The sequence below is a fragment of the Polyodon spathula genome, chromosome 19, assembly GCF_017654505.1.
Source record: "Polyodon spathula isolate WHYD16114869_AA chromosome 19, ASM1765450v1, whole genome shotgun sequence".
NCBI classification, from domain to species: Eukaryota; Metazoa; Chordata; class Actinopteri; order Acipenseriformes; family Polyodontidae; genus Polyodon; species Polyodon spathula.
In genome coordinates this window covers 8,002,279-8,146,457 of record NC_054552.1, presented here as the reverse complement: position 1 = coordinate 8,146,457, position 144,179 = coordinate 8,002,279, and the positions used below count along the sequence as shown (strand labels likewise).

Below are 144,179 nucleotides of genomic sequence, written 5' to 3'. Positions count from 1 at the left end.
AAACGCCTCAGCTGTTGCTCTGCACCGGGCAACCGTTTTCTCCTGGTAAGACTTAATATTCAGTGATAATTCTTGAGAGGGTCTTATAAACCATATTACCAAATGGGAGAATGGAACTTCTTATGGAGGATTCAGAATGCTTTACTGTGTTCAGCACTGCGGAGGATGGACAGAAACACAGACATAGGAAACTGCGCTGGTTTTGCTTCTCCCTGGCGTTTCTGCAGTGGTGTTTGAAAAATCAGTAGCTTAGTGGAGGGTTGGTTATGGTAAACCTGGTCATACATTCTTAATGTATTAAACAACTGACACACTTAAACAAAGAGAACTTTGGTAAATCACTTTTAGATAATGTGCACTAATTATATGTTTCAGTTCAGAAAAAAGTGCAATGTTATAGCTCAGCTGTATTGGTGTGATGTGGCAGTCTGTTTTAATTTTGCAAACAACGATGAAAACAAATAACGCCATTCTTTAACTATATATTCATCCCATTATTGTATTCACCTATCCCCATATAAACATCACAAAATAGAGAAAAGACGAAGGTCTTTTTTTAAGATTGAAAGATCCTGTTCATCAATGAAATAGATCCCTTGATGCCAACATTTCATTCCAGTTGCTTTGAGTTCTGGGGATTGTACCTCTTGAATTCTTATTGATAAAGATGGCTCTTGAACATATTTCCATGACGCTTCATAAGCATAATGCCGTACTGTGTGTACACTGTTATTAGTTATGATGTGGTAATATGAAACTAAACACATTTGTAGTTCTATAATGAATATAATTATAAACATTTTTGCATTGCAAAGATTTTTCTGAAGTGTTTTTTTTTTTTTTTTTTTCAATATGTAAATAATTTCTTTAAATATTGTTTTTGCATCTGACCAAAATACTGTGCCTTAGCAGAGAATGTGTAAAACCAGTGAAACTGAATATTGTGTTTATGATTTAATACAGTAAACAGGTTTTGGGTATTCATTTTCATTGGATTTTGCACCAACAAATACACAGATTTAATACAAACAAATAATGTTGACTGTTAATTTTTTTTATTTGTTTATCTGCCTTTGCTTTTAATTGTGTACAATAAACACAATGTTGTAATAAAGCAGGCAGATGAAATATATTTAATTATGGTACATCTGCAACAATTGTGAATGTATTTCTGCTTAAAATGTGTGGTAATCATCATACTTGAGATGCTAGTATTGATCACCTTTATTATATTATACATACTATTCACAGAAAGTTTGTATATATTAACACAATAAAGTTCTACTGGACAAAGCATAACATATTTAATGTGTAACTTGGGGTTACCATTACAGTTTAAACACTTCACAATAAAAATTCATGAGGAACACATTTATAACATGGTATTTAATGGTCTCTTGTAACAAAATATCCTGTACAGTGATACAGTTCAGATTCAGATCGCTGTAACTAATGGTGCCATATATTCGGAGTGTTTAACACCAAATGTAAATGCAGGATGAGTATACTTATTGCAGGTCACCTAGCAAGGAAACAAAACAAGGCAGTGTAAAACATTTGCATTTTATATATATATATATATATATATATATATATATATATATATATATATATATATATATAATTAGCAGCAGTAGTAATTTGACCAGTATTATTCATTGTACTCCTCAAAAGCAGCTTACCTTTTCTGTTTTGTAGTCAGCGGGTCCAGGCGTATTGCCTAAACCGCTAGACATCCCACCTTTGGTTGACATGCTGTACTGAGGGGCGGTGCACTTATAGACATTAAGGTTTGTAGTCTTATAAGTGTTAGGTGATGGACCCTGGAAAGAAATGAAAAAAAGCTTTTATATTGTTTGGATAATGTCCTGCAGTTTTAAGAAGCAACATAGTTGTCTGACAATTGTTACATCCAAATATATAATTGGAATTTGATGATAGGACATCATAAGCTTGCTCACAGTTGGATGAATGTTCTCTTTCTAAAAGTTAAACCTCCTGCACTATATCAAAATAAAATAAAACCTGAATACAGTTATGGATGCAGTTGTTAGGTGATGCCACCATGCATTCGTTGGGAAGATGTAGCTTACTTCTAGAAATCTTTAATGACTTATAATCTCTGCAGAGAGAAAAGCATGCCGACATTTTTAGACTTCTCAGTGTCTCTTGAGCTATGCTGACATCTTGTGGTATAAAATTTTAAAGGAAATACAAATGTCAAAAAGGTTCTAGACTCACTGTAAAGTTCGGAATTGATGCTAGTCTCCTATAACAGGTTATCTACAAAAGGTTGAAGCTAATGTAACTGAATTGGTTAATTTAAAACGTTTAAAATCGATTACAGTGATTCAGTATGTAAAGTAATGAATTAAGATGATTGTATTTTACATTTTTACAGAGGATGAGACCCGATATTCTATCTTGTCAATTTGTAACAACCCTTAATGTCCTGTGTAGGGTTTTTGAACCAGTACATATAGAAATACTACCTCGTGCAGAACGTTTAAATTGCTTTTAATTCTCAATGAGTAACAGGGTGCCGAGGACTTGACTGGTGAATTTCTTCCCAGCGTTGTAGGTATTTTGTAGTCGGCTGGCCCTGTCATTCAAAAAACAAGAACACAGTATTTATGGTTTGTCTGCAACAGATACGACATGCTTTTAATATTGATACAAATGATCCAATATGAAATCAGCAATTATCCTTAATGTTGGTTTAAGACAACTATATGTAACTTTTGTAATAACTGTATTGGGTCACAAGTTTGATACTTGTCTAGCTCCCCTAGCTCATCTAACTGTGCACCTTCAAGGGCTGGTGAATCTTGAACAGACTATAGATAACGTGCTCTTTGTATTAGTACTACGATCTGGCATGTATGAAGCAGATGAACTGAATCAAATGAGTAGCACATTTAATTCCTGTAAATTAACTCAAACTCAAAAGTTGTTAGGGTAGAAAATAGCCAAGTAAATGTAGGTATTTTTGGCTTTGGAAACAGATTATATTCAATCTTAGACTCTAGAACATTACTGCACAGAGGAATACAAAATCCCAGCATGAAAACCTCAATAGCTTACCTGGCACACTGTCCATTTTAAAGTGTTTCGTCTTGCTGCCCATCGTATAAGCAGGTGGCGTATTATAGGAACACTTTGTAGCTTTTTCTGGAAAATAGGTTGCTGTAGGAAAAAGAATGTAGAAATAACAAGGCAAAAAGAAGTGGATGTACCACTGGCAACCCCAGAATATAGTATAAATCTACCAACCTTTACAAAGCTTTCACCATAATTCGTTTTTTTATTATTGTTATTTTTTTGTTTTTACCATAATTAGTTATTTCCCAAAGAAAAAACGGAATAAGCAAATACAAATTTTAGTGGAGGTTTAGTCAAAGTTTGACCACAATTGAATATAATGAAATAATATTAGCGAACTAATTATGGGTACACATATTTCTGTAGCTACTCATATAATATTTATATTATATTTAAAACATTCCCAGAACAAGTTTGTCAATGTAGATTACTTTTACTTTATTGTTTGCCCAGCACTTATTAAATTGATATATTATAGAACAAATTATATTAAAAAATGAGTATATTAAATTGATATAAATAAAGAAGTTGTTTAAATATTCAATAAGAGTCCAAACGGTTATGACATCCAAGCATCAAAGAGTGCATGTTAGTGAATTAAGTTTATTTCTGTCAGAATTAATACAAATATAATAATACATTAAAAAAAAAAAAAAAAAAAAAAAAATCAGGAAGGTTAATATTTTTTAATGATTTGTATGCCAGTAATACAATGCTGTTTAGATCAGTTGAATTGATTCTTGAGCATGGAGATGACAAATAGATGTTACCCTATATATCACCCACAGGCTTAATGGTTAAATTCAACCTGAAGTCATTTTATTGCCCTTTTTTAATTCAAGAATACTGTTACTTATCTGCTTTGCTACAGAAGCACAGTTACCTGGACCAGGTGCTTTTGCCTTCTTGGGCTCCTTGCTCCGGAAACACATGGAATAGGCGGGGAAGACATCCTTGCCCATTCTTGTCATTTTGCATGACACAAAGTACTTTGGACCTGGAGAACTGTCGGCATTATAACTGACATGTTGAATACCGAAAGAATAAGCAGGGGCTTTGTTTTTTGTTGGGTCATGCTTGATGGTTCCTAAAAAGAAAATAATTATTTTGTGTTTTTACTGCAAACCTTATGGCTCTATAGCTTCGTATGGATGAGGACGTGCGCAAAAAATACGTAACAATATTTTAACTCCTGCAGATAATTACATTTCAATCAACTTCTTTAACCTCTTAACTTGAGGTGCATTCATTTATCTTTTCTTTTTATAATACATTATCACTACCTTGCATACGTCTCCTATTTAACCATTGAAACGCGTGCTTTATATTTACGGTGGAAAATGTCAGCTAAATTTGCATTCCTTCTAAAAACTATGATCGTTGCTTTCAGAAATATTCTTTTCATTTTATCTGAATTATGAAGTATACGTAAATGCTTCCAAACTATTTTTGAAATGTTGGGTAATAATTTAGAATATGTGGTTTATTAATGGAATTCTCTTAACCCTCTCTTCCCTTTTCTTATAATCAAGTAGTTTATTCCTATTGAGTGTTAATTTTTCTCAATTCATATCCTCTTTTTCTTAAGATTTATTTTTAATTCCTTTCTCTATTTTTTGTAGTCATTTTCATCAGTACAGATTATTTTTATCCTTATACCCAGTCCTTGCTCTTTTAGTATCGATAGTCTGTGCAGATAACATATGCAGGTACTGATGCATCTCAGTAAGTTTTGAGTAAAGATCTGTTTTAATAGATCCTTGATCAAGTTTAACCAAGGTATCTAAGAATTCAATTTCAGATTCTGGCCACCTTAAATCCACCGAAATGTTAGGGTGGATATAATTTGCTAATTTATAAAACTGTACAAGAGATTTGTCTCCATGTGTCCATATTCCATATGTCATCCACATGTATTCTAACGGTTTCTTGTCTAGTTGCTTATATACATGCTTGCAAAATGCATATCTAACTTTGAGCCTATTGCTGTGCCATCATTCTGTTTGTAACTTCTGTTTCCAAATGTAAAATGACTATTTTCTAAAACTATCTTGATCATATTTGACATTTGTTCCCTAGGTATCATGTTCATATCTACTGTATTTTCTAGAGCCTCTTTGCATGCTTCTAAAGTGTCATGCCTGGGAACACTGGAGTACAGGGATTTTACATCCATGCAAAATAAAATGGTATTCTGTGGAAGTCTAACCTTTTATATGAATCCTTTTCAGAAAATGTGTTGTGTCTTTAACAGTGCTAGGTAAGCTTTCAACATGTGGCTGCAGCTGCCTTTCAACTATTTCCACAGTAACATGTTGGGTTATCAATTGTGCTAACAATCATTCACATCGGGTGTTTTTCTTTGTGCATCTTTGGGTTACCTCTAACCAAACCTGTTCTTGGATTTTGCGGAAGCATGTATTTATATATATATATATATATATATATATATATATATATATATATATATATAGTGTAGCGTGCACGGGGGAAGGCAGCAGCAGGGCTGGTAGGTGACATAATCACATACAAAGACATAAGCCCGATATACTCTCCTTGCAAAAGACGCTTTTTCAGATTTTTAACCTTTTTTTATTTATATTCAATTTATATTTAATGATTTAATACTATACATAAAATAATTATTATTTGCATGCATTATATGTTGCACACATTAAAAGTGATTTTTAAATATTGTTAAAAAATTATAAAAAAAGTTGTGTATTAATCAATATTACCACAATCTTATTTATTTTGTTAAATTAGGTTCTCAAATAAGGCCTTAAAAAAAAAAAAAAAAAAAAAAACCCTAGCCTACTTCAAAAAACTTGATTTCATAATCGTGATTATTTGTTGTCTAGATAAATGTAATCCAGCAGGGACATTTTTGACATCAAAATGATCCAGATAAAAATAATCTCATTGAGCACTTAGTTGAGCACAAGGTGGTTTCAATAAATACTTTCTGATTTTAAATATAGGCCTACTATGTGAGTTTGGGATATATTTAAAAGAGTAGGTAGGTGGGGTTTTATGTATTTATTTATTTATTTATTATTTTTATATATAATTAGTCAAATAAACCGCTACCGAATAAGACAATTTTGCTACCTACTTTCCAGGCAGGTAGCAAATCTGCACTACTGCCTTAGAAAGTTAACTTCTAGCCCTGCTAAGTTCCAACTGCTCTGGAGTCTATTTTCTTCCACACCACTCTGGTCGTTCCTGTGTAGCTCTGTTTAGGGATTTATTACCAGACCTTCCTATCAAAGGAGGTGGCATCTCACACTTCCAGGTTCACAAACCCAAAAATCCAGCGAGTCTGTAGTTTAGACTGTTGTACTTGCCCTTGCACTGTAGCCAGTATTGGTTTATTACAATATTACATAGTCTCATAAATATCAACACTGCAGACTGACCTGTTGCAGAAGGGATTCCATACTTTGGGCCTGGACCGGAGTACTGTGCTCCAATGGGTCTTCTAGACTTTTGAGGCCTCCAGGTTCCCACCCATGGATCAGTAGTCATGATCAGCTCTGGATTCAAAACCTTCATAGGAACAGAACGTATGCAGTCAGTCTGTGTGCCAGAGATCAAGTACAATTAAAACCCAGTTCACCCCAAAATAGGAATATCTATTGATTTGTGATGATGTTCTTTGGGAAATCATAATAAAGTTTGAATTATTAGGTGCGCTTAAGTTCACTATAACCATTGCATTAAACTGTACATCCACATTACAATATAATTATACATGTCAAGTCCTCTAAACTAACCGTCAACCTGCTGTTACTAGCCAGTAAATCCCAGAGATAATTTCATTTTTGGAAATGTCCAGGATAAAAAAACACTTATCTTAAGCAGTCACTTGGTGGCTGGTAATTCAGGTTTTACACTAAAACTTTTTCAAAGTGTGTTTCTATCCAACTGCCTACCTATCTATCTATCTATCTATCTATCTATCTATCTATCTATCTATCTATCTATCTATCCAGCATAATACATTTAAGTGAGCTATAGATACATTGCACTGTTTAATAGGGACAACACAACAATAATTGTGATAAATAAATGAAACGCAAATATATGATGGCTTATGAACAAAACATTTACAGTGTAAAATATTTTTTGAGTTTGGAAAAAATTGAACAGCAATATATTACATTATTATAACAATAAGAAAATAAATAGCATACTGATACCAATAAGTGTTCTCCTGATGTTTCTCCTGCAGTGTAATCTCTTGATATGTGAGGTTCAAACTAGGGGTGCCTCGTGGTTAGACATCTATTTAGAGGCATGCTAGGTCTCTTGAGCAAGAAGGATGGAACTTCCGTCACCATGGGAACAAAACACTATTATTCAGAGCGTTCTAATATTCTGACAAAACTGAAACACCAATGTTTTCCTTCTCAAAATTATCCAAATACATTGAACAATGACAAAAAGTGTTAATACAAAATGACTATTTACTGCATATACATTATAACTTTTAACAGTTTAAATTTCGAATTTCAATTTAGTTTTTCATTTAGCCAACCTGCCACTAAAATGTTGCCTAAATGACAAAATGGTGATCAGAATGTAACTAAGCTGGAACGTGTTCTTCCAATTATGATGAAACTAGTGATGTCACACCCTTCTAATACCATGGACTGATAGATGAAATGGTAGCCATATTAGCCCAGAGATGGCAGACCATGCAAGAGAAGGAGATGTGATACCTTTTATTGGACTACCTAAACAATAATTAATCACAAGCTTTCAAGTTAGGAAAGATTGATGTTTACATTCAAAGGTGGCATCAGAACTTTAACAAAAAGAACCCATTTTTAATCACTACAATGCAAGGAAAAAAATGACAGTGGCTGCATAATAAACAATGACAATAACAAAGACAAAACAAATAAATACATTATAAGAATAAAATGTAAAAATTGTAACAGTAAATACTACGTAGAGGCCAGGATCCTTACCAGATGTAAAAAACGTGATCACATCACCCCACAGCACTCTGTCTTGACATACTTACCTAAAGTACCTAATTTGGACATGATAATAAAGGCTGCTAGTTTGGGTATTATTGCTTAATTAAGGCTTTTGGAATTGCTTTAAAGAGTGGTTTTAATAGTACATACAACAAATCTAATTGGTGAACTGCAAAATAAATAAATAAACAAATAAATAACTAAGCACTGTACAAGATTCAGCAATGTGTTTTATTTCTTAATTCCTGTGGGATATGGATGGTAGCTGTAGGTACTGGTAAAAGTTTGAATCTGATAAATCTTAAATATTACTGGTAACTGTCAACATTTACCAAGTAAGGTGGTAAATGTCCACAATTATTTAGAAATATATTGCTTTTCAGACATTTACTGACGTTTATTGGCCAATGCTCCGAAGTAAAGCGTTGACATTTACCAGTAGGCTTACATGTTAAGACTTGCCAATATTCAAACTTTACACTGTAACAGATATACTGATACTGGCTGGTGAATGGGAAGTGAATTACAATACTTCTATTCTGACCACCAGACTGACTCTGAATATAAGACACCTTCTATATGTGAAGCACTGAATTAGGGAATCTATTTGGGTTCATTCTGAAACTGGTATAGATCCTGCTGGTGTGTAGCATATCATATTGGTTCATTAAAGTGACCCATCAAATATGCCTGGAAACCCTTTTATAATTGTTTCTTTAACTTTCTCTTTAGGTCAAATGGTTGTAATTGTTTTGGTAATTGTACTTAACAAATGATGACAATTTATGAAATAAGTTATATTTAATATAATATTTTAATATAATATAATAGTTATTGATATAAAATTATATGAAATAAGTTTTGGTATCAGCAAAATGAGTGTAGTATAAAATACTTTTAGTAGTAAATATAATTTACTTTACTTCCTTTTCCAATTCGTTTTTTGCAACACAACAATATTTCTGGTACATTGAATTCGGTTCTCTTTAAATCCTACTTCGGAAGAGGCCTATCGTATACACTCGTTTTTTTTCGTTAGTTTCCGTTTGGTCTCCTCCCTCTGTTTTGGTTATAAAGAGAGCCATTTTCCGATCGGGTTTGTTTTTTTTTCTTGATCGTTTGGATTTAGCTGCATCTTCTTTGAAACACTGCGGGTTTGCAAGATACGGTTCCGACCATCCTGGTGGTGTCGGTACGATCAGACTACACCGGCCGGATTCGCTCGGACTCGTTCGGCCTATCCCGGCTCTGGACGAAAACATGGACGAGTCTGAATCGGCAACGAAGGGACTCGGCTTGGAGGAGGTGTCCGATTCAGCTGCTATTGTGCCGGGGGAGGGGGAGGACTCGGATACCGAGTCGGAGGCCGAAGTTACAACGGTGACGGTAATGGAACCGGAGCACATCGACATTGCAACCGAGTCCATGCCGAACCCAGTCGAAACTGCATTCGCAGGCAAGTTCTTGAACTATATTAATAACTTGGGAAATACGTTAAAAATAACTAGATTTTCACTTTTCAATTAAAACACTTCAATCCATATTGTTTCATTTTCGTTACAATATATATGTTGTTAATAATAATAATAATAATAATAATAATAATAATAATAATAATAATAATAATAATATATAGCATTTTGACTTGCATTTATTTATCGACCACTGTACGAAAAATACATATATTTGGATTTTTATGTATATAAACCATGAAAATAAACAAACAAGTAAATTTTATTTGTGCGACTTTACAAAACGGCGCTGTTTTGTTTTTATTTTAAAAATTAAATTTTTTAATTTAAAAAAATTAAAACCCTACAAAACTGGTAAATATTTTCTGGTTTTCAATTTAAAAAGAGATTCAATATATAATATATATGATATATATATATATATATATATATATATATATATATATATATATATATATATATATATATTTAAATAATACTGTGTGCTCACGTTTACTGACATCGCATTCTTTTATTTTATAACAATCTACTTGAGATGTTTTCCACCTTTTTCAGGGGTGCAAATCGTTTTGAAAGTTGGTGCTAAACTGTTTTGAAAGGTTAGCACCAGATTAGCGCCTACTGGTGCTAAATGAACGAACCCTGCCCTAATCAAGCCCCCTACCCACACTCTACAATGAGTTTTTAGTGCTTTGTGTTACAGTAAATATTTGTAACATAATGTACTCCTTATCCAGTCACACCCGTATTTGTAATCATGCTCATCTGATTTTATATTTTGTAAAAAAAAAAAAAAATGAAAGCCAGAATTTAATGTAGCTAGCGCTACATGAGTTGCAAAGGTGCACTCCGGAGTTCAATTTAAAACTGAGATGGGGACAGTTATGCTCAGTGGCATGCCCATGGATTGAGAAGATTGTATTAACTGCTAAGTTATTTATCATAATGATCACTTTTATGTTGTCCTTTTTGATGTGCAGAAGTGACTACAGTGACTGTCGCAAATGTACCAGGAACTGAAGACAGCGTATTTACAACGTCTGTCGCCAATGCTGCATCCATTTCAGAACATGTCCTTGTGAGTAATATATATATATATATATATATATATATATATATATGTGTGTGTGTGTGTGTGTGTGTGTGTGTGTGTGTGTGTGTGTGTATATATATATATATATGTGTATATATATATATATATATATATATATATATATATATATGTATATATATATATATATATATATATATATATATATATATATATATATATATATATATATATATATATATATATATATATATATATATATATATATATATATACGTTTTTGTGATAACACTAAAAGGTGCTGGATCTATGACAGCCCTGAAGACTGCAGTCATCTCTAATTGGCCACCATGAAGGGAGAGAACAAGACAATCTGAGCTTGCCTCAATCTTGCCTTGGAAGGACCACACCTTCTATCCAGGTTTAGCACTTCAGAAAGCCTCATCTGCCCTTGGCTGCATAGGTGCCCAGTGACTATTGTGCCAAACAACTCTTCAGTGGTATTTATTCCTTATCAATCAGTCAATCAATATTTATTTTATATAGCGCCTTTCATAGTGGACCACCATCACAAAGCGCTTTTCAAGATAATGAGGAACAATCCATAATACATTAAAAACAGTGAATTACAGGGTATAATACATTAAATAGAAACAGTAAAAAACTATGCAAATGCATTAAATACAGGCATACTACATTAAATACAAGGCTAGGATGTGATTTTTAAACATTGTGGATGCCTGTGTCATACAGAATCATACGAATAAGGTGGAGTGACAACCCTGAGATAGCAATTTAGACAGCATTGAAAGCAAGAGAGAACAAGTGGGTCTTCAGAGCCTATTTGAAGCGAGCGACTGGGAGCTACATGCACTAAAGCTAGGAGAGAGTACCAGAGAGTTGAGGCCATGAAGCAAAAAGAGCGCTCCCCTGAGTGTGGTGCACTTTTGCTTGGGTATAACAAGCAAGCCAGAGTCAGAGGACCTCAGCTTGGGTGCACATAGCGGTCAGGAGGTTGGAGAGATACTCTGGACCTGTGTGGTGAAGGACCTTGTAGGCAAGCAGGAGAATTTTGAAAGTAATCCTGAACTTAACAGGTAGCCAGTGCATTTGGGCAAGACAAGGGGTAATATGATCATGGTTTTTACATCTGGTAAGGATCCTAGCAGTGGCATTTTGAACCAGCTGCAGTCAGTTTAGGGCACGTGCGGAAGACTATAGAGAGAGTTGCAATAGTCGAGTCGAGAGGAGATGAATGCATGACAGAGGAGGGAAAGGTAGGGACAGATCTTTGAGATGTTTCAGAGGTGGTATACAGAGGAGATTTGGGCGTCAAAGGAGAGGTTACTATCCAGAAGTACACCAAGACTTCGTACAGTGGGGGAAGGCTGCACTAGACAGTTTCCGAGGTTCAAGGCAGTAATATTGAGATTCTTGAGATTCTTATGACCTACCTAAAACGGACAGGGCTTTCTGATGTAACTCACTGGCTTAACAAACCTACCGCTTCAATATAGGGTCCTTTGCCTTTTTCAGACTGGAAGAACCACCCTTCAGATCGGAGACAGCTTGAACACCCAAAAGGCGACTCTGATTGTGGTGCACACAGATGGCAGCATTGTGGACACTACAGGGCTAAAGGGTCCTGCCACACCAATTACTCCAGGTATACAAGTCTGTTTCTTGGCATGCAAAAACGATTGACGAAATCCGATGTGCTTTTGCTTGTGGGTGGTAGAGGGTTTGGTGCTTTAGAAACCTTTATTTATTTTGAGATGCTAGCCCCAGGGGAAAGGTAAGTGTTGTAAAGTTCCAAATTGCATTATCACTATTACAGCAGCATAGAGACTTTTCAATAAGTACTATAGCTGGCGCTTTGGTATTGCAGAAATAAGTGATCCAGTGCTCTACTCCCACAGATCATGCAAGGATCTCTTTCGACTGTGGCTATTAGTATTTTGCTATGTGTTTGGTAAGTAGCTGCTGATCATTTGCCATTTCATAGCCCTGTAAATGTATTTTGACAGGTCCACAGAGGTCATCAATTCCATTAACTCCTGGTTCAGACAAAGATGGAACCAAGTACAACTGGGACCCTTCTGTGTATGAGAATGAACTGCCTGTCCGCTGCAGAAACACCAGTGGGATGCTGTATAAAAACAGACTTGGCTCTGGTAAATATATATATATTTTTTTGATGACTGGTAACAGGGATGGTTACTCCAAGTATACTCCCTTTGCATTTGAGAATGTATCTCTGTTTTGTATATAACTTGTAAAAAGCGTACAGCATGTTTATTTTATTTGTATTTATTTATATGGTGGAGTTTCTTTATACCCGAGCACACAATGTGGCATTGGCTTTTCGAAGGGTTATTATTTTTACATTATACTGCCATCTAGTGGGATGAATAAACACAGGCGCATTGCCTATGTATTGTAAAAAAGTTTTTCGTTTTGTTGAATGCAGGTGGGAAAGGACGCTGTATTAAGCATGGCAGTAACTGGTACACCCCAACCGAGTTTGAAGGCATGTCGGGGCGAGCCAGTAGCAAGGACTGGAAAAGAAGCATCCGATATGCTGGGAGACCGGTACAGTGTCTGATCCAGGTATGGGAGAGAGCCAAGTGGGTAGTCTGGGCTTGCGTAGCAACAGTTTTTCTGAATATATATTTAAGGAGAACATTTTACAAACAAAAGGGATTTTTAAGTGACTGGACGTGGCTGTTTTCCATCACTGACTGGTCCGTCTTTCTGATCTGCAGCAGAGCAAAGCCAAAAGACTTGGTTGTTAGCATGGAAGAGAATAGAAAATGTGTATGTTTTACTGTTCAGGCAACTGACGAGTCTATTACTTTTGCAGGAAGGCATCCTAAACCCCCATGCTGCCTCCTGTACATGTGCAGCTTGCTGTGATGACCTGTCGTTGGTAAGTAGAACTGTAGGCATGCCTCAAATGATGACAAACTATATGAAAAGTATAGGAATGGGAAAATTGCAAAATATTGTGCAAATTTACCAGGGGAAACTTTTATAAGGAATGTCTGTCTTTAAATTGCTGTTATCACCTGTTTCTATATTCTAGTCAGATCGTAGCTGGTGTCGTTTTTCAATCGTGCAACACAAGAAATGCATTTTTAAAGTATTGGAAGTCACATTTGCATAATCATTAGTCCTGCAAGACAGAAAATATAGGTTTAAGTGACCTAACACCCCATGATCTATCTAATTTGTGCTGTATATGTAATTTTATATATTCCCATGTAATGTACACGTTTGGAACTGCACCATAAACACAGCATTGTGTTACATACTAATAAAGACTTATTCAATAGGTCGAATATAATGTTGAACTAAATATGTTAGAATACTTGAAATACTTTTAAAAAACTGAATCTAATGAGCCTAATTATTAAAGAAAGTTGTGGGTTATTTTTGGAGACAAACCGGACAGGAAAATCAGTAATGGCATCTACCGAAACAGCAACAAAAAGAAAACATTACTGTAAATGCTGCTAGCGGGCCGTAATATGGGATCAAGCTAAAAAAAAAAAAAAAGTGGACAGGTTATAGCAGCTTGACCCTACCAGAATCAACCCCCCCCCCCCCCCTCCCCAACCAAATTCACTATAATTTCTTGATCAGAAACCATGTCAAAGATATTGTGCACACATCTCTGTCCCTGTAATTGTCTCAGCCTATGTCTTAAATGCACAGCATAAACTAGAGCAGGCATGTTTCTCAAAGTTCATTGAGAGAAATGACCACTTGTCGTATTTATTCGGCAGGTAAATTGGTGTCGGTGGAATAGACAGGTAATACGACCCGGTTGTGTGAGCAACATTGTATAGAAACGCCACTTCATCGTCTATTGTGCTCCCGACGTCGTACTATGAGTGATCCACTATGAAAGGCGCTATATAAAATAAAGATTGAGTGATTGATTGATACGACGACATCGTACTGGTCTATAGAAACGAGTTCCAGCATGGTTTGTAGAAAACATTTAGTAGCTAAACAGCTTAGGTGGGTATACAATAGGCTTGCTTGTTTTAGGGATCCTTTTTGGTTTTTTTATACAAGTAAGTGAGTTTTAGATTTCCATATTTTAGAAACGAATGTGTTGATTTAAATTTGCAAGTCACTTTTTCCCCTTGTCTACCTTGTTTAATATTTTTTCAGTGCCACAAAAATGGGGACGGGGCATCTGTCAGAGGGGAGAACATACACCTGGTAATTGGATTATGTGTACTATTCAAAGAAAAAGATAAACATACAAAAGAAAAATAGCATTTTATAAGGGCAAAATGACTTAAGTCACCCACACTTTAAGATAAGACTCTTGCAACAGGTTGCATGTAAATTGCCACATAGCTGTACACAGTGCAGTCTTTTGCAAGCATCTTGAGCCTTTTTTTCTGGGAAACTGAAACATGAATGATGGGAAAGCCGCAGTAGGAAATCTTTGTAGCTCCGATAGTTCTGGATGACCTCTACCGAGGCCAGTTGTGTTTTACGTTCATAATAGCAGACATTCTGTTCTACGTTGTACGGCTGATTTGGACTCAAAAGCTACCAATCCATCACAGGTTTATGATAAATGTATATCTATATTGGGGTTGATCTAGACCCTTCTGCAAGGCTTACTTTAAGAGCTGTGCAAACATTTAACTAAGATAACTTTTTAGTGCCACATGAATTGATACATGATGAAGCTGCTGATGTGCTCCAATGGATTGTCTGGGGCAGAGAGTCCAATGGCATACTTACCCAGTCCAAATATTCTTTTCATTAGACTGGCCCGGTAAGGCTTTTCGTGCCCTATAAAAGACGCAAGAAGGATAACGAACAGCCCACTATGCCAGAGAAGAAGGGCTCTCAGTCACCCAAAAACATCACACTGCTACCTGCCACAGGCGGGACGACCTGTAAGTGCATTGAGATGATCTCTGGCCTGGTATGACATTTCATTTTAGCCTTGTTGGATCATTTCTACTCATTGACTTATCACATTTGCATATGGTGCCCATAAGCAACCAATTACCTAATCAAGTATTATGCAGGTAGCAATTGACAATAATGCATTGAGAACATTTTATTATTCAAAAGCAAGATGCAGTAGAAATGTGTAAATTATTCCTAAAAGCCTTCAAATATAGCAACATTCATTTGCATATTGTATATAGCATTATATTCTATACATTGAGAGAACTTGTTTTTAAAAAGTAACAAGCAGATTAATGTAGACTCCTCATGAAAGCCTTCAAACACAACTGAAAACATGCATGTGATCATAATATATACTTTAGGCTCTAAATAGGACACCAGGGCAATCAATCAGTGCATGCTTAATTGAGGCTCAGGGAATATGCCATGGTGATCAATAATCAATAAAACAATTAATTGTTGCATCTCTACAGATTACCCACTTATGGCATTACCCTTTTTGCCCTAAAAACACACCCCACTCTCCGCACATAGTAGTGTTATAGCTGTTACTTATAATGTTGTTTTACAAAGACAGTACTGTGTGTGATATTCTTGCCCTGAATTATAGTACCTCGATACAAATTTGACTTTTAAGGACAGATTTGTCCAGGGGGTATCAACATTTCAATCAGTATCTCGCAGGTTGTCTGTGCCTAATTTCCTGTCCTTAGACAGCTCATAATAGCAAGTGATCTGCTCTGCAGATAACGGATTAGCTGACATTGGCAAAGGCACAGGAGACAGCGAAGGAGTTTAAAATGGGCTTGGCACCCTTCAGCTCTGCACAGATGTGCCTGGTGCTTTGCACTGATTCAATGTATGAAATACCGCTCAGGCTGAAATTGTGTTTGTAATTTTAAGAACTGGCTTCCTGTTTGGAAATATTTAACATGATATGTAAAAATATTATTTGATTACATTTAAAGATTTAATGGAAGGTGGTATTTACATCAGCCGTTGTTTAGCTCAATTGAATAGACCCTGCTTTATCCCATAAATACAAAGACAGCATGACGTGACAACCATTTGAAGTTAGTGCTTGAAGGCCAGGCAGTATAATATTTTCATACTCGTATTTTGACATACCAGTGTTATCACAGTACATTGTGATGCCATTGCAGGCCATGCTGACTGGTGCCCATTAATTACGGCTGGATGGAAATCAAGAAATTTGTATGTAGTAGTTATTAGAACTGGTCTGTGCAGAATGTTTTTCTTTTTCAAAATACCCTTTTAGTAATGGTATTATTTGTAATAAAAAAAAAAAAAAAAAAAAAAAGCATAATACGTGCCGTGTTCTTCCCATTATGATATGGAGGAAGTGAACAGTTAAGAGTAAAGGTCTGCTGGCTTTCCGTTATGATGAATTATGCCTCTGATTACAGTGCCTGCTTTGGATCAAAGTCTAAGGCCTTCTGAGACAAACAAAAAACACAGCCTGTTTAACCTTGTCCATGGTGGTGCTTGAAAGTTTGGATTCTCAAACCCAGTCTTTTTGGGCCTCTAGCGGTCCGGGTTTTCCTGTTGATCCGCGACTCGATTTCAATTACAGATTAAATGTTTCCATGACATTCCGCGCTTTCACTTCCTTAATCGATGGCCTTGTGGAAAGTTCCTTGAGCTGGCAAATCTGTATTGACAAAACAAAGCTCCGCAATGCCTGGTTTGGAGTTCAGTTGGCAATGCTCGCCTATCTTCATATTAGTTAGTCAAAGACAAGCCTTGTTAGTCTAACAGGAGCTACTGTTCCCAGAGAGCTATGTAGCTGAACCCACTATAAGTAGAGCAACCTCCAATTTAGTCTGGAAGTTCCTGACCACTTCCTGGTTGCACAGTAGCAGGTTATTTAGACTTAGATTTTCTTTCCCTTGTTCGATCTAATTTAGTTTAGTTATTAGCGAACCACACTAACATGATGGAATTGTAATCAAGTGTGAATGAGTGGGGAGACTTTGGCTTTAAGGATGTCTTGGTGGTTATTATACATTCATTATAAAAAATACATTTAGTAAGACTCTCACATACTTTATATGTTCAATTGTGTTGTATTGTACAATTGCAGTTCAAATTACCCTGGGCTGAATTAGAGTCTCTATTTACTATAGATTGATATTTCAGGGACAAACCCTAGCAACAGTGTGATGGATGGATGTATAAGCTATAATAAAATTTTGCAGAGCACAATTACAGTGCAGGTAATGATTTCTGTGTTTTTTTTTGTTTTGTTTTTTCTTAGTTACTGTTTCACCATCTGGGCAAATCACTACCTCTGGCACCTTGACCTTCAATCGTTCATCAACGGGTGAAACCACTACCATCCTTTCCGAGAGTCCAGCTCAGACGGGTGTTTTCACTGGAACAACTGGTAAGCCGAGAGATATCATTTTGTTTTTTTAAAAGGAGTATTTTGTTGATTTTAATCGGGGATATTGCTGACTGGGACAAGACACAGCAGGCAACATCATAAAGTGGAATACAAATACAGGGTTGGGGTCAATTCCTCTTTTTTAAGTCAAATTTCTTCTTACAATCAATTTACAATTACAATTCCTTCGATGAAGTTGATATTTTAGAAACATTAATTGTTCTGATTTGTTCAGCTGCTTTCATTTGAAGCCAATTTAATTGACTAACTGTGACTTCAATTTAAGTAATCTGTTGCCACTGTAGAAGCTCATTTTAACAGAATACTGCTAATTGCAATTTTGATCAATAATGTGTTGGAACTGATTAAAAGGGAATTAGAATTGAGAATTGATTTAAAAAAGGAAATGGAATAGGAATTGAAAAACAGGAATTTACCTCAACCCTGAATACAAATAATTCTGGGCCCTCTTCACACCCCCCCCCCCAAAAAAAAAAACTAATATTATTTTATAAAGCAAATGGAAAAATAATTATTATTGAACGTACTACTGTAGAATCCTAGATGACTGATAGCAATGTTGCTGGTATAGTTTGTGCCAGTAACTTTTGAAAATCAGCCACTAGAGGTCCCTGCAAACCTGCGCTTGAAAATCAATAGCCAAATCCCTGTGAAATATAGTAAAGCAAATGAGAATGCTTTTACTGGTCAAGTGCTTAACCAGCTGTCAGGTGTTACCTTCAGGAATGAATGGGATCTTGCCTGTCATGCACTTCCTTTCAGGGGCTACCTGTCTGACATTATTTACACCTATCTAAAGAAACCCAGTCCTGATGAAACTTGCCCATGACATGCTGAAACTCAAGTTATTGATAAATTGTCTGTGGAGGCTGCCTTTCTGGATTTCAGGGATTGGGTTGTTTCCCTGAGTAAAGAACTAATTTCATGCTCGGTATTGCACGTCATCCTGGGCACTTGCTGGCCTTGCGTTTTAATTTACTCGTTGTGTGGTTTGTACAGAGATACACAGAAGGCGTAAAAGGGATTATGGGAACAGAGGCTATCGCAAACAGAATAATATATTCATATACTGGTTGGATAAGCATGGATTTTGAAATAAGCCAAAAACAAAGAGAACTGAATATAATTTTTCCTCTTTTTTTTTGCCTTAGTTGTGCCTGCAGAAATAAATGCAGCTGTTTATGATTAATATGCCCTGACATTTATCGGTAATAACTCTAGCATTGACTTTTATCTTATTGGGTTCTATTTTCAGTGCAAAGGCAAAAGCATACTTTCAAAGTGCAATAGCATGGTATAAAACTTGGTCAAATAATTTGGAATACTGATTGAAGTTATATACAGTATAAAAATTGCACACATTTTCATGGTGTTAAAAATATTTCCTAGCCGTAAAGCCGATTTTACTGTAGCAGCATTTATATTATTCCTCCTTGCCAAAAAAGCTTTGTGAAGAACTTGACTGCATGAATGTAATATAATCCCAGTTGTTTACTTACTGTATGAGGATTCTGGATTATTTACGAGTTCATTATACAAGACCAGTGTAGATTCTTTCATACGGTCTCCGGCCCAAAATCAAATGTATTTATTGCAAGAAAAGAACACTAGAATCAGTCACTTAAGTTCAGCTCCTGGCTTCCAAATACAGACATGTTTGTCCTTTATGGGAAGAGTGCATTTCATATATTAGGTGATACATTGTAATTATCCCTCCTGGAACTAGACTTTCAGTGCTGTAGCTAGTTCTTTAATCAATAACAGTCAGTTAGTTTTAGGTTCATGAATGTGTTTGTCTGTATCTCTATAATGCATATCAATATGCGCCTCTCTATATAATGCCTATCAATATGTGTGTTTATGGAGATGTTACTGTAGATGTTTGGTTGCAGCACCAGCACACATAGGGAATTTTAAATAAAATTAGTTGTAACTGACCCCCGTCCCTTTCTGCTAAATAATTCCTGAAAAAGCAACACATTCAGGAATGTTATGAACATAGACCTGCAGTCCCTACCACTGTTTTAAAAACTTTGTAAAAACTTTAACTGACGTAACCCTCTCCAGAATTCTTATATGTAAGCCAGAGAAAGAAGTGTCAATTAGGCTGCTGTTGCTTTTCTGCCATGCTTTTTTCACTTCCAGTACCTGTGACTGATAAATTAAGCACCAATCCATTTCAAGACTGCTGTAACAAGAACAGCAACGATGTGGTTTGCCAGTAATAGTCTGTCAATGTATGTATCGGTCACTGAATTAAATTGAAAGCTCAACGGCATTACCTCGTAACCTGTGATTCTGTCTGTCACAAAATAGCTATCTATATCTTGGTGGAACAGAATGCTGAGGAATATTGGGAATTCAGATACTGGTAAGAACTCAGAGTATTAATTAAAAGAGAATGCCAACAATGAATTAGCCACCATGGGATTCTTTTTAGGACTAGATGCATACTTTTTGTGTTTGTATTTTAACCAAGTGCAACAGATCAGTCTAATATGCCAAAACACACTCACACATGTTTTAATAATGTTGTCTGTCAATAAGATTGTCATCTCATTTTAAAAGTAATACATTATTGATTTTTCTTCCCCAGTGTATTCCTCTTTCACTTTTTTAAAACATTATTTTAAAACATTATACATTTTTTTTAAAGCTGTTGCTTCACAAACTGATTGCTTCTGTTCTAAAGGGAAGACTCACAAGCTTATCATATTTACAGCCGCAGTCCTCGGATAGCTCTGGATCTTAAGCTGTATTCTTATCACACTATACCTTTTGAAGTCATCTGTCTCGTTGCTTAATTTTGCCACTTCATTTTTCACATTTCAAATTAGAAATGAACACCTTTTTAATTGAGTCACAGAGTCAGCAGGGCTCAATCCACATGGTTTTCTCAGCAATTTCTATCTGAGAATTTTGTTTGCAAGTTTGTAATTAAGTTCTAACACTTTAGATACATAGCTCTATAGATAGATCTGTCTATCTATGTAAAACCTGGCATATAACTTTTTATAGGGCATGAGAAGGACAAAATAATAGCCAGTAATATTAGAATTATTGAAGAAGATTTGAAGAAGAGCATGGACAGTGTTTAATAGTGCTATTTACTCTTTGTGTGCTTGCTATGAATGGCATTCTTTCAATGTATATGGTATTATATTGCAGGGTTTTAATTTTTAACACCATGATGTAGAAAGGTGTTTAGGGCTTTGAAGTCTGATCTGGAAGGTCACAATCTTGAAATCTTGAAACTAGATGGTAAATTGCTGTGGGTGTGACATTTGTCGCCCGTTTTGCCTTATGTTTAGTTTTCTGAATAGTTTATTGCCTCTCTTCAAAAATAGCTATTAGTGCTGTATGTTGATATGGGAAATAAACAGATCGACATTTTACTATAATTAGTCAACGTTAATGGCCACAAAACTTATTGTCTAAAAATGGTTGTTAGAAACAACATTACACCACACAACGAGCAAGTTCAGTATGGTCATTTCCTTATAATTGCAATGATACCCATTCACAGAGAGCATTAGCAGATGTCACAGAGCGGTTTTCATTGTTGGACAAAACCTTTTAACGTTTTGCTGTTCCCTTTTTGTCCACCCCTGGAGATTAATATCCCCAGGGACAGATTGTCATCTCCCGCAGTCCAATTTAACGCAAATAAACAATTCACAAAAGTAGGGCCTGCATTGTGAGCCTCTCTTTACTGCTCATTCTGCTGCACTGTTTAAATGTTAATCTGCCCACTGCAGTTTTATCAGTGTCGATTTGAAGAGAACTGACATGAGCACACTGTACTGCATTACCTTATCCTGCCTGATTGTAGGATTAATGACATATACAAAGTAGGTTATTTGCATAAAATACCTTTGAAGGAACAGCAAGCCACATTACTCGTGAATCCCTGGTACTTCAGCACAGAGACAAAAAAGGCAGATTAGTCTGGTGTATATTTGTGGCAACATTACTTAAGCATTGCTCTGGGCTTAATATAGTATATTCAGTTCTGTAGTTGTCGATAGGAGCTGAGATAGATGTTGGTTTGCATTGCTGAAGCTGCATACCTTTTTTAAAGACACCAAGAAACTGGTTCTTTGTGTTCTGTAGCCTTTTGGTTACCCTGGTCCCAGCAGTCATTCCTGATAGCAGTGGTTTATATTGTTCACTCTGGGTCTTCATGTATCCTTTTGACATCAATGGATTATGTTTGTTATCAAAGGTACCAAAATCCTCAAAATACTGATTTTTAATTCAAAATTTCCCGATAAAGTCATACACTGGGTGACGCTCAGGTTAGTGTTGGAGTATTATTTTAGTTTATTAATTTAAATTAATGTGACACTGAAACTTTTCTTAATTATAAGTTAATAATCCAGTGATGAAAGCTCTTCTATGAGATGAAGTGCTTTGCTATAGAAAGCTTTTTAAAATTAGATACATGCATATGTGCAATGTAATGGATGGGAATTTAACTGTACAGAGAAGACAAACATGCAAGAGTTGGAACTGCACATTGCATTGTGGTGGCTGTCTCTGTGTGTCACACTGTTGCACATTTGTATCTCTACAAACCTTTTATTTTACTGTGATTTTAGACGTGCAAACAGACCCCATGTTGGGGTTGGGATAATTTATTCCTTAACAGTTGAAGGTAACATTTTATGATATGATTGACTGTGTGCCTCTACAGTACCTTCTATGCCTCCTCCTGGAACTTCTTAAAACCATAAAGTTTCTCAACATGGCCTTCCTGGTGATACATTATAAAATAAAAGTGAAAAGACTGTGAAAGTATGGAAGCCAGTAACATCACTGCAGCTGAGTTACCGAGTGTTGATTTTTTGCAATTCTTTGCCTCTAATTGCTTTCCAGTCGTGCTCCAGGTGTATCGCATTTGAGCTGCTTCAATCCTTCCCATTGGATTGAAGTGCTGGTATTTGTTTACAAATTTAATGAGACATGAAGAGCTGGGGAACAGGTGACCTTGAAGACCAAGGAGGAAGGGGGGCGCTGTCCTTGTTTTTAACAATTAAGGACACTGATGAAGGAGGACAGCATGTGTATTTTTAGTTTTTATATTATGTAGAGATTAAACCATTTTTTTAAAGGCAGACATTTTATGTTAAACCAGTTCTTTTCTTTTTGTTTTCGGATCTTTGGTAAAACTTTGAAAGTATATCCTTTTTTTAATAAGATTTTGGAAAATTGTTTCTTTAACGAGATCTTACTGTGTTACTTTGTTTTATTACAGTGCTGACATCTCTTCCGGCTCTGGCAGTGAATCCTTCTATTCCGGCTAAGGTAGTGTCACCCAGCTTCGTGAATGGGCTGGAAGTGACTGAGCAGAGAAACTGGCTGTATCTGGAAGAGATGGCCAACACCCTGATCAACACGGCTCAGCAGCTCAAGACTCTCGTTGAACAAGCCAAGCAATCCAGCCTGGCGTCCCGGGAGGCTGCTCTCATGCAGGCCAAGTGCGATTCAGAAAGGAAAGATGTAAGAAAGTGAATAAGGGAGGCATGCAAATACAAATCTTGCTTCCAGGAGAATGCAGTCCTTATACCTTCCATTCATTAAAACAAGGCAGACCAGAGGACAGCATTACTAATTTTTCCTCCAAGCTTAAGCATTATACAAATTTATGCCTAAATTTGATGTTTTTTTTTTTTTTTTGACCAGGTAATGGATATGCAGTCTTTCACAGTATTTTAGAGAACTGATCTTTTATAACTCATGGTTTGAATACTTGGGCCACAATTGATGGTGGATCAGTTTGGGGTAGCTGACCATTACTGATTGTATAAATAATGTATATGGCGTTTTTAGTCCATTAGTTTGTTGTTGGTGATCAGTTTTGCGCTTGTGTAAACTGACAGCACTGCAGTCAGCCCTAGCTTGCCAGCCTCTTAAGAAGCAGTTCTACTGACAGGGATGGTCATTTTAACTGAGAAAGCAAAAACAAAACGAGTCTCCCATTACCTAACACTGAAGTGCAGCAATATAAAATGGGAAATCTGCACCGTACTTCCTGAACTGTGACCTGGTGTTCACTCAGCTCTGTGCTGACGCCCTCTGGTTTTATAACTCTGTTCATTTCGCATGTCTGATTCCATCAAACACAAGTTTGCTTTAGGAAAGATGGAAAACCCTAAGGAGGAAACACATTTCCTACCCCGAATAGAGCAGGCCCTGCCCAGTGAGACATATGGCAGGGCTTCCCCACAAATCAGCATGCTTCAGTGCTCATCTCACTAGAAAGTACAAGGGAGCTGTGCTTGCCCACTCAATGCCAGTCTATGTGAAGAGTGTAGGCACCTGAAATGTCTGCAGTACTTAATAACAATTCTCTTTAGTGAAGCAGCAGGATTTTTTTTTTTTTTTTTAAAACATGGCTGCTGCGGGAATATTTAATAGATTTAATGGAACTAAACATAACTAGCCAGTAAACTAAATGTGTTTTACCACAGTACAAGATGCAAATTTAAGATTGAGTATTTGAAGTTATGAAAGAAAAATATTAAATATACAATTTTGAACAATAGCTTTATGACTTGATGTCAAAGATTTTATATACACATTACAAATCTCATATTGCTTAAAATAATAATAATCATAAAGGAAGTTAACTATTAGATGAAGCATGTTGAATTTGGCACCGCAAGCCATCTGCATATTCCTACAATCTAATGATTCTGTTCCACTCAGTTGGTGCAAGAGTGCAGTCACTGGCTGCAGTGTCATTTGGGATATGGGATATTAGAGAGTGTTTAACCCTTTTTAGTTTGGGTACCACTATGGTTGATGTTGGCTTGATGTCTTCAGTAGACCTCTGTTAGTGCAGAACTACAGCTAGGCAAGGTTTAGAATTACAATGTGAACAGTCTTATCAGAGAGTCATATCAAAACCAGTATTCTAAAAGCCACACATTAACTCCCTCACAATTAGGAGAGTGAACTAGAACAGTGTGGTGATTTTCTGTTTACTATAGCTGGTGAAAAGGAGGAGGGGGAAACAACTCCTAGGATTTAATATATTTTTAGCTGGGACCTGTATTGAGACGGTTCCTTTGATTAAAGACATCTGGACAGAGTTGTGCAGTGTTGAATAGGAGATTTCTCAGTGATTAATTGGGCAGAGTGCAATATTCAACGAATCAAACACATTTTGAAAAGCTGTTTCGTAGTGATTTTTTTCCCCTTTTAAATACCAGTTTCAAAGGCGGCAAGTGGGCTTATGAAGAATCTGTGCTATTTGGCGCTAAGCCTATCTATCTCCAGTATTACACAGGGAGGCCTTTTGCTGTGCGTAGTAGGAACCCACCTGTATGCATGTTATTCTGGTAAGCTGTCCTGTGCTGGTTTTGGAAAGCGAGGGCAGATTATAATAGAGCCTTCTACCTGTGTCTGGACACTAAACAGTATCAGAGGCCATCAATAACAATTGAACTGACAGCTATGCACCCCAATGGCGTATTCTGCAACCCTCTATTTTGTATTTATTTTTTTGTTAATGGAACAGCAAACAATGTGGTCAAGTCCTGTTAAATATCTGTTAATTATGTTTTATTTTAAGCTGGCTGTTTGTGAAGGAGATTTAAGTTTTTTTGTTTTTTGTTTTTTTTTCTTTTAAAGACAGATTCACTTACTTTTGAATAATATTATTTTCATGATTTACTGTGTTTTGAGTTGTTTTTTTATTGATTACTAAAATCAAGATGGCTTTTTACCAAATAGCTAGAAAGGAAATGGAAAGAAAAGTATAGCCTAGCTGCTTTCGTTGAGAGTTTAGCTTATCCCATTCAAAGGATTACACTGCATGATTCAGTGCTTCTTTTAATGATGCAGGTTTACAGGAAAAGCAGGGCTTGACACCAGATGTTTAAGGCTGGTATCTGAGTGAGCTCTAAGCTTTAAATTGGATTTCATTTTAAAATTGGTTCAAATAGCAGATAAACCCATTTACTACTTTTTATAAATACCCATTGCCATCTAATTGGTTTCTACTGTTTTGATTTCTATAGGTGCTAAAGATACGTGGATTTGTCCATTAACCCCTTCTTTACCTGGCTTTTCTCATTGCAGCCCTTCCAGAATCAAATCTCATTTCAACACACAGAAGATGCAGATGGGAAAACGGAAATCATTATTAAGGCAAGTAGGCAGCAAGCTCTTGTAAAAATGAGAATAAAAAAAAAAAAAAAAGTGAAGGCAGAAGTCTCTCTTTGTGTTATGTGTCTCTCTACAGCTATGGCCAAATGTTTTGCATCACCCTATAGAATTAATGGCTTCGGTAGACTTTTGCAATGTCATTTTGTAGTTTGTTTGATTTACTTGATGTTAAATCAAATATGTACATGATGTTATTTATCTATCTATCTATCTATCTATCTATCTATCTATCTATCTATCTATCTATCTATCTAGCTATTTATTTATTTATTTAATAATTAAATTATATCGCAATCGTAAAATTCTAGGTGATGCCAAACTTTTGGCAATAGCTGTATATGATATTCGGTGCACAAAGAATGCAGTGCTTAATGAAATGTGGTAAGGTCACATAGTTTCAGCAAAAAATTGGACAACTTTATGGTAATAACGACATTGATTTTCGACTTTATTATGTTGTGTTGAAAATGTCTGCTTGTTTTAATTCATGCAGTATGGAAATAAATGAAATGGTAAAAGGAAAATGTAATTCAGGTGTAATTGCAAAAAGTGCGATTTATAGTTTCATTTATTTTTTTAAACTTACATAAATTAAGTAAGTCATGCCTTATCATTACAGAACAGAAGGGGGGAAATTGACCAAATAATTTCTATACTTGAGTGTTCTTGAAGCTATGGAAATATACCTTCTTGGTTGTATTAATTCTCCATACTGTGATTTGCTCATGAGGCATTAATGGTGGATACGTGTTGTCCCTAACAGATACTGTGTTAAGAGAAGAGCTAGCTGTGGGAGTGCTTTTACTGTATTGTTGGGCGATACAGGAAAAATTGTAGCTGTTATCTAGGACTGCAGCAAGAATACATTAAATTGCTATCCATCATAGCAGTATCTGCTCAAGGAGCCGTGGAGATAGAGTACAGGAAGTGAAGATACAGGGCTGATGTAACTAGAAGGGCTGCCATCTCCTCAGCATTTTCTGCATTGCAGTGAGCATGTAAGTGCATAAAAATACATCACCCCCCTCCAGAGATGCATATTCCTGAGAAAGGGTATAGAGCAGGCAGCCATATGTACATTTAACTGCTTGTTGCATTGGGATCAAACTTAGTAAGGACATTCTATAGAACGTGATTGAGTGTTTCAGCATTTGGAGGGTATATGGAGGTGCCTGTATGTCAAACTTGCATTTTCCAACTACATACAGTGGATGTAGGTGGTGGTCTATTTTATTTGTTCATCTTACTGATATCTCTTATTTTGTATTTGTTGGGGGAGGGGGATGTCAGTGGCAATTGCCACAAGTCATACTGTTTATAGACATAAACAATTGTGTAAAAAAATAAAATAAAATGTGTTGCTTGTACTATAGAATTCTTGGTTCATCAACACAGTGTTTAAAGGAGGTTTAACCTTGCCAGCACTTTAGAACACTTTCAGGTCACTAGAAATAATCCAAATATATCACATTTAACTGACTATCCAGATCTGTAGCTGGGAGTACTGATTGGCTTAAGCATGTTTCAGCATTAAGTCTTTATGAATGTCTTGTCATGGCTACAGTTCAAAGTCGCAACACAAGTGGCTCAAACTCTAGCGCTATTGAATATGATGCAAGACTGAAGGACACTTCATCTTTAACAAACATTGTCTGGCTTCAAAACAGTGAACTCCCACACAGCCGTCATTCATGTGTTCCTAATTGACAGGAGAATTGCTCCTAATGTGCTGCGCGTGAGGTGTCTGGCTAGTTTCTTAGTAGGTTGTTTGTTCCAGGGACTGAGTGTGTGTCTTGTTAAACACTGGTAATGTCTTGTTTTGGAACATTAATATTAAATCAGGAACAAGTACAATGTGTTCATGTTGACTTGATTTTGATTTCTTAATGGAATGATTTCTGATCTGCTGCCTCTTGTATTCTGAACTGTTCTTGAAGTTGAAGAGAAAGAAAAAAAAAAAGTGAGACTGTATTAGAAATACTATATTAAAGCCAGGTGGGTGTATTAGTGAAGGGTCCTTTCACAGTAAAGGATAGTCCAGGTACAATTTACTGTCAAGGATTTTAAATGAATCGTGAAATAATGAAGTGTAGCTGTAATTGCAATTAAACTGCAGGTCCTCCAATAGGGGAAGTACACCTCTAACCTGTGGTCTTCCCCTGCTGTGTTTAATGGTGTTCTTTCTGTTCATTGATCTTGCAGCAAATGTGTGTTAACTGTGGTCGAGAAGCAATGAACGAGTGTACCGGCTGCCACAAGGTCAATTACTGCTCAACTTTTTGCCAGCGTAAGGTAATTACAGATTGTTGCTTGTTGACTCTCCTCATTTTTTGGGGCTAGCGATTGCCATACACAAGGCAACAGTATATCCACAAATTTATCATTTATTTAAAGGATTCAGCTCAACTCTGATTTCAAATGTTACAAGTGTAATAATAAAGTATATCTATTCAGGGTGACCCTCTTCTACTTTGTGTAGAGTGACGCATTATAGTGCAGCTTGGTTCTGTTGCTGTACTGAAGCGCTCAGTCTCCTGGAAAGTTGTGCCCTGTTGGCCCTTAGGATTTTGCTTTCGATTGAAATTACCTGTTCTTGTTTCATGTGTTTGTAAATCCTGATCAGGTCTGCAAGCTCAGGTGGTGGGTGGAATTAAAGAAAAAAATTATAATAAAAAAAAATTATATGTTCCCTCTCGTGTTATATATAATAAAAAATAAATAGCTTTAAGGTGACCATATCAATTTAAATTAATTTATTCTAAAAGTGATGTTTTACATTCCGAATGCAGGTTCATTGATGTGTCTTGGTTAATTACAGGGACAAGCCACTATATGTAGCTGGGGAAACAACTATGGGTGATTTTGGCCTGGATGTATAAATTGGAGCCTTTGTGAGATTTCAGTATGCAATCATTGCATACAGACTGTGTGGATGATGCCATTAATTAACTACTTTTCTCCAGAGGTGATAGACGTGTGGGTAATGCAGTGACAGACTGACACACACAGAATTCGCCTAGAAGGGCATCTGGCTCTCAAATAGCCGACCCTGCCAATGTGGATATTGGCTGTTGATTCTTAATTACTCCCCAAAGACAGCCCTGTACCTCATACAGCTTTATTCAGCAGAAATATATTTGTACACCTCTAAAAGCCTTTTAACTAATTGGAGAGTGTCCTATGTACAACTTAGGATGTGATAAGAGCCCTCATGCACGAAGAGGTGCATAGTCTGTTGATCGCTGTCTCACGCCAACACCTCCACTAGAACAGACGCTGAACAACTGGTACTTCACGCCTGATGGCCAAAGGAGAGGAAACAGGGATGTCTTTTGAAAACTTGAAACAACTAATTAACAGCACAAGCAAAGATTTTTGCAATAATAATATGAGAAAATTCGGAAAATTTTCACATCATCTAAATTAAAGAATAAATGAGATGAGAAATGTTAACTGAATGCCTTTGTTCTATCGTAGTATTATTCTAGTGTAATGTTGGCTGTGTATTTGTTTCATGTTATGCCTGGAAGTATTGTGTGATTGCATGTTAAATAAATTCCTAGTAAATCATTCACTATGCATAACAAACATGATCTGTGACCTCAAAAGAAGTAGTTAAAGAAATGTATTATATAATATATAAATTTGATGTTGTTTTCAGAGAACAATAGAGAAAAGGTCTATATATTGTAGTAAATGCAGTTATTATTCTAATAATTATGTGAACACCTAAATACCACATTTGTAAAGCAATATTAGCTACAGCTCATTCTGCGCAATATTGTTCTGTACATACACATCGAAAATGAATTGCTTTGAATACTCCATATCTTCAGCATTGCTTCAGTGAGTTCAATGTAGTATCTGTGTGTCTTGCATATGATCTTGGCTCTGAGCTGTCATAAAACAAGAGTCCAGTCTGCTGATCTTGCGTGAAATTCCAGTGCAACAGTCTCATTATCTAACTTGCATCATTTTTTTTTTTTTTTAAATAAGCAAGGTTGTTCTTTTCTGAGATTCTACTAATTGTCCATCAAAATCTAAATCGCTTTTTACATTTTTAACCTGTGTTCATTCCTTTATTTATCTTTAGCCTTTAGCCTTTAGTATAATTCAGATGCTGTTTCACAGTACTGTTACTCTTCTGCAATGACATTTATTCTGACTCTACAGTAGCGTGATGCAGCACCTATGTACAAGTTTTCTTTTGCGTAGAAATCCTGTGATTGGCTTCTAATGACAACATAATTTATAAGAGAGGCAGCCACTGCGCTTCAGTGGAGTAAGTATCCATGCCACTTGACAGTATGACAGCATCTAATAAACAGTGGATTCAATCACTTGTAGACATCTCCTTTCTGAAAAGATGTCTCCTTTTTCGTTCCCAATAGGACTGGAAGGATCACCAGCATATTTGCTGCCAACAAGCAGCAACAGCAACAACAACAGTGGCTGTCCAGGGAGAAGAGGTTCACATATCAGAAATGGACATTGAAAAAGTCAAAGTCTAACAGGCGATTTGTTGAAAAAAAGAAATAGGGAAAACTCCTTTAGAAAAACTTGCAGAAGATTCTTTGTTCGGTGCAGAGACTGACTGATTTCAAACATTGTGGAGCTCCCTGCTTCACCACTCAGCATGCATGCTTTTTCATTATGCTTTATGTGCTTTTTTTTATTATTTATTTGTTTTTTTTTAAGTTTTTATTTGGAGCATTGTATGTATTTGTGTCTAATTTTGACAACATTTAAAAATAATTGAACCTGTTGAAATCTTTAAAAAGCATAAAGTGTTTAAGATAAGTTTACAACTGTTGTTCATTTGTGTTTTTTTTTTTTTTTTTTTTTTTTTTTTTTTTTTTTTTTTTACTTTTCAGTTGAAAATAACTGTAGGTTAACTGTAGGGAAAATGGCACTTTATAAGGAGAATCTGTTACAAATCCGTTTGCATTAATTTTCGATCATGGTCCGACAGACGCATACATATGAAGACGAAGGAGTAGCTTCATTTTCTGCTCATGTGAGATTTTACGATAGATGGACTCTTCACCTTACCGACTCCAATATTAGTAAGTTCGGTAGCGACGGTCCTACTGGCTTATCTTAACATGAACACTACCCTGAGTGCACAGGGCTTTGCCAGGCAGTATTAATACTGCATTATTATACTGTATTAATAAACCAGGCAGTGTGAGCACTGAACATAACAAGCTATTCTCTAACAGGATTATAGCTGCTGAATTGTTACAGTTTTATAAATGGTGTCAATGAGAGGAGTACAGCACTAGGGGGATATTTTGTAGTAACTTGAAATGGTTACAAATTTGTAAGAATATTCATTTATTTATTTTATCATTTGGCCCACCAAGTTCTACACAGTAAGATCTGTGAAACATGCAGAAAAAGCAGCAAAGCAAATCCTGTGTGTTGTGTACTTGGCCTTGTTTAACCAAAGGCTTTCTGAGTAATAGGATTATTAATATCCTGTGGGTATTACTGGAAGGCTGTGGTATTTGTATTGGGTCAATGGTGGTGTGAGTTTCTCACTCTTTGAGCTCCCTGGCAGTTTGAGTGTGCTGATGATTTGATTTCCCTAACCCGCAGCATCGCCAGAGTCATTGTGGAATCCCCATTGAAGATCTGCAACTTCCCACCACTAGGACCCTAATCTTCGATCCTGTTTAGAGATTAAAATGTGTCCACCTTCTGGAAATCACTCTTGAAGTGCAACAGAAAGCTAACCCCCTCCTTCCCTTGGCAATATAGAATATGTGAAAATTGTGCAACTTTAAATCTGGAAAAATTGAGAGACTGATCAAACACACTCCTGGAAAGCTCAAAGTAAAGTGCTGGAGCAACATAACCCCGAACCATTCATAATTATTGCAATTGTTGTAAAAAGGTAAATAGTAAGAACATTTGAATATTGCAGCACTCATGATGGGGGTCCTAACAAAGTATACAGAGGGGTGGGGGGATTCAACCACTTTAAGCAATGTCATTCAGAATTCCTTTAAGAAGGCTATGTACAGTTTTTCAGTGGTGACCACATGTAAATTGAAATTGTGAGCAGGTTGAGCACAGAGCAGAAAGATGGCATGGCTCGCCCTTGCTTATTTGAGATGCCTTCAGACATCCAGCCAGGTCTTTGCATTAATATTCAGGGTTAGATCAGATAAAGGATTCACGTGTGTTTCTAAATAATTCACAGAGCTATAAATCAAATGACACCTCTCCTAATAATAAATGATTTAGATTTTTGGATGAAAAAGCATTGCTAAGTGTAGGTCTACAAAATTAATAATTCTGTCTACTATAATACCGTGCCTGGAGCGATGTCTCATAAGACTCTTCTGAAGGAAACAATTGTGGGTTGAAAAAAAAAAAAAAAGGTGCTGGGCACAAATTGTTAAAACTCGATACACAATACATTCATGACAAATGTTGGTGCATTCCATAATAGAGAAAATGTGTGCTTCAATGTTAGGATTTTGTTCCATCTGCCAGAAGGGTGTTCCATCTTTTCCAACACTTTTTATTAACAATACACAAATTAGTTCCACAGGCAAACAACCTCTTTGTATCGGAAATTGATTCTAGCTAACCTTTTAAGAGCTCAACCCAAGTAGCTTGTACATGTAACCCTGCGTATTCCCCACCACCTCTTACCAGAAGTAAAATAATTTGAACTTTATATTGTGAGTAAATGTACTCATAATCTGTGTATAAAGCAAAGTGAAATCATGTTAAAGCATAGGTAAGCATTGTAAAGCCCAGAGAGGTAAACTATGATCTTAACCATGGAAAAACTGCCAAATTACAGTGTGAACTTACTGTGGTAAACTTTTATCAGGGTTTCCTTGGCTTCCCTTTGGGAAGTAGTTGTCCCAGATATGTGACTTGACTGTATTTAATGTATACTTTATATATGTGTGTCTATCTATCTATCTATCTATCTATCTATCTATCTATCTATCTATCTATCTATCTATCTATCTATCTCTTCAGTAGAAAATGTAAAGGTGTTAAAAGGAGTCTTGCTGCATAAGGGATGCTCATATGGGTACAATTTCACTGTTACACTTTCCTGTATTTTTTCTTCTTCCTCAGAACTGGGCCAGCATATGTGGTTTCCTGTCTCTTGCTACAGATCTATCGTTGGCTGTATTAATTTCCTTCCCTGATGAATTTGTGTGGCTTTTTCTATAACCCCCATCCCACAGATAAGCTTGAGAGTACACTACTCAACAACTGTCTAACCTTGATGCTAATCCCTATGATCTGTCATAAGCATGTCCTCAGACCTATCTTGATAGAAAGCAGCTGTTGTGCTGCTGAGTCTGAAACTCTAATCAAACAACCAGTCTAATCAGATCGCAGAAGGGACTGGATTCTGGTGTCATTTTTAAAAGATAAAAAATATGTGCTAGTGGTTGTTGTGATTGGTTTTATTGGGTTTTTTTTTTTTTTAAATAAATTTTATTGATTTATTTTTAAATAATGTTTTAATTTCAAATGCTACATTTTTGTCTGTCAGTAGTTGCTTTGTTGTTCTGCTGGTGTGTCAAGGTGCTTTTTCTACTTTGTGGATTTAATTAACCTAAGGATATTAACCCAGCTTTGGTTCTAAGCAAAAGTCATATTCAGATAACCAACCAACAGTGTATCATACATAATAATGAGAGATAAAGCAGAGCTGTGCTGTGTAAAGAAATATATAAACGAAATTAAGCAGCACACAATAAGTACACCTAATTTAATGGATCAGTGTAAGAGAACACTTATTAATGTGTGACCTTGCCCTGCCTAATTAACCCAATTTAGTAGAAACTTGGCTGATATCTTTAGACAAGTCATCCTCAATCTGTTTCAAGGTTTAGTGTCCCATATAGTTTAAAAAATTGTTTATACAAAGCTGTTACCTTTACAATTATCGGTATATACGCGTTTCCTATAAAATGCAAAACCCAGTGGAGGTGGGTTGTTGAGGATTTGTGGTACACTCCACAACCTGGTTTCTCAGAGACATTGGATTCGACCAGTTGCGACGCTATAGTGAAGAACTTATCTGAAGCAGCAGAGAGGAGCAGCAACTGGCTCTGGTTGAGATGAAAAGATTCTGGTTGGGGCTATCCAGAAGTTTGATATCCTCAAGCACAGTAGAAAGAAAGCAACATTAATGGAAAGGAAGGTAAGTAAGCAGAGCTTAGCTGAGTGGGGGACGCCAGAATCACTGTCGAGCCCTTGTAAGGTGTCGTGGACTAGTGATGCGCTAAGGAGGCCACACTTTGCCCTTAGGTGAATCACAGGAACCCCTAATAAAAAACATTGAGGATTAAAAAGCTTTCTAATTTCAGTTTGCTAATTCTGGAAATTAAGTTACATAGAGTGATATAAAAGCTTACGGGGACCACTGGTACAGAACTTGTACCAGTACTAATACATACAGTGGGCATTAAATAGTAAGTAGTGGGGTCCCGAGAAATATAGCATTATACGTCCCCACGTGTTGCTACAACTGTTTAAATAATGTACCTGGAATTTCTATTTTCATTGTTAACATCTGACAACTTTTTACACTTATGACTTTCAAGTTTGTTTCAAAGTTATTTTAAAAATGTCCGCTCTAGTGCACAGGACAGGCCCTTGATTTAAGCAAAGGTATGGCACCTTCTACAGCACAGTGCACAGTGCCCCTACTAAGGTCTCCCATCAAGTCCTGACAAGGCCCAACTGAGATATGATAACTCCAAGATAGTTAATTTCAATACACATCATGAAAGTAAGGCTGGATTTTTTTTATAAAAGTGTTTCAATTGGCAGGTGATCAGATTGAGTTTGATTGTAACTAATGACATATCCATCTTTGGTTAAAAGCTCCCAAAGAATTCTGATATACAACAATTGGATAAATTACTTTTTTTACATGTCCTTGCTTTCTCCTCTGTGCATTGAGCAGTAAAATGTTATTTTCATTGTAATAAATCCAATGATTGGCAAAAAAAAAAAAAAAAAAAATAGGGCACATTTCAAGGTAAGGGCAAGAGTAATAAAATCACATCTCCAGTTCTGAAATCTGATGGTTAAGACATAATTGGCACGAAGATTTGATTTTAATATATCCTGAAAGATCTTGAAATTACTTAAATGTCTTTACAACTTTTAAAGATAAGCATTGACCAACTATACTTTCAAGACCTTAAGATCTCCAATGTGCATATATGAATAGATCAAGATTATCCTGGCCATTAGACATTCTGTATGTGATAATGTGAATAAGCCCCTGTGACAACAGACCTTTAAAATGATTATTTTCAGTAGAATCCATACCTGCTTAACTATAAAATACTTTTTTACAATCTAATGTTACTGTTATGTTTAGTATAAGAAATACACCCCATTCTAAAATACAGCTTTTATTTAATGTAAGCAAAAACAGCACAACTCTAGATTCCTAAGAACCTCTGATCTCTATTATCAGTAAGTGTGGCTGTGGAATTCTTGGTCTCAATTACTCTATATCCCAATCATTCATACAGTTCAAAGTGTCCATGCTGATGACATTGGTTTTTATTGTACATCATAAGGTTCCTCCTGGCAAGTTTTTTTTTTCCACAGCAGCAATGACTGTTAGGGCATTTTCCCATATGGAGTCAGCTATTTTTTAATTAACATCACACTCCAGTGCAAAAAAAATAATAAATCAGTTCACATGCAGATTTCTTTACTGGGCTTTTTTAAGCTTTTGCATTGCAATGAAACAAGCAAAACAACTCCTGCTTTTTCCATGTGAGTTATATTAAAATTCACAGCACTGTAAACAACTCAACAAAATAAGACTACAAAACACAGTTCTTATGACAAGAAACATATTTTAATATACTATACAAAGCAGTTTCTTTGTGCTCTTTCTTACAGTACATATCAGAGTTCTTGTTAACAGCAACTGCGCAAAAATTTGCGGAAGAAATTCCTAAATTCGGTGTTGAAGACGGTGTAGATGATGGGGTTCAATGCACTGTTCACATACCCCAACCAGGTTACGATGCTCATTAGCTCTGGGGAGATGTCACAGGACTCGCACAGTGCTCTTGTGATGTGCACCACAAAAAACGGAGTCCAGCAGAAAAGAAACGCACCTGAAATATAGATACAGATACAACTCTTTATTAGACTGGATCAGAAGTACATTTCTGTCATTTGCAATCTGTCTAAAAAAAAAAAAAAAAGAGTATTGGTTCAGTTAAAACAAGCTATAACTTACAAAACACAAGACTGCTGCAAGTCCTGTAAAATGGCTCTATTATTTGACACTCACTAAAGCAGGTGTCTGAACTAGGTTTACATTACCAGCAAAGAGTTTTACCATTCACGAGAACATTTTTATCAAATGTGCTGTATTGTATTTCAATTACTTCAATATGGTCTGCATTGAAGAGGCACTTACTGCATCTAACAGGTTTTAAACACAATATATACAAGTACTGTTTTTAAATGTACTGGCTTGCACAGACAGTAATATTAGCAAATGGATACCACACTTAATGTACCTGTATTTTGAAATGTATCGAATGTACTGATGAAGGCGCCAGTCAACATTTCTTGTATGTTTGACCTAATATAATTTCTTGAACTAATATTTGTTATGAAACATAAATTAAAATGACTAAACTGATGTTAGTAAATGACTTTATGTATGAACGATCTGCAGCAAAAGGATCAAGTGTTAAAAAGTGGAATGGAAAAGTTTCACTTGAACCAGCAGTGGGTTTTGACTAAGCAGTCCAATTGGAAGTCTTAAACTGGTGTAATCTATTTCTATTTATAGATGAGCTCAGAAAGATGAGCTATGGATTAGCGACATAGACAGCTCCTCTGCCTCACTGTTTTATAGAAAGACATGACATTTTAAGTGGTGTTAGGGGACTTTGGAGGTCTCTTCAATAGTTTTGTTCTTTGTCACTTTTTAACTAATATTCTTTTTTATTGTTGTTGAAAAGTGAGGCAGATCATGTTTGCATTCATTTTACTGATTTAGATTCTTGCTTTGCATCTGAGTTGTGGTGTAAAATAGCATGCATTAAAATCAATCCAAATATTATAAACTCCTTTAACAGTTCATTCATGGCAAATATGACTTAACATAAATTGAGATATTGTGATGGTTAACTCCTGGGTTCTGACTGGAGGTAACTGCCATTCTGGTGTATCTTTTTGCAGATAAACTGTTTATAAGAGTGTCTTCTCACTAATTGGCACTCCATAGCAGCCAAAAAATATTCTTCCACTTACGAACCTCTTTCTGCTGAGATTGCACAGACATTGGCTTGCTTGTTAATTAGCTACTTCCCAATCCTGGCCAATTACAATGGACATAAACAGCCAATGCTCATGCATTCCTTGAAAATGTATGTGCTTAAAGTGTCTGATCTCAGAAAACTAAAAGGGGCATTATTCTACAGTGATTGACTAACAGAGGTGAAGGCCACCCCCAAATTCTAAACATTCTGACAGTTTCGAAAGTGATTTTTTTTGTTTTACTAAGAAAAGTTTAAAATGCATCACCTAATAAGCAAAGTAACTACACTTCATAGTGTAGCTAATAGTATGCTTCTGGAAGTTTAGTGTAGTTAAATCAGTTAAGCCAAGGGGTAGCTACAATAGATGTATAACGGAGAGGTCTACCACAGTAAAAGCAAAGCAAACTGTGAGCAACTCGCAGGGACATTATGGGTAACCTGTGTTTGTTATGCAATAATTGGCTTTGCTAATTGGCCTTAAGTTTACATAATATACCTCAAATGAATCACGGCAACAAAACAGAAACAGGCATAAATCTCCAAATGGGCTAGCTAATGTAATGGAACTCTAAAAGCACTTTATCTGGTATTCTTCATATACAATTTTAACATAGCGTATACACTGTTATGTGCAGCCTAACTCTTGCCTGTCCAAACATTTCTGTAAGCAATTCAATGTAGAGTGTGCTGTTATATTTGTTATGTTAAATATGAACTGTCTGACTCTGATCCTTCCCTTGGGGCTATCCCCAATCCAGTTTCTTTTGTTTCACCTTTCACCATGCTTTGCCATGGTACACCGCAGAAAGAACAATGACACTGTCACATGTTTCGATTTCTGTGACTGTGGAGATAAGACAAGCTCAGAGGACAAGCATTTTCAAACTCTCTAAAGAGGGTTATCTAAAAATTTCTAGAGCAAGGCTGCGAAACTACATTTTTTATCAACGACCGCATTATAATTTGAGAATTAAAAAAAAAAAAAATTGGACTTGTTTTTATTAATTTGGGATGTTTTAGAGGATTAACTGTTGTTAGATGGTTAAATATGAAAGAAAGAAAAAAACCCTATAAAATATAGCTATCATGTTTGATATCCATCTGCCTGACTGAAATGTATTTCCAAAGGATGGAAGGGACTTATAATTGGATTTTAAATGATGAAAGCAAGCCAGAAAAGTTAAATACATTTGTCAGGCCCCTGTATGCAGTACACCTTCTGCATCATACATTTTAAGTAAGAAAATTTTAAAACCTATTAACCCAAAGGCCATGAACTCCTTCAGGGTCTGAATTTGATTGAGCCCCCCGGGCCTTGCGTTTGACAGCCCTTCTTAGAGGAATACATTGTGAGTTAAAATGTACACAGATATTCAATACTGAGCAATAAGTCAATGGGGAACTTTTTCAGACTCATATATGCATAAAATATTCACACTGCATGACAGTACTGTTCCATACATGTAAGTGTTAATGACTAAGCTTACAAGCTGAGAACACCATGTCTAATGTTTAAGGTCCAGCAGAAGCAGATCAGTAGGAATTCAATGAGCATCTCACAGTCATTAATATCAGGAGCTGTCAGACAACTTCTATTAATGCTTTTCTGGAGCTGTATTTACTTCAGTGTTAGACATTGCAGCCTGATTGGATAAGTACAGTGTGTGTCTGGGTGCTGTTATTCTGTATAACTATCTGTTATTATCCTTATAAAAGTGCTACATGAGTGTAAAAGCATAGCATAGTATAATAAAGCACAGGAATGGAAACTACTGTAAGCTAAAGTAAAGCTAAGTCTGTCAGGCTTCCAGTCTTCGTGACATGGGATTTTAAAAATAAAATGTGCTGCTGCAATTTAAATTCTCTGGCGCCTCTCAGTGCAATTAATCTCAGACTCAAACCTGGATCAAGCAACAACAACAAAAAAAAATTAATGGAGGAGATAATCTAGGGATCAAGGGAGGATAAGGTTTCATGCCTTGGACATCATTTATATAAATCTTAAGCATTGAAACGGTGACATCACAATGTGCCACATCACAACTTCTCATCATCCACCATAAAGGATTATTTTGATAAGAAAAATGATAGCTGGACTTTGAGACTGATATATTAACTGTGCCTGGGTTAGATTCCATCTTTTGCCCATTTACTTCTACCTGTGCCAGTCCAATAACCCTATGATAGTGTTCGAGCTCCTTCACTTCGAAACACTTCCAAATTGGATTCTGAATGCTGAGTCTGTCAGTATTTTTAAATCTAAGCTCAAAACATATTTATTTGAATTGGCCTTTTACTAGTGAGCAGTTTGTAGCTCTTTTGTCTTGTTTATTTTTGTAAAATGAACTGAGATGTTTCCACATGAAGGATGCTGTATAAATGAAACTGGTATGATGTGGTATGGAATGGTATGATAATGAGTAACGGCACTCGGACATCACTTTCTTTCTGAATTCCCTTTTCAAAACACAGGAACGTGCATCTTGACCAAGGAGTCCGACAACTTTTCGAACATGCATGAAAGCAACCAAACAAAGAGTAAGATAATTAAAACAGCTCTCTCCCCATAACCCCTATAAGAAACTCCTGGTGAAGCTCAGGACACTCACCAACAACAACTGGGAGCACCTTCATTGCCTTCCTCTCCCGCCCATTGATTTTAGCTCGCTTCTTCTTAGAGGGTGCCCAGATACACAGCTTTGGTAATGCTATCGTCTTTGTGTGGCCACCCTTATACTCCTTAGGATAAGTGCAGTCTGGATGCGAATAGCAATTGAGTTCCTTCAGTTTGATATCAGCCGGATCCCTCTTGATAATGGGAGGGGGGTACCGAGGCAGGGAGTGTCCGCTTTGAAACTTCATGGAGGCTTGCATGCTGTTGTTCAGCTTAGTTTTGCGTGCCTCCTCCCACTGCGTTAAACCCCGGAACATCAGGCAGTACAGGAGCAGCATGATGGGGCAGGGAATGAAGAAGGAACAAACCGAGGAGTAAATGATGTAATTATTGTCCTCTAGCTTACACAAGGCCGGGTCTCTGTCAGGAACATGGTTTATCCCAAACATCACGGGGGAAGCCACGGCTAATGCAAAAATCCAGGTGGCGGAGAGCAAAATTATTTGTCTCTGGTCAATGTGTTTTCTGTTGTAGTTGAGAGGAATGGACACAGCAATGAACCTGCAAAAGAAGGGAGATGTTTTATCATGATTTATTCCTTAAAGTTGCTCACTACTAGTACGTCTGTACGGTGTGATGTCATTGGACAGTGTTTTGTCAAATATTTAACTGACTTCTAGAAGCTTGTAACGTAGTACAATCTATACATCCCCATGCTCACATCCAAAGCACCCTTATCTTACTTGTCCTGTTTTAATCTGTTTTAAAGGATGCTTTATATTAAAATATGTTCTGTGCTGTATCCTTGGTCTACAGTATAACAGCTACTTGACATTATGGAAAACAAATATGTTGGTTGAAACACTTAATTTCAGGGCTTAACCCTGAAATAAAACCCTCTAAACTTACTAGATTGGATCAAGCACTGGGTTCAGACCTCCACAGGTGTATTAATGCACATTTCTCATGATTAGATAAGGACCTTCCCGAGTAATAAAGTTTGATAAGTAAGCAGCACTTGCAGTAAAATGGGTTGTCTTTGGATTTGATGGATTCGATAGTTTGACTGGTGTGTTTATTTTCTGTTTCAGGAATTCTTTTAAAATGGAAAAAGGAGATCACCTTTACATGTAAAGCATGGAGAGCTACTAAACATTTCAGACTGAGCAGTCTTCAGGCTCTTCCCTGACAGTTAAAGACTTCAGCTGACATAGCCAACTTCCTCCTAAAGAATCAAACACCAAGCCTGACATTCAGTCACTTCTTATAAAGTTTTCTCCAAGGAAAACAGTGATGGAGCACTTCACATCCTATGGGATACCCTGAAGCACAGTCTTAGATAGTCTGATCAAAAGTTTGCTACTTTGAAACATCAAAAACAGAGGCTTGCCCACTGTCATTTCTGCACATGACATCATCACACAATGCTGATACCGAAGAGCTCATAAATGGTAGGTCCCTTGTGATAAAACGAAAACAGTTGAATTTAGTTACTTTATTTTTTTATTTTAAATTCCAGTGCATAATTTGTACATGCATTATGTGTATTGCTACTTAATGTTTTGCAAAATTAGCATAAAGTTTACACTGAAGGAAATGGTTTGTGAAATTGGTGACCTGCCCTGTGCGTAAATTATCAAAATGCAGCTGTGGCGAAAGAAGGCATCAACATATGGCTGGTGTTGAAAAAACAGGTTTCCAAACTGTACCTGCTCAACAAGGACCTAAAATAAGGTCTCTGTCAGCACAGGGAGCCTGATAAAAGATAGCATGCATTAAAAGTCATCCACATATGAGAACAATAGGCCGCTCAACTACACACAGCTGCACTGTGACATGACCGGCATATATGATGATGTACATATACCTTGTTAGGTGAACACATACAGGCAGGACAAATAACAAGAGTACAAACCGATCGACACTTATTGCACAGAGGTTGAAAATGGAGGCAGTGCACAGCATCACATCCATTGTCATCAGTGAATCGCAAAGCACTGTGTTTAAGGTCCACACTCCACCCTGGAACTGTAAAAAGAAAGAACAGGTTTCAATGTTTCTCAGGCAAGTACAAACTGATAATAAGGTCATCCAGTCAGTGCAGGAAAAAGCCAATCCTATCTGCTTTGAAGTACGCCATTAGTACCTGTTTATTTAAACCTGTAACGTCAGAGGGAAATAGTTTGTTTACTATTTACAGGTGAGTGGCTTAAAAGTGCAATAGTTATTTGACTATTGACTGCTAGATTCACCATTGGCTGCTTTGCAATCTAAGGATTTATTAACATTCTCTATTTACCTGCCTTGCTTTCTGATTCCTGTGGGTAAAAGGAATATGAAAAGAAAATCTAGTCTTTTTCCTGTTTGCTAAATCTGTTGAACCCAGACTAGCGGATCCTCCAAAAACCTTCGTCATGGCTTCAAGTAAAGGGCTGGGGTTTGAACAGATTATTTCTGTAGGGGTGTGTAGACTGTCAAAATCCTACTACACCAGAACAAAGGAGTCCCATACAAAGTTTATAAACGCTTTATAAAAGCTAACAGGAGTTCTGAATTTGGAAACTCACTTTGAGCAGCAGCCATTGCTATGCAGCCCAATATCAATGTGTCTTCATACACAGAAGAATTTGTTTGCTTTATACTTATAATCATAAAATTAGAAATAGTATTATAGAGTATTGAAATGGCCCAGTTATAAGAACTGTAAGATCTGGTATATTCCCCACTTAATATTATATGATGAGGTCAAGATCATATAATATTATAGTGATCTAAGGCATTATTATCCTTTCTGATGAAGTTCTTCTGTTCCTGTGGTGAAAAGGTCAACCTCTTCTCTATTTTTTCTGTAGTGATTAAGGGAAAAAACATCAAGCTGTTTCAACAATAAATGCTGCTGTTGAACTTTAAAGCAACAATGTTTGTTCCATGGGGCAAAATAGAACTACTGAGCCTTCTGAAGTGTCATTGATGGTAATGAGGACAAGGCTGAGAGATCCAACCATTAAACCCCAAAAAGCTAAAACAAGCACACGCACACACAGATAGGCTTTTCATTTTCAACTGAACCAGGCAGGACATTCGTTTATTAGAACAACAACTGCCCGGGGTTGAAGACCCATAAAAAACAAATACTGAACTAAAATTTGATCAGATAATTATATGTTATCTTATTTAAGGCTATGGAGTGGTTTTATATTGTACTGCATGTGGATTTGCAGAGCCTTCTGATTTATTTTTAAGAGAAACATTAAGGTTCACTTCAGAAAGCATGCATCTATGCAAATGATAAGAGATTTAATAATGCACATTTTGATTTATCATCAAACAAGCCCCTCACTGTTGTTCTTGTAAGTGATCAGCATGCAACCTCTCCAGAGGAATGTATAGCCCCTCATGATGGATAACCACACAATCAGAGAAGGAAGAGACAATACTTATCTTTGTGAGCTGTAATGCACTGATTCTTGTCAGTATATTTTCCCTGGATGTGAGATATGGGATAAAAGATAAGTCACAGGGCCCTCTATCTTAGTGGTTTACTGCACAGCTCTAGGATCCGTGATGAATTCATTTTTCTCAGTGGGAAACCAATACCCCCATCTTCATAAAGCATATGACCCCTATCGGGTGAGATTGAGATCTGGGAACTTGCTATGAAATGTAATGTAATTTCTGAATCAGGAGGCATGGGGGAATTGTGAAGGGTTTATCATGGACACATTAATACTGATGTTAGAAAAGATTCAAAAGCACTGACGCGTTTACTGGCTAAAGCTGACAAAAAAAAAAAAGTCCATGATTGTCTAAATCTCTGTATCGGTAAATGGTAACAGCTCAGCAAAGAAAAGTATTGGTAATTTTTGAGATGTGCTAGTTTTGTGTTGCAAACAGTCTCTTCTTTGTTTTGCTTCTTGATGCTCTTAGTAAATTGAATGTGTTTTCGTTCAGACTCCCTATATTGTGCAGACTCCCATTCACACACAGGCTCTTGCTCTGGTACAACATCCTGACACATTTTTCAAAACAAATCTTTACAGTGATATTTTCAACAGCAAAAATCATCAATGAATAGATTAACTTTTTCACAATTACACTATAGTGCAACACAAAGAAGTGGCATTCAAATGGAGCACTGTTACTTTTAACTGTAGAAGTCTTAATTAATGTAAGATCTTTGAAGATCAAAGAAGAAGATAGACACACAAACACACACATAACAAACATCATTCCATAGCATGATTCATCTAGGTGTTTTCCCTGTGATTTAAAAAAAAAAAAACTTTCTGTCAGGAAAGTGAGTCTCTGGGTCTCTAGACACCTAAAATAACCTTTAGCATGTCTGACAGTGGATTACCTAATAGGATAATATTGTTCCCTGACAAGACCAACCTAAAGAGGATTGTTAAAAGGGCAGACAAGGAGTTATGTTTAAACATGCCATTGAAGCTTTGCGGCATGAACCATTAATAACTGGATTCAACTTGCCACTGAGGTGAGCTGATTTCATCCAGATGGCCCTTGCAGTACCTGGTGTCCCTGATATAACAATGGCTTCACTGCCTGCTCTAATTCCCCTGTCATTATCATAATATATACTAGGAAGCTCTGGTTAAAGAGATGTTTTCTCAATAAATTGCACATTGTGTCTTTTTAAAAAAGAAAGTGAAGGACATTTAAGCTGGGTAAATCCTCAGGTTACTAGGGTATACATGGCAAAAGCATAGCAAAATTGGTAAAGCATAGTAAACCCATACTGGAAATATTACTAAGCCAAGTATGGTAAAAGAACCAACATGATTAACAATAATTGCATAGAATAAGCATAGTAAACTGCAAAACTACTGTGCAAATTTACAAGATGAACTTGACCTGAATTCCCCCTCAGTCCTTAACCTCTGTCTTGCAGCGGCAGCTGAATGCTGTGTGCTGGATCAATGTCCAAAGGGGGCTAAGTTAAGACCAGCAAACTCATTTTACAGTAGATAGATTCAAACACTGATCTCCCCTTTGTGGAAGATTGTGATACTTATAACAAAATGTCAGCAAGTTCTCAAAATGGCAAACTGCCCAGTGCCAGAAGATTTGTATTGCATTTTTTTTTTTTTTTTAAAGGAAACGTTAATCTCATGATATAATTTTTTGTAAACATTTCTGGTACAATGTATCTTCGTTACAATATATTGTGGTCATTTTATTTTTTAAACAGGTTTTAAAGACGAAATGTAAATTGTGAGCTGAACGGCTTTATAATCCGCATGGTTGTTTTACCACTGAAAGATAATGCAGAGTCATTTTGAAATGACCCAGTCATAAACCAAAGCATTGTTTTTAAAAATTGCCATTCCGGGACACTACCATGTATATGTGCATACTTAAAAAGGTTCTCAAAAAGTTATAATAAAAGAAAGAAAGAAAGAAAGAAACCTATGAAAACAATCTATAGTACTGAATAACTCGCAATACACTACAATTGGGGAGTTAGCTTTTAAGACGTGTTACATAGAACCAACGTGATAAAGGAAGCATTATTTTAACGAACTTCTAATTTACAGGTCGGCCAACATTATTTGATGTTCAATCTTTACCACAAAACCTAGGAGTGGAGCTATGCACTTACTCACCTCCGAGTAAACGAAAAGTGGTAAAACCAGCACAGCTAGGAGCAGGTCTGCCACTGCCAGACTGACTATGAAGTAGTTGGTTGTAGTTTTTAAAGCTTTTTCTGTCCACACACTAAGGCACACCAGCAAGTTACCACTGATTATAACAACTATTAGCAATATACCGAAGACCAGAGCGGGGAAGATGTAATGACTGCCCGGTAGCAATTCGGTGTAGTTAGAGGTAACGGTAAGGTTGCTGCTGTCCATTTCTGCTGACAGCAGTCTCTGGGCTGAACAAAGACCCACAGCCTCCCGCTGCAACCTCTGCTCGGAAGATGGTCGGCTTCTTTTAAATGGACTCTCATCTAGACATCCTATCGAGCCGCTTGACTGGAAGTTTCAGGTTTGTTTAAGTCCTATAAGGTGTTTAACCTTTCTGATGTTCCTTTGACAGGCGATATCAATTTTTATCCAGATTTCCCAGGGACGTGATCTTCAGCACCACATACAGTGGACAGAGCACCAAGTCATCGAGTTTCATTAGTCTTGCCTGCACTCCTTCAGAAACATAAACTAACAAGTTCCAAACGCCCACTCACAGCCCACTTCAGATCTTTCCCGTTCGTTTCTTTTTCTTTTCTCATGTGTCTTCACAGGGTAACAGTATAAGCCACTAACTTATACAGTGTGTTTGGTAATGCAACAAGCAGACCATTTGTTTGCTAGGTCTGCAGAGTCATATTACACAAGTATGACCAGCTCAGAAAAAAGGTGCAGGTGTACAAGCTGAAAAGGTTCTTTAGGGTTTGTCACGTCTCACGGTTGAAGCTGAAAGATAAATGAGAATTCTTTTTGCCGACCCGCATTCGTTTCTCGCCAATAAGGCTCCGTGGTGTGTTTACCAATGGGCAAATGCGTGAGCTTCTATACACTTGAACGTTGCATTTACGTAATGTGAGCGAGATCAGGACCTGCTAAGCTGTAGGTGACATTCCTTTCTGTCACTTGACACTAATCACTTCTGTATAACGTGTTGCTGTAGTGAATTAATGTTACCAAATGGGAGCACTGATGTCAATGTGCATGCATTAATTTACGCTCATTTGCTGTAAACAAATACATTTCCATTTTGAAAGAAAAAAAAAAAAACCCTGATATATAATAATTTAAAGCACTTTGGCGTTATTTGTTTTTATTTTGTGTCATGGAATTGAAAGGAAGGCTGCCTTGAAAAATATAGATACAGAAATTACGCATTACAGGGTTACAATGATATTCATATTTATGTTAATTTATTTAAAGGGTTCATTCATATTTATCAATAATTTGTCAGAGTTATATATGTCACAGTTTCAGTCGGCCTATCTATCTTTTAACGTGCCTTCAGTTTCATAGAAGAAATATTTGCAGATCAGTATAAATGTTACCAATAAAAGAAAATCAATTTAGCGCAAGAAGCACATCCTATTTAAATTATGTTGGTTCCTACAGTCCTATGAAATAGGGACATTGAAACATGTTACTGACAGCCTTTCCATCTGGTAATGGTCTGTTAATGCAGTATGCATATTCAAGTTACATTATTTGAAGGCTTTTCCAATCTAATTAATATAATAAATGTAACCCAAAATCGCGCCATGCAGCTAAGGGAAGACGTCTTCTTATGGGGTGAGACTTCTGAAGTCAACCTAGGGCAGATGACGGGAGGCATTGACCCCCTCAGAAAAGATACAGCTGCAAAGTAGGAAGGGAGAAAGAGCAGGGCAGATTGCGTAGGTAAATCCCATTTTAAAAGCAGCTATCAGGGCAGATAATCACGTATAAAGCAGCATAAGTTTCCACCTCGCTTAGACCAGCAGAACACCTGTAAATGTTCCTTATAGAAGTTTACAGCTGTCAAAGCTCAGATTGGCTGCTGCCGATCGCCGAGGTTAAGGGAGAAGAATGCTACATGCAATGTTATGTGATACACTGTCGTTACTGATGTTGTCCAGTCCCGTGTAGCATGAGGTTAAACACTCTCAAACCAGGAATGGAACCGAGCCCGGCTCTTTTGCACAGTGGTTAAGAATCTGGCCTGGGGTGTGCGGGGTCGCCCGTTCGCTCGCAGCCTGCGACCTGTTACTCTTTCCTTCAAGTTGTTCAGCACTTGTTGCAGCTATTCTGTCTTTGCGGTACATTCCCTTTCCAATTACATCTCTACTCAAATATGCTGTGGCACAGGTATGCTCTCAAATGGACTAATACTGTACTACCACCATGGAGGAGCGGGGTGATCAACATTCAAAACGTCAGAAAACGTCATAGAATGAATAGTGGAACTAAAAGTATATATCCTGGTAGCTTAAACAAAGTGCAATTTCGGTTTTGGCAACGAGCAATGGTACATGCAGTGAAACCCAAACCACACTTATCCACCCTCAGAATGTATGGCTTAATATACGTTGTTTATAAGCACCATCGTTCCAATCAAAACAAAATCTGTACACAGGCAGCACGATGAGCAGGTCTACTCAGTAAGGTTCCTTGTAAATCTTATCTCAGATTGGCGGAAGATAGCATTGCTGCTCTGCACGGCTTTCCTTCATCAGTCTCTATGACAGCAATAGCTCCAGAAAGAAATGGCTAGACTCTGCCAGCTGGGATTGTTTATTTTGTTTGGGCTTGCTTGACAAAACAAATATTGACAATTACATTTTTCATTTTTATCCACCTTTTTCAAATTCTGACAGGGTTCATTATCTATAATGGCACATTCTCAATGCTTGTTTGTAAAAACATTGAAAGTTCCCCAAAGTACCTACTTGGTACGAATGTATATACCAAATTAATGATCGTATTTATAAGTTAAGAACACTGTATGGACTGATTGCATTTGTTAATTGGTTCTGTATATGTTGTAACTGAATGCCTGTTTATTAATGTCATTTTATAAACAGGAACGCTAGTTATATATAATGTATTACACATTCACAAAATACATGACTATTATGACCTTGTTAATGTAATGTAATGTTTGGTTTTCCATTACATGGTATGTGTGGTTAATCTACCTGTATTTGAAAGTATATACAATGTAAAACAAACAAACAAACAAACAAAAAAACACTGATCTTAAACACATTTGATATTGTAACGTGCATGGGTGAAGGCAGCAGCAGCGCTGGTAGGTGACGTAGGCCGGCTTTTTTTTTACAGCGGTATGGGGCGGCGCAATGGTTTAGTGCGAGAGGTCCCGCGTTCGCGCATGCACTTCACCTGTGTATGGATTGCCTCGCTGTGTGTGAAGCGCCTGCTTACGGTAACCAAGATCTCTGCAATATATTTATTTTCAGTGTACCTTTTATTTATTTATTTATTTATTTATTGAAATCAAGATCGTCTTACATTTGCTGGCAGTAACATTACATTTTCACCTTTATCAAAGAGTCATGTCAAGCGTGTCATTGGTAGCAAATGTTCTCAACATCTGTGCTGATTTACATGTTTGCATTTCACCTCAGGTTCTTTTAGGAACCAGCAAAGCTGCAACCACCTGTTTGTGCTAGAACAGCATGTGAGTGACTGCCATTGTGTGTCAGAGACTAATGGGTACAAATGTTTTTTTAATTGTAGGGGCGTTCAGGTCACTTGAAACAGATGAAGTGAGGTACTGATGCATAATCAGTTAAAACACATCCACTTCAGCTGTTGTTCAGAGCTCTGTCTTTCTCACAAAGAAGGCACCATCAACCCAGTCCTTGTTTATCTAACAATAAGGGATACTTTGTAGCTTCAAAGACAGATTTGTCATGTAGGTATAATTGCCCCATTCGTTCTGTCATTGGCCCTTGTTTGGGTAAGGCTGTACACCAACATTTCCATGACAGGTCTGAGCTAAATTGGAAGCTTTTCATGAACCATTAGATCAACCAGAAAATAACAGTGTTCTCTCAGTGGAAACAGAGACACAATCAGACAAGCAAACAAGTTGGGTTACATTTATTCCTTTGCATTTGTGTGAAAGTTTTATTCCAGAATACATATGTACATAAATACTTAATTTCTCCTAATTATTGAGTTACTTCAAAGATAATATTGCATCTATAAATGTGTTACTAATAGTTTACAAACACTATGATATGTTTATTCATATAAAACCTCATAATTACCTTATTCCATGACATGACGGTCTACACAAGTAATTTGTCAAAACAATGTGATATTAAACTATTATTTCTTGTTAATAATCATAACCCTCATAGATGTTTTTTAATTGGATCCTAAAAATGATATGTCACCGGTTTACTGATATATATATGTCCAATTTCCTCACAACAAAAAGACATCTCACGATTGGCTCGTGAGGTATTCCAAAAAGGCGGGGTTTGTAAAGCCTGTCAGATGGGTTCGTTGGAGGTGACTGACTTTTGCCAATAAAAAAAAACAAAAAAATAACAACTCTAAATAAACATATATACATAATAATACCTTTGTTCCTGCAGAGGTGAACGGTGTGGCTAAAGCAAACATAATGGATGTACGACAAGCACAATGGGAAAACAGTGGAAAGGGAAGATTCTATTACACAAGTCACTAAAAAGTAGGTCAGTACAAACATGGGTTAAGTGAAAAACAGGGAGGAAGAAACTAATATTAATAGACTAAGGTTAGGACATCAGCATTACATTATCATTTGTACAGCAGGATTGGGAGTCATGTAATAATTTGTAGTATGGAGTATGATTGGAGTATGTACTAATTGTAGTGAACAAGAAACAGTGGAACATATATTCAGCAAAGAAACATATTAGTCAGAAAGTGAAGGGAAATAGAAATTGAAGTCACAACAGTAAATTATATTTTGAAGGTAGAAAGGAGAGAAAAGCAAATAGAGAAAGAGAAATGTATATTTAAATTTATAAACAGTATAGTGAAATGAGAGAAAATACAGTATAAGGGAAGAACTAAATGTACTAAAAGGAACATACTGCATTACAGGAGGCTGTGTAGTCCAGTGGTTGAAGAAGCAGGCTTTTAACCAGCAGGCTCCCCGGTTCAAATCCTAGCAAGTCACTTTACCTGTGCTCCGTCTTTCGAGATGTTGTTGTAAGTGACTCTGCAGCTGATGCACAGCTCCTAGTCTTGTAAAGTGCTTTGTGATGGTGGTCCACTATGAAAGACTCTATATAAAGATTATTATTATTACACAACCTATGGATTCTGACCCCAAATTGCAGTATGTCACACTATGCTCATGATAAATGTAAAGCTTTTCTAGGTCATAATAAAAAAAAAACATTTCTTGCTGACACAGCTGTGACTATAGAGCCTAGATTGCTACTTGAACCAATCAAGCAGAATCCCAGCCTCTGATGTTTATAAAGAAAAACAACACATTCTTCTCAACACACATGCCTCAGGGCTAATCAGTTTCTGCTGTTCTAGCATTTTACTCTACTGTAAGTATTTTTTTTAATGGCGAACTAAGCATAAATGCATATATAGTGGTGTTAAAAAAATCAACACAGCTTGATTGGGATGTGGAAGATCAGAACAAGTAACAGAACACATAATTATCAGTAAAGACAACACAATAGATAGTCTACTTAAAGGGGCATGTAATATGAAAATAATTTCATTTTAAGTTTTAAAGAGTGAAACTAATATGTGAAATAGATGGAATTTATCTGATTACAGGCATTTTTTAACAAGTTTTTATGTTATTGTTGTAAGATAATTAAACCATACCTTATTATTTCAGCACAGTGAAAATATGGGACCAATTGTAACTTTCACAGTGAAAAAAAAATGTGATTCATAGATGTCTGTTTACACATCCTTCATACAGTTAGGCTTTCTAAGCGCTACCCTACTTTATCATAATGTTAACAAGACACTTTGTATACATTCCCCCTTGGTTGCATTAGCTGTAAAGCTACTTCTCAATCTGTCAGTAAAATTGATACTCTCTTACCTCTTTCTGCTATTTTCAGCAGGCGTACATGACCTATTCAAATCCTGTTTTCTCTCAAGAAACAGGTTTTTTTTTGTACAGACAAAATTCTTCAGGTTTATAAGGCTACTGTTTTCAACATTGTCACATAGAGGTACAGTAATAGGCTTCCTAATTAAATGGTAATGGGAAAACTACACATTTCATTTCACTCTGTTTTGTCTCACTAGAACGTCACTCCATGCATTAGTATGGGCGTGCATTGGAAATTGTTCTACATGCCTTCTCCTGGCCACTGCTGCAGCCTTACCTGGGTGTCTATTTTTGGATTGTTGTCACAGACAACTACAAGGCTGAATCCCTCAGTGTTTAGCAATTCTGAGCAATCAGTCATTGCTGCTTCACAACGGGAAGTATACCACAAGTTCAAAAGTAATTCCGATTACATGGAAAATACCATAATCCCCATGGTCATTCCAATTTGGTACATGACTTTATAATAAGAATGTATAAACTAGAGTACTACAGTACATTTATGAAGCTCGTGTGTTAAAAGCATGTTGCAAAAGACCCTAATTGAAACCCTTGACTGAATCACTTGAACAGATTTTTGGATGTCTAGCATTGTGGGATATTATTATATATTAAATATCCAGTCTGAACCAAGTTCCATATCATTTCAGAAAGAGAAAAATGGCTTAGCTGATATTCAGAAAATAAGAAACAGATGAGAATGTTAACAAGGGTTTAGGATTTTCGGTTTACAAACATTATTTAAAAAATGTTTTTGTTTTTTTTTGTAGTGGATGTGTAGTTTAATCTTTAAACACACACACACACACACACACACACACACACACACACACACACGTTATGTTTTCCTATACTTGTGGGGACTTCTCATTGACTCTCACTATATTTTTATTTACTATTTCTAACTCCAGTCAGACAAAACCCCACACAGGATGAAAGTCGACAACAACTTAAATATTTTGGTACTTTTATATATTTTTTTAAAGGCATATTTTGTTCTTAAACAGGTGTTTTACGAAGTGTGGACATCCCAACAACGTTATTTTTTCAGGAGTTACTGTCTTTGTGGGGACATTTTCTCAAATTTTGTCCCCTCATTGATAATAAAACCTGACCACACACACACACACATACACACACACACACACACACACACACACACACACACACACACATACACACACACACACACACACACACACACAAATGATTATTTTAAAGACAGAATTCAGGTCTACAAAGTCTGTGAGTTCAGATGGTCCAGTTATAGGATGTTTTAATTTACAAAACCTTGTTTTACTTTGACAAAGACGAGTGTGCAGTCAGGGCACAGGTGTGCAATCTATTAAGCTGCTTGTGTAATTTGTCCAGATATTGGATCCGTGGATTAACGTCTGCTGACATTTACTGAGAGTCATGAATGCAGCCTACTTTCGCACAGTTCCTGAAAAGTTATGGTACATGTTGTCCTTGGCCGTCAAATTTGAAGGGAGCTGGCTAAGATAACAAGCAGGCTGTTGTCTGAGTAGACCTATAGTAATATAAAGCTAATTACTGAAGCATCATGTTCAGGTTAGGTTATTCTTACAGTTTCTTTCCTGGTGTTGCAATAAATTTATATCAAGGGAAGAGAGAATCTTACAAATCAAGCAACCTGCTAATAGCCGTTAGAAACAATCCCTTTCTTCTTGGTAAAGAGATAATTTAAATAGCATTGCAACAGAGCAGTGGTCTGTGATTGTATGGTAGGGCAGAAACCCTGCTGTAAGTAGTGTGTGGGAATTTAAGGTTGGCAGGGATAGGGTTAAATCTATCCCTGCCAGCAATCACAGGTGTGGCCATTCCCCAATTAGGTAATTGATGCTAATTGGGGAGCGGCCACATGTATAAAAGGAACCAGAAATCCTTTGTTTCTTGCAGGAATTTGGGATGGGATGGGATGGGATGGGATTGGATGGGATGGGATGGGATGGGATGGGATTGGATTGGATTGGATTTTTTTATTGTTTTGTATTGGTAGGGAAGGCAAATTCCCAGCCTGCAAGTGATTTATTGTTTTGTTGAACATTTTATTTTGGCCCCCATGCCAGTTTATTTTGTTCCTGTTTCTGTGTTTGTTTGTTAATAAACGTTTACCATGGTATTTTTGCATGGTATTTTTCAGCTGGTAATACAATGTATTAACCAGAATTTACCCTGGTTTACCATGTTGATTAATATGCTTTACCATACCTCCTGTTATTTACATTGTTTTCCTATGCATTGCCATGCTTTCACTATGCTTTATTATACTTTGCTATGGTGTTATGGTAAAATTGTATAAGGGTTAAACTGTAGCTTTCTGTCTCTGGGTCTCTTTCCTGCCACTAACAGCTTGGGACATGACGCTACTCTGTCAGATTGAAACACCCCTCTGATTCACATTTTATTTTCTCTCCCTTTGTTATTGCAGAAATGTCGCCATTGTCAGTGGTACAGCAGCATTCAGAGCTCTCCTCTCTGAAGTGAATTTTAATGATGCCTGCAGCAATCTTACTGATGTAGTGACTTGGTTTGAAAAGTGATAAATGCCAGTCTGTGTCGTTTGCCAACCTTACCTCAACAGTGCACTCTAATTTCAAGTACTGTTGGTAACCACATACTAAACATACCTAATTAGCCTGCTTTACATTTGAATTAGACACTGGAGTATGCTGCATTCATAACACTTCCATAAAAGCAACATAATACTGTATAACTACATGCATCATCCTACATTATACAGTGATATGGAAACCAACATCCACATAAGAATTTATTACAATTTTGCCAAATGTATTGCCATAGCATTTTACTTTGCTTCAAAACGTAATAGATTTCAGTGACAAAGACCTTTCTGCTTCTGACCTTTGTGTAGCGTATAAGTGAAAAGCTTCTTTCACCGTTCAATATCTACTTTCTTTAGAACACCTTCATTAACTGTGTATTTCCAAGCAGACAACAGTGGGCCAGAAATTGATTTCAAGTCTAATCACAGACATGCACTTGAAATGCTTAATCCTTACCTTTGGTGGATTTTCAAAGTGTTTATGACAGATTATGCATTAGTTATAGTTTCATTCTGCCTCGAAGGTGGTGTGTGGGATGCCTCATAGTGTCCGGATCAAACAATGGATTACAGTTACAATGCATCTATGTGCTGGTCCCTATAAATCCTATTTCATTTCAAATGTAAAATGTGGTCAAATCAAACCAAGTCAATGTGGAGTGAAAAACCAACTTAAACTGGAGCAAAAAACCAACAAGAGCACAATAGGACTGCACAATGTAACTTCAATGCTATAACAGAATTGCCACTGCAGATCAGCACCAGAATTGCATTCTAAATGCAGTTACTATGCTTTAATATTACAGCCCACACCCCCACCCCCAACTCAATTTGTGTTACATCCTAACACTTGTAGCTGTTATTAGAGCCTCAGGTTTGTGTTTCACACTTTTATCTACACACTCAATGGTGACACATCTTGTCAGGCTGTAATATGAGTGTAAGATTGCTGATTGTGCCTCACAGACTGAAGATGAAATGAAAATGAAATAAAAGATATTCTTTTTGATTTGAGAAACCTCAGAAAACCCTGAGCAATATGACCACGTTTGTGGCCCAAGGATGCAAAGTGGGTACACGTAAACTGGGCTGGATTTTTTTCCAGGCAAATCACGTTCTCAAAATAAATATTTCATGATTAAGCATAAAATTATATGTCATAAAATCATTATTTTGCAGTTCATGGAGTCTATAGAGCTTTAACCCATCAGCTGTCACGCCAGGGCTTAAGAGTTTCCTGTTTCAGGTTAGACACTGACACGTACCCAGCCCTGCATCTCAGTAGGGCCCAAGGTAATTCTCATTGCTGTCCCATATCTGGTTCATTGCGATTGCTAGGGTAAATTAAAGGCTAAACGTAAGTGATAGGACAGCCTTCCATGCTGACCTTTGTGCTTTTGACATCACTCAATATCTACTTTCTTTAGAAAAGAGCAGACAACAGTGGGCCAGAAATCTTTCTGTTATAAGAAAGGCCTGGAAAACCAAACGTTCAGTGAAACCTCACAGCTCAGGATCTTGTCATCCTCGTCACACAGATACTGTGTATTTTATAAAGTATTTAACACACTTGAAGGCAAGCTTTTTTTTTTATGGAAACAGCCATCTTCTCAACCGGTTGAGGGCTTCTTGTGTGTTTGCATTTCTTTCATATTGTGCTTCGTCTGGTGGGAATTGCCCTCCATTTCATCTTTTCCCTCAGGAAATCAGGCTTGCATTATTGAGTCAGATACATAGTAGGTACAGGTACATCATTTGACGTTTGCCCATACATAAATTCAGCTTCACGAGTAGGCTAACACATATCCCATTTGTGTTTCAATTGATTATCCCACAATAATAGCATTGTTTACTTAACTGTTCTGACCCTATTCTGTCCTTAGTAATCACAGTGGAACACCAGTGGAACAGTGATCTTTGTTAAAATGTATCCAGTGTGAGCCAGTGGGGCTACTCTATTGGCTGCTATTGTAAGCATCTGCCAATTGAGATTTTGAAGCCAGTGTAATATTGTACAAAAAGGTGGTATGAACTCGTTTGTGACCACACCTGGAACGCAAAATAGAGTACCTATTAGAGTTTGCGACTATTGCTACTGCATCAGACCCATTGGGTCAAAACAGTGACTGGTGTTTTACCTGTAAAATGTAATAAGAGTCTGTCGCAGGATGAGGGCCTTTTGAAGGAAGACAATGATTATATAATGTTCAGATTCAACTGTTGAAATGACTGCCCTCTGTGCTGGTCTCTCTTGTAAGAATATAAATTGATTACATAAATGCAGCATAAAGAACTGCAATCATGGGGACCAATCCAGATGTGATTGATTATATCATTGTTAATAAAAATGCTAATGGATTGAGTTCTCAGACAATGCAGTAGCTAGTCTTTCAATGCTCTAATCATTTCATGTTCTAGTACAATAACTAAATTGTATCAGTTGGGTGGTTGAAATTTCCCTGAGATACAAAAAGTGATTCTAGTTAGATGTAATTGTAGATTTAATTGCATTTTCTTGCTGGTAATTAATTTGAATTGGGTCCCTACCTAAAGGCTACTTAATACTATATAACTATATGCATAATCCTTTATAATCACTTTGAAAACCAACATAACATGCAGATAAGTATTCATATGACTGTTATCATAACTTGTTACAAAATGTTTTTATGTTATGATAAAGATGGCAATGGCTAAGAGTCACAGAACTGCATTTGAAACTCTGAATTGATCAGTTAAGGGATCAATCTATAAATCCCTAAATATGTTATTAAATGACTTGCTGATGATGGAGCAGCGGTTCATTACAATAACATTCTCAAATGATTATCTTATAATGTTGCTAAAACATTTTCTTTATTCCTTTCTTACCTCTAAGTAGATGGAGTGCACAGAGTTGAAAAGTCACACTATCACATGCTTTCTGATGAAACAGGAAGCAAAATTAAATGGTAAAGCAAGATAGATAACCATCGGAATGATTGCAAACATCACACGGAGGTAAGGAATGTGTGGAGAACCATTTAAAATGTAATTTAAGCTATATGCCCATGTCTAGTCACACTGTAAGTCTTATGTTAAAGGCAGGTTGCTACTGAAGCCAGCGTATAAGGGAATTTAATTGTAGAACACTAAGGAACCAGAATCTATGTCAGGGTGCTAAATATGCGAATGTGAATGATCACCTTCATTTAAAATTATCACATTACTTCGAGTGTTAAAGCAGAGCAATAAATTACATGTCCAGAATGATTACATTGTAGTTCCTGTTGACACGCGGCGCTGTAATTGCAGTTATATTTTACACACTGCGAACCAGATTCCCAGCCATTTGCCTTGTGGTTCTAATTAGACTTTATTGCAGTCAGTTTTCACAATGCTGAAAAGGGATGCTCTTTATTTAACAGTAAAGGGCATTTAATTCAGATGGTTCAGAGATTGACTCTCTTTGTTTTTGCTCATTGTCATATTTAAATCTTAAATCTGAATTGGATGGATATGATTTCGAAATGGTGAAAGCAGCCATACATGTTTGTGCCTGTGGCCACAGTGTGTCCCAGTTGCACAGAACAGAATACAGTACATAAGAAAACTGCAAAGTTTAATTCACTGTAAAAAATAAGAGCAATTACATTGTTATACACCAAAGATGGGCAACTCTCACCTTTCCAGACCAAGAGGAGAGAGAAATTATTGCTGCATACACCCTAGTGGTCATTTTACAAACCACTTCACCTCTGAAATTCAGTATTTAACAGTCTTTTCAGAAGCAGACCCACCTATTTACAAAAATACATTTATAAGACTAATGACATAAGAAGAAAAATAATAGATAATAATAGCAAGCAAACATAATAGGTAATAAGTTTGTGCAATTTCATGCAGTTGACAGATAACATATTGACATTATTACAGAGAAGTAACAACCTTGAAATTGTTTTCCTGAACCGTTATATCTTTTCAGATAAAAAATACTATTTGGCTTTGCAACATGAAGCTCCAGTTTTATGACAGCTAACTGAATTATCCATGCAGATGTACATTTGCATAACGACAGCTGACTGAGGACCACATGTTAATGTAGACATGAAATGAAAAGTATTAACAGTTCGTTGCCCTTCAAAGGAATCCTATTTTTTACCCTAGATTAAATGAAGGGAATAGCCAAACAGTGGAATGATCATGCTTTCAGAGCCAAACTGTCTCTTTGTAAATAAAGATAAATATAGGATTGTGCCAGTCTGGCATTTTATTGAATTTTAAAGGCTTTCAAATATATTCTAAAATTAAAGAATGGTGTTTAATCATCAGAATATCAAATGCACATTATGGGTTGTAATAGCAATATATTAGATGTTAGGGGGGTGTATAAAAGTAATCTAAATAGAGTTTGATCTTTGGACCGCCACCACGGATATAATCTTGACTGACAACTAACAGCTATAACAGTGCAAGTGAGCTTATTTAGTGTATTTCTTTCTGTGGATTGTTTTATTGATTTGAATAGCAGTGGTGTTAGGATCTGCCACTGTTTAAAGAAATCGAAGAGACCTCCTTGTGCCTGTCCTTCAATGAAAACGTTTGGCAGACATGTTACTATACCGTGCATTGCAGTGATCAATTATCATGTAATCTGGCAGGCCAGCTGGGATGCTCGTATTGTTTTAAATACGCTATGAAAGGGCAGTGTCACGGCCAAGGCTGGTTACCTTCAGGAAGGAAAATCCGAGCCAGGAAAGCTACAGTTTTAAGCGCAGTTGCACACATTTATTTACAAACCAGGAGCCAAATAAACACAAGAACAAAATAAAGGTTTACAGAAAATAAACCATTTAAACAAACACTCCTTAGTATTCAGGTTGAGCAGTTGCCTTAGACATTAAACAAAGGATTTGGTTGCCCTTATATACCATTAGCTGTGGCTTGAGTGACCATAAATTATCCAATCAAGTTTCTGCCCTGCTACACACACTCACACACACACACAAACACACACACACACACACACACACACACACACACATTGTACGTACATGTGACAATTTGAAACATCCAGAGAAGCTTTAAATGTGCTTCACACAACTGAGACAATTCAAATATTTAGACTCCAAAAGAGACAATGTGATCCCTACAGTTCATATTATATAATGTTGTTGGTAATTGGTTCCCTATAATACTGATAACAATACATACAGTTTTATGCCTTTAGAAATTTCTTGATTTTTTTCAAATATTTTGGTTGAGCACTAACATGCCACAAATATCACATACCTTCATGGCACATATCTTTATTATAAACTGTCGCAGCATTTCGCTTTTATTATTAAATGCAGATTTCAAAAGATAAGGTGCCTAGCTATGCCACATGTCTACTTATCTCTAGATCAGTATATACATATGTCTCGGTATCAGACAGGAAATTACATTACATTAGGATTAGCTGGGCAATGTATTTATTTCTAAAGGGAAGATTAAGTAAGGAGAGTCTTTCAGCCTGTCTCCCAGCCCTCATGAATGCCCCCAGTTCTGCCCATCTGTTTGTGCTGCATGGACTATCAATCCTGCCCAAACAGTGAGAGGCAACAGGAGCTGCTCTAGCTGTAACATCCAATGGCTAAAATCACATAAAAAAATATTCCTTTTTTTCACCTGCAACAGTAAGCACTTGTGGTGGGTAAGCAAATCCCATAGACTGTGTGGCAAACACAGTGTAGCCCAAAAGACTTGTAGGGAAATATAAATGATTGCTTTAAACAGAGTGAATGATGCATCAATAAATAAATAAAAAGCCTTTCAATGCAGTTACTGAATGAATAGAATTGCAGTGGGTCTGATGAATTAGTGTTGATTGCAAACATCCAAACTGATCTGGCTAGTCAACATTGAAGAAAACACAGCTGAACTCAAAGATGTGTTCAGTGATTCAGTTCAGCAAACAGAACTAACAATACAAACAAACATGTTCTTCACAGGTGGGGGGGGGGGGGGGGGGAGTTAATAACTAAGAAAGCAGAAGAATAACTACATCATCTCAATAGACAACATGCTGAGGAGTGGACAGCACAGCAGCTAAAATATATACTTTTCTTCTATTATGTATATATTTACAGGTATGGCATGAACAAACATATATAGCAAGACAATGTTATTAAAAGTTCTATTTAGCACCACTGTAAAGTACTGTGCTGAGAAAAGTAGAATAAAAAGATTTTTTTTTTTTTTTTTTTTTTTTTTTTAAATCTAGATTACAAGTTAATTATATTGCAATCTCACCATTTCAGATTGGTTATATCAAGACCACAAAATAATTTTCTCATGACTTTAACACTTATTTTTTAATGTTTTTTTTCCCCTTAGTCATCATAGCATGGGGATAATTCTTGATTCAGTTGTAAATCTCTGTCAGATATCACCTCATCTGACTCAAAATCCTGCTAACTAAAATTAAGAAATAGCTTGCTGTTTACAAACTCAGCAAGCTGCATTCCAGTTGGCATTAAAGAGGCATATGATTTGGAACTTTTTCCCTGTAATTTATTTTCTGGCAGTTTCTGATAAACAGTTGAACTTTAAGGCCTAAATGTTGTGACTTTTTAATTAAAACACACTTAACACGAAATTATATTCACTTCATTAACAAAACACTTTTGTCATAAGTTAGCACCTAAATTGTGTTAAACCAAGATAAAACATTGGCAGTAAAATTATACATAATCACATTTTCAACAACTTGATGCTGCAAGTACATGAAACAGATACTATTTTTGTTTCAGATACCAATATATGACAGAATCCCGTGACAGAGACAGCATAAAAACAACCCTATATAAGAACTGTCCATATTTATTATTATTATTATTATTATTATTATTATTATTATTATTATTATTATTATTATTATTATTATTATTATTATTTAAATAGCAAATTCATTTATATTGCATACTGTTTTTGGTTTCAGTCATCATATCTTTGTGACCTTTTAAAAACACCCATGTGGCCTCAATGCAGCTCCAAACATGTCTAATCTTCAGGTTAGTGGTTCCATTTTGTATAACAGCTGCACTTAGAGATTTGACATGTTTTTGAGCTGGGAGGTTAAAGTAATGAGAATGTGATGACTGACACAGTAAAGTATTTACAATGTGATTCTAAACATGAAGACTACATGCGTTCAGATAACTGTCATATTATACCAATACTACTGATATGTAGTATTCTATCAAGGTGTAACATAGCAAAAGCAAAATCAAATGTTATAAAGCAGCATGCAGCATGGTGAAGCCAAGCTACGTTCAATTATGGCAATTGTATTGTATAACCATGGGAAAAGCAGGGAAAAATGGCAACATTTTTATAGGGAGCATACTTTGCCATAGAGGATGTAAATGCTCATCTCTGAATTGCACATTGCAAACTGGATGAGTAGTTTTTAGAGAAAGATATCCTTCACTGGATACTTTTTGGTTTGAGTGGAACTTCTCGACAGTGTAAGAGATGCAGTGGTTTTGTTCTCGGTAGTGGCTGACTACTGATTGGATGTAATTGATGCACTTGATTCCTGTTTAAAGAACTCCTTCGATACCGACATCTTTCAAGCCACTTTCAAATACTGTAAAGTATACTTGTAACAGACATGGGCTACTTTTTAAAAGTAACCAAGTTTAGCAAGTGGGTGCCTAACCATCTGTTACGAGCTTAATATATTTAATATTGAAAGAAAATAAATTGTAGGTAAGGTGTGTTGTCAGCACAGGGTTATGGAATCAAAACCCAGCTGGAACTGTGTATATATTCCCAAAACATTTACATTGATATTCTCTTCACAAAAAATAATGCAAGCCTAGCACTGTGATCAATGCTTTGAAATGGCCTGCCGTCTTTAATCGGAGTGGCTGTGTGCCTAATTGCTGGCACCTGATCATCTTAGTAAAATCAAAATCACCAGAATGTCATTATTGTAAAGCTTGCAAAGGTTAGTAAGGGTGGGTTTTTTCCAACTCTGCAGTATATTTTTCTACAGGAAGCGACAACAGTATGTTCATGTTTAAATTAATGCACAACCTTTGAAAGTTGCAATACCTTTGGATAAATAAAGGGTGCAAGGTCATGTTAACAATGCAGTTTAACAAAGTAATTTAAAAGCACTTTGCTTCAGTGAATGTAAATGCTTTAGGATGATGTACTGGTACTGTATATCCAGCTCTTAAAAACCCATTAGAAAACTGATTTGGAAGGAAGACATTCAAAAGCACTTATTGTAATAGAGGGATTTCTGCAGATTTGTCCAATTATCTTTAGTCACTATAAAATTAGTCACATTGAAGAACTCTGAATGTATAAAGGATCAAATCCTCTGGGACTGGGTCACAACATAATAGCTCCACAGTAACATTATCCAACAAGCAATGCTTTGTTGTTCTGGCAGTTAATACAATACAAAGGGGTTAGTCTATAAAACAAATACCCTGCCCCTTTACAGCTTGTGTCCTTACACTGCTTTCCAGCACTATTCAGTCAAACCTCCTGTTGTAGGAGGATATTCCACAGAAAGTTTGACTGAATGTCGTTATACTATATATTGCTCATTGTTTTGATTGAATCTCCTTTTAAACTATTCTAGAGCTCCCCCCTATGGCTTGAGGTGGTAGTACTAAAATCATTTTGATCCCCCTTTGGTGCTTCTTGTTGGTGTTTTGACTTAAACAAATCATATTTTTACAGCTTATCTTGCTTACTGTCCTCTACAATTTCTTAAACTTATTCAAATCCATCTATTCCAAGAGGATCCATCACTGGAGTGTGCAAGATTGAAATACACACTGAATCTAAACATTTAAAAACAACATAGACCTTAAAACCTTACTGCCAGTGCACGCCATGACTACATGACCTCATGTGTGATATAAGCAAACTTGCTACCTACAGAGGATGGGAGTATTGAATTGAGGTCTGTGTTAAAACAAACAAAAAAAAAAAAACAGCAAATCAGCAAATATATTGACAACCACAGTATTTGTTGACTGGTGCTGTCTGGTTGTCAAATGTTGAACTTGCATTGTTATTGTTAAAAATCATTTCAATTAGCTTTAAAGTGTTTAACTAAATCCATTTTCACAGCTCACAAAATGTATTTCGTGAATGGACAGTGATAAAATCACACCAAAAAAGGAAGAAAGTCCTCAAACAAAAGAGTGAGCAGATCAACACTGCTCACTTCAAGCATCCCCTGCATTGTAAAGCTAGTGTTCTCTTCTCAAGTAAGTAAGGTTTATCAATCAATCAATCAACCTTTATTTTATATAGCGCCTTTCATAGTGGACCACCATCACAACACGCTTTACAAGATGCAGTAACAACAAGAAAATCCATAATACTTTAAATACAGAGAAATGCACAATACATGATATACAGTAAAAAAAAAAAAAAATCATAATACATTAAATACAGTGAAAAATGCATAATAGCATAATACATAAAATAGTAGCAACACAGCAGCTAATAGCAGATATCAGGCTTAAATAGCATGGCAAGCAAGTGGCGCATCCAGTAAAAGCACTCGCGCGTCTGGACGTCAGCGGTTCGAGTCCAGGCTATTTCTTTGCTGACCGAGGATGAGAGCTTCCAGGGGGCAGCGTACAATTGGCCCAGCACGGTGAGTCTGCAGTGTGTGAAAAAGCGGATGGCTAACGGCACATGCTTTGGAGGACAGCACGTGCTCATCTTCGCCCCTCCTGAGTCAGCACAGGGGTAATAGCAGTGAGCTGAGCTAAAAAAAAAAAAAAAAATCGGGCACTACTAAATTGGGGAGAAAATAACAAAAAACTAATTGGCTACTGCAAAATTTTAAAAAAGAGGATGGAAAGCAAGAGAGAACAGGTGGGTCTTGAGAGTTGATTTAAAGCAAGCGACGGTGGGAGCGTCACACACCAAAGCTGGGAGAGCATTCCAAAGAGTCAGAGCCATGAAGCTAAACAAGCGTTCTCCAAGTGTGGTGCACTTTTGCTTGGGGATAACAAGCAGGCCAGAGTAGGAAGACCTCAGCTTGCAGGCAGGGACAGAGCGTGTCAGCAGGTTGAGGAGGTACTCGGGACCTGTGTGATGAAGGGCATTGTAGGTGAGCAGGAGAGTTTTGAAAATAATCCTGAACTTTACAGGTAGCCAGTGCAGCTGGGCAAGACGGTTGGTATTTCTTTACCAACGTAGCTTTTCTGTCTGGTTAAATAACCGGTATTCTCTGTCTTCTAAGTGTGACAGGTAAATAAATCACTGTCACTTTGCATCATTCAAACTGGGAGAAACTTGGCAGTATTTATGTAAAGCACACTGCTGTACATGTTTTAGCTGCAGAGAAGCAGCTTATCACAAATGTCATTTCAGGCTGTTAGGCTTTAACCTTTTCAGAAAAGTTTACCTGTTAATTCGCCAGCCATTTAATTGTCTGTCATTGTAACATATTGGTACGTGTGCTGCAGCATAAAACCGAGCACAAGGGTTTTTACTTGCTGGAGTGAACATTTCATATTTTGAGGACAGACAAAAAACCTGCAGTAAAAAAAAATGTATATATATATATATTGAAATATTATGATCATTTAAACCTCCTTATTCACCCGAGAATTTTCACGTTTTCCTTCAAATTCAACCCCTTTGAAAAGAGCTTCACTGTGACCTTATGTGAACAGCATAACTATTTTAATTGGCAACCTTATGGGAGACCATATTCCACAAGTTACCTAGTTACCTTCTTTCAGGATGCTGAACAGTCACTAGCCTTGAAAATGAATTGATTTCTGAATACTCCACAGTGGAGCACACTTTAAATGAGATAATGATGTGTGTTTGGTTGTGTATTCGAGGTAGGAGTTGTAATTAGATCTACAGAGGAAATTATTTCTGTGGCTCTTTTCATTCATAGTACTAGAGGCAAAAGTGTCAAAAACTCCTTTTAACTTTCTGTAAGTCCTTTATTTAAAAAAGATATATACAGTACCGTATCTCTGGAAGGTTTGACTGAATGGGACATAAAGAGCACAGGTTCTGTATTATGCGACTGAAAGGGTTTTTTCAGTAATTGCAACAAACTGCCCAAACGAAACAAGATGGGAAAGCCAGCCCATTGATCACTGGATTTCAATTCCAAGAGAAATGGATAGAGCAGCTAATCCAAACCCAGAAAGGAAAGGAGAAAAAGACATAGTGTATGTGATGATAGAAACTCTGACACGTCAGACTGACTACTCTTCAGGCTGAAATGATCAAAAATATAATTCTAAATAACTTAAGTGCATGTATAAATTTGTGATTTAAAGAAAAATGAACATTTAGCAAATGAAATCTGTGACCATTAATTCATGTGTGTCCCTTATTTAATAACCTACAAAAAGCTACAGAAATATAAAGCTCCCTTTTGGATTTAAAAGTAGCGGCAGTATAAAACCAAGGATCCTTTGTGTTATAAACTTTAAGTTTCATTACAAAACTAATAACCAGCAACTCAAAACATTAAGTCAAGGACTAGCAAGTGTCCCAAAGCTGTTTGTTACCTCTTTTGGAACTTTTTTGTACCTTAAAAAAAAGTGATTTTGCAGCCTCTTTTTGCAACATCATTTTGTTGGAGCAGAAGTTTAACCTATAGTGGCATATTGCAATTTATAATCAGAGGACATACAAACCAATTAGCTGCTGTGGTTAAGTGTGTATAGTATAGTGCCGAGCAATGGGATGCAGACAGACAGCTCTGTACTGACACAGCTCACACAGAGGTCACTTGCCTTGGCTAGTTTGCAGTCTGTTAGAGTAACACACGCTTACATAAATATTCCAATTGGGAATGCATTGCCGAAATCAAAAACAGGAGGTCATTTTTATCCTTTTCACTGATGGTTTGTAGTGGTATGCAAATGTATTCTTTTTTTCCATGCAGCCTGTCAAAAATGATTAACCAAGGACAATAGTTGTATTAATGAAATTATATTATTTGAAGGGCATGCCATTAAAAACAAAAAAAAAAACTGTAGAAAAACGCAATCTTCTGATTACAGCGGCGTCTGGGGGCCTTTTCTATAAAATGTTAAACAATGGTAATAATTTGTACAGCTTTGACTCTCTTAATTATAAATATAGAGTGATGGAAATATCTGTTCAAATGCCCAACTTTTGCTGGTCCCAGGAATCTGCCCTTGTCTGACATTCTCATAATACATTTGATGCAGAGTAGCACATGTTTTGAACCAACAATAGACCCAACCTGTTTTAATAAAACTCTTCATTTGTTCAAAATGGGTTAAAAATTTAAAAACGGTCAGAAATAATCAAATCAGCATGGAGTCAGAAAGGCGCCTGTGTTCTCATTAAGCACAGTACCAAATTGTCACGAATAGGATCAATAATGTTTTCCACTTGATTGCAAACAGCTCTTCCTAAATCAGTGTGAGTGTCCCAGACATCTGTTGGGTGTCCTTTGAGATAATCAATTTTATTGCATCGTATTGTAAATATCACAATGAATGACATTTTGAAAAATTGATTTATTTTATTTTTATTTGATTACGAGAGCGCTCCTCCCTCCTAAAAGAACCCTATGTGTTTGCATTATTTTCCGATAACTGCTAATTAATTTAACTCGGAAATGATACATTTCTTTGTGATAGGATTAATTAGAAGGAGCACACACAAAAAAAAAAAAAAAAAAAATTGAAGCACAAATAACAATCAGTGAGATATTGATAGCAATAAAAGTGCATTGCTGGCACCTTGGAGCATGCTGTTCATATCTTGCGCATGTTGCTGATCAATAAGGTATAAGTATTTAAGAGGAACGGTAGGATCACACTACATTCACTGAAGAGTCACTGTTCACATCTCAAGCCTGTTAGCCGGTAAGTGTGGGAATTATTATTATAAATGTAATGCACTGTTATACAGTTATGTTGAAACAGCTAAAGGAGGAAGGAAATGTATGTAACACCTCTCTTTATAGATTGGCTCATATTGCAGTATTGGCTACTGCTTAAGATTTTTTTTTTTGTATATATTATATATATATATATATATATATATATATATATATATATATATATATATATATATATATATATATAGACATATAGACACACACAGTCAATGGACAGTATATTTAGTGTATTGTCTTTTTTTAAATCTTATTTAATTTCAATACTTTTCCCCCCCACAAAAAAAAAAAAGAAACAGTTTATTCTATATAGTAGAAGGGTGCCACACAGACAGCTTTCTTTGTCTCTGTAGGAAATAAAACTATCTTAATGAGAGAAATATAACTTGAAAATATCTTCCTCCAGCAGTAGCCTTGCCTGGAAGCTGTGTTACTTTGCTTGAAGACTTTGCTTGTATTTTGTGTTCTTGCAGCTACAAAAAGCATGGCATTCCTGGTGAGCATCGGTCAACTATTTGTGTTGCTTACTGTCCTTTTCCATCACACAACATCTCTTCCCACTTTCGACAGGTAAGTCTCAATCTGATTTTTAGTTTTAAGTACCATTGGCTGGTAGTCTTGTACTTGAAATCACTGGTCCACTATAAATGGTGTGTTTTGTTTTTTACACCACAGGAGCCAAAGGCATGCCGATGGGCTCTTCACAAGTGAGTTAAGTAAACTGCGAGGGTCCTTGTCTGCTAAGAACTACGTCAAAGCACTGCTGGGAGCCAAGCGAAGGTACAGTAACACTAAACTGAACTGTTGAGCAACCCATCAAACAGACAGTACTAGAAAAAACGAAGAGGTTAATATCTGCAGCGGCACGTCCTAATATAGCAGTACATAGTACAGTAGATAAGGCAGTATATACTCATTCTAATCCGAGATACAGCTTTCTGAAACATATAGGGTTGCACAAGATTGTAACTAGTACCAATCAAAAGTTGGAGTACACTGGCTAGAAACTAGGTTTTTTTCATAATTGACAATGTTTTACGTCGTATATGTTTCTGTAAATACTTGAAAATGAAAACACATGTTACAATAAACAAAACAAAACATAAGGACTATCAAAGCAATGTTCTAGAAAATTGAAAATTGTCTCTAAATCTTGGATTCCTCAAACTAGCCACCCTTTGCCTTAATAACAGCCTCACAAACACGAGGCATTCGGTTAACAAGTTTCAGCAGGAAATCACCCGACATGTCTTCCCAGCTCTTCTGTAGCAATTCCCAGAGATGTAGGGCACTTGTGGGTAGCTTCGCTTTGACTCTTCTGTCCAGTTCGTCCTGTACAAGTTCTATGGGATTGAGGTCTGGAGCCTGGGCAGGCCAGGTCATTAGATTGAGTTGTCCTTCACTTTCCTTCTTCGCCAGATAGTTCTTGTACATCTTTGAGGTGTGTTTTGGGTCAATATCTTGCTGAAGAATGAAGGACTGGCCAACTAGCCATAATCCTGATGGAATGGCATGCCTCTGAAATATGCTATGATAGCCATGCTGGTTGAGCTTGCCATGGACTTGGTAAAGATCACCAACACTGTCACCAGCAAAGTAACCCCAGACCATGACACTGCCTCCTCCATGCTTGACAGTGGGAACAACTCATGCGCTCACCCTCTCTGTGTCTTACAAATACTCGGTGGTTGGACCCAAATATTTCACATTTTGACTCATCGGTCCATAAGACCGACTTCCACTCCTCAAACGTCCAGTTTCTGTGTTTTTTTTGGCTCAGGCAAGTCTCTTCCTCTTATTCTGCACTCTTAACAATGGTTTCTTTGCAGCAATTCTTCCAGTTAGGCCAGCTTCACGCAATCTCCTTTGAACAGATGATGTCCAAACATCCGTACTTCTAGTAGCATTTAGCTGAGCTTGTATTTTAGGGGCAGTTAAATCGCCGGTTTCGCAGACTTGTGAATCGAATGAACTTGTTCTCTGATTCTGAGGTCACCCTTGGCCTGCCTGACCTTGTTCGGTCCTCATGAGTGCCATTTTCTTCAAATCGTTTGATGGTCTAGGCCACAGCAGTTACAGACACTTGCAAAGTTCTTGCGATTTGTCTTAAAGATTGACCTTCATTTCTTAAAGTAATTACAGACTGTTTTTTTCGTTGCTTAACTGAGCATATTTTGCAATGTTCTACTCCCTTACATTCAGGAATGACAAACTAGTGCCTATGCTACCTATATTTATAGTAATCATGAACCCTCACTTGTTAACAATAATTGCTGACAAAAGGTTAATTAGGCAACATGCTAGTTAACTCAGAGAACATCTAACAAAGACACTTTTAAACTTAGGCCAGTGTTCTAACACCGTGTTAAACACATTTCAGACTTTTAACTGACTTGGGCTTCAGACTGAAATCCCCTTGCTTTGGGTGACCATTTCATTGAAATTGCCAAATTAAATTTTTGAATGCAATTCACTTATGATTATCAGCTTATATAAGTACATGTATCATATAATGCAATATTAAGTGTTTATAGACAAGTTTATACAGTTAAAAGCATAGATAATCAAGAAAAACCTGGTTTCTTGCAGGTGTACTCAAACTTTTGACTGGTACTATATAATGCAATTAATTTAATAGGAAGCAGGTAAATTACACCAAAGCAATATACCTGACAAGTGTCTTCTTTTATCATATTGGTGTTATACAGAAACATTATTTAAAGAATGTTCTCTTAATCTTAAAATGATAATCTTAACTGTGTGTGATTTTAGCTTGTCCGAAACATCTGGTTTGAGCACAAGGCAACTGGGAGACATTGAATTCACCAACAAATATGCTGATTACCTAAAGTCCAAGGCAAAGTTACACAAAATCACCTCCCTACTGAAACACATGCAGAACATTAAAAGAAGGTAAGTTAAAATAGTCTTAAATCTACCAGAGCAAATCATCCGTAGTAACATCATGCAGACTGAATGGGGTGCAAGTGGTGGACTCAAAGTGTCTAGGCTTGTGCGGGTGGATTGGAAATCAGATGTTCTTTCTTTTGAATCCTTAGTGATGAAAAAAGTTTTCAGGAGAACCCTGAGCCTCACATATCCCCTGTTACAGAAGAAATCAACAGGGATGAAAATGACCTTTGCCTCCACTGGTTCCAGCAGAATCTTCTTAATGACAGGTACCTCCATTTTATTGGAAGTGAATATGTGCGTGTTCAGTACGGCCGCTCTCATCGTCACAATAAATTTTATAAAATTAATTTGGTAAAGCAGGCAATTCCACAATCAACCAATTTAAGTACCTCACAAATTACACATAAATAGCGGGTTTGGATCAACCCTGCTTGTGTAGGCTATGAAAGACCTCAGCCTGGTACTAGCCATGGTGATGAGGATGCTCAGAAGAGAAAACTGAAATTTACCAATATGCAAAAAAAAAAAAAAAAAAAAAGAGCTCTTTGTTATTAAATGTTTCTTTGTCCTTGAAAACGATGTCTCCTTCTTGCTGCAGACAAGTCTCCCACACCACCTTGCCTTTTCTATAGCCTACTGTCTGACTGCTGTAAATTAACGCCTGCTTTTCAGAGTTCTTAAAATAATCAAGCAAATACGAGGCCCGCAATTACCGGCAGCTTTAATAAATTAGACAGACTATTTAATAGACCTCATTTGCAAAATTCCCTCCCAATTTTAGCGGTTTCGTTCAGAAACGCCAAAGAATTACATATGCATATAAATAATTGCATATGCATATACAGAATTGCATCAAGGGATAAAGCGCACAGACATTGCCCCCGAAAATCGCGTATTAATTGCGTGTTTATGCCATTGCGTGTGTTTTATAAATCCCATTCAAGAATTCAGAACCCTCCGCGCCCGTTTTAGAGTCGTAAAACATGCACAATCCTTTTATAAATCCGAGCGTGCGTGTCTCTTATTATAAGATATTGCATTACTGCACTTCAGCTCAGGCTGCTGAAACTGTGCAAAATGACATGTTTTAATAGTAAGATTCACTACACACAACATCATAACATTGTACTCAGGAACTGCTATTGAACATGACATATTTTTTTTTACTTTAGAATTTTACCATGTGCACGATATCTATACACAATCTATACACAAAATCTATTCCTACAGAAGGATCAGCCAGATCGTTTGTTGGCTTTTCCCAGACTTTAATGCTAATTTCCTCTTTTAGATAACCAATGTAATTCTTTTGTTTTATATTCACAGCAGTCTTAATGGCACCGATTCAGATGAGGCTAATCAGCTGATTGGCCAGTTTATTTGCCATGCTGTGAACCAACTAGTTGCAGACCTCTACCAAGAAGACTTCTACCTACCAGACAATCAAAACAGGGACTGAGGGCAAACCAGTCATCAGCACAAGAAAGGAGAATCGAGATGCAATACCAGTCATCTTTTTATTCAATAATTATTATTACATGCCAATTTTTATTACATTAAGATGTTTAATGTAAAATAACCTGTAATCACACATTTTGAAATCCTCTATGGGTATTATTGTATTGGACTAAACCTACCCCCCACATATCTACATGGAGAAATCAGCTCACATTCAAACACCTGCAATGTCTTTCCTTAATAATCCTCCAGGTGTCAGTACTTGATTGCCGAAAATATGAAAGCAACAATAAATTTTCATCACCCTTATGAGAGTTTACTGCAGCATAACTTTAGTTAATGTATTCAATAAAAGACAAAAGTTTTGTCAAAAGAAAGTTGTGGAAAAAGCTTGTGAGTATTGATCATGATACAGCAGGAAACTTTCCTAAAGGTTTGTAACCCTTGAAATAAGGGTATAGTATATTGTTTCAATAAAGATCATTTAATATTAATGTATTTGAACGTGTCAGCGCTTTATTTTCTACTACACTATCACTCTGCTCAATATAACTCCCATGTGAAATCACCTCAGTATTTACAGGCCACCTGACTATAAAGAATACAATTGCTTCAAGCAAGTATTACTCTACTTTGAGCTTTTTTCACTTCCAAGCAGTAGAGGGGGCTAGACAGCCTCATTCTCCACCTTTCTGTTAATACATAAAACTCTCACTGCTGCTTATTTATGCCACATTTCTATCTGCATCATGAAACCAGTCAGTAAAACTCAATCTCGTCTTGTTCTAGTTTCCAAGTGGTGCTGCTGCCAATTCCATCTGCAGTCTATATAATCCAATCTTCAACTCGACAATATATTTCCTGCTATTATAATATATTCATAGTCTTAATGTTCAGCCTTTGTTTTTTTAAATCCTGAATCCAGTCTATGGGATGCTTGTTAGTTCCCAACATCAGCTCGAATTGAAGAGAGACCCAAAGATAGCAGCTGAGAAATAAATTTGTTCTCAATCAGCGTCTGAAGGAAATAAACGAGTTTGATTTGAAATCAGCCCCAGTGCTGTGAACAGTTTAGTTTGGCCTATCATATAACTAGTTCCTCTAATTGTTCTGTGAAAGCGTTTAGTTTGTTTATTCACAATGATATTATTCAATATGAAGTGTGAATAATATAGCTGTGCTAGCCTGTAGTTTTGGTAATTGCAAACAACACAAGCAAAGCTTAGGTACTTTGTGTGTACAAACCATCACCATAGCAACTACAAAGCAATCATAAACTTACTGTACTCATTTACTCGGAGATAGATTAAAGCAATGATTACATGACTGTGTGCTAGCAATATGCTACTGTGCAGTAGATGGCGCTAGCACTTACTTATCTAAAAGACACTGACTGATCCGACTAGACTACATATCTACGGCAGGCAAATAGAACACGAAGAGCAGCCTACCATATCAATTTAATTTATGTGCTATTCATTTGTGCTTATTTTGCAATGTCTATTGAATCACAAACCAAAATTGCTTCTAAATTTGCAACACACTGCATCCTGTACTATGCCAGTTTACTGCCTGCACTTCATCTCTAAAATGTTCATGTCTAATTTTGAGTTTCCTGAAAATCATTTTAAAAAGATATTAGAGACGTTATACTCAAAGTTTGCAAATACTTTATATGTCCCTCCTAAAAGATATATTTACTCAATTCTTTAGGATTGATTAGTATGTGATCAATTAAGACTTCTTATCTGCAGATGCATATCTCAGCAGGAATATTATGGAGGAAGACATACGGACATGATCTGTCACACCTTAGCTTTTTACATAAATGTTAAGGCTATACAACATGTAGTCTATTGATTACAAAGCAAATGTTTGTTCAGGACTCAATCAAGGAAACAATGTCTCTCTTTGTATAGCCATGTCGCTACAATTAAATCTCATTAGTGGAATCGCTAATCGGTTAAAAAATATCCCTCAATCCAAATACAAAGTCCACTGGTATTTCTGATCAAGGCCAAATATATAATCCTCACATTTTATACACAAAGTATTATTATATTAAATACATTCTTATTTTATAGTTGCTACAGCGCTTGATGCTTTACATTATGCTATCGTTGCCCATTCTCTCTACGGCAGTAAAATAATACCAGGCACTTGAAGGAGATTAATATTGTCATAATTGCTGTCATTATTCTGACCCCTCACCTTAAAACTGTAAAAACAAACTAATCTTTTCATACTTCCTCACTAGTTCTGACCAGACATATTTATTATCCAATGTACAGAGACACTGGACATTGAGAATTGAAGTATTTTTTAAAGTCTTGTATGTGTTTTTTTTTTCCCTGAAGCAGATTCAAATAAAAGATTGACACATATTAGTTCATATGTTGAAGTTTCATAGACCTTGTTAACAATTGTGTTTTACATTCTGGAAGAACATTGCTGTTAAAGAGCAACTTAATATAAGAATATCAGTTTTCATAACTAATCTATTATTTTTATGTTCACATTGTAGATCATTTCAATCTCATATCCTCATGACTTTTTAAAGCTCAATAGTTAAAGCACCCCTGTGGCCTCAATCAAGCTCTCAAAGAGCTCTCTGTACTGATCTCTAAGTACAGCTGATACACCAGAGTGTAAACGTTAACCGTCCTACCTTCATCACTCTGACATTAGTGCAGACATGCATCAGTGAGAAATTTCACATCGAACAAATGTGGTATTTTTTCCAGTAGGGGAAGAAAGAGCTATATTGAGGCCACAGGGGTGCTGAGGAAACAGTAAAAGATAAAGAGATTCATAACAATTAATATAACTGGGTACATCTGCTGAAAACAATGGCTTGTTACTGAAATTGCTTGATTTTCATGCAAAGCCAACCAACTTCGTACTGCTTTTCTTTTTTGAACTGGAGATGCTAGTCAAGGGTTAACTGAAGACGATACAGCAGCTGGGGTGTTTTATTACTTAAATGAGCAGGGGGAAAGTACATGGAATACAAAATCCAAAGGCAATAAAAGTGATAAGGCTATGAAGCAAAGGTTAGGACTGTGAGTCTGCATTATGCGAGGCGCAGCTCTACAGGGTAGTACATGAGCGCAAATATCGATCAAAAAACCTGCTGTCTAGTTTTTACATCTAGGTCCATCAGAAGGATCACACCATGGATGTAAAATGGAATACATTCCCAGCCTATGGGGCCATGCTGCTTCTACTGCTGTCTCATTTACACACCAAGTGCGACGCTCAAAACGGCAAGTCTCGCTGTCTACTTTACAACTCTGTATAGCATAGCCCTCATTTTATAGAACATCGCTTTAAAGGTGTACCCATGGTTTTCTTGAGCATTAGCTACAATGTTTTCTGTCTCAATTACATCCTAGATTTAAGGGATAATGGCATTGTTGTACTGGAGTGTTACAGGGAAGGAACACACCACAGCATTTATTTATCTATGTCTAAAATAATCATGACCACCTGTCTAACATGCCAGATTTGTTTTGTTGATCGGTGTTATTATAACTATCACATGTAACTGTGGAATGTGTGTGGTTTTGTTGAGCATTACATTTTTAATCTTCCACTGAGGAAAAAAAAAAAAAAAAGTACTTCCTTTAGTTCCAAATAAGGCAGTTCCTTTTCTTTCAGTGTTCTCCTTGTGGTGTGAATTGTTATTAAAGCTAGCTTTTAGTGATGAGGTCTCAACAGGTTAGGATTAATGAGAAACTTGGTACAGAATATCAAAGTTATCTTAACTTCTTGTTGTTTCTGAAACAGAAAATTATATCCAAAAAGTATACATTTGTCAAGATAACTGAGATACTTAAGGACTGCTCGTTAGCCTGTATATTGATATTGCATTGCCATATTGCAAAAGTTTATTATTGATAAAGACTTCTCTAACTTTGTCCAAAATGTATTACTGTTTTAGTACTATTTTATGATATGAGTTCCTCATTCTATCTGGTATCTGGTAGATTACACTCAATGTGGAGCTGGTGGGTTTACAGCTGGGCTTATGCAAATGTAGATCAGAGTTTAATGCATGCTTTATGGACGAAAGTTAAAAATAAAAGTTGGTGTGCTATTTTTTCTACTCATTTATGCAATATAGCTGATTGATTGAACACTGTAGAGGGGTTGATATGCATATTGACTGCTGTATTTATATATCACGCTCTGCCCTATCATCCACGCATTTATATAATATATATTAGACCAGCTTGCTTGCCCCCCCCCCCCCCCCCAATAATGACATTAAGCATCCTGATTGAGGACCCCCACCCAGTTAATCCATAGAAATGCAGTATTCTAAGCAGATCACACACCCCGGGTAATCAAGGCCATCTTTCTTTGTAACCCAAGCAAATTCCAACTGAAGACTGCAACGTATTTTTGAGAGGGGTGGTTGTTTGCGCAGGTAGAAGTAATATTCATTATGTTTCATGTCATTTGTATGCGCTACAGGACCCCTAAAATCATCTTGCAGCCTCTTGGGGGTCCTTGGAAGCCCCTTGCATTGAGGTGATACATCCATCTGAAATGTCTTCGTATCAGATTTGTATCATACTGTTTTTAGAAAGCAACATATTATAACAAATATGGAATAGGGTTGCTGGAGTGGGTATCAATTTGTAATATACATCAAACTATAAAATATTTTATTTGAAGGCTGTAAATTTACAATTAATAGATGAAACGTTAAAACCTTCAATGCAATGGTTGTTTACCATTTAAACTACGATACAAATTGTCATTGAAAAACTAATTTGGTATTTATTGTCATTTTTATATGTTTTACTTTTACATTTATTAAAGTTTTTACATATATTTTCACATTCAGTATTCAGTTACACCAGTTAACAATGAATCATAATACTAAACGATTGTACTTGTTTTTACACAATAATTCAGGACATATTTAAAACACAATGCTATAGATAGGTTGGTGTATCAGGGTTCCTCTGCTTTAGGTCACATGGCCCAATTGCTGCTAGACAGCTGGAGTGAGTTTCAACACACATGATTAGGTGCTATAGCATACATGATTAGGTGCTATAGCAATGTCTTTGAAATATCTACGTATTCCAAAGAGCCAAATGATCTTCAGCATAAGAAGATCTACTCTTGATCTACTCCTCATACTATGTACTAAGCACCATGTTATTGAATTCTCAGCTGAGGCCCTATACTTCCACTATTGCTCTACTATTATGTCATTGTATATATACATTGTTTTAATCCTAACTTGTTGCATCTTATCCTATACCCTATCTTAGTAGTATTATTTGCACTTTCTGTAAACTATACTGTATTTAAATATTGTTTTGCATTGTAACCTTGTGTTGCCCTGTATCACTTGTAAGTTGTTCTGGATAAAGGTGTCTGCCAAAGAAAGAAAGAAAGAAAGAAAGAAAGAAAGAAAGAAAGAAAGAAAGAAAGAAAGAAAGGGTTCTTGCGATAATATTGCCAGTCCCAGTTCTTAAAACCTTGGTTAGCACTTTTTTTGGGTAACATCAATTTACAAAATGATGTCCTCCTGTCAGCTTTACCTGTAACTTTACCTCTTTACCTCTAGAGTGCTGGTCAGCCATGTCCAGGATAACAGCTGTTAAGGAGAACAATCCAATTGGATTTGTGCTTGGGGACATTGGCACAGATCCAGGTGTAACACTCATTAAACTTGAAGATTCAACCAATTCATTTGGTTTGAACAACCAAACACTGATTTTAACTAAAAAATTGGATTTTGAGGTAATTTATCTACACTGTTTATCAATGCTTGGGAGGTTTGATATTATTTTCCTGTCTCTAATACACAATGAAAAAACATCCCCCACTGATTATATACTGTTTTTAAAGGCTTACAAATTGACAGCTGATGGCAATGACAGGTACATGGTATCAAATAAATAAATCAAATAAATAAATAAATAAATAAATATATATATATATATATATATATATATATATATATATATATATATATATATATATATTTCAAATAAATTCTTAATCTAGATATTTGCAAAGGTATTACTTCCCTGTCTCCATCATGAAAACACAAGGAATGGCCTGTACAGTATATGGACGCCCCACCCCGCCCTCCTCCCATTGTTACATCATCAGCTTACATTATCAGCTAGTGCAGAGACATTCTAGAAGACTGTGTGACCACCCCTATCATAAATGCCGATAGCTTGACTTTTAATTTTTGTGTCCCTTCCCTTTTCTTTAGGCAATGGATCAATTGATAGAAGTTAAGATTTCTTGCATACGTGACGAAAACCCAATAGTAAGTACAATGCAGTAGGTTTTTCATATCATCTACTGTGGCATTGAGGCACAGCTCAGGATCAGGTTAAAAATACAATGTTGCCTTGCATTTATGCATTACCCTATTCTATATGGCATTCACTTCTTCAGATATAAACAGTTTCAGTTTTGGGTGTTAGGGGCATGTTTTTAATAATGGAGATAGATAACAGGAACCTTATTTTATAGACACATATTTGATGGTGTATTCATTTTCAAAACATGTACAACTAATGAAAGGCCATACATATTTATCAACAGATTATATATAACATTGGCTCTTTCGTGCAAAAACTTTTACACACACACTTTCATTCCTATATTTGTGGGGACTTCTCATTGAGTCTCACTATATTTTTTATTTACTATTACTAACTCCAGTCAGAAAAAACTCCACACAGAAGGCATATTTAGTTATTAAAAGGTATGTTACAAAGTGTGGCATTCTCACAACGTGTTTTTTTCAGGAGTTGCTATCTTTGTGGGGGCATTTTCTCAAATTTTGTCTACACATTGATATATATATATAATCTTTATTAGCACAAAAAAGTATGTTTTTAATAACATGTCTTGTTAAGTTTGTATCGTAGCTATTTTGGCTTTCTTGAAACACATGCTGTACAGTAGAAACAGATTTGTTTCAGTAAAGTATATGGGAAGATTTTGGTCTCCAACCACTTACTGTATTTTTAAACTCTTCCATTTTCTACCCCTTTTTAGAAAACTTTAGCATTTATGGTTAGGATTGTAAATGTGAATGACAACCATCCACAATTCAGTGAAGCTGAATATTTCATCACAGTTAAAGAGGTGAGTATCTCACAAAGTTTATCACAGCTAGATATGACTCAAAGTGTTCGTTTCTACAGCATCTTCACCTTCTCACAGGAAGGGATTTCCAGAACACAAATGATTTAAAATATCATAACTAGTAATTGTTTATGTCTCGTTACATCATGCCTTGTTACCACTGTAGCTGTACGTTTATACCCACCGAATTTGCAAGTAGGGTTAGCAATTTGAATCGAGGTGAAAATAGCCAAATTGGTTGACTAGTCCACACTTTAAAAATGTATGAATAAATTATGTATTTGATAATGGCTAGTGCTCTATTTGTGAACATACTGTTTCGTAACACTTTGCTATTTGTGCACTATATTTTAAAACGGCTTGGATTTTTTTTTTTAAATGTCATTTAAATGAATTGTAACTGCAATGATACTGCTGGCCATCTGAAGTCGCGCTCTTTATAATGACATTACAATCACATGGTGTGTGATCAGTCGGCCAGCAGTTTCTGATGCCTTACTGTAATGTTGCTTAGTGCTGAAAAATGTAAATTACAAAAAGTGTATTTTTAGCTATAATTTTTTTTTTAAATAAATAGGCAGAGCAGCTGTCCAGAAACCTACAAACATATGCAATGGTACTATAATCATTTGTCTTCATTCCAGCTCCAACCAGTTGGTACAATTGTTGCCAGAATTGTTGCTACAGATGCTGATGGTGACCAGCTATTTTATGACTTTGACCAAACAACTGTGAGTCTGAGTTGTTATATTCTTATAAAATATACATTAGTGGCAAAAACAAAACACAACCGTTTCCATACAAGTATTAATTTTGAAAAGTAATTCCTGCTTACTTTTAGTAAGGAACTATTAGTGGCAGATATTTATAATCATAAATGTGTAGGAAACGAATACATGAATGTTGTTTACATTCTTTTGCATTATATTGAAAAGTGGATTTTCTGTAGAACAATCTGCATGAGTTATTTATTTATTTTTTTTTAATATCCCTGTCCTAACAGTCTGTTTCCTATTACAGAGCGGATATGATTATTTCCAATTATTAACTCAGAATTCTCCAAATATCACGGTGAAGAAGGTTATTGATTACGACACAGTCATGCAGCTGAAACTGGTTTTATTTGCAAGGGTAAGTGCTACACACTGGATGACTGCTTGTCTTCAAGGCATATAAAACAAAGATTACCAAAGCTAGATATCCAAAGAGGGGGGGGGGGGGGGGGTCAAGCCCAAGCATTGGGATCCTAGTGTTTAATAATACACCAGGGAATGCAACACTAAGATATTGAAAACTAATCATCTTTATTGTACTGATTTATTTATACACTTATTTGGAAGAACAGGATTGTTTATTTTTTTAACCCTTGTAAAAAGAAAACTAGAGCTGTTTCAGTATTGCTTTTACATCTTTTTCGGGTGTTCTTTTCCGTTTTAATTATTATTTTTGGTTTGTTTTTGAGCAATGATTTGATGCAATGTTGAATTTTTTTTTCAGTTGTGAGCACTCTCCTGCTTAATTAAGTTACATGTTTGCTGATCATGAATCAATGAGTTCTTCTTAATCATGATTTTAATCTCTTATTGTACAGGATACACCAACTTCTCCACAAGGCCATACTGCCAATGCAACAATAACTGTAAATGTTGAGGATACCGATAACAGGCCACCTTGGTTTCAGCCCTGTCAACAACTGATACTTGATTCAACCACCAAAATCTGCCTCAGTTCCGGTTACACAGGCAATGTTAATTTAACAGAGAAAGTGGTAGGTAATAAATTGTAATGCATTTCTACATCATTCATTCACGGCACTAACTAGTCAGTGTCTGCCTTGTGCATTTTAAATGTTTAACTAATGTAATGTTCGTTTTGTGTGAAACCATTTACAGTGTACTTGCTGTTCACACTTATTGACCTCAAAGGGACCAAGTTCGTTTGGATGCGCGCTTAAGTTCTTTTTTTGTTTGTTTTGGGGTTTTTTCGGGGGGGGGGGGTGGGGTTTGCACCTTTTCCATTTTTTTCAGGATTGAGTTCATCTCAATGCGGTTTGCAAGTGCACTTGGTTCGTTTATATGGTGTGTGAATAGGATGTTTACAATATCCTGCAAGGTATCTTGAAAGTTGAATTGAAGTATTGCTTAGGTTTTTAATAGCATGTTTTAGATTTTTACATTGCTGTGGATAAAAGCAGGGTTAGGGTTAGAAGCAATTCGTTAATTTAATTAATACATTTGTTGAATGACGTACAGTAGACTAGTGCAATATTCAGTTATGCAACACTACACTGTTTCCTACTGTAGGCATTAATTTGAGAAAACATTGGATATATTATACGATTTTTTTTTATTTTGTCCAGTTGTTTGGCTTGCATTTTGGCAGCTGACTAAATTTAAATAAGAGCTTTAGTTAAAATAACAGTAGGCCTACATAATAACACAATAATTTAAAATGTAAACATCGGGTGTATTTATTGCTGATAATAACAACTCATTTGCTTTTTATTGTCATCTCAAAAAGCCAGATTAAATAGATCTGCTAGTATTGGTATTACCATTTAAACGTGGTTAATAAATAATCTACAATATCGTTTATTTTATTTTTGAATGATGCCAACACAACCTAATCAAGTGCTCTCTGTTATATCTTGCTGCGCACACAGATGCAGTTTTGTACTTAAAAAAAAAAAAAAAAAAAAAAAGGTGAGGATACAATCGAAAAACGGACGATTTAACAATTTCACTGTTTCCGACCGTGACAAAAAAGGAAGGCTGTTTTTTCTCTACTTATTCTCCAGAATATGAACTAAACTATGTGCAAAATGTTTACTTCCAAGTGATGTTACCATTCCTTTACTTTGTGCAAAATGACCGAGTTCAGCAGTTGTTCACATTGAGGTTTAGCAAGCAAATGAGACTCTGTGCATTTGAAAAACAGACCAAGACCATCGCTTTAGGTGGACATGGTTCGTTTTCCAAGCGGACTTTGTTGTTCACACTTCACACTAAATTTTCCAAACCCTCTAAACCAGGGGTCTCCAACCTTGGTCCTGAGGAGCCCCAATCCAGCAAGTTTTATAGGTGTCTTTACATCATCACTGGCTAAAGATCTGGAACATGTGTTAATCTTGACTAATTAAGCCAATAATTGGTTTAATTAAGTAACTGAGAGGTTGGTTGAAATGAAAACCAGCTGCCAAGTAGCTCTCCAGGACCAGGGTTGGAGATCCCTGCTAAACTGACCCAGTGTGCGAACAACACAGCCTAAAGAGAATCCATGAGTCTGCATTGTACGGTATTCAAATGAATGCGCTCATTCTTATATATTTCACCAGGGCATGATAATGAGTACCCATGCAGCGGGATCGTCCCTCAATGCACTGGCTGTATGGATCAATGAAAAAAAAAAAAACTATAAAAGAACCTACACTTATATCTGTAACCTGCTCCTGATTTGAACTCAGATTAACGACTATGGGCTAGATTCTGATCTCCAAATTGTCACCATTTTTCAGTAACGAAAAACCACACGTAATAGAGTTACCAAACAAAAAATAAACAACTGAAGATAATTTTGAGTAAGTAGCATTGAGAATCTAACCCTATCTATCTTAATAAATAAAAAATGCACCTCACTCTCCACATATTTAACACATCATAAATTCTACGATTTCTGTAATTTTTATATAACACTTTGTTTGCAGGACGGTCCTTTGCCGCTGGAACCAGATCCTCTTTATGCTATTGATGGTGATATAGGGATTAATACACTTGTCACCTATTCAGTTGTCAGTGGTAAGCAGGAACATGTTTTTGGAATGCTTATTATTTATCTACCGAATTCCATGTTTGCTGGGAGCTAGGCTTTAGTATATATATATATATATATATATATATATATATATATATATATATATATATATATATATATATATATATTATAAATATAGCTGTCCGTCCTCGTAGTGGGTCCCACGGCAGATGTGCATCACCTGGGCAATGCTCGCGTTTGGACAGGGAGCGCAAACCTTGAGCCCTCTCGGCTAAAAACACAGCGACTGACACCGCTGAACAAAGGAGCCAGCTCCTTTCGCAGAGCGTATATCGGGATTATGTCTTTGAAACGTACACTGATGTGGTGGATGCTGCCTACCCCTGTGTGTGTACTATATATATATATATATATATATATATATATATATATATATATATATATATATATATATATATATATATATATATATACTCAAAGCTGTAGTGGTTAAACTGAACACTGTTATATGAGGAGTAGGTTAAATGACAGCAAAACTTGCAAAGAAAATGTACAAAATGAAATTTACTGGTTGCATAAGTATTCAGCCCCTTAAGCCAGTACTTGGTAGAAGCATCTTTTGCAGAAATTACTGCTATGAGTCTTTTTGGATAGGTCTCTACTAGCTTTGCACAGTAGGATGGCCAACAAAATGTGAAAACTTTGCAGGAGGGTGAATACTTCTGCAAACCACTGTGTGTGTGTGTGTGTATATATATATATATATATATATATATATATATATATATATATATATATATATATATATATATATATATATAGATAGATAGATAGATAAAACTTTGTGATTCAGCTTTTTGTAGATTGTAGCATGTTTTGAAACAAGTTACAAAATAATAATAATCGATTAGTCCTGATAAGAGTGATAGCTGTGTTATAAAATATGTAGTTAAGGTATTATAAGAAACTATGCAATTACTCTTTGAGATTTTACATAAAATAGTAAATGTAAAATTTTCCCCAGAATATATCTCTTTGAATTTCAAGAAATGGGTTTGTACACACATGACTTATTTGTTTGTTTGTTCTGTAGGAAACGAACACAAAATATTTTCCATCAATCCAGATTCTGGAAACATAACAATGATTAAAGCTGCTGATACAGCAGGCCCCATAATACTGTCAGTCATGGTAAGCAAATTAACTGAACTCACCTGCAAGCTGAACCACATGAAACTATCAGAATGAAATCTTCAATAGCAAGTTTCTGAGTATGTCACTAGGTGTATGTGAGTCTGTCTTTCTTTGTTATTTATCTAGACAATCCCCTGTCAAATTCTAAAAATCTTTAAGGACATACTCAATGTTACTCTTACATATTTACATATATAGACTTGGAATGCAAGTGCAGTAAAAGTTCAACTTGTAAAGTTATTTTAAATGAGTTTGGATTCCAGAAGTAGATATAATTGGGTGCAAGCATTTGAATCATATCATATGCATGCTAGTAAAAGTTTCTGCTAACTACTTTGTCTGTTTGCTTAGGCTGCCCAGGTTAATGACCTGAATAAATTTGCACTCACCACAGTTACCATTGACGTTTTAAAGAAAAGTGCATACCCCCCGGTATTTGAAGCAAACAGTTATGAGGGGCTTGTACCCAGTGACGCCAAAGTCGGTAGCATGGTCCTTGAAGTGAATTCTTTTAATAAGCCTTTGAGGGTGTCTGCAAGAGACCAGGACTTTAGTGATGTAAGTATAGTTACAGTGAGTCCTTACCTGTCTGTAACTTTCTGTTTGTACGGTACCCAAAGGTGCTGGAACTATGGGTGCTGGGGGTGCGGCCAGCACCCCCTTGGCTTTGCATGACTTCCATCATATAAAGGGGTTACAGTTTTGTTCAATGGCTTTCAGCACCCCCACTTTAAAAATTGTTCCAGTGTCACTGATTGTACCCATATATAGAGGTATAAGAATCACACAAATAAAAGGTTTCTATTCACAGGGGGTGAATCCTGATTTGGAGTATAAGGTTCAAGGCAGTACTGATTTTAGAATGACCAAAGAAGGATATATACTTATAAATAAAAAGCTAACCCCAGGTCAACTTAACGTAATGGTAAGTGAGCATAATTGTTTATTCCTGACTGATTTAGCTACAATTTACTTATTTATTTTTATTTTTAATTCTCTTCAGTTTGTAAGTTTTTCATATAATCGAATTCCAACAAAAATGGTTCATGTCAGGTTGGCACTTTATTCATCTTGTGTCAGTCCATGTCTTTCAATTTGTTCCCCAGATAATCGCTGAAGATACTACAAATCTAGAGTCAGCAAGAGCAAATATCCAAATAGAAGTACAAGAGGGTAAGTGCATTATCAGTCAAACAATGTCATCATGTGACGCAGAATTTAAATCAAGTTTGTCTATTTTGACAATGTGGGCAGAACATGCGATTTTCATGTTTGAAGATTCTTTCAAAATCTAAAGGAATATTATTTTATTTTGAATTCGCTGGAATAAAAGAATAATTACAATAAAAAAAAAAAAAAAAAAAAAAATATATTGTTAACAATTAATTAGTTTCCATTGCGTTACTTTCTGAAACAGTCATAAATATTGTTATATGAACAAATATGAACATGGTCACTTCTACAACTGAATACGATTCCCAGACACCAATAAATAGTAATAATACTAGGATTCAAATTTCAGGAAGTACGAATAGCAGAAGTTAATGTAAAAAGTCAATGTGTTGGTCTGGTTGTTAAAAATGGTGTGCAACATTTTTCAAAAGCTTAAGAAATCACTAGAATCAATCAATCAACAATCAATCAATCAAGAGGATCACCTGAGTAGGGGTAAGAAGGACTCGATCAATCAAAGCTGTAAACAAGAACTGGATCTTTTGAGATGAGCTTATCATAATTTACAGCATTGTAAAGATTTATGATGTTACAGGAATGTTTCCTGGTCTGTTTGACCTTTATCATTAGTTATTGTTCCTTCATTGAATCATACCTCACCAGGCACATTGATGTAATTGTTTTCTAAATTATCAGTAAAAAATCTGAAAACAAATCTTGGGGATTTATTACATACAACTAACTAGGATGAACATGGGATTTGAATAGGCAAAATGCTCATAATTCTAAATTTTAAACTAATATTTGAAAAGTCATTCATTTTAAATTAGCAGAAAAACAAAAGTGTAATTATCTACACTAAAAGTATTATTTTATCATCAATGTCAACCTGTGCAGCTTCAGCCCCTAGTTAGAAGCCCGCTTATAACCGCGATAAGTGCTGTTGTTCCAGGTCTTACTAGCACTTCCATGCCGCCCACAACCACTGAAATCACAGAGACGTCCACAACGCCGTTACCAGACACCACGTCTAACTCCCTGTCGAGCACAATCCACTCACCCACCACAAGCCCCACCCAGACTTCAGGACAGACAACTGCAGCCCCATCCTGGTCCCCGTCATCCTCTCCTGCCCTCACAACTCAACCTCCCAAGACAGGTAGACGTGCATGGCTACAGTGCGCTTTAACCTTGTGTTGCATAATACAATGTGTTAGGGCATAGCTCGTTTTGTCTTTCAACACATTACTAACTGAAGCCGTCAGTTAAAAGGTGTTTTAAAAGGGTACATTATATAATGTACAGTATCTTTTTCTATTGGTTAATCTATCACCAACTATCATATCCTATTATGTGCACCCGCTTTAAGGCTGATTGTGAAGTTTGGGAAGAATATTAGTGTACAGTGCTTCACCTAATATGGACTTCAGAGGACATCACAGTGCTAACATGGTTACCCCCTTCATTTGCCCCACAATCAGTTTTGAGAAGTCAGAAACTATTTATGTTGTTATTGAAGCTGAGACAACAATAGAGAAGCATCAAGAGCACACATAATAGGATATAAAGCTGGTAGAAAAATCTTTACAAAAATGTAGTTGATATTAAGCATCATATATCTCTTAAAATTGTAGACATGTTTCATAATATATAAACCCTCTGTGTGCAGACAGTATGTTTTAATGGTATCTTTTAATAGGGCCATAGAACAGGGAAATACACTGGTGCTGGGCTTGCTGATAGACTCCCACCCACTAGTTACAGCAAGGACCCAATCCCATTACAATTACGCAAGTGAGGAAACACAAATTGATAGATAATCACTGTGGAACAAATTCAATGAACTTTCATGTATGCCATGCCACAAAGGGGTAAGAGACACTGACCACAGCAAAAACAACAAAGCTTCTGACCCTGTCTGTCACTCCAGACACTGTAGCAGAATGATGCCTGGTTGTTCTGTTAAAGTAGTGTTAACTAATCCGTTTTCTTACCATTTATAAGGACATTATTACCACTCTCCCCGCTACACCCCACAAGCTGATATGATCTTGATCTTGTCGTCTTTTATTGGGCTGTTTGTGATACTTTTTCTCCTCATGCGTATCTCACCGAAACGACCTATTGTGCGGCATTTTGCAGTAAATGACATATTTCTCAGGTTAGGATAAATCAATAATTTAACAAAGCTATTTTAAGTTGCATAGCAGTTTGCCGATTTGAAATGCTCTGAAGTATTTGAATTGCATTGAGAATCGTTTGTTTGATCATTGCTGCTGCGGGTCTGAATAACAGTTTTACAATCTGATAGACTGTGGTATATTTCATGATTTAGGGTTAGGTATTAGGAGCATTCAATGTATAGTATATTGTATATGTCTTTAAGTCATATGCTGCTTAGAAAAGGTTGGAAATAGGTAAAGCAGTAATTTTTTGAAGTTGTTACCAAATCAGTATCCATTATTATTTTGCAGAAGGAGCCCCTGTTCCAAAAGGAGGTTTCAGCTCAGGGGACATGGCTGCCCTTGGGGCAAGTTTAGCTGTCTTGCTGGTTCTGTGTATGGCAATCATCGGTGTGCTGCTATTTAAAATTCATAAAGGGAAAAAAGACTGGGAGCATTTATCACAAACCAGCTTAGTTCATAATACTGTAAGTACAGCACCTGCGTTTTTATTCAAACTGATTGGCTGTATGTCGTGATGAATGTCATATGAATGAAAATCATCTTTCTGCAGGTAGAACGAGGTGTGTTTAGTAAGTGATAACGGGGCTTGAAAGGATCTTGTGTGTCTACAGCTGAAATGTGAGCTTACAAGGTTTCTAATGAGCCAGAACCCCTTTTAAATGTAAGATTGAACACCATTGTGGAATAGTATGGCTTATATAGGGTAACAAAGACTTTCTCGAGATTCATGTTAATTTGTTATTAAACAATGTTGTATGAAATAACCTTTGCTTTTTTTCATCTAATGACAGTTTGGACGAGATTCTCTTCAAAAGAAACCAAGGTTGCAGTTCACTAATGAAGGCTACAATGCTTATGAAAATATAAACAACTCTATAACAAAGGTTCCCGGTGAACCAGATAATTTGTCTGACCACAAGCCTGACCACGAGCCAAAACAGGAGTCGGATCAGCCAACACATACAGACTCTGTGACCTTCCGCGAGAACCAGGTTGCCCTGACTGCCACTGTGATGACCTCCGCTCTGAAGGCTGACACCAGCAGCCAAGATGGGTCAGAGGACACTGACAGTGACAAAGAAATCAAATCCATCCTCACCAAAGAAAGAAAGAATGATGAAGAGTACAAATCTGTGTGGTTCAAAGAGGACATTGTCCCCGATGCCAAAGAAGATGTGGTGATAATCGAGAATGACCTGGAAGTGGAAGATGAGGAGGATTTAGAAGAGGGGGATGAGACAAGCGATGACGAAAAGGACGAACATCCTGATTCACCTAGAACCGAGTCTAAGGTGTTTTTTGAAGAGCCACCTACAAGTGTTGATACGGGCCTCAAAGTTGTTTACGAAGACCCTGACCCTGCAAAGACATCCACCTACAACAGCACAGAAATTTAGAATGATAGTTCTTGCACTATAGTAAATGATTAGTATAATAATCAACAATTTGACAATTGAATTGAATCAGAACCACTTCACAATCAATGAGTCAGTTTCAAAGTCTGTTGAAGTTTATTTTTTAGATCGTTTTTCTGAAATGTTTTAGGGAATTATTTGAAGTTTTTAAACACTGTTCATGTTTTCTAATAAAGTATATTTATTATTGTTAAAATACTCCTGGAGCAAAATCAATAAGCTAACTAAAGATACTGGTCTTGTCTGTAAATAATATTATATATAATATTGTGAGATTATGACATAAATAAGCTTTATTTTCCTTTTTGCACTGCTAAAATATATAAGAGATATTAATTATGGTTCTTCTGGTGATTGATTGAACATGTACAGATATGCTGCTATAACATTGCAGCATATATTTCTGTAAAATAATATTTTGCCTGCGATATATCAAATGTGTTTAGAATTATTCCAAAACCTGCCATAGTCACCACCTATGATGTTTGTTTTTAATGTTAATATGTTAAAATCTATATATATATATAAAATATTCAGATTTCATTAAAAATGTTTGACAAACCAAAAAAAAAAGTCACGTATGTATATAAACCTTATGCTCAAGACTTCTGGTTGGTTTGAAAAATGAAGAGACACTAAAGTGCTGATGTAAGGACAGGCGCAGTGCAAACAATTGCTGCTGAAAATCCAAATTGCCTAGAGGCCAGGCAATTATTTTGCACTGCCGCCTATGTAAGCTTAAGAGCAATGCAAATTACATAACATGCACAAATAATGAGCTGCAATCATGATAATGAGGGTCATAATGAGCGCCACCTATGCAAGTATATAGAAGCCACACTTACAGCCCAGAGGCGAGGTGAGTTAGGAGTACAGAGTAGTAGGTGCTGTATGAGATTTCACTCAGCATGAAATTGAATTATTTATCAGCCAACATAATTTGTGCTACCAAAGAGGCCATATGGTCCTCTATAGAAGAGAAAGTCAATGCTGCCAGTGTTACTAAGACAGTCAACCAGGTGATGAAAAGGTGGCAGGATCTGCGGCGGCAAACAAAACTCGTAACACAGCACAGGCATGCAGCAGAAACAGGAGGAGGAACGCCATCCACATCACAGCTGACACTGCTGGAGAGGCAAGCGGAGAGGACAATCCATCCCAAATAAAGTGACACTGGGTTTGAATATGTGGGGTCTTCTTCATCTTGCCCTTCTCCAAAGGTTTTCTTACCTGTCCTCAATAAGAGCCTTGTCAGAGGTGCAAAGCTTTTGGAGGTTCAGCAATTGCCCGAGTGCAAGGCAAAATCTTTACATTTCATTATAATGTTTGCACCCGCTTAGTATTCCAGATCCCCGCCCAAAATTACATGCTACTGTCCTTCATTTGAATACATTTCAATATCATTTAAATGGATTAATGATGGCAAAGTGATAATTTCAGAATGGGAGCAGAATGCCAGGTGAAAACCATTCTTTACATTCGGTCCATTTTTAGTGGCTACTAAAATCTCACTTTACTCTAGATAAACACCTTTTATGGCAGCAATATGGATGTTTTGCAGCCTCAAATCACTATGCACATATCCTTGTATTGGCCCCTAAATGGCACTGGATTGCAAACTGCCTCCTCCACCTAGTTCTGTTCGTTTTTGATAACCATTTTCATTAGCAGCAATTACATGCTCAAACAGTAAGAACATGACGCACATCTGTGCACTTTGACCATCGACAGGCAGGCTATAGCCTATGGACTTTGATTAAGAAAATATGTTTGGGTTATGCCAACATCAAGCCTTGAAAATTACTATATGTTTTGACAATAGTTTCCTTTTTTTATAACATTTGTTTTGAATATTTCACCAGACACATGCATACACTTTTTGGAACACACAATACATTTTTGTGTAGAAGTCACAAACATGGCTTAAACATATTCTGACTCCATAAAGGAAACACAGGACATACACTATAAGTTCACTTCCTGTGTACCAAGTTATAAAACCCCTCCTGAGTCATACACCCATGTTCTATGCTGCCCATTGTAAAATGGGTTCCTATTACCTCTAAAATGAATGGGGAGAGAAAACTGGGTATGTCCTAAAGGGAACATAAGGACCTTGTTATTTTATTGTTTTACATGTGCCCATGTGTTGCTACAACTGTTTGCATAAGGTGTGTGTATCTTTGAATTTATTTTATTTATTTATTATTTTTTACATTTTTACCACTTTTTAAACTTTTAAATTGAATTCCCTGCCTCAAGATGGCTTCATATGTACCCACATGAACCTCTCAGAACTACATTTCCCATCACTCTCCTGCTCACTGGTAAATCCATCTCAGTTACATATGTGAGCAGGAGGATGATGATAAATCTAGTTGTGAGAAGTCCATGTGGGTACATTAACACAATACACATGGGAACATGTAACACAATAAAATAAAAAGGTCCTTGTGTACCTTTTAAACTTGTGGTGTTGCAGCTAGATCTGAAGGGCTTCAAAGTGTAGTGTCTGGAAAATAATATGATCAAAACAGTGAGAATGTTGTCATACTAACAGGAACTAAGAACATATTTTTAGACCATTTACAACCCTGAGTCCATAGTCTAACCTAACTCCAAACACATACAATGTAATAGAGAAGCATTGAACTGCAATTTTGATGTAGCTAGTATCAATTGCAATCAACCCAACTCTCTGGGTTATTATTATTATTTAGTGATTTTTGACCATACAAATTCCAAGGACTCCTTGTGCACAGCCTTCAACTCATAGCAAAGATTCTCAATCGGATTTAAAGCGAGACTTGATTAGGCCAATACAGATCCTTAATTTTATTCTTTAACCACTCTGAAGTACATTTTCATGTGTGTGCTTTGGATCGTTGTTGTGTTGGAACGTCCAGTTGTGCCTTAGCAAGTTTTGTAGCAGAGGGTTTCAGATGATTGACCAATACATTTTGGTATGCTATGGAATTCATTATATCATGTATTGGAACTACACTTCCTGTGCCTTTAGAGGAAAGACAACCCAATAGAAGGATACTACCACCTCCATGCTTACAGCAAGTATGGTGTTTCTCTTTGTAAGCCTCACCAGATTTTCTCCAAACGTAACTATCAGCATTACCAAATAGCTCAAAACCTCTGACCAGAACTTATATCCATCATCATTTAATTACAATTAACACAACGATTGCAATCTTCTGGTCAAAAATGTTAATTTACATTCCAAAGTCCAGTTGTGTTCTAAAAGTATGCAAAATTATTCACAATGTTACCTTTATGAGCTCAACAGTATGCACGCCCATAGTAAAAAAAATGACTGGACTGGTACAAACTACCTTCCTTCTTTACTGACATGAGTTATACCATGTCCATAAACAAACACAACTAGAATGGAAGTTTCTGGGGAAACTTTGTCTGCGGTGTAAAACGAGAGCATTGACGTTATTTGCCTATTCAACTGGTTGCTTTAAAAGTGTAGTAAAAGTGAATTCAAAGGCTGTAATCTAGTTTTTTTTTGGACCAAGTTTGACCATGAACGACAGGTCAAAGTCCAAGACATTTTTAGAAAACTCTTAGTTGGTTTCCTATACATATTCAGCAGTAAATATGAGTATATATGCAGTTTTTAAAAGAGATTTAAGCTATTATAGCATTTAGTTGTGCAGTTTGATCAGTAACGAAAGGTCAAAATGGTCAAAGTCCAAGACATTTTTAGAAAGGTCTTAGTTGGTTTCCTATAAGATTTCAGTGGTAAATATGAGTCTTTTTGAGATTTAAGCTATTGTGGTGTTTTGTTGTCCAGTAACAAAAGGTCAAATTAAACAGCAAGGACATATTTTTATAGAGCATATTATGGTTCCTATACGTGTTCTGCCTATCTGCCCTCTTTCAGGAGTTATGAGCTTCAGATATTTAACACAATTTGACAATTTATGGCAAATACTATTTTATACCACCAGGTTAACCTGACAATGAAAAACTAGATAAGATCAAATAAATCACTACTACAGTACTTGTTAAGCAGGCACATATTAAGATTATAATTATAAGATAATAATTATAAGATTATAAGTCTTGTGATATGCTTACATTTTATATTTCAAATGACAAGTAATTAAACTTTGAATTACCATGAAAAAGCTTGATGTTATCAAAACAGGAAGAGTGGATATAAAATATCATATGACCAAACCATGCAAGTAGTTAATACTCATCACAAATCCACAGAAAGGTTAAGAAATACATCACAGTTGCTGTGGCACAATCAGCTATTTTCCTTGTACTTTGTATGTCAGGTGGTGAAGTATTTAAGTGACCTGGAGTCTGAGAATGTTAAAATAGTCAATGGAGCTCTTGGCTTAGAGTACTAAACCCACATTTTTTGTTCTAACAAGGCAGTGATCACAAAAAGAGTAAGAAGTGCCATGTATACATACACCTTTTAAAATGAGATTAAAGAATCCAAAAAGAGAGATTGAAGTTACTCTTACATTCAAAGTTGAGGATGTCAGATTACATGTGTGAGGGGCTTGATTATAAAGGATACTGGCCGGTTTACAAAATCCCAGAAACATTTACTTCATACTGGTTGTTAACTCCATGTCCACAAGTATCATTTTCCAGGTGGAGCATTCAGTCAATGGACATTTATTTATTGGAAAAAAAACCACAAGTAAATCTAGTTTGTTCATTTATTTAGATCCAACTACTACATAAAAAGGCTGCAACATCAAGAGGTACGATTTGATACATAACAGCAGTTACATTAAACTAGACATTGCTAACATACCTGTTAAAACAAACAAACAAACAAACCTGTTGCATGATTACCATCTCAGAGAAAAAAAAAACATTTTGCTAAAAACTACCACTAACAAAAACAGAACAGCATGGAGCCCTGAATTACAACTCTCACACTGAATTGAACTTTATATTTTGTTCTGAATTTAGTAACAGAAAAAGCACTCATTTATCAATAAAATGAGACACTGGGGTCTACCTTTAATGCAAACTTATTGCTACCTGGTTCTAAAGTGTGTAGAGTAACAGAAATAGTGCATGTGCGATTTCTTAGTATGTCTTTCCCCCTCCCACACCGACTGTGAAAATGTTCACGTTTATTTTGATTTTGCAAAACCCACCCTGTTGTTTTCCCTGTCAAACTCAGTGTAATACTGGCCAATAAACACATCTCCTAGGATCCACAGAGGCCCAGCTGGGGCTGGGATGTCAAGACCCATGAAGCCACTCAGACAGATAGTCTGGCCGGCCTGACTTTCCTATGGGAAATGAAAAGGCAAAAAACACAGGTCAGAAAAGCCAGTCAATGAAGTCCTACATTTTGAAATGCATCTATGAAATAGGTTTGCTTTTCTTTAATTCCATAGTCTAGAAAACCTATTAAAAACACAGTTCCTTCTGAAAAACAAAGCCTTAAATAACATTTTAAATCTTTGTGAAAGACATGCATTTATTTCATTTAATCTATCTATCAATCTATCTCCTTTAGTGAACTTATTCTTGTACACAGTATGTATATTGTCCAGTTTATATAAAGCTATAGCTACACTTCTTATATAACTTAAATTTTACTAGACCACACATTAAATATTTATAACTTCCCCAATAGCAACATCACAATCTATCAGTGCATTCTGTAATCCAAGGTCCACTGGCTACATATTAAAAGAACAGGTATTTTTAGTAACTGGTGTTTGGGATTCCCAAATGCAACATCAATGAAAACCTTTCAAACAGCTCACCTTCAAGATGTACTGATCCCCAGTTAGGGTGTAGGTCTGACCTCCAAGTTTGAACGAGATGGCAGGAAGAGTGGGCACTTTCTTACAATCAACCATGTACTGAAAAGACAATGACTGACTTTGTTACACATGTAAGATATTTACATAGTTATGCATTTCAATTACCAGTAGCTGGCTATTCGATATAAACAACTTCAAGTTAATGTTAAAACTTGGGGCAATTCTGTCTAGGGTGAAACAAAATTACCTGCTATTATAGACAGTGAAATGTGGTACATGTGCTAGCCTACTATAAAATTGAGAATTCTTATATTCTATATACACAGTTGTAGTCAGAAGTTTACATACCCCAATGGAAATGTATGAGACTTCCTAAAATTCTTTATTTTTGAGAAATTTCTAGAAATATTTTGTAGCAAAAGTTTTGCTTATGAAAAACAAAAAGATACAAGAAAGACATATTTATTTCAGCAATCTTTTTGCAAAACTCCAAAAAATGCTCATTCAAAATTATTCATACCTGACAAGGAAAAGTACATTCCTAGCTAGCTGAGGTACCTTTAGCAATAAACAATTAGAATATTTGTCAAATGAGCTTTTGGCATTATTATTTAGTGATTTTTGACCATTCAAATTCCAAGGACTCCTTGTGCACAGCCTTCAACTCATAGCAAAGATTCTCAATCGGATTTAGAGCGAGACTTGATTAGGCCATTCCAGAGCCTTAATTTTATTCTTTAACCACTCTGAAGTACATTTTCATGTGTGTGCTTTGCATCGTTGTTGTGTTGGAACGTGTTCAGATGATTGGCCAATATATTTTGGTATGCCATGGAATTCATTATACCATGTATTGGAACTACACTTCCTGTGACTTTAGAGGAAAGACAGCCCAATAGAAGGATACTACCACCTCCATGCTTACAGCAAGTATGGTGTTTCTCTTTGTAAGCCTCACCAGATTTTCTCCAAACGTAACTATCAGCATTACCAAATAGCTCAAAACCTCTGACCAGAACTTATATCCATCATTCAGATGCCATTTTTGTGTAAGCGATTGCACTTGTGATGTTTTGCTAAGAGTGGCTTTTTCCTTGGCCTGCAACCATGCAATACTTGACCTATGGTTGAAATGGAAAGACCAGTCGCACTTGCAGCCAGTTCACTTTGAATATCTTTGGCAGTCAATCTCTGATTGTTATTAACCTTCCTCACAATTCTTCTACTTTCTTCCAGACAAGGCTACATTGTGACAGTACCATGAGTCCTGTATGTCTTGATAATAGAAACAACTTGAACTTGGGATAATCAAATGCTTGGGAATATTTTTGTATCCTTCTCCAGCTTTATGAAAATAACTAAAATTATTTTCTGCCCAAGGTCAGAATTAGGTTCTGCATTATCATATTGAATTTTCTAGCACCTTATAAACAATACTCTCATAGCATCAAAAGGGTATGGATACTTTTGAATGAGCAAATAAAAAAAAGTAAAACTTTTTCTACAAATGATTTTTCCTAAAATTTAGAAAGGTCTAGAAATTCTAAGTTTCTATTAGGGGATGTAAACTTTTGACTACAACTGTCTGTTTGTGTGTATATAAAGAAATTAGAAAGTAAGTTTACCACACCAACGCACCATATCACTGATGTTGTAAACTTTCTAATCCCCCTTTGTATTACATACTGCATGTGGTCATTTCGCTTTCAGACATACCTCCCCCTGGATGAGTGGGACAGCTCCAATGGCTTTCTGCAGGGCTTTCACCTCTGCAGATGGTCCAGTGATGAGAGAGGTTCCAGTATCCACGATGGCTTCACAACCCCCCTTGCACAGAGTCAGCTGGCTTCCAACACCCAACCTGTACAAAACAAACATAAGACGGTTTTAAACATCACACCACCAGTACAATCAAAGTGTTCAATAAATACAAATCTATAAAATGAAAAGGCAATCTGTAAAATAAAATAATCAACAGAACACAGTGTTGTTTTCTGTGCCTGTTTTCCTCAAAGGTCGGTATCTATTGACTCGCATCCTATCGGTGTGCCATTCTGCTTTAGATTTACTACTGAAAATGTCAGCCAAGAGCTCAGTATCATCTAGAGGGCATTTACATATATCCTGCGAAAGCTTCTGCCCCTTCTTACTGCTTGTATAAGCAAGGGCTGGAATGAGGCGTTTCAAATCAGTAGAATCTGTGGATTCTACAACATACATTATTGTGGTGGACCTGCTATGTCCATTTTCTTTACTGATACTTTGTATAAAAACCAACAAGGCTGAATCAGAAAGGAAAGCTTCAGTCAATAAAAAAAAAAAAGTATGAGATAGATAGATAGATAGATATACTGGGTTCATCAAGAAAACACAGATGCAAACAGGAAGACTGTATAAGAGACTTTTACTCATCCATCTTAAGACTTTATATTCCTTACTAAAATAGAAATTGTCCAGATGTTAAGATTATTTAATTACACCCCTAATTCTAATCATATATATCCAACCGCATGGTTTGTATATCAAATGGCTTTGGCACAATATAAAGCCTCTACTTACTTATCCATATGGATCTGCCAGTAGGCCTGGCGTGTGATGTTCAGGTAGTTGAACTCTCCAGTGTAATATTTGGGATCAGTTCCCCCCAGCAGCAGTTCACCCCCTGGTTGAGTGTCTGGGTTCCTGAGATGACAGATTTATTACAAATATAAAAAATGACAATGAAACAGACAAAGTGAATTAGCGATGCACTCTGTTAATATAATTTTTACCACTGACGATATGACAAATGAAGTACAGTACATATAGTGTATAGCTAGTTACAATGTTTTGCAACTTTGGCATTCACTTGTATTACAAGGTATCTCCCCAGTTCTTCATATAAACAGTACATTTTGTACATACATACCCCCATTTTGTAAAATACTGCAATAGTTTTGTCTCAATAAGAAAGTACTAAAGAGGTTGAGCTTCACTGAAGGATCAGCATTACCTGTTTAGGTAAAAAGAGAAGACATTCTTTTCCACTTTTTTCTGGCTCATGATATTATCAAAGACTGGAGTCACTTCATCCACAGCGATCTTTGGGTAAGCCATGCCCAGGATTCCATCAAACTTGGCAGCAATAAACGCCACCCCAGGTTGTTTGATGGCTTCCCCAAACACCTGACCGTCTACAGAAATGTCCCCAATCTGAGAAACAAAGAAAGGGATTTACTCATGCACTATGGACAATAAAAGATAATGTTTAAAACCAAACCTGTGCTGTTGTGTACCTTGCACGTATCTTGGCTAAGAAACCCAGAAAGACTGCCTGAGCCATACTGGATTGAAAATGCTGCCCCATTCTTCACGTAGGTGCTCGATTTTGCAGAGTTATACTTGTGGTGAAGCACTAAAAGGAAATGAAGAAAAGATTGCTAGAATCTTAATTTTAATGTATGTATCTCGTTTATTCCAGCTCCGGATTTGCAAAAACGTCAATTCTTATGACCTTTTTGAGGGGCACAGCTCTTTCTCCATCAGATGCATTTTTCTCCATCTTTCAACCTTTTATCTTTTTTCCCAGAATTTGGTCACCTTGATCTGGAATGACCATCCCACTATAAAATGGCAAGCATTTCCATAAAACTTACAGCAAGCAATATCAGTCAGTGAGCAGTGGATAGAAGGCACCCACAGGTTGGAAGAGCCGGTATCAAAGACCACAGTGAAAAGCTGAGGTGGAGTCCCAATCCCAATCTCTCCATAGTACTGAGCCTGAAAGGACACAGATTCGACAAATCAGACAACACTGTACATGTAACAGACGGAGAGGCCTGACTGCATTGTAAAGCGGACAGCAGGGTATTTGACTTTGGACTAGATAAGTCCAAAGCCAAAATGACATCTACAGATTCTACCAAACTATGACTTCTTGAATGGCAATCATAACCGTTGCTTTGATGAAACTACTCAGTAGTCAGGTGGGAGATTTTATATATATATATATATATATATATATATATATATATATATATATATATATATATATATATATATATATATAATAATGGTAGTTATCTTTTGTTTCAATCCCAAAGAATATAGAATTAGAAAACAATACAGTTTTCATTATGATTAGGGAATTATTTATTTAACAACTGAAGTAAAAAGGTAAAACTTGCTGACAATGTTTCCCCTTGACATTAAACTGTGTGTGGATCCACCAACACTAAAGCACCCTGCGATTAATATGACACTGCAAGCTGACCTCATGTGGTTTTGAGCTGCACACTTTAGCAAGCAGTCAGGCGCTAGCAGTATGCGACACACAGCCCACTCACATGTCTTAACTTTTACCACTATTTCTTAAAAGAATGCATAAGTTGGTTAACACATTTTCTGTAAGCCTTCAAATGGAAATTTCAATGGTATTAAAGCATCTAATTTTTTTTCCCCCAAATAAAAAATAAATAAAAACTTTTTTAAAATCTCCAAATAGTCTAAAAATGCAAGGCATTTTAATTAATGTCAACTGTAGTCTCTCATGTTCTGCTTCTCTTCCACAGATATTACCCCACAGCTACAGAATCAGAGGAGTTCAAACAAATTCAGACATGTGGGACTTTAACTTACAATAAAAACAATGCAGGACTCTTGTAATCTTACAGGTGTTCATTCTTCTGTTTGCATTTTAAATTTTCCTTACAAAGATAAAAAAAAAAAAAAAGAAACTTTGCAGTAACACAGCAAAATACCCATGTATTAAGTGCTGCAACACTGAAATGCTAGCATAAACCATGGCTAATGTACTGTTAATTGCAGCTCCATTTTGAAGGGGTTAGTACTATGCTGTGACTTGTCTGTTGGCAAACACACTAAACAGTGAGTAATAAAGCCCTGGTCCAAGAGCATGTGATGAAGCCTGATAAAGCAAGCAGCAAGCTGACAAGGCAGGTTGAGGTGGGGAACGCCTGTTCACACTATTTTGCTTTATTTACTGCAAACACCTTTCCAGATCTGGATTTAGCTGTTATAACATGCCAGCTTAGGTTGATTTTTAAATGCATAAGTAGCTGCTCCCTTGCCAGTATGATCCAACTGGCAGATACTGGGATTTATAGCAGCATGGCTTAAAAAAAACCAAAAAACAAACACAATAGATGTGTGTGGTTGATTGGTTTCACAGGCTACTACTGGTCGTAACTCCTTAAGACATTAATATAGGTTATTCATCTTTAGCTTAATGAAAAGGGTGACATTAAAACAAAGCGATGACCTGGAAAACTCTCTGGAACAGCCCAGTGCTCCATATCATATGACTACTACTGTAGAACTCAAACAGTAACTCAAAACAGGCTTAACCCGCTTTAGAGCTTTCAAGAAAAACAAAACGAAACAAAAACGCTCCTTATCACCACACTTATTTTATAACCAGCACAGCGCTAATGTGGTGATTATGAGAACACATTTCTGGAAAGAATCAAACAAGGCTACATTTACTGGCATTGATCAGCATTAACACAGAAGGCAAGCAGTTTAAACTGGTTTGACTTAGGAGTAGGGCTCAAATGGCAAGCTACTGTACGTAACAAAGCAATGTTTACAAAAAGAGAACACTTTTACTGTGTTAAATGTAACCTCACTTTCTACGAGACAATCCATCTCCCTTAGACCACATCAAGGTTTTTTTTTTTTTTTTTTTTTTTTTTTTTTTTAAACTCACATCAAGATAGTTTTTGAGAGTCTCTGGAGTAGGTCCATCTCTGGAAGGGAAGTCTAGATTGTATTTTAAATTATGTTCTTCAGAGACCAGCCCTTCAACACTTCTACCAGCATCGGACAGAGTTCTTCTGAGAGATCGGAACTTTTGTAGAGGAATTCTTCAAAAAAAGAGGAAAAAAAGTAGGTTGAGTGAGAATACTACAGCACTTCATTACACAGATCCCTCCGTATACTGACTCTGTTAATTGTGCATCTTTATGTGCACGTTTGCTAAAAAGATTTGGTCAAGTGGCCAGACTTCTCAGTCTGGCTGTTGGCCTGCTTAAGTTCTTCAGTTAATGAGGTTTATAAGTTAAAAGGGTACATGCAGCTATGGCCAAAAGTTTTGCATCACTCTACAGAATTATCTGATTTTGTTTCAGAAAGTCAAATGAAACCTGCTGAATAATAGTACAGCAACGTACCGAATTATATAACGGCATGTAGTTTTCCCATATACTTAAAAAACTAACATTTTAAAATGTGACATTTCAAAATCTAACATGAAATACTGTACTACTGTTATGGCTTCCGGTAGACTTTTGCAATGTCATTTTGTAGTTTCTTTGACCTAAATTATGTCATAGTTTTTTTTTTTTTTTAATGATGTTTCTGTCCTAAAATTCTAGGTGATGCAACACTTTTGGCCATAGCTCTAGAACACAACACAGTTCATGCAAAGCCTTTGTAAAATGTCACATTTATTATTAGGTTGTGTTATTATTAACCTCTCCATAGTGCTCTGTACTGTTGGGAGGGTGCGGCCATTATCTTGACTGCAGAGTCTCAGGAAACAATCTCCAGTGTCATGCAGACAGGTTATTTAAAAAGATGATCAACTTATTAGTGAATTATGAGGGGGGGGAAAAAAAAAAAAAAAACTTATTTGGCTTTCTTGCCATGTGCAATTGAAACAGGCACTGTTTCAAAGCTTTGCTGATCCTTTTCTAAAAGAGGAATTTTAAACTACTTAGGTCACTTTTAGCAGACAGATGGAAATCATATTGTGGTTTAAAGAACTTTAAAAAAGTGCACGCCATAGATTTAAGGTAGATATGTCAATAATAGAAATGCATACCGAATGCACGTAGGCATTGCAATGTGTTGTGCATGGGTGCCTCTGTTTCCACCCGAGGCCACCAATGCTACCAAACACACAATTACGTATCCATTGTGACTTCCATTAATGATTCTGAACTGCGCTGCAACGAAATTAAATCACCCCTGCATGAAATGAATACACCTACGCTCTTACATAAACTCTCTTTTAAATTCCTAAAAATGAATACACTGGTTAAATTATTATTGCATTGATCTGATGTTGCTCTGCAGTTTACACTATTCGTTGTGAGCGAGGTCTGCGTGCAATCTACAACAGAAGTGAATTTGTTACTTGTTATCAGTACGCCTTTATAAACAAAATAAAACTGGCAAGCTTACATAATGAACATGTTTAAATGACTTGCAAGTAGAGCAACACAACATAAAGGCAGTACAAAGCGTGAGATAACATTTAAGTAATGTGTGTAGATTAAGACGAAGCAGATGTTGTTGTTTTTCCTGGCTTTATTTACAATTTAAACATACATAACTGTGGATGCACTAATTCAAATGAAATATGGTTAAAGCTCAATTAGATTTTTAGTACATGTAATGACTAACACAACTCGATTTATTTGTGCTAGAAACGCGTTGGTTCCTCTTTATTACATACAAACAATACTGTTGCTATGTTGCAACGGCAGTATGTGACGGACGTGCTTACCTGACAATAGCATTGGTGGTCGCGATAAAGGCAGCAAACAGAATTATATACGAGAATTTCATTATTATTATTATTATGTTGTTGTTGTTGTTGTTGTTGTCCTTCTGGATGTCAGTGCTAAACGTTGGTTCCCTGAATGATATTTAAACGATGACAAAGCAGTTTCGTGGGAGTTTAAGCTGCCTCGCAGTCAGCCGACCTTAAATTATTTTTGCGAACAGTCATGTGATGGTGCGGTGCCATCAAGCGCGAGAAGTCACCACCCAAGCTTATCAATGTTAAGTGTTTTAGTCATCTTACAACATCCGCGGATTTTGCAATACTGTAGTTTGTCAACAACATTTACAGCAAACAACTAGCAAAAGGTCTGCACATTTCAAAACTATCTCAGACAAAGTCAATATACACCGTTTGAATTGCATTGTTTTTGCACCAGATCTACCTGGTTTACATGATTGTAATGTGTGAGCTTTCCAAAACAATTTCTATGCAACGACAATGTCTTTAGAAGGATGATTTATGTTGAGTATGAAGAAAAACAGACACACAAAAGTAAACGGCCTAAAAATTGAACAGACAAGTATTTTAATAAAACAAACACCTGACCTAATTCTACAGCTAACGTACAATGCCTGCTTTATATTCTAAATGTTATAAGTAGGAGGCAGGTGACTCATTAGTCACCTGGTGCAACCTACAAATTAAATTACTTTTTAATCCTTTGGCAAATATAATTAGCTCATTTTAGTGCAGTTGTGAATGAAAACAGTGTAACATATTCTAAAACTAATCTCCAAGTGAGTCTGATTTTGTTTTTCATATTTAAATAATATCCTATTTCAACCAGACCTTTTATTCATTTAATCTAAAGCACAGTACAGCAACAGGAATTATACAAACTACATTGCATTGTTTTGTTTTTAAGCATGACCAGTTTTTAAATGAGTTATAATTGGAGGGAATAGTTAGTATTGAGGTTGCATGTTGAATTAAATCAATTTGTGTCCAGGCTTTAAACATTACTTCTTGCTATTATAGAGAAATAAAAGAAGAACAAAAATCACGTGAGGTGCAAACGCAATACAAATGTTTCTTGTTGACATTAACCATGTTGTTGCAGTATTTCTGAAATCATACGGCTCTTTAGCACATTCAAAATCTGCACAAATTCAGCTACTGCTGCTGACTTGCTTGAGTTTAGTATACATTTAAGGCCACAGATATAAGTAAAAATCCATTGACACAGAACACAATTCAATATCAAATTGTGGTGGTAATGTTTTGCTATTAGTCAAAGCTAACTTTGTGATAGATTTGATCTATCTCCACTCAGCATTTTACTGGCAGTAAATTCACCTGGTTTGCAATAACCACTTATTTTAGGGATGATCCAAGGATAAATACTTGATGTGATCCAATTCCCCAGTGCTGGAGTGTGCCAAAAACAATCCCACTGTGGTTTCTTCCAGCAGGTCAATGGCTGATCAAAACAACCCTTTAGATTAGGCTTCTCAAACTCGGTCCTGGGGTCCCCCTGTCTGCTGGTTTTCATTCCAACCGAGCTCTCAATTACTTAACTAGACCCTTAATTGAATGGATCATTTGCTTAATTAGACCTTTTTACTTGTTTTCAGCTGTTGAACAGTTGCATATTTCAAGTTATGTATAACATTTGATAAGTAACTTGAACTGCACTTTTTTTTTTTTTAATTGAAAAATGTGACATTTCAAAATCTAACATAAAATACTGTACTACTATTATGGCTTCCAGTAGACTTTTGCGATATCATTTTGTAGTTTTTTTGATTACATGATGCTAAATACCGTCATACACTTTTTCTTTTATTTTTTTTTGGTCTCAATCCTAAAGTTCAAGGTGATGCTAAACTTTTGGCCATATCTACAGCTGCGCTATTATTTCCAAAATTAAAAATGCAGTACACATATTTGACCTCAAGAGGACACCGATGAGCTCCTTGAACTTTTTACTTGTTCTATTTTTCTCTTAAAGCTCTGCTTTTACATTATATAAAGCATAAGTATATAATATAATCAGGCACACATGAATTAAAAAATATGGGGTGTGAAGGGATTTTTTTTCTGGCCTTAACAAATCATAGGTACAATCAGTGTTTTTTTGAATGTCATTTATTAAGGCAAAATGTCTACACAAGGTTGTGAATTCTGAAGAATATAGACCACGGAGAGCCTTGAACAATTGCTACACAGGATTCCTTTTTTGTAACAGTATCCAGAGTTAGTGAACTGTGATAACAATGTGTTTGAAAAAACTATTTAAAAGTACAGATAAAGCAAAGCAAGTGAATATCTCTATTTTCACCCACATTCATATTGCACCTTGTACCCCTAAATGCAATCCATACGCACCTGGGGCTAATAGAGGATATACACATTCCCTAACATATGCATTTATAAAAGAAAAAAGATTGTTGAAAATAATGCATTGCTGTTGTTTATTATTTTCTTATTTTTTTTCAACTTAACCTTGTGGGAAGGCAATTTCAGAGAGAACACTTCATTGTAAGTGTGCAAGGAGGAGAGCTGCTCAACCCAGAAACACAGAGATATGTCTGCAAGCAATTGTGTAAACATTGGTCTATACAGATAGTCGTTTTTGGTGGTTTCTGTCATGGGTCCCTGAGTGAAAGTAATCAACTAAGAGGAATCACTGGACTGCTGTTTTAGTCCCTATAAAATGCATGCTTGTCTTTTATAAAACTTAAAATGGAAGAAAACAGCTGTGTGGCCACCTGGGCTACAAAGCCATTATTATTATTATTATTTTCAGCATGCCAATTTTCACCACTGGCTTTTTTTTGTGACATACACTTAAAATTCCTAAGTGATGTAATGAGTTTATAAAAATACTTTGCAGGAAGCCTGATGATTGTTAGCAGGAAGATGGCACCAAGGCTGCCGGTGTGCCAACACCCTGGGCCCCCCAAATGTGGTGCATCCCATCATCGAAGATGATGTGTGGTTGTATCTGGGAAAGAATAGGATCCTTGGGGGCCCCGTCCAAGAAGAACGCTTCATTCACCTCCAGCCCCCAAGCGCGCAGAGTCTTGATAGCCCGGGCGCTCATATCCCTGTTGCTCCGGGACGTCATTAGGTAGATACAGAGAGGACTGTTGTCAAGGGAGAATTTCTTTCTCATCTCCCCGAGAAGCATTGCAAACTCCTTCAGAGGTCCCTGAGAAAGTAAAAAAAACAAGATAACACACTATAACATGTGATGTGAAAATGTAAAAAAATTGAATAGAGAACAAGCAGCAGAACAAGTGAAGCAAGAAGAAATGTGTGTGGCTTCTAATGGGGTATTAGACTTTTTACCACCAGTTTGTATTGTATTTTGGTTTATCAACAAAAATAGTTGTACTATTCATTAGGCTACATATGCCCATTAAAATAAATCATTTGGTTTTTTTGTGTATTTGCAGACATTTTACTGTGTTCTGGTCTAACGTAGCGTAATATTCTTTTACCAAGTCAACAGGTAGTTTACGTTTCCTGCCCATTATAAAAAAATAAACAAACATTACCAGTTTACGCTACACAAGCTGCTGTTTTCAAGCAATTTCTAGACACAACATTCAATTTTTCCCATTTAGTAGTTTATTTTTCAAAAATAACCTACTTACAGCAGACACAGCTAAGAATCTACCTACAGAACTCAGGTCAACAGGATTAGTTTCCGACACTGGCAACTACATTTTCCATACTAATCATTGTATTTGAATCACAGACTGCACATGTTATATTGAGGTTTTTTCAGGTTTAACCCGAATGCACACTTAAGCAATCAGGGGTTAGAAATCGGGTTAAATGTGGTAAAACCTGAAAATCATAACTCCTACTTGTAATGCATGATTATGGCATTTAAATAGTGTCACTCACTGTTACCTCTTACTTCTGTATGTAACTGGCAGAGCTAATTTAATTACCTCTCCGATGGGGACAGACTCCCGAAGCTTCTCATAATTCACCGCCTCACAGAGTCCTTTCTCTCGGAAGATGCGCTCCGTCTCAGCTGAGAAGAGAATGGCGTCCCCGTCAAACACCACCCTCAGCTGGTCACTGAGAGCCACAACTTCCTGTTTGAACACCATGGCAGCAGGAATACCTGAAACAAGATATTAACATAATATCATAATATATAAACTTGTTTCTCTAAAGTTTGACTGAACAGGGTGAGCCTATTGAGATATTTGTCCTGCATCGCTGCTGTATGACACAAGGTAGCTTTCACATATTAAAATTCAGTACAGGCAGGCATTGTGTGATAAAATATCTTCTAAAAAGTTAAGTGGTAACTTTATTCTTTAATTTAAATAATAATACAAATAATAACATAAAATGACACAAATTAGACTCCTTAAATAACTTTTTCTATTAAGGTGTACATTTCCAAAATGAAAGTGTGGGGGTAGAGGTTGGGGGGAGCTAGATTATGAACATATGTGGTAAAGTAAAACTTGTAAAAACAAACAATGTATAGTACCTCTCTTCAGGGCATTGCAAACATCCGTTTTGTCTGCAGACAAGAACAATTTCACATTGTTAGAGTGCAGGTATTTTGTGGAATCTTCCTCACTCACAAAACAAAATCTGGTGATGTCCAGACCTGCATGACAAAAGAACAACAATGAGTAAACCTCAGGGGGAATGGTGTGTGGGGGGGGATTGCAAATCGACGGAAAAGCGACTGGCAGTGGAAAGAAAGGACACAAACCTGTAGCCAGTAAATAAACCCAAAGAGTTATTCTGTATCATGTTAATCTAAATTTAGCAAGAGATATCTTTAACATGATTATTTATTCATTAGCTGGCTTTCTCACCATAATGTTTTGCACTGTTAATTATCTGTGAGCCACTTTGGGGGCTGTTATTTGAAACCAGAATCACATCAAACAGCAGTTTTTCCTTGGGATTCTTTTCCAGGAGCTTCTCATTTACCATTTGGGCAGCCTGGAAAACAAAGAATCTACAGTCAAATCCTAGCCTAGCTGAGGTACGTATGCATCATACAGACTAGTATAAAGCCTACACATTTGTGCATTAATAAATATCTGATCAAACACTTTATGGCAGAAGCCAGGCATTAAGAGTACTTTATCAGTAAAATCTACTATTTCAAGTAGATTTTCTTTAACCTGCTTTAAATGTTCATTTTGACAAACCCAAATTTTCAGTTAAATCCTACTGAAAATATATAGGGAATATGTTTTCTATAACAGAGGTATAAATGTGAAACAGTTTCTATTATTGTATTACAGCAAACTTAATGGTGTAATGACACCAAATTAGGTTAAAATCTAAAGTTACATGGTTGGGTTATTAAAACATTGGAAAAGTCAGTAGTTAAGGGTAGTTTCAATTCCATGTCAAATGCACCAATCAAACAGAGTTACAATGTCTTTACAGTATATGTTCATGGGATATTGCCCAAAGTTGAGCTGCTGTACCTGACTCAAGTATTAACCTTCTGATGGATACTTAGCAGCAGCAGCCCCTTAAAGACTAAAACAAACACAATGACAACATAGACGGCCCACTAAAGCAAACGGATTTCAAAGGATAATGTAAGAGAAAAGTGTAGAAGAGTTTACCTTGATGAAGTTAAAGGCAGTGCCCTCCTTCAGTGGCTCATTCTCTTTGGCTATCTGATGGGTTTCAGATAGCCTGTGCTCCTCCTCCAGGTCAAAGATGGCTCTGCAAGAGACAGCGATCACAATCGCTCGGTTTGTGTCTTTCTGCAGAAAAATGATAAATATTTTTAGAAAGGGAAATTAGCCCGCAGTGGACAGAAATCTACAACACTGTCTGTGCCCCCAAATGCATCACAAAATAATATACAGGGATGAAAATAAGACTCCTATTTCATAACATTTCACCTGTTCCAGGTTTTACTACAAGCTTAATTAGCCACAATGTATAGGTAACAAGCTCATGTGTCTGATTATATTCTTACAAAACCAGGAAAGGATCAAAGTGCTGTGCAATTGGGGGGTTATTGCAATCCCTGATATCTCCTAACAAATCAGAGGGACACAGTTTCTGACATTTAGCAGGAATGGAAATAAGATTCCAATTGGGAAGCAGTTTGGTCCACATAATAGCTTAGTTAAGCCCCAAGTATAGGTGACAATATGGATATCTTAATTCCACCTCTGAAATATAAAGTTTTAGAACATGTAACAAAATATTCTGGGCTCACGATGGTCTATTACACCGTGTAACAATTTGTATTTGTGGGGAATAATAGCCATTTTATATACTTTTGAGGTATAAGCAATTAGGAAATAACACTTACTACCCAGGAACAAAAACTGTGTTACATAGTGTTATTATTAGGAAGTCTACTGTGCTATTCAACCCTGGTGCTCACTCAAATCTCAAACTTCTACAGTAAAAACAATCTCCTTTTATGGGCATCAACGTTATAAAATGGGCTAAAATACGTGTAAAAAGATGCAAAGCCTTTACCTGCTTTACTCCAGTATTGAGAACGGTATGTCCACATTGTTCCATTTTTTCCAGCCTTGTCTGTATTAAACACAATAAACACAGATGTCTGTAGTAACATGTCCAACTTCAGAAATAAAATGAAGTTAAAATACAGCCGGTAAAAACAGTATATTGTATCTGCATCAGATTAAACAGGTTCGACATACCACCAGTCTACCTACCCAGCAAACAATGCCGAAGTCAAGCCAATAAAATATATTATTGTCAAGCGTTCGTTACGCACACACAATAATATGTAGAAATTCAGTGTCAACATACAAATTACATTTAATACAAATATAACACGATGCATTCTGCAGCTAAGCTGTCACCTTGACAACTTCACGTTGGCATCTCACAACGTGTGTTTACCACTTCATCCTTAAATACATCAATAAAACGAAATATAGTAAAACTAAACCATTAAAAAAGTGTATACTTATTTGCTTCGGAAAATATAAATCTCTTCTGGGATGATGCCAGATTTATAGTTTGCATTTGTTTGCCACAATGTCACTCACTCAGGAAGTACTGCATACACACATTACTTGTGATGCGATGTTTTTCGCAAAGGATTGTGGGATTTGTAGTTTTGATTCGACGCGTGACTTCTGCTTAGCCAACCAGCGGCTGGGGTGAAAATAGTGGGTGTTCTTACATTATAGTTGTAGCCTACGGGAGTTTTGATGATGTATTGCTAATTCATAACAATACGCTTATTTTTTTTCGCAATCATATAATGTACAATTACGCGGAGAACCTATATCATGTTGCAAAAGAACGAGATGCAGTCAAATTATCGGCTGCAAACAGATAACTACCCCTACAAGCTTCCAGTAGACTTTTGCGATATCATTTTGTAGTTTCTTTGATTACATGATGCTAAATACCGTCATACACTTTTTTTTTTTTTTTTTTGGTCTCAATCCTAAAGCTCAAGGTGATGCTAAACTTTTGGCCATATCTACAGCAGCGCTATTATTTCCAAAGGTTAAAAATACAGTACACAAGTTTGACCTCAAGAGGCCACCGATGAGCTCCTTGAACTTTTTATTTTTCTTAAAGCTCTGCTTTTACATTATATAAAGCATAAGTATATAATATAATAAGGCACACATTAATTAAAAAATATGAGGTGTGAAGGGATTTTTTTTCTGGCCTTAACAAATCATAGGTACAATCAGTGTTTTTTTGAATGTCATTTATTAAGGCAAAATGTCTACACAAGGTTGTGAATTCTGAAGAATATAGACCACGGAGAGCCTTGAACAATTGCTACACAGGATTCCTTTTTTGTAACAGTATCCAGAGTTAGTGAACTGTGATAACAATGTGTTTGAAAAAACAATTTAAAAGTACAGATAAAGCAAAGCAAGTGAATGTCTCTATTTTCACCCACATTCATATTGCACCTTGTACCCCTAAATGCAATCCATACGCACCTGGGGCTAATAGAGGATATACACATTCCCTAACATATGCATTTATAAAAGAACAAAGATTGTTGAAAATAATGCATTGCTGTTGTTTATTATTTTCTTATTTTTTTTCAACTTAACCTTGTGGGAAGGCAATTTCAGAGAGAACACTTCATTGTAAGTGTGCAAGGAGGAGAGCTGCTCAACCCAGAAACACAGATATGTCTGCAAGCAATTGTGTAAACATTGGTCTATACAGATAGTCGTTTTTGGTGGTTTCTGTCATGGGTCCCTGAGTGAAAGTAATCAACTAAGAGGAATCACTGGACTGCTGTTTTAGTCCCTATAAAATGCATGCTTGTCTTTTATAAAACTTAAAATGGAAGAAAACAGCTATGTGGCCACCTGGGCTACAAAGCCATTATGATTATTATTATTATTATTATTATTATTATTATTATTATTATTATTATTATTATTATTATTTATTAATTTTCACCACTGTTTTTTTTTTTTTTTTTTTTTGACATATACACTTAAAATTCCTAAGTGATGTAATGAGTTTATAAAAAAGGAAGCCTGATGATTGTTAGCAGGAAGATGGCACCAAGGCTGCCGGTGTGCCAACACCCTGGGCCCCCCAAATGTGGTGCATCCCATCATCGAAGATGATGTGTGGTTGTATCTGGGAAAGAATAGGATCCTTGGGGGCCCCGTCCAAGAAGAACGCTTCATTCACCTCCAGCCCCCAAGCGCGCAGAGTCTTGATAGCCCGGGCGCTCATATCCCTGTTGCTCCGGGACGTCATTAGGTAGATACAGAGAGGACTGTTGTCAAGGGAGAATTTCTTTCTCATCTCCCCGAGAAGCATTGCAAACTCCTTCAGAGGTCCCTGAGAAAGTAAAAAAAACAAGATAACACACTATAACATGTGATGTGAAAATGTAAAAAAATTGAATAGAGAACAAGCAGCAGAACAAGTGAAGCAAGAAGAAATGTGTGTGGCTTCTAATGGGGTATTAGACTTTTTACCACCAGTTTGTATTGTATTTTGGTTTATCAACAAAAATATTAGTTCTAGTTCTAGATCAATTAATACTATTCATTAGGCTAAATATGCCCATTATAAATAAAATTTTATTAGTTTTTAAAAAAACGTTTGCAAATTGTAACATATTTAAAATTTGTACATTATTATAAAAATTTCCCACTATTATTATTATTATTATTTATTATTATTATTATTATTATTATTGATGAGTACATCAGTATCGGTAATATGCCATAATTCATTAGTAATCACATAGAGACGTGTGCATTATGATACTACTACTAATATGTGATCTCACAAGAGTGTCAGTCTATATATAATATATTCTAATAATTAAATAATAATAATAATAATAATAATAATAATAATAAAATTACTGCTTGTTTTTGTTTAAATGTGCATCAGATGCATATACATATGAATGGAAAATGTATGTAAACTTGTCCTGAAAGGCCTACTTAATAATACCTAGTCTAGTTCATACTAGCAAAAGAATGAGTCATCCTATGTTTCCTAGGTAATACATTGTTGTGATAGTGCCACAAGGTATGTATCCTGGGTCTATATACATCATTGTTTTTATAATAAAAATCCTGGATTCTGCAAATTCCTGCCACTTGAACCCGTCTCCTGAGCTTCTTTCAGGCATTTATCCACTTTTTTCTTTGAAGTCTGTCCTTTAGAAAACAGTGAAATGAAGGCTTGTTTCCCTTCATCAGACTGTGGTTAATACAACCAACTGCTTCACATTGTTTTGGCATTTTATTACACAAATACGCTGAACACAGCATAGTTTCCCATTATAACCATAGCAATAATACAATGTATTTTCACCCCAGTCTCGGTTTGGAGTGCAAAGTTCCCGGATGTCCGACCATGCGAATAGAATACAAATCTAACAAAGGTTAAAAACTTGTAAATGTTTTTTTTTTTTTTTTTTTTTTTTTTAACTTAAGATGTGCTGCTATTAAGTCAATAGTGACATATTTGTTATTTTACCAGTTTGGTGCCACTCTTATACTGTGGAGCAATGGTATAGCAAAGCTGGGTGTATAAACTAGGCAGCAGATTTACATTTAACACCCAGTTCAGTGTTTTAGATATCTGGTCTCAGCTCATCAAAAGGCACCATACAGCCAATCTCAGCATCTTTCTACCATGAATGGAAAAGTAAGCTGTGGCACTTTGCATGACCAGGGGGATTAGAATGCAAATATGAGGAATTTCCAAATGTCACAAAGTTGATACTGCACCAGTATTGGAACTATCTAGAAAATTATTTACATAATTAAAAATGCGTCACAGAATCTCTTAAAAAAATAAAGGTTGCATACACAGTGTTTTTCTCACAGTTTCTTGCAGATTGCGTGTTTTACAAAAAAAGTAAGTCTCTCTATTATAGTCAATATAATGCTTGTTGATGAAATACCAGTGCTGTACAAGCCTAGGTTTTTAATTTGTAACATACACAAAGACATAGCACGGTCAGGAATCTGCTTGCGGTCTGTGTCATATCATCGGTTTGTTTTTGAAATCACATTATTGTTTATTGACTCACAAATCCCTTTTGTTTCATGCTATCCGATTTACTTTCCTAGTCCCATGATTAAAGGAAGCAAATACACTGATTCATTTCCTGCGTTCTCTTTCTACTTGAGTGACAAACATCCCAGCTAAAGCTGTAACTAAGTAAATAAGAAATCTTTCTAGAAGTCCAGCACAGTTCTGCTACTGCAGGGGCAGCAGGATTTTGTGATTGTGATATACAACAATGATTCTCAAATTGGGGTCCAGACAATGAACAACAATCATCTGTTTTTGTAGCAGTTTTGATCTTATTTGGGATTTGACTTTTCCTTTTAATTTGGGTTCCCTTTCCAAAATCATTTAATACAATGTGGCCCCACCAGACAAACCACAAGCTCTGTTGAAGCAAATTGTTGAATTTCTGTATATTTCTTTTTAACTCGATTTTATGAGTCCTTTCAGAAGCAATTTCGGCTGGAATACTGTAGTTGTAAGTACCGCGCGATATATATATATATATATATATATATATATATATATATATATATATATATATATATATATATATATATATATATATATATATATATATATATAGGAACATGTTGATGATATAAAGTATTCCTTTATGTCAGCAGTATTTCCTTATATTCGGTCACTTTTAACCTTTCCTCCAAAAGATTAAAAAAAAAATAAAATAAATAAAAATCAATGAAATGTTTGGAGGTTGTATTTTGTATATCAATCTTATCTTGCTAGGGAGATTTCCTCCGTTTTCTGTTCTGTAGCTGAGTTTAATAACTCTTCCTGATCAGGCATGGTAGATAACATGAATATACAATAGTGTGCATACAATTCCAAATACCATAGCTGAGAAGGGTGATTCCTTTCCTTGATCCAGCATCAGAAAGAAACGTGACTGGGTCAGCGTACTCCTACTGCAGTTGGTTGTAATTATAATACTTAATTACAACCAACTACATACTACAATACTACAGTGACACTGATCAGTTGCTGTGATCAAATATCAAGCAGGAATGCCTGCTGTCAAAAAGAATGCTATTCTAAACCAATCTATATAAATGTATATTTGTTAAGTGTTTTCATCACATTTTATTTTGTATTACCAGATTGTATGTTTCAAAGTATGAGGGCATTTACTGAAGGATAATAAGCGCTGTACTTGGAACATGATTGATTTAGACAACTTACAGTGTTTATAATGAAGGAGAAGAAGGAGAAATATGTGTGCAAAAATATTATTCACTTTTCCTTTAAGATCCTTGGTTCCATTATGATATAAAACTATTTCCTTTTCACCCAAACTGTAAAGAGTTTTCAAAAATAGAATCTAACTATAGAATGGTACAGTGCTAGTACAGTAACTACAGTACAGCATTGTAAATTGTAAAGAACACAGACCTTGTTTTCAACAATATCTGAGAGTCCATCTACAGCATCACTCATAGTGGGTGCTTGATTGACAGGTGTACTGGAGGTTCCAGCCTGCCTGACGAGTTCTGTGTGGTGGAATTCTCTTCCCCCCCACCTACACATTCTAAAGGGAGTTTCCTTCATGACAATATCAGCAACATGAGGTGTGGCCAACACTACCAATCTAGTAATAAGTGTCTCAGGTGTCAGTTGACGATCCTGTTGGGTAACTCACTATAACCTAGTTACTATTCACAATAAACGTCTTCTGGAAGAACATAGCCGTCTTTAAGCAAAAAAGGAGATAGAAGATTGGATCTAGGGAACTCTTAAGTTTTCGTATATGACATGTACATTATCAACATCGTTTGGGACTAGCAGGCTGTGCATTTACAGCCAGAAGAAATCAGGTAAGAAATAATACAATTCTGCAGTATTTCCTCCAACAGATGACACTAGGAAGTGAGGTGGTATTAGTCATGCTAGACAGTTTGGTGTTTAATATTGTGTCCCGTGGTCTTTGGTTCAGGATTTGGGCAACCAGCTACTTTGTTATCTATTGATTTTTGATTTGTTGTGTTTAACAGGTCAATTGTCACCCTTCTTTAAACCTCAGAAAGCAGGGTTTCATAGAAAGGTTTTGTGTTTACAGTTTTTGGCAACTCCTGCAGTGTTTGGCTTTATTAATTATTCTGTTATTGTCATGGTATTACTTGGTGAGCATGTCAAATACTGTATAAGTAACTCTCCTAAGACTTTAAACTCACAACCTTTATATTTCATTTCAACTGTAAAGAAGATTATATGTGTGCATTTTGTCTTGGTAAAAAAAAAAAAAAAAGGTTACCTGGCTAAATATGGCCTGAATCACAACTAGATTTAAAATTAGTCAGGCGGCAGCTACATCCTATTAAGAAAGAAAACATACAATGATGCTATAATTTGGGTAGCCAAGAGTGGGTGTGATCATGTGCATCCAGTTTTACAGAGAAGAGTTGTTTTGAATAGCCTCAGCCAACATCAGTTATCCTACCAAAGAGACCATATGGTCCTCTATTTTGGAGAAAGTCAATGCTGCTGGTGTTACCAGGAGGACAGTCAACCAGGTGATGAAAAGGTGAAATTCAGCTATTAGGTCAAGGATGACCTGCGGAATGAGACGATAATACCTTTTCACCGCATCCTCCGGCATCAACAATGTGACTCTGGGTTTGAAGATGAAGGATCTTCTCCGTCTTGCCACTCTTGCCTTCTTCTCTGAAGGTTTTCCAGCTTGTCCTCAACAAGACCCAAGCGTTGCCACATCAGGAAGTGCGCACAGCAGCCATCCTGAGGCCAATGACATGTCTCTGAAGGTGTGTGGTTATTTATAGCTCTTAATTACTCGCTTCTACAAAGATTTGCATCTTGTTAGAGGAGGTGCAATTTTTTTGGAGAGATAGCAATTGCCCCAGTGTAAGGCAAAATCCTTACACCTCATTATAATGTTTGTGCCCGCTTAGTATTCCTAGATCCCCGCATAATTCCATACTCTTTTCTTCATTTGAATACATTTCAGTATCATTTAAATGGATTAACAATGGCAAAGTGCTAATTTGATAACAGATGCAGAACGGCAGGTGAAAAGCATTCTTTGCATATGCTACATTTTTAGTGGCTGCTAAAGTCTCACTTTATGGCCACTAAACACAGTTTGCATGTGCAAAATGCCGATTTTGGCTGTAATATCCTTACAAAGGCCCCTTAGTGTAAAGTGTCACCCTCATTTCAGCTGTAGACGTTTCGATAAAGAACAGGAAGCAGTGAGTGTATTGTTTGGCATTCTTTATAAGCAATATATACTGGCTTGTTCCTTCAAAGGGGATATTCATGTCGATTTGAGTGCTGGGTGTGCTGTGTTTTAAGGCTTTGTTTGATGAATGGATTGTTAAATAGATAATAAGGACTTTTCTTGAGGCATATTTATCACAAAGTTGATATATGTAAAAAAAAAAAAAAAAAAAAAAAAAAAAAAAAAAAAAAGCCCCTTTTGTCCAAAGGTATTGGGCTTGAGAAGGAATGTTTGCTGCCAATGAGAAATGTTTGACTTATAACAGTGGTGCTCTATGAGATTTTCAAACAGCACCCTTTTAACCACACAAGAAATTAAATCCACAATTATACTATCTTGTCTGAATCTACAGGTACATGAGTGGCACAAAGGCAAAATAAAACAGAAAACAATTAATAACAGAAGTGCTCAGTGGGAATGAAACACATTAAATGCCTGAGTATGCAACTGTCGTGGTGGTACATGTTAAGTTTGTGTTATCATACAATAAGGAACCTTTAAGCCACCACTCAGCTGGTACTCCGGTACTGTTTTCTACTGCACTTTTCATTAGCTTTTAACACATTTCATTATACAATCCCTGGCCCAGCCACGCACAATAGGAAGTTGTTTCCTTCCTTCTTACTCTGTGGAAATCCTGCTCAGCACAGCAGGAGAAGGATCACAGGCAAAAAGACACACTTAGACCCATCTTCACTTCTTAATGAACCTTCATTGAACAAGTAAGTGTATTTTGAGTCAACTTTCGTACCTATAGAGTAGTGGGGGAGCTGAAGAGTGCAGAAAGTTGTAGATACTTGTTATACTTCTGTCTGGAAATAATGGGGATGCACTGATCAAACAGTTTGTAATTAAATAGTGGTGTGAGCAAAGGCTAAAATGGGATCATTGGCTGAACATGGATTTGTATCATACAAGGGTTTGCATAGTTTGGGTAAGGTTCCTCAGAAAGTTACTGCAAGATTCCTGAAGTAGGGTACCAGCTCCATATTATAGTCATCAACTAGCAGCTTATTGACTATTTCAACCCACAAATTGAAATCTGCTTATGAGAGCCTTTCCTTCCTAATAAAACCTGGGTAATGGTGGAGGTCTTTTGGGTATTTTATTAAAACATCCTCTGATGATATTTTTAATACAACCAGGAAAACTTTGCATTCGGTCCATTTATTGTATTGATATACCTAAACCCAAGGAATGAAAAGATGAGGTCTTCTAGATTTCATAACTTCGTACACAATTTATGTTGCTTTATATATTGTACTTTTTCATTACAAAAAAGCTGCGACGCATGAATGTTCCCACCTGTTAAAATAAAATGTTCCCACCCCTTCTGTTGCCTAGTATCAAAGTTTATATTCCTATGGGGGCACACAGGCATGTTGGCGGTACAGTTGCAGAAGAACACAGTTTGTTTGTTTTTTTTTTTTTTTATTTTCTCCCACAGTTTTAGTACCACACTCTCTTTATACATCAAAAAAAGGGGTCAAATCTTCACAATGGGATTGTCATACATGTATAAAATTAAAGCATGTTATAAACTATAATATCAACATTTACAAACGCTTTATCAATAAAATTTTAAATGCTTTAAAATATATAAGATAATATTTTGTGGGGTGTGTTGGTGTTTTTTCTATGGGGTTCTTTGATCTTTAAAAAGCTCTTTCTTTATAGTACTCTACTAATGAAGCAGTAAAATCTAGACTAAAAAAAAAAGCTTTTTTTTAATTTTACAAATTAAGCTATTGTAATTATGGACTTCAGCTGGAAAAAAAAAACATATTTTAATATTGGGTCTATTTCATATATAAAGTAGCAGAAGTCATTCCCTCATTGTTTAGATTATTGCTAAGGTTATGGGTGCATTGTTACATTTCAAAATACTAGATACCAGAGGACACCCAGGGTAGGCTTTGTTGTGATGGTTTAAATTTGTTTAGATCCGCTTGTATTACAGTAGCCACATATATAATAGAGTATGCTGCATGCCACACATATTGGCAGTCTGGAAGTCACGTGTTCAAATCTGCAGTTTTCTCTTGGGATTTTTTCTGTATTATTATCTCGCTTTACACAGAATCATAGAATACACAGTAAAGCCTGCCTTTACAGTCACCTTGAATAAAACCTGACTTTTGACAGAATGACAATAAGTACAATACAAACTCATGTACAATAAAAACAACCCTTATGGAATATAAACAAACTGGTTTCTAATACAGTACAGCACACAGGATGGTAAATTGCAGAAAAATAATGTAACACAGGGAAATATTTGTTAGTATAAAACCAACAATTGTATTATTGTATTGCTTCCAGCAGAGGGTGCCATAAGACTACAGCGTGTAAAATACTGTATTACTGGGCAGACAAGAACAGGAGCAAGATTTCAGCATGTTATTTTCAAGTGACTGAGCCTTTACCTTACCATGCTAGCAATGCAATATTTTAATATATCTACATTTTATCACAGCAATAATAACTGCAAGTACAGATTGAGAATAAAGATATAAAACTTAAGCCACTGAAAGCATTTTCATAAGTTCCTTATTATGTTTTACACGTTGCTTTACATTTATCCAGCTTGATGGTAGTATTTGGTTCCCCCCCCCCCTTGCCCCCCCCCCCCCCCCCCCCTGTCCCCCCCCCCCCCCCCCCCCCCCCCCTCTAATGTAAAGTAACACTGGAAGTGTTCTTCCAAATAAATTGGCCATGTTTGAGTCAAGGTGTCAGAAAATTTAAAATATCAACTGCAAAACTGGCTAGTGCACAAGTTTTTTCACTAAACTAAACACTTTTATGTTTAAGAAAGGCTCTATTTTAAATCAATATGCTGGCAATGACTGGCTGCCTAAATCACTCCAAGACATTTTGAATTATTATCCCAACTTCGATGGGCATACAATAGCTAGGTCAGTCAGACACATTGAAAGCCTGAATAACTCTGTCATATCAGTATAGTTTATCATTTATTGCAGTTTTTGGACATATTTTGACAGTGTTATATTCCTGCAGATTGCATCGCTAACCCATATCCATTGTACCAAGCCATGGCTCCTAACACTCACAATATCGGTGCTACCACCATAACACCCACTACAACTTTTAACACCACAACAACCGCTGCCCCTGACTTCATCACTCAGCTGCTCAATATGATCCCATGTAAGTACAGCACAGCTTTCCACTTACACCTAATTCCCTTGGCAACCCCTCTTTCAGATGAGTCCTGCTGAATAGGGAATTATCTGTCTCCAAAATAGAAATGTGCATGTAAAACAGCTGACTCTGCAACTGAGATTCATAAAATATATTCCTGTCATAGATATAGAAAATGTGTTCCATTGCATTTCTTTAAAACTATATACTGGTAGCTTTCCAATCATTACGCAATACTTGTGTTAATTAAGCAATAACCAGAGGGGATATCTAGTGTACAAAACAATAATTTTAAAGAGATACAGTTGCCATGGATTTTAATTAAAAAAGTAACCTATTCGCAAACGTCTTCAGTGCTTTGATAGCAGCAGCCTTTGAAACGTTTGTTTAACAAAACTATACCATGTCATGGTATCAAAGGCTAACAGGAGTTGGAATCCCATTGATAGTGAATGACAGAGAGATTCCATTTTGTAGTTTCCTTTTCACTTATCATTCTGTGCATTCCTCTTTCACTATTAAACTTATTAATATACTGGAAGCTTCATCTCTACAGTTACATATTTGAAAGCATTAATTAAGACAATTAGCGTCTTTACTAATTTTATGAACTATTCTATCTCATGCTTTTACCATGCCAAAAGTGTGTGTGTGTGTGTGTGTGTGTGTGTGTGTGTGTGCGTGTGTCCAGATTTCAGATGGCTCTTTATTAAAGTTTGATTTCCCCCCTTCTTATATAGTGCCAAGATGGGCTATTTACGCTATAGCGGCAGCTATAGGTCTTGTCTTCTTAATCTGCTTCTTCTACATTTGTATCAAATGCTGCTGCAAAGGAAAGAAAAACAAAAACAAAAACGAGAAGATCAAACTAGATGGCATGAAAGGCTTCACCACAGCAGCTCTGGTAAGATTAATAACATGCCTTTCTGTTGTATGATAGCCTTCACCAAAGTTGTGTGCTCTAAGAAGTTGAATGCCTGGCAACTCTGTATAATGTAAACCCCAGTATTTAACCATTACTTTTTATTTTGATATATACTTTTATTTAGACATGCAAGGACAATTATATATCTTTATGGTTTTAATTATTAGAATTTGTTTGTTTCGTTTGGTTGATGTCAACCTGTATAAAAGTTTACCATGGTAATGTTGCATGTTGCAGTTTTACCATGTTTTTCCCATGATTATACTATGCATTTACCGTAGTTTACCCTGGTTTGCATGTTTAATAATATGCTTTTCCATGCATTGCTATTCATTACTATGCTTACCTGTGCTTTAACATGCTTTCACTATGTTTTATTACACTGTGCTATGCTTTTACTACAGTAAACTTTTATAAGGGAAACCCCATCCAGTTTTCCTAAATATATAGATTAATTTCCATAAAAATGAGCTATTATTAATAAAAGATTCATGGCAAATTACCTGTAATGCAAAATAATGTAGGTTTCCAAAAATCGAATTATTATTATTATTATTATTATTATTATTATTATTATTATTATTATTATTATTATTATTATTATTATTATGACACTTTGTTCCCTGTTTTATTTTTTACTTTCTTGCATCAATTAAGCAGTTGATTCCTCTTCACAGGTACAGCCAGGCTTGGAGGATTTGGATTATGGTTCGAGTGACAAGCCAAAAGGAAAGCTGCAGTATTCTTTGGAATACAATTTTCAGAATCAAGAGGTTCGTACTTTTTATTTGCCTTTATAGCAAATTACTTCTGCCTCCAAGCTTTAATGCAGTGTATTTTGAGTCAAGTAATGGATGTCTGGACATCACATTCAAAGCAGTAATTCAATCGAGGGATTTGTCTAACACGATAAACTGTAAACCTCAGAATCACTGAGGGCAGTGTGATGAGTTATCATTATGAATACGATGCAGCAGCACTTTTTAGTGTTTGATGCTATGCAGTGGGTTCCAAAGCACTTGGATAGCTCCAGGTTTTGTGAGCAATGGCTCATGATAGAGCCTTGTATGTATCTGATATGCTTCTCTTCCTCTCTGCAGCTCATTGCTGGAGTGAAGCAGGCAGCTGAGCTACTAGCCATGGATCTGGGTGGGACATCTGATCCTTACGTCAAGGTCTACACGCTTCCAAACAAGTCAAAGACGTGGGAGACCAAAGTGTACAGAAAAACACTGAACCCCATTTTTAATGAGATTTTCAAGTTTCAGGTATGATCCTTTATCATTTCTAAACTGTTGGTATTAGAAACCTGAGAACTTTCTTGAACCATTACAGGGCACGACCATACAGAAGATGACATTCATATACAGTTGAATGCCTAGCTTTAAAAAAGCAAAGAATTGAAGACGTCAGTAAAGCTGTCAATTATAATGTAATTAAAGATACTGTTCACCAGCTTCTAAAGGCAATCAAACCCTGACTACAGGACATCAACATTGGGTTGCTGACCTTGTCTGCTGGGCTTTTCCTTTCCTGGTATAGTCAATTGCCAGAAATGAACTCTAATGAGAATATATTTCAAAGTTTTAACATCAGACATGGGAATACTTTTTGTAACAATTGTCCTATTTTCAAAACTTTGCATTAAATGCATTTCTTTTTACTTTTTCTAAAAAGGATTTATTTGTTTGTTTCAACATATAATTTAACCCTTTTTGTAAATTCTTCTTCAATCTAATTATTTTAATTTCCTTTTCAAATGTATACTTCAACAATAAGTTTCATGTTTCGTTTGTGCTTTATTCAGATACCCGAGGCTGAGCTAAATAAATCGACCATCGTGATGCAAGTATATGACTTCAACAGGTTCAGCAAGCATGACGTTATTGGGGAATTGAGAATTCCACTCAACACAATGGACCGTAATCACGTAATTGAACAGTGGATGGAGCTAAGTGCAGCTTCTAAATATGAGGTACTGTAATAATGTTAAATCAATTCCCAGGATGCAACATTCTTCTATAAGGAGTCCTATAACTGCATTTTACTTTTAGCCCAGAAAGATAAGAGTTTGGTATGTTCTTCATCCAGTCTCCATTGCTATTTATAAATGATCTAGTATAGTTATAACTCATGTATCGTAGTATTACTATTACGCTTTTTTTCATCCAATGAGAGGAGCTTTTATTGTTTTCAAATTCCCATTTTACTTCATGTTTACAAATCATTTTCCAATATGACATACCCCTTAGACTATGATAACAAAAAAGTGCTGCATTTTACTTTCTAAATCTGGTCTTTTTCTGCCTTGTATTAGCACTATTCACTATTACCCTACCATCTATCATGCCATTTGTCCGGGTTTGAAGCATTTGAATCTATTTCAGCATGAGAACCTTGGTGAGATCTGCTTCTCCCTGCGCTACGTTCCCACCACGAGCAAACTCACCATTGTTATTCTGGAGGCCAAGAACCTGAAGAAGATGGATGTTGGGGGGTTATCAGGTAATAATGACCTTTGAGACATATGGGTACAATTCAAAATAAAATAAGCATGTGTAAGTCTATGATTTGTATCTTTGAAATTGTATTTTCTGATACACCTATCTGTTCACTATAGAAGAGTCTTGCATTACCTGTGAAAAAAAGCCTGAAATTGAAGCAATGGGGGGTTTAAACATCTAGACCAGTTCTGCAACCTGTCCTGTTACCTGCCTGATGAAACCAGAGCAGGCATTCAATGGTGTTGCACAGGTCCAAACTAGACCAAAAAGATGTGTTGCTTCTTTATCATTAGCTATAACAATTGTGTTTTTAGATCCGTATATCAAGATCCAGCTTATTTTGGATAAGAAGAAGTGGAAGAAGAAGAAGACATCAGTGAAAAAGAAAACACTGAATCCGTACTTCAACGAATCATTCACTTTCGAAGTGCCCTTTAAAGAAATACAGGTGAGCTGGGAAAAGGTCAATTCAATTACTATTTAATCAGGAAATGGTGTAATATGCAGTGCGGTGCGGTGCTGAATCAAGATATATAAATATACACATTATATACACTTACTTTTTTATTGTTTCTACTGGCGAGTGTAAGGCATTGCAAAGTAATTCTATGAACAGATATGCTATGGCTTGACTGCGGCACTAAGTTGTAAGATTGCACTGTGTCTAGGAATTTTATAAGGGTATGTCAGTGGACATTAGTTGTCACAATAGAAGTCTATCATAAGCTGTTTTACCTGGCCCAAAGTGTATGGATTCTTAGAAGGACTTTGCAAGGAATTAGTTTAGAAACATAACTTAAAAAGCATTTATTTGACTTTATCTTCATTTTTCCTTTGTAGAAAGTTCAGGTGGTCATATCTGTGTGGGACCATGACAAGATGAGCAAAAATGATGCAATTGGCAAGATCTTCTTGGGCTGCAGTGCTGCAGGCAACCAGCTTCGCCATTGGTCTGACATGCTGGCAAATCCCAGGAGGCCCATAGCCCAGTGGCACACACTGCAGTCTATGGAAGAAGTAGATTCAGCCTTGGGAATGAGCTATAAATTCAAAATACCTTTAATAAATAAAACATTTTAGAGACTGTCATTTTAATATGACCCTTCCCAACTTCCTTGGATGTATCTCAAAATGTTATGGACACAAAGATACTGCAGAGTACACTGGACAGGGACAGCAGGAAATCAAGACTGCTACTTCAAAATGACTGAACATAAAGCAGAGACTTAGAGCCAACACTCCCAGAGGATAAAAGACATCTTGTTCCTCAATAAACCAGTCCAAAGTTTGAAGTCGCTGTATTAGGTGACAAAATCGAAATGCCATAGAATTAGCAAAACACATCTTCAAGGCAGTTAAATTACTAAATATTCTGTTAAGCAAGCCTTTGTTACTAGACTCCCTAGACACTTTTAACTGAGGTATGTAATATTCAGATTTTGGTAATGTGCAGGTGTACAGCTTACCTTTACTGTCTCAGTAGGAACCGTAACCTTAGACTGCTGGGATATTGTATTAGTTGTTATACATTTAAGATAGAATGTACTTCAAACACATTAAAGGCACTTTAAAAAATAAACCTTAAAAATCACTCTGTCTTGCAATAGATTATAATATAAAATTATTTGGACCGTAAGCGTTAGCTTCAGTCTTTAATTAACTTTTTGAAAGACGAGAATTCAACAGTAATTTGCAAAACTGAGATACCTCAAATTGCATGGCTTAGACATTTGATACTAGTTTTGTAAAGTCAATAGATGTTTTTCCGCTTTAAAAAAATAGGAATTAATTAAAGACTGGCGCAAACTCTTTGAAAATATGGCCCTTGTTTTACTATCATAAGACTTCAGCTATTTCCTTACTAACCCCTCTGACCTTAGCTTTGCATAATCACTGTTTTAAGTTGTTTAAAGTTAAGATTAAGATTTAAACCCATTTGCTACAGTGCTGCAATTGGCCAAACCCAAGTCAAATAATAGTTTGCACCACAATATAACTCCATCCTCAAAACACACAGAAAATGTCACACATTGCGAACCTCCAAAAGGGGGTTGCTAACAGGGAGAATTCATTACTGGTACAAATTTGCAAAAACGTACAACCTTAGAAATGCTCTAAAAATTACACATATTACAGTTTTATTTTTGTATTTAACTTGAATTAATGATTTGTCATATATTTTTTTAATCTCATTGAATATCGTGGGGGGGGGGTGGGGGGGGGGGGGGGGGGCTGGGGGGGGGGGGGGGGGGGGGGGGGGGGGGGCATTAAATCTAAATTTATTAAAACTTTAAAAACTTAGATCATTATTGTCTCCAGTTTCTATTATCCAGTTTCTATTATCCTACTTATGTTGAGGATCTTGTAACCCTTAATAGCTGCCTGGCTCTTTAGCACTGTATTTGAAATATGTGTAGAATATGTAATATCATGTACATTTTGCAAAGAAAAAATAAAACACACTTGAAATTGACATTTGCTACCATTAAAAGGCCATAACTCTCAATATACTTAAAAAATATCGAGAAAGAATTGAATTTTTGGCATTAAGTGTCATTGTCTGTCAACCTGTGTGGGTCACGAAGGATCTCTGTATTTGTGGCAAATAGATAAAAAAATAAATAGATTGATAGATAGATAGATAAAACAGCAGGAACGGGTGGTTAAATTGTCCTGAGTAATTTCTTATTAGTTTCATACCATTATAATTGCAACCCAAAGAAAGTGTATTAAAAATGCAATGTAATACTATACTTAATATTCTAAAAATAATAAAGAAAATACCTACATGAGCAAGCTGTCAGATGCAAAGTAAACTTTGTGGGAAATGATGAAGGAGACTGTTGAAACTAATAAATGCGTAAGTGTAATGCTGGGCTTTTAACAGTGCACTCTGGTGAGAACACACTCTCCAGCTATTCATGCCAAATATACCCACCTAGCAAAGACAGCATTGTTTCATCCTACACCGAGATTCCATATGATAGCATTCCAGAGTGTGTGAATCACACACTCAGTGTAACGTGGATAGCTGAAGGATGAGGAAGGGATCCATTGTAGTTTGTAGGTACAGAGCTGAATGCAAAGAATTTGGAGAGGAGAGGGCGAAAGAATAGCAAGTGGGTTTGGGAACGTAGTCTAGGAAAGTACAATCCAGATCAAACTAGATTTATTCCTTAAAAGGGACTGTGTATTGCATGAACTAATATTCAATTTAAAAGATAAGAGATAAGATTGATAAAGTTCATTGCTCACTATATTATTGTAAGAGTATTGTCAGGTACTTTACTTTTTTCAAGACCGTATGTCACAAACTGAGAACTCTGCGAATTTCTTGCCATTGGACCCACATTCTGAGATGTCCTCTTACTAGTTCCTGAAAAAAACATACTTTCTCAAATTTATATTTCTAATTGAGAACAATCTCAAAAACTTATGAACCATCAATAAACACAGTAATGTATTCCACTTGTTTCCCTTATATACTTGGAGCCCTTTTAAGATGATCAATACAGCCGGTTATCTAAAGGCAATTAACAGAACTGGCAGGCCTCCAGAAAATGAGGGGCATTTGACTCATCCCCAGAAAGTGCCATCTTCAGGCAAACTGGCTAAGGCAGTCTGTGTCATTGCCACGTCTGATATTATAGGTATTCTGCTGAGTCATGCCTGTTGAGAACCTCAGCCTCACTGCAAGGTATTGTTTCCTAGTGATCATGATGTTAATAAAGTACTGTAGGTTGGATGCATTTCAATAAACCCCACAGTTTCTGAGTATCCCTTGAACTTTTGATACACTAACACTGAACAGTGAAAAAAAAAAACATACAATATTTATTAGAATACTGTTTTCTCATCGATTGGCCATGCGTATTGTTGGATGCACTTTTTTCAATATTTGTATATCTTGCTTAACTGAAGAATAGACATTTTTGTAACATTTGCCTACTTAGTTTTTTTTAGGAGAATGGAAGAGGAGATTTCCACATTACTGTATGTGATTTTCTTTCCCTTTTTTATGTAACAGAAAATGGTTATTTTGGTCGAAGAAATCCCTGTTAGAAATTCCAGTCTGTTGGTTTTCAACGGCTCATGAGAGTTCAAATGACATAATACTGGTACTGATTCAAGAAAAAAAATAATAGTCAATTTAAAACCTCTTTACTGTAAATATCTCAATTGAATGAAGTACGAACAAGGTTTTTTTGGGTAATACATTTTTAATGCTCCTGTTATGAATCAATGGAATTAGAAAGTCATTTTTGTGAATACATTATTCAGACATATTTGCTCAGATTCACAGCTTACTGTATGCTGGTCATCACCTCACGAGCATTTCCTTTCTGATATATGTCCAAAATACATAATGTGCACACCTAGTGGAAAAGTACCAAAAATAAACATAATTTTCCTAATAAATTACAATTGAATTCGCCTAATTTAAAAGACTTTTATCTAACCCCTTGAAGCTGCTTTATTATGCATGCTTAAACAATAAGCACAGGGCTGCATAGTAAACAGACTTCTGCTTGTAATTGATGCTGACTGCATAGCATTTGCAAGAGAAAGGAACTCTTGAATAAAAGCAGGTGTGTTCATTTACATCCCTCGTGTAACCTGAAGTGATTATATTCCAGTATTCCTTCATGTCAGTGCAGAATAGACTGAAGTATACTAATCAGAATAAATGTGAATGTGTGTGTACCAACATCAAGAAACCCCAGAAGATCACAGCATTATCAGCAATTGCAACATAAGTGTCCTGGGAGATACGCACTGTGAGCTTCCTTAGAAGGTCACTCATTTTTTGGTCAGTTGGTGCAGTGTCACAGCAGAATGCAGCAATTTCACAGGGCCACTTATTGGATCCTATGTATATATGAAGCAATATAATTATTCCACATAGGTTTTCATGTCAAAGTTACTGTTGGGAAATCAACATTTCTCGGCGGTGATAACTAATGATATTTTATAATTGGTTATGATCCCAGCAGCGTTTTTTTTGTATGTTGATGCATGTGCGACTCAATTAATTGAATGATTACTCAGGCATTTCAAAGTTCATGGTGTAGTTACTCCCATACCCATGAGGAAACACAGCTTTGGAACAAATAAGCAGTGTTAGGCACAGTCAATCCCTTATCTGCAGTTACCCATAATTCTGTGGGGTATGGCCTGTTGACTGAGTTTAAGACTTATTACCCCATGCGGGAATATAGTAGATATCAGAACAAGTTTTAGATATATTTAGCGAACCAGAAATTTAGTTGGGATGAAACTTGGTTAGGGCACCCTTTAGTTTGGGACATATATATATATATTATATGTATCCTATATATATATATACTAATATATATCTATATATTTTATATATATATATATTATATACACCCGGGATTTTCAATTAGGGTTTCCAGGATTTTTCCGGAAAAATACGAAGCATATGCTCTAAACAAAGTGACTATGTAAAACAAAGGCATGTATTAAAATCAAATCTTAAAAAAAGAGGATACAAAGAAAGAATTATAGAGACAGAGTTAAGAAAAGTGGATAAACTAAAAAGAGATGATCTACTAGATTATAAAAATAGAGATAAAAAGCTCAAGCGAGTCCCATTAGTAATGACGTACTCTAAACTTTTGCTCAATATTTCTAAGATAATTTGGAAACACTTGTGGATTCTACATAATTCAGAAAAATTGAAAAATGTATTTCTGAAGGCCCCAGTTGTAGCATTCAAAAGAGAAGCTAATTTAGGTGATATTCTAGTTCACAGTAAACATAAAAGAATAATTGACAGAATAGGTTCTACAAATACTTGCACTAGTACATGTAAAGTTTGTAAATACATGGACAAAAGTAAAAATATAATTAAACATAAGAACACCACATATCCACAAAAAACTAATATCTACTGTAAAAATAACAATGTTGTTTATGAAATAGCCTGTGAAAAATTCGATGAAATAAAATATGTTGGAAAGACTGGAACAACTTTATATAAAAGAATTCAGAACCACCTTTCATTAATTAGAAATAAAAAAATGAATTAACCAATAATACAGCACTTCACCAGTCAAGGACATGACATAAATGATGTAAAGTTTGTAATATTAGAACAGCTAAAATTAGACAATGCGACATATATAAGAATATAAGAAAGTAAAAAGATAAATAGACTGAACACAATTATGCCAGCGGACCTCAACAGAAAAGAATGAACTAATTAATTCCAATAAACATATAAAAGTTAAAAATAATGAAATAGACCAAATTAATTCAAAAGCTGTGCATGCTGATACGCTGGGCAGACCATATCAAGGCTGATCCTCAAAGCCAGCATTGCATGATAATATAGATATAAGTTTATATAAAATAATGTTAATTAGAATTAATATAGATTTAAAGATATAAGTAAAAGTGATGTCACGTATAGAACACCATTACGTCATGTAAGAATAAATCATGGATTTGAATATAAACAATAATAAGTAGTTGTCATGCTGTCAAACACCTATAAATACCTCCAATGTTTTGATTCAAACACATGCTCCCTTGAGAAAGATATGTACAACATATCGAAATGTTGGGCAGCTGGCTCTTTGAGCTATATATATATACTGTATATATTTACATGTAGACCTGTTTATTTAATGGCGATGAAGCGTTTTATCATTAAAAATGTCCAATAATGCACTGAGATGGACTCATCTACATTGAGAAATATTGATTTCCTTGTAGAAAGCCTCACTGAACAATATAACCCGAAATCTAATGCTTTTATCTTCTACCATTTTCTGCTGTTGACTCCTCAGACCCCCAAGTACTTTATGTGTGCTACACCATTCACTAAGTGATTCATCCCGTCTGTCATGCCTGGAACCTGCTCTGATCTCTGAATCATTCCCTTCACCCACACTGTTCTTGTGTTTGACAAGTAGCCTGCTGCTTGAGCTTGTACACAAGAGCCTGGTAGAGTGTGTTATACTGAGCTACTGTAGAGCCAAGATTTCCAGGGCTATAGTGCTATTGCCCTGCCAATTATTGCCTTTGACAAGATTAAGATTTATTTTGCTAGAAATACTGTAGAATAATACACAGTTCCAGTCCATAAACCAAAAGGTCAATCACATGTAAATCCTCACCAGGTTTTCTCTCCCTAATGAGTGTACTAGAAACTGGCAGCCATTTTGAATCTGAAACCTTCCCTGCTGTAGCAGAGCCAAGATGGCCACAACCTCCTTCAACATCCCAGGGTCTAAAGTGTGTAGTTTACACCGGGGATATACACTCCTTCACAAGCCCTAAAATGCATTTTTGCTTATACATTTCAATATGAAGTGAAGCGAGTTGGTTTTACAATGACCTTTTGGTGTGTACAGCTTACATTTTTTTTTTTGCCAACTCTCCAACTTTGGTAACTGTGGTTTAGTCAATGGAAAATCTAAAGTACAAAAAACCTGTTAGCAGAGTGCAAATGTAAATGTTATCCGCTGGTGACCGATCATTGTTTAGTTTATCCATTGGTGCCTTATCAGGAAGAAAACCTTGATGACAGGCCTAATTGACTGGTTCATATTTCAATACGCCATCAACCAATAGTAAGAATGCGTAGTCAGAACAAGAGATAAAGAAAGTGAATCTATGAATCTCACCTGCCGTGCACTGTTTTAACCAACCAGCTGCTTCCCCACACACTACTGGGATTAAATGACTTAGGAAGAGCAGATATACAGATTGCCAAACTAGGAACTTTCTTTGAAGAACATATTTTGTAATATTCATTCATTTATTTTGTAAGCGACAGTCACCTGAAGGGCAAATGAGCATAAGGACTATGTAAGTCTCAGCTACAGTCTCCTTGCCTTGTTTGAAGCCATTGTTCCTCAATGGGTTTCAGGTGCCCTCGCATCACAAGTATGTCCCCATCCAAATAAGGAAAGAACACTTGATCGCTTTGAACCTGGATTTTCCTCAGTGAATCCGTTAAGCGATATCTAACTCCAATTGTTCCCCGCCTGTCTACTGCCACACAAGGGTTTCTCAAGTGTCTGTTTAGTCAGGTTTGGATCTCAGAGACGAGCACTGATCAAAAAAGCAGGAAAATGCACAGATGGGATAGTGGTAGTGTTGGGGGGCAGCATGCAAAGTGGGCCCAGCAATGTCGATGGAGGATGAGATAACAAGTCGTTCCTGGCGAATGAAAGGACCCAAAGGTTCTTTCTGTCTCCTTTGAAGTGATAATTGAGCTGGTCAACACGCCAACCAGTTTTTGTCAGAAGCTCCCTCTCTTTGCATCATTAAGTGCCTATTAGACAGCAGCATCTTTTTTACCTATCACATGCCTTAAATATTTCATAAGTCTTTTGTTCGTAATTATGTCTCCGCACTCAATGTCTATAAAAAATAGGTGGCTTGTTAATTATTTGTCAGTTGTTAATCATTGTCAGTTTAATATTGTCAATATTAGCGGCGCCCTGAATGAAAGGTTTTTAATACACTTAGTGTGAAAGTTAATTGCCATTGATTGGTATTCAATTGTAAAGGTGAGGGAAGGACAACTGTTCTTGTTTTTAAATTGACACATCAATGAATGGATTTGTTTGGTATCTGTTGATAAATACTTCTTAAAGGCAATTACAAGTTCAAGCATGAGTATAGGCACACCCCTAATTAGCAGTACATATATGTAATATAGGCTAGATCAAGCAAAGGCTCTTTCTTAGAGCTCTGCTTTATACTGCCTGCAAAACTATAGGAGACTTGAGCCAAAGTGACAGATCACTAGAAGGCACTGGCTCTTGCTTATAAAAGGAAACACTCACTGATCTATTCATAATGATTGCCAACATCATCAAACATGAAGAGGCAGTAAACAATATGAACATGAAATTTAAAGCTACTTTATTCAAATGAAATTAAAGGGCACGAAAGCTAATATATGAATTTAGTAATCATTCCTGGGATGCAGTGCCATTCGCTACTGTTGTCTTTAGTTTTTGGTTGTGGTTCCTCTTTAGTTTTTGGTTGTGAAAGAACCATACTTCTTGGGAATGGTGAATTTGATTTATTGAGTAATATTTCTTATCAACACCCTCCTATAAGAAACTTGTTCCATGATTTTGTCTTATTTCTCAGTTGCTAGATTCATGGGATTAAAGAACAACTGGAAGGAGGTTCTGAAGACGGCTAGAAGTTCTAAAGGATACAAGCAGAGTCCCTGGGTTCAAGTCGTTATGGTTGTGTTTTTATAAACTATATCACTAATATCATTATTAGCATTATAAAATGTTATTTTTAAAAAAAAAACATTTTTGTATTTGTGTCTTCTTGTACAAATCAATCATTACGGTTAGCATTTTACTTACACAAAAGGAGTAGTGACCTGTGACATAGGCAACACACTTTTGCTGGACTGTCGTACCAAGCAGTTAAAGGGTCGATATGACTCTATTTATTGATATTACTGATTACAGACGGTATCAGTTCTCATCAATGCTGCTTAATCCTGTCTTTCTCCTACTGGGAGATAGACATATGCTTGAAGCATGTTAGAAACCATCAGTGACGTCACTCTAGGCAGCTGTAACCAGGATACTAGCAAGCGGTAATCTGTCCAATTACAGCCTGTCATAGGCGAGCTACATAAGCGATTACACTGAATGGACCTTCATTCAATAAGCAGTCAGGGAGAGAAGCGAGCAGGGGATGTTATTGAGCTCTTTAGTGTGACTGAAGTACAGAACAAGGAGAAAATACTTGTTTGATTGAAGGAAATTGATCAAAAGGTGAGTCAGCCTCTCATTACAAAAAAAGTTATTATGGAAGTTTAACAAAAAGAATAATAATAAAGTATTTAATGTGTATACAAGTAACTTTGAAGTATGGTCCGGTGACATTTATTGAATTTTTATATAATATTGCACACACAGTGAATGTGTTTTAAATGTACACTTACTGTTCTTCTGGTTTCACAAACCCTGATCAGCTCTATTTCAGTCTGTCAAACCAGACCTATATGTTTTTGTTTTTTTCTTCTTATCTTACTGGGTAGATAATAATGGCATGATTTTCAAAGGGGGCAAAGTGTTCTTAAAAGTTAATTTGGACCAGTGACAGTGGAGTCTGCAAAAGAGATGCATGAAAGTGTTTTCGGTGAGCTTTTTTAAAATACCAATGTCAGGTTACTTTGGTCCTTTTGAAAACCACGCTGTTAGCTGTTACAAAAAACTTTTTTGCCAACCTTTGTCGTTGCTGCATTTCTACCTTTACAACTTTTTTCTTTTTTTTTATCAGAATAAAATAAATGCTTTCCGTTAGACTACTTCTATAGTATATCATAACATTATACAGTAAGGGAATCAAGCAGCTGTTGATTTTACTACTCTCCTGTTAAAGCAGAGACCTGTTTGCTTGTATCAGCAGTATTTTTGTCTTTTCTTTGCGTTTCATGCATTGCTCATATGTATTTTTCACCTACGTCAGGACGAGTTTGCCTTGCACACCTTACAAATCTAAAGGGAGGTTATCTGCAGTGGAGTGATATAAAAGCATGCAGGATACACAGATGATCAATCATAATACATCCAGATGATCTACTTAGGATACAGCTCAAGCTTGCTTTTCCAGAATGAAAGGAATGCTCGTTTCAGTTGCCCAAAAGCAACAGTGTAGTCCAATATAACTTAGGAGTGTGGGTTCAATAAAAGGAAGCACCCAGCACTGCTTAATGACCTTATCACCATCTTCTACAGCAAGAGGCATTGTGCATACTGTGCATGTGTTTCATTGTGCATACTGTGCATGTGTTTCATTGTGCATACTGTGCATGTGTTTCATTAACTTATTGAATGTTAACACAAGTTTGTTTCAGCGTGTGCCTTGTTAGAGTTTCTATGGTAAAATCATAGTAAAGTGCAATAAAGCATAGTGAAAGAATGGTAAAGCATAGGTAAGTATTGTAAAGACTAGCAAGATATGGTAGAGCATATTAAAAACTATGGCAAACCAGGTTATGGTCAATGCATAGTATAAATATAGTAAATGCATGGTAAAATTTCACAAAAAAAAAAAAAAACTGTGCCAAAATACTGTGGTAAACTTTTATAACTGGAGGCTAGAAGTTGTATTTATAAAGCAGTTCTGTTAGTTATATATAAATATGTGATGTATAACCTTCTACTCCTGCAAGTAGTAGGGGATATGTGTGGGTCAGAGATACATGGTGCAAAGTTGGATTCAAAGGGAAAGGTTTTGTCCCTTCAGTTTAATGTACTGTGGGGGTTGGCACCATTTGGTGAAAACACAGTTGATCATACCTCAATGGACTCTTTATAATGATAAAAGTTAATGATATAAAAATAGATGAAGATATTTGTGATGCCTATTAACAGTGTGACATTCGGTCAAATGTTAAAATGTTGTTGCCCTTGTTTACTATCATATAAATCAGAGGTGCAATCCAAACCAATGTACTAAATTAATATAGAACTGGCAATTGACAATAATGCATTGAAAAAACATTAGTCATAAAAAGCAAGAAGCAAAAAAAAAAAGCTTTAAATACAGCTGAAAACATGCATGCAATAATAATTTAATATAGGTCACGTGGGAGGAACCAAGTTGGGAACTATCCTTAGAAAAGTTTAACATGGTAAATTTGTTTTGCACAGTTTCCATGCGATTTCCATAGTTCTGCTATGCATTTACCACCGTTTACCATGGATTGCCATGCTTTTTAGCATGCTTTACCATATCTCTCCGGAATTTACAATGCTTATCTATGCTCCCATGCTTTCACTTTTTTTAATACACATTGCTATATGGGAAACGTTTATAAGGGCAGGGTGATTAGTCAATAAATTAATGTTTAATTGAGGATTGCAAAATAAAAGCCATGCTAAAAGAGACTGAACAAAACTGTAACCCCTGTATATGATAGAAGCCATGCAAAGAACCTCCAGCATCCCTAGTGACAACGCTCTTGCAGGGATAGTCCCTAGACCCTCCATGACTAATTATTCCTTGAGACCAATGGTTATTAAACTGGTTGTACTACAAATGCTTACAAACTACAGGCCAACAATGTTTCTCGCTGGTGTTTTCAAAACATTATTAATACTAGTTAAACAAGGTTTTTTAAACAGTTTGTCTGCATTTTGCAAAGCAGGCAGAAAGTGTCATTTTAAAATGTCCTTGAAATTAACAAGAGAATCAGTATATAGTACGTTAAATGTCCCCCAAAGGCTATAATGTCATTGACACCTGGGCCTCAGTAAAGAATTACTAATACTATCAAAGGCTGAGCATAAATCAAGTCCTGTTTAGTTCTTAATTGTCAATTCTCGTTATCTCAACTCAACCCACACACATCTCCAAATCTCACCCAGCTGCTTAATTAGCATTATATGCAACTAAACCTTGCAAGCTTGACAGAGTTTCAAACGAGTCATTTGAATGTTAAAAAATGACATAATTAGGGCATTATTACTGCATTACTTCTAAATGACCTGTTGTGATGTTTACCTAGTACAAGACCAGGGCAAAACCTTAGGAACATCATGTGGTTGTGGCACTGTGGTGTTTTGGGGATACATTCTGCAATATGAAATGGGCCCAATGGCTACACTACTTTACAAAGATGCTAAGGTTAGAGCATCTGTAAGAATGAGATTTGAAAAAAAAAAGCAGTGAAGTTTAGGAATACACTCATCCTCAATTCCTTCTGTTTTGGAGTGAGACACCAGAAAGTTCCTAAAGTGAGTGAGAGTCTCTATGTATGGCTCGTGCCACTGTGGGGCGACTTCTGCCATTGATTGCTTCGGGAGTAAGAACCACATTGATAATGCAGACAGTGCCTCAGCATCACCATTGCAGATTGAGACAGCACAGTAAAGATAAAAAAAATGTATATGCTTGTAAAAATACAAACATTATAAAAATTTAACGTTATTGAGGCTGTAAAGTAATATCAGATTTTTTTTTTTTTTTTGCTACACTTTCTGTAACCTTCCTAAAAACTACGTTGAAAGACTACATTTACCAGAATTCTGTTCGTGTTGCATGATCAAATCGATGCAATTGGAATGTCCACGTGAGCTTCGTCCAGCTGTGTGCAGCTGAAAGAGTGAATGGCGTGAGGGTTTGTGTCTTTGTTTCTTTTGTGTGTTTTAAACGAATAGCGACTATGTTAATTAAGCTCTGCTTTTCACTAACAAATTAGATAGAATGTATTTGAAGAGAATTGCTCATGTAGTGTCAATAATTTTAATTCCAGTATTCTGGTCGCTGGTTGCCATACTAAGTTTTTGTGTATTATTTTATGCATTCCATGGAATTGCTGTTAATAATAAATACTTTCTGTAACTGTGAAAGGAATTGTTGCGTTGTGCATGCAATGTCAAGCGAATATGTTGGTTGCATGCATTTTTTTAAAACAAAAGCAGTGTATACATTTGTGTCGTGCATGTTTGGCATAGCTTTGCGTGGGTGTTGTATTAAAAATATCACGACCTAGAGTTTCAAGCGTGTAACTAATCTACATTTAGGGGTTAACGGAAAAATACATCTAATGCACGTTTTTTTTTAATTCTTTTGCATTGCTAATCTAGCTGGGAAATATTTCAATATTATTGTCATACGTTTTCTTAACGTTCACGTCGTATTTTAACAGTACTTTATCAGGCAAATGACCAGCAAGACACAATTGAAATTCCAATGTATATCTCGCCCCTTATGCTTTTTTAAAAACCCTCTAAACAAAATGCTGTGCTATTTATAACATCTGTCTCTACTGCTGTCTTCATTGGCAGTATGTTTGAAAAACGCAGGCTCAATGCAACGATTGCAATTTGTTAGTGATCCTGCAGGACAATGCCTTGCATTTAGAAGCAGCATTGCAGATTGTTTGGTCATTTGCAATCGGAGCACTGGTGGTCCATATCCTCCTCGTTGTGGTGCCACGTTTGCTTGCTTGCTTGATTTGTTTGTTGATAGGTCAATTTAGCATTATATATGTTGCTATGTTTTCCTTCCATGGTTCTGTAAAACTCCCCCAGAAACTGCCTTCTACCAAAAACGAGCAACAGAGACATTGCCTTTAAAAACCTGTAAACTCTGAACTGCTTCTATTCTTACTCTGTAAACTTTTCTATGTGGAAGGGGCTGTCGTTTTATTTATAATCAATTCCTAACAATCCAATCTTCCTTGGAACATTTTTAAATGTTCTTGTTATATTGTCTTTAAGTTACTATATCCAGCAATGATCGTTTCATAATTTATTATATATTATATAATCTTATATATGATATGATCTTGCTGTGATATAGCCATCTGACATTTCTTTGCATCAGATGTGAGTGATGTCACATTAAAATTAGCTATACTGCTCTAATACTTAAGTATATATGGAGGCTTTGTTACAGTCTGTAGGTATTGCATCAATGCTTTGTTACAGTCTGTAGGTATTGCATCAATGCTTTCTTACAGTCTGTAGGTATTGCATCAATGCTTTTACACTCTGTAGGTATTGCATCGATGCTTTCTTACACTCTGTAGGTAGTGCTAATACCTTTTCTTGCTCTTTTTTGTATTGCATTAATACTTTGTCTTTTTGTGTTCTCAGGGGGCAGAAAATGGAATCCATAGAAAAATGGAACAAAGACTTCATTGCACTTAAACTGTTGGACAAAAAGTTAAATTCTAAGAAAAATGGCACGACAGGTAATTCAGAAAACAAATGTGTGGTAAAGATGAGTTACTTCACCTCCATAACCACTGTACATATTCTGAAAAAATACTGACTTCAGATATGAGTTGGCAGTTTTAAGGTGGTGCTGTAATATTATTGATCAGCAGGTACTGTAGTAGGCAGGCAGTAATTACCTTCAGCTAGCGATTCTACCTTAAATCATCATCCTGTCATTCTCTGTTAAAAGCCTGCCAAGTCACTGTTGTCATATCAAAATGTTAGTCGTATCACAAGAGGCATTTTTATGATACATTTGATTCAATTTTGCATATACATAATTATACATTTGCATATTTATCGTTACACATGCTCTAGCTTTGTTATATAGCAAACTTTCTGGGATATATCCAACAAAAAAACATATATATATAAATTTATAGCAGTATAAAAATATTGTTTCCTTTTTGATCAAACTAGAATGTTTTAATTATATTAACCAGTTTAACTGCAGGTTTGCTTTCTAAAACTACTACAAGGCGATTCATCATTAATTCATAACTAATCTCCAAAATATGATTCCTTTATTTGTATAAGATTGTGTGGGACAATTAATTGTTCATTAATTTGCCACCAAATGTTGGGTCCCTTCTATCGTGGATAATTTCACTAAGGTCAAACATTTATCACAGTAGACTCTTTTTAATTCAGTAAAAACAAATACAGAAGAGCAGCCATACATAATGAAATGGATTGTAGTATGGCACTTTGGTCTCTAATGTAACATTGCTAAAATATATCTGGGTGTTTAATTTGTAAGAATGTAAAGTTGGAGTACTCCACTAACATGGTTAGTGTGCTTTTCAGTTATGTCTTTGTCTCTGGTTGGTGGTTAAATCTTGTTTGTTGTCTTGCAGGCGTGATCTCGAAGCATCTTCGTCAAACATTTAAGATCCACAATTATTTACAGTCGACCATTACCCGCTCAGAATGTGGCACAGGTATGTCAGTCTCTTGTACAGTTAGTTTAAAGCTGAAAGCTCATAACACAGACACGCACGTCAATACTTTAATTGGACATTGTGTCAAGTCAGGTAGTTCCTTGTGCCGAACCCAAATGTTCAGTCCCATCAGTGAACTGTTGATTCTGATTTCGCAGACTGTCAGCAGTGGTTTTGGTACAGTACTGTAGACTGCTAAAACTGTTTCAGAATTGGTAAAGAGAACCTACTCAACATGAATCAATTAAAAAAAAAATAATAATAATAAAATACTGACATTAATCAGATCATATAATTAATATGATGAAAGTATGAGATGTCTGTGCCAGGTATTTAAATAGCTGCTCTAAAATGTACGTCCAGGTATGTTTGTTGTTATTTAAGTCATACCTTTTAAAACCTGTATCAGTCTTCAGAACCACACTCGCTATGATAATCCCTCGGTCTAGCTCTTGGTGACCTGTTTGTGCACTGTATTGCTAATTAAAGCAAACCTGTGTAACACAGTTTTGTGTTGAATCAGTCTGAATAAAAACTGTTACAGTGCATAACTGAACATACGTCAAGAAGAGCTACTTCCTTGTAGTGACCCCTGGGCAACGTCTCTGATGGCAAAAAGCTCTTCAAATCGAACTTCCCATGCAATGCTTAAGCAAAGCAATGTTGGGCTTGGTTAGTAGTTGGATGGGAGACCACCTGGGAATACTGAGTGCTGTATGCTGAATGTTAAGCTCATACGAAATATATATATATATATTTCTTATAATATTCAATAAGGAAGAACATGCAATAAAGAAACAGCAAAAGCTGCCCTTAAACACACCCTGTTCCTGATTGCTTATCCTTGCAGAAAGAATCCCAAACATCAGTACTGAAATTGCATTATCACAGGCCACAAGAGATGTTTGACTTCTTTACAGGCCCTCCGTCATGGTGGCAATACATCTGTGCTAATTAGTTTCAGTGACGCATGCAAATATTGACATTGCTTTAATAAAATGTGCAGCGTGCATGTCTGGTTGGTACTAATCTCCCTAGTGTTAATATTTAGCCAGGTACTGCTGGGCAAATATAGGTCATCCTTTTTGTGGATAGGTCAGTAAGCTATTTGTTCATGCAGTTGAATGACAACTTGCTGTGTTTAAGTCATGCATAGTATCGATGGTCTTCTGTAGCTATTAGGAAAAGGCATTTTAAAAACAATTATTAGTACGTTATTATACTGGCTTGTAGGGTTGGGACAATTTTCAATAACTTCGTTGTATCGCGTCGAACAGAAGTCGCAATAAAAAAATGTCGTTATAAAAATAATTAGTGTTATTGGAAATGTGCAATATTGTGTTCATTGTGATGATTTGTAATGACTGCTGAATTTACGCAATTTTTTAAGTTATTTTACAAGTAATTCAAAGTATTTCATCTGTTCTAGTAATATTTAATCAGTACGTCTTGTAGTGTATTAGAGCAGCCGCCACTTCTGCCCTAACAATGACCCAGTGGGTGTGAGGCGCTTGCGAGATTTAGTTGAGAAAAGGTGGTAAGTGAAAGCAACAGTGAGCACTCACTTTTAAAACAGATTCACAAAAAAGAAAAACAGTATCTATTTCGGTGTTCTGGGAGAAAATGGAGGTGCCCCATGTGCAAAATATGCTACACTATGGTTATCATACCAACAGAAAACAATTGTGGTCTATTTTAGAAAATAGCAGGTAGACTGTATGTTTTACACACATAAACTAAACTATTCTATGTAAATTGATTTATTATTTCTCTATTGTGTGCAGTATATGTAAGGTACTGTATGGTATCATAGCTTGTAAATGTGGCAGCATTAACCATTTTGTTGTTTTGTGTGCTATTAAGTAGTTGGGTAAAAAAAAAAAAAAGTGCTAAATTCCTTTAGTTTCAATTTAAAATTTTTATTTCTGAATTTGACAGTTGTATGTACAGAAGGCATTTGTTTTGTGTTGCTGTTATTTACTGTAGGCTAAAGTGAAACTGTGCACTGGGAATTCATTTGATTTTACTATCTGTATACTGTACAGTCATTCTGAATGTCATGTGTACAAAAGAACAAAACACAGAAATTGTATTTTAGCGAAAAGGGAAATGCATTTAAAATAAATTGAGCAGTATAAATGTGCATGCTTTTTTTTTTTTTTTTTAAACCGGACAGGTATTCCTACAGGTTTTAAGTACCAGGCTTAAGCAGATTAAATGCTTGATAGGTAGAAGTGAATGTTTGTTAGTTTTTGTAACATTAAGATGTTTTCTATTGCCACTCCTGGTAACCCACATCTTTCATATTTGCATAGCAAATTGCATTCGTTCAACTGAAATCATGATTTATCAGCTCCCACGTGCTGCTCTTTTGACCATTTTTTCATTCTGAAGGTTACGTGTTCTTAATGTTGGTACATTTATCATTAAATCTTTATATCTAGTATACTGATTAGTGAGAATGAAAACTGTATCAAAATGGTCTGGTTGTGATTTATATTTAAACATGACACCAGTCAGAGAAACGAGACCAGCCAGATATAGGCTACAAGTTAAAAACACAACACCAATAATTGTAATATTAACTTTTTAGACTTGCATTACAAGATGTTCACTTGACTTTCCAACATAGTTCTTTTTTGAGGAAACTTAATTCAAATAATGTGAAAGCTCACAATAACCTAGTTTCTCACAGTATGTGGTTGCCTAAGAGGCTATATCTTGGGAACCTATTGTTTTGTTTAAACTGGGCATGGATATTTTAAGATGCTGTGGATGTAGTTAATGGGGATCTGCATTTTTCATAATAAAGAACGCGTTTATGTCCTTAGTGGGTGATATGTATGCTACTTGCATACATGGTATTTATAGATATTTCTCTTTGCCAGGTTCCTGTCCAAACCTAATTATGAGTAGAAACGAGCAGCCCGAACAGAAGCCGGCGATCATGGCCTTAACTCCCCAGCTCCCTGTGCGAACCCACCGCCCTCTCTGCCTGTCTGTCTCTTCTGACAGCAATGGAAGGTTCAGAGCTCTCGAATCACAAGACTGGAAGAACAACCTCAAAGCTCAGGTACACATCACACATTGTCCGTGAGGAAACATTTACAGATGGTCAGAAAATATCTAAAAGGTTGTGATTGCTACATTCTAAAAGTTTTTACTTCCATAAATCCACTAAAGTCAAAAGTAATTGTTATCAATATAATTACAGTATTTTCATATGTAGAATTGCACTATAGTAGAACTTATTGGTTAAAGTAATCTGATTGTAACTGATCCAAATGCTGTCAGGTTTAAGACTTTGTGTTGAAGCCATAGCTGTTTGTATAAGGTAAATAGAGTGAGTGAAGTTATTGACAAATTGTCATCCTTTTTATTATTCTGTACTAAGTTTAGCTGGCTATTTATCAGTAACAGAAAGGGATAGATACCATGAAGATACCAGTGTGCATGCAGCCTGTCATACATACAAAGAGTAACCCTGGCCTCCTCTTTTTTTGCAGATGGATCAGGCACACAGTGCTGGGGCGGCTAGCAGCACCGGGTCTCTAGAACGAGCATCTCTCTTCTGTGCTTCTGGATCAAACACATCAAGCTCTAGTTTATCCAGTCCTGTTGAGCCTCTAACCAAGAGTAAATCCTCCAGTCGCTTCTCCTTGTTCTCACCTCCCTGGAACAGCAGCTCTGAATCTGACTCCAACCCACCATCTCGGTCGGGCTCCAAGAAACTTCGCAATTACAACAGAAGAGGCGGGAACAAAGCAGAGGACGCCGTGGACTCGAAACAAAGCATCCCGGAGCATTTCCAATTCTCAGAGCCGGTCATCGCGAAAGTGACAGACTACATCTACGTGGGGAATCTCAATGCAGCCTACAGTGGGCGTATCCTCTGCAGGAACAGCATCGACAGTGTTATCGACATGAGCAGCTTCGCCGGCGAACACAAAGTGGACCTCATCCCCTGTACCTGCTCCCGGGGCACCAAGCACAGTTGGTCCCGTCTCAAGGTTGACATCAGCGGCCTTCCTGACGAGAAGAGCGTGGCCCTGAAGCAGCGCGGCTTCGAGGACATCAATGGGTGCATCGACGCTTCCACAGAGAAGCGAAAGCGTGTTTTGATCCACTGCAGCGATGGGTATTCGTTGGCTCCCACTTGCATTATCCAGTATTTGATGGTAAAGCAGAACATGAGGCTAATTTCTGCCTATGAGTTTGTGAGAGCCAAGTACCCAGTTAACATTCAGGAGTGTCATCAGAATCTGCTGGTGAATTTGGAGAAATCGCTGAGACCTGGTGGGAACGTGGATCCAGAGTGCTTCAAACAGGCCATATCCCGCAAGATGGCGTGGACCTAACCTTACTTTGCTCAGTCTGGTTATAGGGACTAAGAAATTGAGTTCTCATTTCAGCAAAAGAGACTGCAGGGTAATTAAGCTATAAACTGGCCAAAGCAATTGATGGGCTCCTGTCTTGCAGGCCGTAATTGCAATTTTTAGGTTTTGATGGACCCCTTTTGCAATTTTTATGGAACCTGGTTTTTATTGTAATTTGGATTGGAGACACTAGTAATGGACATGGAGTACAGGGACAGTTTCTTTTGGAACTGTCTGATTTTTACTGTATTATCAGATATGAGTAGGGGGGAGGAGCAGACTGCTGAATTTATTAGCTGTAGAGCAGAATAATAGCCTATCAGCATGATTGTTAGATTATTATTTTTTTTAACCGAGGGGAATTCAGCTGTTTTTAAAGCTCAGGTAACAAGGGTGAATCCACTGCCTGTCGCTTTAGGGAGATGGAGGCAACAAAGTGGTTCACTCCACACTGGCCAGAATCACACGGCCGGGGCAGCAGTGCTAGATCAAAGCTTAAAATAGTAAGGAAATACTTTTTAGGAATTGATAGTTCAGACCAGATTAGGAGCTCCTGTGAATCGTGTCATCTTGTACATATTCAGGCATGTTTACTGCAAGTGCGCCCAGGTGTCCGCCGAATGAAAGATGTATTTATGTACACCCTCAATGAGGGTTCAATTGGTGGACACTTCAAAGTTGTTTTTATACGCAATTAACAAGATTCTCTGTGCTTTTATTGGCTGGACACACCACATGATTCCACCGTGGTCCAGATGTTGTATCTGTTTTGTGAGTATCCTTTTTTCCTTGCACTTGATTGTCCTGGCCCACTGAAGTAATGTTAGGAGCCTCAAAATACATTGGAGGTCATGAATATTGCACTGAACTAATAACAGCATTACTTTCTAAGATGCATTTACGAAATAGTGAAAGTGACCATTTCCATACAATTCAATAGATTGAGTTTTTGTTTTCCTGATGACAAGTGCTCGGAGATAATAGAACTCACAGTAGAATTTGGTGATTCTCTCTCTCTCTCTGTTTGAAATATAGGTATCATGCAGCACGTTTAAATGATTATGTCCTGCTCCTCGTCACACCCCTTTGGAGTGCCTGATCAGAGCTCTGCTGTGTATCTTGAGCTGAAGAACATTATTCTTTTACATGGAAGAAACTTAACAGAAATTGATCCCTTTTTTTATTGCCTTTTTTATGGGTTTGTGTCAATACACACGCTGCTGGTAATGTTTTGTGGAATATCCTCAGTCTCTTCTCATTTTGACTTGTGAAAACTGAATATACTTTTAACTGGTTAATAAATAGTCTTACTGTTGTAACCGCTGTATAATATAATGGCCTGTGCAGTGGCAGTATTTTATTTTTAATGCAAAGTGTGGTGACCAATGAATGATACTGCTCTAATACCATCAAAATAAAAATATGTAATATATATATAATCTCCTGTACTTATTGCTGCAATAGCGGTTTGCACCTTTTGAATAGGAGATGGGGGCATAGTTGGTATTTTATGACTATGTACAGAATATTTTTGGTTGGACAGTTTGTCATCCTATGCTAGTTATACGTACCTCTGCACTCGGGTGACTTTTTTGTACGTCTGTGTTTTTGGTATTAAAATTTGGAGATTGAAGTGAAGTTTACAGATTCTATTATGCATTTTCTTGTAGTTAATGTGTATTGTACATAACGTGATTAAACAGTGTTGAAATGGTGCCATTGGAATACTGTGGTCTTTATTGTTGTTATTATGTGTCTTTGACTTTACCAGAAATGGGTTTGGTTCTACCAGACCTCAGCTTTTGTCCAAACTGCAAGATAAAATAAAGTCATGCAAAGTATTAACTTATAACTGATAAGCTGTCATTTTACTTGGATATGCATTCATGTGCTGCACCCCCAGAGCCAGACTGCTTAAATGATGTGTCTCTAGAGTGGCAGTCTAGCTGTGGAGATGTGGTATGTGAAATAAGTATTAATTTTTAATATTAAACGTATTTCCGAGTGTTGAATGTTAAACCTTTGTGTAAGATATACATGCCAAATACAGATGAAAGAT

At 36.3% G+C, this 144,179-nt stretch overlaps 8 protein-coding genes across 13 annotated transcripts; 4 read left to right on the top strand and 4 right to left on the bottom strand.

Moving 5' to 3' along the window:
- Positions 1-1,430: 1,430 nt before the first annotated feature.
- Positions 1,431-8,880, bottom strand: LOC121294950 (outer dense fiber protein 3-like). 2 transcript variants are annotated; one of them, XM_041219195.1, is made up of 8 exons: positions 8,079-8,880; positions 7,305-7,432; positions 6,522-6,651; positions 3,986-4,189; positions 3,085-3,186; positions 2,493-2,602; positions 1,683-1,823; positions 1,431-1,522 (listed from the first exon to the last, which is right to left on the bottom strand). In XM_041219195.1, exons 3-8 carry the CDS (start codon positions 6,628-6,630, stop codon positions 1,436-1,438), a joined length of 753 nt encoding a protein of 250 aa, XP_041075129.1. In that variant the 5' UTR covers positions 6,631-6,651; positions 7,305-7,432; positions 8,079-8,880; the 3' UTR covers positions 1,431-1,435. The 2 variants fall into 2 exon arrangements, with proteins under 2 accessions (XP_041075129.1, XP_041075128.1); XM_041219194.1 differs by lacking the exons at positions 7,305-7,432; positions 8,079-8,880 and having other exon boundaries at positions 6,522-7,038.
- A 134-nt stretch (positions 8,881-9,014) lies between these two features.
- Positions 9,015-30,868, top strand: LOC121294418 (deformed epidermal autoregulatory factor 1 homolog). The gene is made up of 13 exons (XM_041218090.1): positions 9,015-9,546; positions 10,543-10,640; positions 12,150-12,279; positions 12,641-12,787; positions 13,084-13,223; positions 13,477-13,542; positions 14,796-14,846; positions 15,409-15,541; positions 17,839-17,967; positions 23,246-23,490; positions 26,077-26,145; positions 28,366-28,455; positions 30,555-30,868. The coding sequence occupies exons 1-13, from the start codon at positions 9,351-9,353 to the stop codon at positions 30,672-30,674; spliced, it is 1,614 nt and encodes a 537-aa protein (XP_041074024.1). The 5' UTR covers positions 9,015-9,350; the 3' UTR covers positions 30,675-30,868.
- Positions 30,869-36,070: 5,202 nt separating this feature from the next.
- On the bottom strand, positions 36,071-46,563 carry LOC121295035 (D(4) dopamine receptor-like). Its single transcript, XM_041219322.1, has 4 exons — positions 45,699-46,563; positions 41,990-42,102; positions 40,070-40,635; positions 36,071-36,299 (listed from the first exon to the last, which is right to left on the bottom strand). The coding sequence occupies exons 1-4, from the start codon at positions 45,945-45,947 to the stop codon at positions 36,097-36,099; spliced, it is 1,131 nt and encodes a 376-aa protein (XP_041075256.1). The 5' UTR covers positions 45,948-46,563; the 3' UTR covers positions 36,071-36,096.
- A 10,604-nt stretch (positions 46,564-57,167) lies between these two features.
- On the top strand, positions 57,168-71,838 carry LOC121294379 (VIP peptides-like). The gene is made up of 6 exons (XM_041218008.1): positions 57,168-57,235; positions 67,622-67,718; positions 67,824-67,928; positions 69,921-70,061; positions 70,208-70,327; positions 71,388-71,838. The coding sequence occupies exons 2-6, from the start codon at positions 67,633-67,635 to the stop codon at positions 71,518-71,520; spliced, it is 585 nt and encodes a 194-aa protein (XP_041073942.1). The 5' UTR covers positions 57,168-57,235; positions 67,622-67,632; the 3' UTR covers positions 71,521-71,838.
- A 21,243-nt stretch (positions 71,839-93,081) lies between these two features.
- LOC121294928 (cathepsin D-like) lies at positions 93,082-101,911 on the bottom strand. Its single transcript, XM_041219138.1, has 9 exons — positions 101,677-101,911; positions 99,874-100,030; positions 97,802-97,925; positions 97,442-97,560; positions 97,159-97,358; positions 96,726-96,848; positions 95,883-96,027; positions 94,167-94,265; positions 93,082-93,683 (listed from the first exon to the last, which is right to left on the bottom strand). The coding sequence occupies exons 1-9, from the start codon at positions 101,736-101,738 to the stop codon at positions 93,522-93,524; spliced, it is 1,191 nt and encodes a 396-aa protein (XP_041075072.1). The 5' UTR covers positions 101,739-101,911; the 3' UTR covers positions 93,082-93,521.
- Positions 101,912-103,808: 1,897 nt separating this feature from the next.
- Positions 103,809-108,763, bottom strand: LOC121295113 (cytosolic 5'-nucleotidase 1A-like). 3 transcript variants are annotated; one of them, XM_041219517.1, is made up of 7 exons: positions 108,644-108,763; positions 108,184-108,243; positions 107,307-107,450; positions 106,536-106,665; positions 106,199-106,321; positions 105,642-105,820; positions 103,809-104,890 (listed from the first exon to the last, which is right to left on the bottom strand). In XM_041219517.1, exons 2-7 carry the CDS (start codon positions 108,226-108,228, stop codon positions 104,588-104,590), a joined length of 924 nt encoding a protein of 307 aa, XP_041075451.1. In that variant the 5' UTR covers positions 108,229-108,243; positions 108,644-108,763; the 3' UTR covers positions 103,809-104,587. The 3 variants fall into 3 exon arrangements, with proteins under 3 accessions (XP_041075451.1, XP_041075452.1, XP_041075453.1); XM_041219518.1 differs by having other exon boundaries at positions 108,726-108,763; XM_041219519.1 differs by lacking the exon at positions 108,644-108,763 and adding an exon at positions 108,387-108,601.
- A 5,086-nt stretch (positions 108,764-113,849) lies between these two features.
- On the top strand, positions 113,850-124,242 carry LOC121295089 (synaptotagmin-2-like). Of its 3 annotated transcripts, none has more exons than XM_041219412.1 (9): positions 113,850-114,044; positions 118,484-118,633; positions 119,368-119,531; positions 120,230-120,325; positions 120,653-120,820; positions 121,360-121,527; positions 121,940-122,057; positions 122,371-122,504; positions 122,897-124,242. In XM_041219412.1, exons 1-9 carry the CDS (start codon positions 113,978-113,980, stop codon positions 123,134-123,136), a joined length of 1,305 nt encoding a protein of 434 aa, XP_041075346.1. In that variant the 5' UTR covers positions 113,850-113,977; the 3' UTR covers positions 123,137-124,242. The 3 variants fall into 3 exon arrangements, with proteins under 3 accessions (XP_041075346.1, XP_041075349.1, XP_041075347.1); XM_041219413.1 differs by lacking the exon at positions 113,850-114,044 and adding an exon at positions 115,668-116,187; XM_041219415.1 differs by lacking the exons at positions 113,850-114,044; positions 118,484-118,633 and adding an exon at positions 115,667-116,187.
- A 10,911-nt stretch (positions 124,243-135,153) lies between these two features.
- On the top strand, positions 135,154-143,828 carry LOC121294501 (protein-tyrosine-phosphatase MKP1-like). Its single transcript, XM_041218274.1, has 5 exons — positions 135,154-135,197; positions 136,681-136,778; positions 137,661-137,744; positions 140,633-140,817; positions 141,251-143,828. Exons 2-5 carry the CDS (start codon positions 136,691-136,693, stop codon positions 142,100-142,102), a joined length of 1,209 nt encoding a protein of 402 aa, XP_041074208.1. The 5' UTR covers positions 135,154-135,197; positions 136,681-136,690; the 3' UTR covers positions 142,103-143,828.
- The last annotated feature ends 351 nt before the right edge of the window (positions 143,829-144,179 follow it).

Excerpts from the sequence above, each read along its gene's own strand:
- LOC121294950 (XM_041219194.1), bottom strand. The coding sequence starts at position 6,657 with ATGAAGGTTTTGAATCCAGAGCTGATCATGACTACTGATCCATGGGTG. Across the intron at positions 3,187-3,985 it reads GGCAAAAGCACCTGGTCCAG|CAACCTATTTTCCAGAAAAA; the intron begins GTAACTGTGCTT and ends TTTTTCCTACAG. Across the intron at positions 1,523-1,682 it reads CTGACTACAAAACAGAAAAG|GTGACCTGCAATAAGTATAC; the intron begins GTAAGCTGCTTT and ends TTTCCTTGCTAG.
- LOC121294418 (XM_041218090.1), top strand. The coding sequence starts at position 9,351 with ATGGACGAGTCTGAATCGGCAACGAAGGGACTCGGCTTGGAGGAGGTG. Across the intron at positions 15,542-17,838 it reads TGCCACAGGCGGGACGACCT|TTACTGTTTCACCATCTGGG; the intron begins GTAAGTGCATTG and ends GTTTTTTCTTAG. Across the intron at positions 26,146-28,365 it reads AAACGGAAATCATTATTAAG|CAAATGTGTGTTAACTGTGG; the intron begins GCAAGTAGGCAG and ends TTGATCTTGCAG.
- LOC121295035 (XM_041219322.1), bottom strand. The coding sequence starts at position 45,947 with ATGGACAGCAGCAACCTTACCGTTACCTCTAACTACACCGAATTGCTA. Across the intron at positions 42,103-45,698 it reads CACTTTTCGTTTACTCGGAG|TTCCAGGGTGGAGTGTGGAC; the intron begins GTGAGTAAGTGC and ends TTCTTTTTACAG. Across the intron at positions 36,300-40,069 it reads GGTGCTCCCAGTTGTTGTTG|GTGCGTTTCTTTTCTGCTGG; the intron begins GTGAGTGTCCTG and ends TCTATATTTCAG.
- LOC121294379 (XM_041218008.1), top strand. The coding sequence starts at position 67,633 with ATGGCATTCCTGGTGAGCATCGGTCAACTATTTGTGTTGCTTACTGTC. Across the intron at positions 67,929-69,920 it reads CTGCTGGGAGCCAAGCGAAG|CTTGTCCGAAACATCTGGTT; the intron begins GTACAGTAACAC and ends GTGTGATTTTAG. Across the intron at positions 70,062-70,207 it reads ATGCAGAACATTAAAAGAAG|TGATGAAAAAAGTTTTCAGG; the intron begins GTAAGTTAAAAT and ends TTGAATCCTTAG.
- LOC121294928 (XM_041219138.1), bottom strand. The coding sequence starts at position 101,738 with ATGAAATTCTCGTATATAATTCTGTTTGCTGCCTTTATCGCGACCACC. Across the intron at positions 97,926-99,873 it reads CTCTCAAAAACTATCTTGAT|GCTCAGTACTATGGAGAGAT; the intron begins GTGAGTTTAAAA and ends GTGTCCTTTCAG. Across the intron at positions 93,684-94,166 it reads GGGATCAGTACATCTTGAAG|GAAAGTCAGGCCGGCCAGAC; the intron begins GTGAGCTGTTTG and ends CATTTCCCATAG.
- LOC121295113 (XM_041219517.1), bottom strand. The coding sequence starts at position 108,228 with ATGGAACAATGTGGACATACCGTTCTCAATACTGGAGTAAAGCAG. Across the intron at positions 106,322-106,535 it reads TAACAGTGCAAAACATTATG|GTCTGGACATCACCAGATTT; the intron begins GTGAGAAAGCCA and ends TTTGTCATGCAG. Across the intron at positions 105,821-106,198 it reads TTGCAATGCCCTGAAGAGAG|GTATTCCTGCTGCCATGGTG; the intron begins GTACTATACATT and ends ATCTTGTTTCAG.
- LOC121295089 (XM_041219412.1), top strand. The coding sequence starts at position 113,978 with ATGACATGTACATTATCAACATCGTTTGGGACTAGCAGGCTGTGCATT. Across the intron at positions 120,326-120,652 it reads ACAATTTTCAGAATCAAGAG|CTCATTGCTGGAGTGAAGCA; the intron begins GTTCGTACTTTT and ends TCCTCTCTGCAG. Across the intron at positions 120,821-121,359 it reads ATGAGATTTTCAAGTTTCAG|ATACCCGAGGCTGAGCTAAA; the intron begins GTATGATCCTTT and ends TGCTTTATTCAG.
- LOC121294501 (XM_041218274.1), top strand. The coding sequence starts at position 136,691 with ATGGAATCCATAGAAAAATGGAACAAAGACTTCATTGCACTTAAACTG. Across the intron at positions 136,779-137,660 it reads TAAGAAAAATGGCACGACAG|GCGTGATCTCGAAGCATCTT; the intron begins GTAATTCAGAAA and ends GTTGTCTTGCAG. Across the intron at positions 140,818-141,250 it reads AGAACAACCTCAAAGCTCAG|ATGGATCAGGCACACAGTGC; the intron begins GTACACATCACA and ends CTTTTTTTGCAG.